Source organism: Clavelina lepadiformis, chromosome 5, assembly GCF_947623445.1.
Source record: "Clavelina lepadiformis chromosome 5, kaClaLepa1.1, whole genome shotgun sequence".
NCBI classification, from domain to species: Eukaryota; Metazoa; Chordata; class Ascidiacea; order Aplousobranchia; family Clavelinidae; genus Clavelina; species Clavelina lepadiformis.
In genome coordinates this window covers 2,488,620-2,595,011 of record NC_135244.1, presented here as the reverse complement: position 1 = coordinate 2,595,011, position 106,392 = coordinate 2,488,620, and the positions used below count along the sequence as shown (strand labels likewise).

General features: G+C 36.9%; 14 protein-coding genes across 20 annotated transcripts; 5 read left to right on the top strand and 9 right to left on the bottom strand.

Moving 5' to 3' along the window:
• Positions 1-2,375: 2,375 nt before the first annotated feature.
• Positions 2,376-4,737, bottom strand: LOC143461031 (N-acetyllactosaminide beta-1,6-N-acetylglucosaminyl-transferase-like). Its single transcript, XM_076958772.1, has 4 exons — positions 3,673-4,737; positions 3,458-3,582; positions 2,952-3,277; positions 2,376-2,692 (listed from the first exon to the last, which is right to left on the bottom strand). Exons 1-4 carry the CDS (start codon positions 4,333-4,335, stop codon positions 2,532-2,534), a joined length of 1,275 nt encoding a protein of 424 aa, XP_076814887.1. The 5' UTR covers positions 4,336-4,737; the 3' UTR covers positions 2,376-2,531.
• A 1,375-nt stretch (positions 4,738-6,112) lies between these two features.
• LOC143461084 (N-acetyllactosaminide beta-1,6-N-acetylglucosaminyl-transferase-like) lies at positions 6,113-8,718 on the bottom strand. Of its 2 annotated transcripts, XM_076958850.1 has the most exons (5): positions 8,411-8,718; positions 7,439-8,230; positions 7,230-7,351; positions 6,829-7,157; positions 6,113-6,569 (listed from the first exon to the last, which is right to left on the bottom strand). In XM_076958850.1, the coding sequence occupies exons 2-5, from the start codon at positions 8,090-8,092 to the stop codon at positions 6,370-6,372; spliced, it is 1,305 nt and encodes a 434-aa protein (XP_076814965.1). In that variant the 5' UTR covers positions 8,093-8,230; positions 8,411-8,718; the 3' UTR covers positions 6,113-6,369. The 2 variants fall into 2 exon arrangements, with proteins under 2 accessions (XP_076814965.1, XP_076814964.1); XM_076958849.1 differs by lacking the exon at positions 8,411-8,718 and having other exon boundaries at positions 7,439-8,371.
• Positions 8,719-9,614: 896 nt separating this feature from the next.
• On the bottom strand, positions 9,615-28,526 carry LOC143461083 (uncharacterized). 2 transcript variants are annotated; one of them, XM_076958848.1, is made up of 17 exons: positions 28,387-28,526; positions 26,482-26,636; positions 24,738-24,840; positions 23,885-24,014; positions 23,522-23,649; positions 19,747-19,926; positions 19,292-19,382; positions 18,793-18,998; positions 18,449-18,644; positions 17,635-17,784; positions 16,816-16,933; positions 15,777-15,906; positions 13,893-14,046; positions 12,725-12,870; positions 11,933-12,138; positions 11,580-11,702; positions 9,615-11,371 (listed from the first exon to the last, which is right to left on the bottom strand). In XM_076958848.1, the coding sequence occupies exons 2-17, from the start codon at positions 26,611-26,613 to the stop codon at positions 11,000-11,002; spliced, it is 2,565 nt and encodes an 854-aa protein (XP_076814963.1). In that variant the 5' UTR covers positions 26,614-26,636; positions 28,387-28,526; the 3' UTR covers positions 9,615-10,999. The 2 variants fall into 2 exon arrangements, with proteins under 2 accessions (XP_076814963.1, XP_076814962.1); XM_076958847.1 differs by lacking the exon at positions 28,387-28,526 and adding an exon at positions 27,047-27,272.
• A 106-nt stretch (positions 28,527-28,632) lies between these two features.
• LOC143461082 (uncharacterized) lies at positions 28,633-32,232 on the top strand. The gene has a single exon (XM_076958846.1). It carries the CDS (start codon positions 28,633-28,635, stop codon positions 32,230-32,232), a length of 3,600 nt encoding a protein of 1,199 aa, XP_076814961.1.
• A 4,277-nt stretch (positions 32,233-36,509) lies between these two features.
• Positions 36,510-40,277, bottom strand: LOC143459393 (uncharacterized). Its single transcript, XM_076956534.1, has 2 exons — positions 38,899-40,277; positions 36,510-38,090 (listed from the first exon to the last, which is right to left on the bottom strand). Exons 1-2 carry the CDS (start codon positions 39,594-39,596, stop codon positions 36,608-36,610), a joined length of 2,181 nt encoding a protein of 726 aa, XP_076812649.1. The 5' UTR covers positions 39,597-40,277; the 3' UTR covers positions 36,510-36,607.
• A 2,444-nt stretch (positions 40,278-42,721) lies between these two features.
• Positions 42,722-46,434, bottom strand: LOC143458801 (pinopsin-like). Its single transcript, XM_076955672.1, has 8 exons — positions 46,074-46,434; positions 45,742-45,904; positions 45,487-45,600; positions 45,168-45,291; positions 44,890-44,989; positions 44,567-44,713; positions 43,332-43,421; positions 42,722-43,221 (listed from the first exon to the last, which is right to left on the bottom strand). Exons 1-8 carry the CDS (start codon positions 46,263-46,265, stop codon positions 43,105-43,107), a joined length of 1,047 nt encoding a protein of 348 aa, XP_076811787.1. The 5' UTR covers positions 46,266-46,434; the 3' UTR covers positions 42,722-43,104.
• A 657-nt stretch (positions 46,435-47,091) lies between these two features.
• On the top strand, positions 47,092-51,483 carry LOC143459392 (ADP-ribosylhydrolase ARH3-like). Its single transcript, XM_076956533.1, has 6 exons — positions 47,092-47,340; positions 48,448-48,550; positions 48,833-49,049; positions 49,234-49,412; positions 49,497-49,582; positions 50,063-51,483. The coding sequence occupies exons 1-6, from the start codon at positions 47,196-47,198 to the stop codon at positions 50,389-50,391; spliced, it is 1,059 nt and encodes a 352-aa protein (XP_076812648.1). The 5' UTR covers positions 47,092-47,195; the 3' UTR covers positions 50,392-51,483.
• Positions 51,484-52,347: 864 nt separating this feature from the next.
• LOC143458800 (uncharacterized) lies at positions 52,348-54,878 on the bottom strand. Its single transcript, XM_076955671.1, has 2 exons — positions 54,136-54,878; positions 52,348-54,027 (listed from the first exon to the last, which is right to left on the bottom strand). The coding sequence occupies exons 1-2, from the start codon at positions 54,876-54,878 to the stop codon at positions 52,494-52,496; spliced, it is 2,277 nt and encodes a 758-aa protein (XP_076811786.1). The 3' UTR covers positions 52,348-52,493.
• A 2,813-nt stretch (positions 54,879-57,691) lies between these two features.
• Positions 57,692-60,664, top strand: LOC143460716 (uncharacterized). The gene is made up of 2 exons (XM_076958324.1): positions 57,692-58,607; positions 58,898-60,664. The coding sequence occupies exons 1-2, from the start codon at positions 57,703-57,705 to the stop codon at positions 60,453-60,455; spliced, it is 2,463 nt and encodes an 820-aa protein (XP_076814439.1). The 5' UTR covers positions 57,692-57,702; the 3' UTR covers positions 60,456-60,664.
• A 5,075-nt stretch (positions 60,665-65,739) lies between these two features.
• LOC143459829 (ADP-ribosylhydrolase ARH3-like) lies at positions 65,740-71,012 on the bottom strand. 2 transcript variants are annotated; one of them, XM_076957122.1, is made up of 6 exons: positions 69,703-71,010; positions 68,188-68,290; positions 67,679-67,895; positions 67,341-67,519; positions 67,171-67,256; positions 65,740-66,552 (listed from the first exon to the last, which is right to left on the bottom strand). In XM_076957122.1, the coding sequence occupies exons 1-6, from the start codon at positions 69,845-69,847 to the stop codon at positions 66,263-66,265; spliced, it is 1,020 nt and encodes a 339-aa protein (XP_076813237.1). In that variant the 5' UTR covers positions 69,848-71,010; the 3' UTR covers positions 65,740-66,262. The 2 variants fall into 2 exon arrangements, with proteins under 2 accessions (XP_076813237.1, XP_076813236.1); XM_076957121.1 differs by having other exon boundaries at positions 67,171-67,519; positions 69,703-71,012.
• A 1,342-nt stretch (positions 71,013-72,354) lies between these two features.
• On the bottom strand, positions 72,355-77,525 carry LOC143460037 (ADP-ribosylhydrolase ARH3-like). 3 transcript variants are annotated; one of them, XM_076957392.1, is made up of 6 exons: positions 77,105-77,525; positions 74,820-74,922; positions 74,311-74,527; positions 73,956-74,134; positions 73,786-73,871; positions 72,355-73,167 (listed from the first exon to the last, which is right to left on the bottom strand). In XM_076957392.1, exons 2-6 carry the CDS (start codon positions 74,885-74,887, stop codon positions 72,878-72,880), a joined length of 840 nt encoding a protein of 279 aa, XP_076813507.1. In that variant the 5' UTR covers positions 74,888-74,922; positions 77,105-77,525; the 3' UTR covers positions 72,355-72,877. The 3 variants fall into 3 exon arrangements, with proteins under 3 accessions (XP_076813507.1, XP_076813505.1, XP_076813506.1); XM_076957390.1 differs by lacking the exon at positions 77,105-77,525 and adding an exon at positions 76,227-77,080; XM_076957391.1 differs by lacking the exon at positions 77,105-77,525 and adding an exon at positions 76,223-76,344.
• A 1,151-nt stretch (positions 77,526-78,676) lies between these two features.
• Positions 78,677-85,266, top strand: LOC143461110 (pinopsin-like). 2 transcript variants are annotated; one of them, XM_076958896.1, is made up of 10 exons: positions 78,677-78,851; positions 81,966-82,026; positions 82,519-82,724; positions 82,856-83,018; positions 83,169-83,273; positions 83,441-83,564; positions 83,743-83,842; positions 83,955-84,101; positions 84,365-84,454; positions 84,551-85,266. In XM_076958896.1, the coding sequence occupies exons 1-10, from the start codon at positions 78,834-78,836 to the stop codon at positions 84,641-84,643; spliced, it is 1,107 nt and encodes a 368-aa protein (XP_076815011.1). In that variant the 5' UTR covers positions 78,677-78,833; the 3' UTR covers positions 84,644-85,266. The 2 variants fall into 2 exon arrangements, with proteins under 2 accessions (XP_076815011.1, XP_076815010.1); XM_076958895.1 differs by lacking the exon at positions 78,677-78,851 and having other exon boundaries at positions 81,725-82,026.
• Positions 85,267-88,968: 3,702 nt separating this feature from the next.
• Positions 88,969-92,899, top strand: LOC143461111 (blue-sensitive opsin-like). The gene is made up of 8 exons (XM_076958897.1): positions 88,969-90,068; positions 90,486-90,710; positions 90,828-90,990; positions 91,141-91,559; positions 91,734-91,833; positions 91,997-92,143; positions 92,244-92,333; positions 92,423-92,899. Exons 5-8 carry the CDS (start codon positions 91,786-91,788, stop codon positions 92,528-92,530), a joined length of 393 nt encoding a protein of 130 aa, XP_076815012.1. The 5' UTR covers positions 88,969-90,068; positions 90,486-90,710; positions 90,828-90,990; positions 91,141-91,559; positions 91,734-91,785; the 3' UTR covers positions 92,531-92,899.
• Positions 92,900-102,189: 9,290 nt separating this feature from the next.
• LOC143460782 (pinopsin-like) lies at positions 102,190-105,848 on the bottom strand. Its single transcript, XM_076958410.1, has 10 exons — positions 105,736-105,848; positions 105,475-105,648; positions 104,995-105,252; positions 104,694-104,856; positions 104,443-104,547; positions 104,140-104,263; positions 103,923-104,022; positions 103,605-103,751; positions 103,386-103,475; positions 102,190-103,138 (listed from the first exon to the last, which is right to left on the bottom strand). The coding sequence occupies exons 3-10, from the start codon at positions 105,235-105,237 to the stop codon at positions 103,016-103,018; spliced, it is 1,095 nt and encodes a 364-aa protein (XP_076814525.1). The 5' UTR covers positions 105,238-105,252; positions 105,475-105,648; positions 105,736-105,848; the 3' UTR covers positions 102,190-103,015.
• Between the last annotated feature and the right edge of the window lie 544 nt (positions 105,849-106,392).

The following is a 106,392-nucleotide window of genomic DNA, read 5'->3' as shown; positions in this document are numbered from 1 at the left end:
CACTATGACTATGACACTATGACTATGACACTATGACTATGACACTATGACTATGACACTATGACTATGACACTATGACTATGACACTATGACTATGACACTATGACTATGACACTATGACTATGACACTATGACTATGACACTATGACTATGACACTATGACTATGACACTATGACTATGACACTATGACTATGACACTATGACTATGACACTATGACTATGACACTATGACTATGACACTATGACTATGACACTATGACTATGACACTATGACTATGACACTATGACTATGACACTATGACTATGACACTATGACTATGACACTATGACTATGACACTATGACTATGACACTATGACTATGACACTATGACTATGACACTATGACTATGACACTATGACTATGACACTATGACTATGACACTATGACTATGACACTATGACTATGACACTATGACTATGACACTATGACTATGACACTATGACTATGACACTATGACTATGACACTATGACTATGACACTATGACTATGACACTATGACTATGACACTATGACTATGACACTATGACTATGACACTATGACTATGACACTATGACTATGACACTATGACTATGACACTATGACTATGACACTATGACATCACTATGACCAGTTACCAACCAAATTCTGATATTTTACCGCTGTGGGTTTGTTCATCGGATCCTTGTAAATACACCAGCATTTTACGAGAAATGTTCCTTCAAGGAAAATCGAGGGCTAGACATGGATAAACAGCGCTTCTGTTCTTACATACCTTTTTCCAGAGGTGGGCAGTCGGTAGTTTGAAAGTACCGTCGGTAACAGTACGAGTACTTGGCAAAAAATGTACCGACGGTTCCGGTGTTCGGTACTATTTTAAAAAAGTAGTTCGGTACTTTTTCGGTACTCGGTACCAGTACTTTTCGTGTAAAAGATGCTGCTGCAAATGCTATGTTTGCCGTAATTATGCCCCCGGTAAAGGTTACTCCAGGTCAAACATTTGAGACGTTACTCGTTCACATTTTATCTTCACATTTCTAGATTAAAAAAGATCAACAGATGCTACAATTGGTATTAAGGATTAATTAACATTAGTTTTTGAAAACATAATTGTTAAAATTTTGAAATTATCACGTGAAAAGTACCGAGTACCGGGACCGACTGAAATTTCTTGAAAAAAGTAATTCGTTACAGTTATCATATCATACGTTTAGGTCTGGTTTACTAAACAATGCTGCTGACGGTTTAATGCAACTAGAGTTTATATTGCCCAGGTATTAGGAGAAAAAAGTGTGACGTCATAGTTTCCCCGGGATTCATCGTTGCATTCGTTTAGGCTCCTAGCTGGTGATGCAGGGAGAGGAATTTCCGCTCTTTGTGCTATAAAAAGAAAAGGCGAAGTAATAAATCACAAATTGTAAACTTTAATTGTTAATACCAGGACAGCTTCCTGCACCGATCCGCAATACGGGCAACTATGTCGTTTTATAAAGAAGCTGCTGTCCTTTTCTGAATAAGGTTCGCAGTTGCTGTGTGAAAGTAGTATGTGGTTGAGGCCACCAATATAACTAATGTTACATCTCTAATTTCAGTCAAACTTTTTCGTAATAAGATGTTTAAAACCGAGATAAAAGAAAGAATTAGTAAACTGATAAGTTTAACACAAGAAGGCTCTATCTTGACTAAAGAAAACAAATGCACGCCACAAAGACCCTGCTTGGTGTATACAAGTGCACTGCTGCAAAAATATCTACCAATGGTATTCGTTTTCTGATTAAAAAAAAAATCCCAAATGACGCTTTGCCAAATTTTGCGCATGGATTAAACATATTTGAGACTACTTCAAACAAGAATTTGACCAAAATCACCTATCTCAGACTTTTGTAACCGAAGTCCTGAGTCAAAAGCAAACTTTTTGATATAAAAATGTCCATTTTACCTCTTGTCACGCCAGTTTTTAGCTACAATCTACAAGAATTCAATTAACACCCTGGAGAAAAGTCTTTGCACAAACTAAACTCGACGATGGTTCCTCATCACTCGAGCCTCGGTATAGCCGTTATGCAAGACTTCTTTGGCACGCATATGTGGCATCAAATTATAACTTTAATGGATACATTTGTAGGGTATAATAATAACCCTGCTATTGCATTACTTTCACACAATGAAAGGTTGAACAAAATTACATTCGGCCTATATAGTTGTGAGAGGTTGAAGTGATCAAAAAAGAATTGGCCCTGGCCCTTGATTGAACGGACCGGGGTTGAAGTGAATAGTTTCAAATTACTGCTGTACTAAAGTTTTGACGAATTTCTGCACAATGCAAATTTATTGTCGTAAACACACGGGTGGCAGGTTGGTCATAAACTAGGATTTTATTTCTGATAAATACAGCCAATCACTTGCATGGATTCGTCACTTTTAACCGCCTAATTTAAGTTACATTTTGCACGAGCTGCCAAAGTTCAGCAAAAAAACAACAGCTGAGGTTTTGCTGAAAAATCTTCCTCGTCTACTCTTCATCTTTGCGTTTCTCACGAAGCAATCTCCTTAAGCACGTGACCGGAAGCGAATCGTAGGAAACATCGAATTTGTTTGCAAACATTTTACCGCTATCAATCATCTTCGGAATGTCTCCGGCCCCGAAAACGCAGCTGTAGTGATTCCAATAGCCTACACGGAGAAGTTGTAAAGTTATTTTCTTTATTTACAGTGATTCTAACAACATTTGAATTATTTAGAGTTTAAAACAACACGTCATGACAGAAATTCATGGTATAACGTTATTTAACGTTATTTTGCAAAATGCCGTTAATGTATGAATATATGAGTACATGGTTTTATCATTGCAATGTATTTTAAGCATTTTCGGCAAGATGTTAAAATTTTGAAAAATTGTTTTTTATCTAAGTTATTTCTTTTAACGTAGAACCTGAGCATAAATTTTTCGATGATTTCCACTTTATGTATCTCGCTGGAGACGACCAACTTATTTGTCCTCTTCTTCCCGGAGCTTCTTCCAGAGCATCCAGCATCAGCCAGTAATGCTCGTCCGGTGTCAACGTGTCTCGCGACCATTCCAGGAGCGCTTTCGCTTTTTCGCTTTCAAAAATCACCCAGCGAAGGAATCGACGAGTGTAGACGTTGTAAGCTAAATTCTTCAGTATGGTCATGTTGAAAGGAGGAGGAGATTTTAACTCCTTGGTCTGAATCATTCGTTTTTCCAATTTTCCATCCTCATTTGGGTAATTTTCTACTCTAGGTTTTAAAAAAGTTGAAAACGGAAGTAAGCAACCAGTTACTTTGCAATTTGATGTAGTGTTTCGTTTAATGCAATAAACCTACGATTGTGGACATTGCTTGTAACTATCGTCCAACTTTCATGGTGAATGTTATAACAACAGCTTGGCTCATTTAAATTGATAAATCATCACTAACTTGTGAACCCATTTTGTTCTTTGCACAATTTCCCAAGTTAGTTGGTCAGTTCCAGCGATTATGTTACGACCGTTGAACGCCTTCAGTTTTATCCCAATTTCCAAGTTGGTCTGAAGAGGATAATCCTGGTTGGCATGTTAAGAAGTTTAGAGAAAACTTTAAAACAGCAACAAAATTGTTACACAGGATTAGACTGATGACCAAACAAGTAATACCTGTCCGCATAAATTAATCAAATATGTCCAATTGTTGAGGCCAACAGGAATATTGACCAAATCTTTCATGCAATTTATATCCGCTTGTAACCGGCTGAAACCGGCGTAAACGACGTCCTCTCGTTTGGTTGCGAGGAAAACGTTTGAAAAACACGAAGCAGTTTCCTTGACTGCTTCGAACATGGATGTTGACTTGAGATCGATGTGGATGCAATAGACATTTTGAGGAGCATAAATAGCGCTCAGGAGGAGCATAAGTTGATGAGCATTTTGATGGGCGAGTATGGAGTAAGCGATTGGAAAGTGTCGTTCTTCTTTCGTTATGTGCTTGAAATCCATTTCAAAGTCATACATGTCAATCACGTGATTACATCCTTTCGAAGCCAAAGTCTTGACGTCATTGTCGCTTGTGACGTCAGGTACTTTGTCAAAAGTGGAGTTAGTTTGCTGAGAGTTGTTGAACAGAGAGAGACAAAGCGAACCGTCCTTTTGTGCACTTAACTCTTTTGTAAGCTTACCGTTGCTATAATTGTGAACTGCCTTCATTGAAAATGTAAGTGGATGACCAAGTCTGTAAACAATATCCTTCAAATAGTAGCTTGCACAAAGCATGAAGACAATCACCAGGACCAACAATTGTCCATAATGTACAAGTTTGGTCATTTTCTTTACTTGCTCCTTTGGTCATTTTTTATGTCATTTCTAGCAGCTTGCATGTAAAGCTGTGCTGTATAACTACAAGTGGTAACGAACTTCATAACGTCACATTCACTAAATATCACGTTGATTGATGCTATAAAAATCTCTCGTATTAGTGTATCGGCCTCACAAATGTGTGATATTTTATGCATAACGGGAAATATTTTCCTTCATTTGCGTCAATCGTTATCTACACGGCTGAACTTTTTCTAAGCTGCTGTTTATCTGCCTCCTGCCTTTGAAATCAAATCTCGCCACAGTGGCTTTTTCAGTCAAATTTAGCCTGAGGTAATTTCTTCGTTATTCAGGCAACGAATATCATTGTTTGATAGTTTAGTAACAGCAAGCTTGTACACCAAGCAACGTCTTTATGGCGAACATTTATTTTCTTTCGCTAGATTGAGCCTTTCTGAATCAATCTTATCAGCTTGTTGATTCTTTTTATTCGATTGGTTAAAACACTTGGTTACATAAGAGTTTGGCTAAAATTAGAGATGTAAGATTAGTTATATTGGTGACCTCAACCACATACTATACTTTCACACAGCAACTGCGAACCTTATTCAGAAAAGGACAGCTTCTTTATAAAACGACATAGTTGCCCGTATTGCTGACCGGTGCAGGAAGCTGTCCTGGTATTAGCGTTTACAATTTATAATTTATTATCTCGCCCCCTCTCTTGCTATAGCACAAAGAGTGGAAATTCCTCTCCCCGAAGCACTAGCAAGTAGCCTACACGTAAAATTTTGACCGAACTTTTCGACATGTCGGTTTATTTTTACTTGTGTGGGCATCACAATATTACGTGATCAAATGTAACTCCGTCTAGAAAACGTTAAGTTGTTTCTAAATTTTGATAGTTGTTTTTTTTCTCTGATATTTCGGGCGGTTTTGAACTAAAGGTTTCCATTAAGTGTTTTGTTGCATTTTGATGGCGATTTAACTCTTATTTTGCTATTGTTGTTAGTGCTGTACGAATGAAGAGGTATTTTTTAAGTTTCTTTTCGTATTATGTACTTAAAACTACTGATAACAATAACTGTACAAGACATACCGTAGACATAAAGTACTTGATTTTTTCACGTAGTGAAAAGTCTTTCATTTGCAACCAAACCACAACAAGGAAACCAATTAAGAAGTTGGTGATCTATTTGAAAATATAGCGAGGGAAAAAATAGTCTTTTTAGAACAACTTCATTTAACAAAATTTATAAAACTAACTGCATACCCATTTCGCTAACCCAATCGCCTATCTTCAACAACAGACTGCGTCATCTATGTGTATTCTGTACTTACGGTGAAATACTTAATTTGCGGGTTTTATACTCACTCTGCTTCGCGTTATTGTCATTACTTTACATCGATTGATGATTTTGTTTTTGGTAATTTTGTGGCTCCTAGGTTTGAGGGTTTGGAGAAGTTAAGGCACAAAATTCCAAACAAAGCCTGAACCATTACTATAAACAAATAATGGAAAAAAGCAAATGCTGGGCAAACGCTGACTTATCCAAATATTGTTGTAACAGGTAAAAACTATCGATATGGCCGAAACTATTATCTGAATTATACAAGGCGCTATCTTTCCAAGATATACAGAGACGTCAGTCATCTCACTGTGATCATTACAGATTATGTTCGTTGCAGCGTGGAAGAGATTTTTAGTTGGGTACTTCGGGGAAACAGAAAAAGTCGTAAAACAAGCTAATTAGATGAAGAGTTGTGCGATACAGATCCATGGGTATAAAGGACATTATGTTTATACCATTTTAAATAAAGTCCGTGTTAATAATAATATAAGCATCAGGTATTGCTTTACAATATCACCAATAACACATCTTCTCCGAGCCTATAAGTAACAAGCTGAGGCCTATCAATTTTCATTCAAATGTCTTGGTACCCGTGGCGAGATTTTGAACTCACAATGGGATGTTTAAAGTATATAAAGGGAGGTCTATTAGCCTGTTGAGATAGCTGAGAGAACGGCTACAAAACAATCTTTCAATTGATGGAAACCGGACTTCTGTGTGGATTCCAAATCTCGTTTGTCCTAAACTTCCTGTCGTCCAGCCATTTCCTTAAGCACGTGACAGGAAGTGAGTCATACGTGACGTCAAATTTGTTAGCAAACAATTTGTTCTGGCGCACTAATCGTCCGAGATCGTTGCTTCCAAATACGCAGCTGTAATGTCTCCAGTAGCCTGCAATTTTTCGACAAAAGTTAACTTGGCGATCTCGAATTTGAAATGTGGCAACTAATTCAGGAATTTGATGACAAAATCAAAATTAATTTAAAATCTTAAAGATGAGTTGAAAAGCACGTGAGCAATACACGCACCACTCTTGGTCATATTAAAAGAAGGAAAAAACGAAACGTTTTACAGACTACATCAACCACGAAACCTAAATAACAATTAAGTAATGCAACACGACTCATTATAAAAATACATTATAAAATACCTCCACAGATTCTGTGAGCGTGTGTGTTCCAGGAAACGTACGGCGACAATGTAAATCCGCTCATCTTTCCTGTTCTTCCCGGAGCTTCTTCCAGAGCATCCAGCATCAACCAGTAATGCTCATCCGGTGTCAACGTGTCTCGCGACCATTCCAGGAGCGCTTTCGCTTTTTCGCTTTCAAAAATCACCCAGCGAAGGAATCGGCGAGTGTAGATGTTGTAAGCTGAATTCTTCCGGATGATCATGTTGAAAGGAGGAGGAGATTTTAACTGTGAAGTCCTAATTATTATTCTTTCCACCATACCGTCTTTGCCTGTTCTGTTGACCACTCTATAGAAAAATAAACGATTGGTTCCAAAAAGTTTTACATAACTCAACAAGTCGATGCGAAAATAATTTTACTTGTGAATATATTTAGTTCTTCGAACAAACTTTACAGGATTTGCTTCGCCGTGAATTTGATTTCGACCGTTGAGTTTTTTCAATTGCTTTGTTATCTCTAGGTTAGTTCGAAGCGGAAAATCCTGCAAAAACCTGTATCTTTTCATAGCAAGTAGGAATATAGACTGTAGACAGTAAACTGCGGTTTTGGCTTATGGATATACATTTACCTGTCCGCATAAGTTAATCAGATATATCCAATTAGTCGTGGCAACAGGAATATTGACCAAATCTTTCATGCAATTTATATCCGCTTGTAACCGGCTGAAACCGGCGTAAACGACGTCCTCTCGTTTGGTTGCGAGGAAAACGTTTGCAAAACACGAAGCAATTTCCTTGACTGCTTCGAACATGGATGTTGACTTGAGATCGATGTGGATGCAATAGACATTTTGAGGAGCATAAATAGCGCTCAGGAGCAGCATAAGTTGATGAGCATTTTGATGGGCGAGTATGGAGTAAGCGATTGGGAAGTCTCGTTCTTCTTTCGTTATGTGCTTGAAATCCATTTCAAAGTCATACTTGTCGATCACGTGATTACATCCTTTCGAAGCCAAAGACTTGACGTCATAATCAGAAGTGAAATCGGATGTTTTTTTATTCGTCATATTTAAATGCTTTGTACCATTCATCAGGTTTAAGCATAAACCATCGTTTTTAATGGTAAGTCGAGTTGTATTCTTCACTCTACTGAGATCTGATCGTACTTTCAGTGGATATGCATGATCAGTTTTTTGTTCGCAAGTCCACGAATAATACCAAGCGATTCTGTACAATACAACCGCTGATACAACCAGCAAGCAAGCGAATCTTTTCATGACCATCAGCTGATGTCATAACTCGAGCTCGTGTTAGAAACATGTGGTAACAACTACCTTGGGTAGTCTCAACTTTTGATAAGCAGCCAAATAGCCTCTATGCATCTCTATATTTTGCGTAAAATATCGGGCCCGGAACTTGACCTAAAATTTTGTAGCAAACCGTAGTAAAAACAACTTGCTATCTCCAATTTTTAATTGCTGGTGACTAATCTAAAACGTTGAATAAACTAATTTTAATAAATTTAAATGATGTCTATTAAAGATTAGAAAAATGATGTTAATCTTTCCTGGAAGTAAACTATATGAATTATCGAAACACACCTTGCAATCTGCGTAATTACGAACTCAAATATCTCGAAACTTTTCTCAGTTAGAGGCAAAACAATTAGCTTGACGACTTTTTCTGCCAACCTCAGGAAGCAACCGTTTACGCAGAGAAGTGTGAACGGTCATTGAGTTGTTGACTGAAGCAAGTATCACATTATTGCCAATACAGCTTCCTTCGACTATGTCTGTTATTGGCCAGCTTGACATTTCCATTTCTTTCGACTTTCAAGCCGGTCTGTTTCTGCCATTCTCTTTGTGTACGAACGACTCAACCTTGTCTTTTTTGCTGAGAAGTAATTTGCGAAAACGTGATACATTTGACTTGTGACATTCCAGAGCGATGCGAGTTATCGCCCCAAGCAAAGTGCAACGACGTGTGAAATAAGAAACCAAACTTCTAATCCAACATGCAAAGGATGAATAATACAAACGAAATAAGTTTGAACAAATCTGTAGCAGACGTTTCGTTTCAATCTCGAAACATTCTCAATGCAGCAGTGATTCTAGGGCGAGTATGACGTCACAATTCTTTTCTTCTAACAACAGGGCTACGAACTTTAGTTGCATTTCTCATTACTGTAAGCACCATCGAAAATATTTCTAGATTGAAAGAAAATGTTTGTTACAGAAACGGTTCATAAGTATTTTGGCGGTTTTATTGACCAGGATGAAGTTGGTTACCAGTTACTAATACAAACCTTGGCAACTTATTCACAACATGACTTTCAATTACAGTACCAGTCAGGCTGTTTCTTAGTCAGTTTGCGGTTGAAGTTGGATACATAGCTACTTATTCAACTAACTAGCTGAACTTGATAAGTGACCAGGGTACCGGTATCCAGCTCCGAGTCGCTATTTTAGTATTTTTCGTTCAAATTACGAGCCGCTCCATGCGTTGTGCGCCGAAGTTAACTAAAACACCTTTGACGGCTGAAATCTTGTCAGCAGATGAAAGCGTTGCTTTCCCAGTTTGTCAGAATTTTTTGACCTATCGTAACTTTTCGAGTTTGCGTTGGTAATGATGACGGTAAACAGAAGGTATAGCTGTTAATTAAGGAACTGTCAAAGCCTATGTTGGGGAAAAGGTAGATCCATGAGGGGCCAGGCCAGTAGTGACCACTTTCACTCTTTTTTTGCCCTGGCGTGATAATTGAGGCGCATATGCCACGCCACTCCCGCACGTTGAACATAAGACACGTTCAGTGAATTGATTGTTTATTGGGAATTAATCCAAAGTGTGCGACAAGTACATGATAAAGTCCTTCTATCTAGGCCTGGATTTTCAATTTGCACCGTTATACAGAGCTATACGTCACGAGGTAGCGCTGAAATAAAGTTATTACGTCACAAATGAAATCTGCTTAAAGCGAAGAGAATCCTTCAAGGTACGCTCCGCATGAAACAAACTATGACGTGCAGATGCCATAATAAGGATTCAAGGTTAACGGAATTGCATATTTCTACAAACCAAACAAAATCGTCCGACCAGCAAAAAGCGGGCATTTCTCAACGCAAAGAATTTTTGCCAAAGCAAACTTCATCGGAAAACACAACACAAAAAAACAATCACTTTACACGCATGGTGTTTACTGAAACTTTAACCCACAGGCCAGGCACTGTAAATTTTACCAGTAAACGGTTTTAAAGCTGTACAAATACTACACATGTTTTAATTCTACATTTTTCGTAACTTAATCAAAATTTTAAAGTAAGTCTACATTTTTTTGCGATGCAGCTCGTGATAGCGGAGCCAGGAGCTTACTCAAAAGCAAATACTCAATGCTTGAGTATATTTAAGGGTGAGATACTTTAACGACGAACAAACTGAACGTGTCGATTTTATTCGAACTATGCCAAGTGCGCCGTCTAACGGTCACACAAAATCTCGTCATAGTTACGCCAAATTAAATGAGAAGGTCCTAGATTTAAACGCGCCACGGCATAAGGGATTGTAAATGGAAAGCAACAGGAAAACAAGAAAATTTCGAACAAGATTACGAACAGAAAAAAAATTTACAAACTATCACCTTACGATCGCTCAAAAACTCTTGGCGTAAGCACCCAACCTTACGAGAAAAACAACGATGAAAAAAGCACGGACGACAACGAAAAGCAAGCGTACCTGTACAACGCGCAAAGATTTATATCGAGACCATTCCGATTGTAGGATTCCGATAATAATAGGCACAAAATACAGTGAAATTCTCAGCAGCATGAAGAGGCTTGGAAAACAACATCGAGACTTGGTCGCCGATTTTGCCGCATCCTTGGGTCGGTGGGTCGGCGGACTGAAACTTCAAACTCGAGGTCACACACGTTCACAGTTGAGTAAGATATTTTGAACCAGGGCACTTTTCGATAGAAAAAGGCTGAAACTTTAACGGGCTTTGAACTTTGTAGCGAGAAAACAGACGACAACGGGCTGAAGTACAACAAAATCATTTCGCGATTTCAGGGGTTTGATGGTGCCGGTCGCGTTTTGACAAAACTGCGAACAGAAACTGGAAATAGTTTTCGTTCGAAGTTAAACACTGTGATTTATAGGAGCCACTTTTTGAACAACTTTTATAACATCTTAGTTTTTCAAGCCCGTTCCATTTCCACACCGCTGCGCAGAAAACGAGGGTTGATTCCGGCGAGATCCCGCTTCTTGGCCCCGATGTCAGTGATGTTCATATTCGAGTCTTTGACGCTCAGGTATCCCGAGTCATTGCTTCCGGACGCCTCGGACGACGATGAGAGCTTAGAAGCCGGACGTCCGTTTTGCAAATGTCCGTTTCCGCAGGAATCGGGGGAGATTAACGGAACGGAGTCATTCGTTTCGGCTAGAGCCTCTGACTCGGGCCCATCTTGAACCGACGGGAGTGAGGAGCCGGAGGACAGGGAAGAATAGCGGACTCTGCTCCTCCACTTGCGAGAAGAATGATGATGCAGAGATGGAGAGGAGTTCGCCTCCTGTGAAACGAAGATCAAAATATTTTGCGTCAAGATCTCGCTAATCAGGGGAGATCCCCGTGAGTGAAATTAAACGAAAATTTCAAATTTCGAAAGCAATGAGCATGAAGCTTTTTTCCTCACAAGACTCTGTTTAAATGAGGTAGACGTAGCAAGAATTTAACAACTAACAGTGGTTGGAAGACACAGGGTGTTATTGTTTTGGTACCTGCGGGTTTGTGATGAAATCCAAGACGTCCGACACTGTAATGACACCGACCACGTGATTACTTTGTTGACCAACCACAACCAAGAGATTTGCGTCACTGTTCACCATAAGGTCGATCACGTGCTAAAAACAACCAATGAAAAACACCGACATCAGTCATCAGCAAATGCATAATTTTTAGAACCGGTAGATTTAAGTTGCACGCAGCCCGGGTAACAACATGGGCAAGAGACGTTCTTCGAAGCACGCATGCAAGGCCATTTAGAAGACAACATCATTTCAAAAAAGCACAGCAATGAAACAAACAATCGCAAAGTCAAATATTAAAGTGAATTGTGATAATTATGTCCTACCTGCAGCCTGTCCGATAACCGGCATTTCACCAGGGGGTTGCTAAGCGACTTGTGACGCATTCTATGATGGTGCGAGCTTGCGTCCGGTGACGTAAGAGTGTCCTGCGCCATCGGTCCGTGACGTGGCATTCGTGGAGAGGCCGTTGCACTGTCGCCGGTAGAAGAACGGTGATGATGTGGAATGTGCTGAGATTTAGGACGAACAGCTATAAAAATATAAATCAAAAGTAAGTCGCCGCTAGATGGAACAAGAGAGTACTTTCTCTAAGATATCGGTGAAGTGATATAAGCTCGGTTTCAGTGCGAATTTAGCGGGCGACGAAAGAAAATCTCCTGCTAAGAATAACGAGCTCGCTACGTGCGGGACATTGTGTGTCATATCTAAAGCAACAAACTGTTACTGGGGAGAATTTCACTTCAGGTTTCGGTATGTGAGCAATTAACAACTTCAAATAATTCCATCCATGTCAAATGTTGGTTTGTTTGTTCAATGAAGCGACTTGAAAACAAACCGCTTCAAAAACAAGCGAACTCTTTGCGAAAAACACACCAAACAAATTATGACCTCATAAATATGAAAGACGGGCTAGGATATGACGCGACAATAGAGTTATCGGTCTCTCCTTTCGACAAAAACACGACTGCGACGTGCTCTATAGAAGGAACCGCTAACTGCTCAAGGCTCTTACCGCTCTGTTATTAAGGTTATCAGGCGTCCAGCTCGCCTCGTGGGAACTCAGGCGTTAAACCGTTAAGGTCAGGCGCTGTGACAAGGTGTTGACTGAAACGTACCTGCATGACCTTTGATGGACGAGTGTCCTCTTCTGGAATGATCCTTCGAGGAGATTTCGTCAAGGAACACGCTCAACTTCCCGCAATCCTGCTCCGTACTCCGATGACGGGGGAATTCCCGTCTTTGAGGAATTGGGGATGAAAATCTGTTGCGTAAAGAAGTGTTTACCTGCGGGTGATTGTGGGGTCGTTGCCGGGAAAACATATCGGTCAGAATCTCGTGTGTAGTCATGAAAACTTAACGCGCTTCTTGCGACTTATCACTTCGTTTTCCGTATTTTTTGTTGAAGTTTTTTATTTTGCTTTTAAAAGTTCTATTCGGCGAATCACGTGATAGCATTTAGTTGCACGTTTCACCGATAAACAAAGCCCTGACTTTCACGCGAAAAAAAGAATTCTAACAGCCAGCTAACGCCATGTTGTCTTAACGCCTTGCCCGTTTAGCGTCAAACACCCCCTGAGAAATTTTACGCGGAAGGTTTATCGCATTATTCAGGATCAACCGGGTACCGATTAAATAAATGTAATGCCACGATAGGAAATTAGGATGATCATAGCAGGTACAAAGAAACACAGCGGTATCACTTGAACAAGCTCGGTGACTAACGACTGGCATTTTATCCAATATTTGTAAATTACCACAAATCGATGAATGTTAGTGGGCGAGTGACACGCTGCGGCGGTTACAACACAGTAGACAAGGACAGGTAAAAACGGTAAAAACGGCTTCAACGTTTCCGGTTCGGACGTGATTTGTGTCAATTCAAAATTCGGCGGGAGTCGACATTGTTAATTTGTCGCATCATATTGAATCGTTTCCATAAATCTGAGCAACGGTGATGGCTCGCTGTTCGATAACACGCACCACAGAAACCTAATAATGGTTACGTCACAATGGGGGTCGGCGGCGGCGACCGGTCACGCCTCAGCGAACACTGAGAACAAAACGAAAGGTCAGCAAAGTCTTGTTTTTCACCCAATGTACACATTGGTTCGTTTATCTCTATCGGCGAGGCCCTTGTCTGGCAGCTTCGGCTGATAAACAAGTCCTTTTGACCTAGAAATCGCGCCTAGCCGTGTGCCAACGTGACTTGACCAAATCGACCGGAAAAAATCCCGGAAAAGCCGGCGGATGAGGAGTCATAATTTCGGGGTCAAAATGACTTACCTGGCGAACGCGTCCGCTGCGCAGTTTTCGTCTTCAAACAGGGGTGTGAAGCGATAGGCGAGCGCGATCTCTAATGTCATAGAAAGATCGTGGTATAGGCCCTGGGCTGCGAGTGAGATCATGTCTAGCTTGCAAAATACGTCGGTGACATCTCCTGAAAACATCAACAAAATATACGTAAACAAGACGAAGGCATAATTGGGGAATCGACGAAAGCTTAAACCAAGCTGTTTGTTGTGCATTAGAGCAAGCGAAATGCTCCTTAAATATAAATACAATTGTCACAACAATTTTACTTGGTTTTGAAATTAAAGAAATTTTTTAATTATTGCGATTGTTAAACACTTGCTTCACAAATACAAAGCAAATATCACAAGAGAATTTGAGATAAAGCGTGTTGAAAATAATCATAATTTCAAGCAAAACATCACGTTTGTTTACCGCGGCGTGTCAAACAAGGGCAAACAGTCAAACACACGCGGGTTTGCTGCAATGCCTACAGCTTTGCACAATATTGTTTTTGCAGCCGCATTAAGATCAAATACTACGCATTTCGAACAGGAAACGTCGCTGTGGCTTCTATGCGCTGCTCGAAGGTGTTTTGAAATCGACCTAAATAACAAGCGACAGCAGTCGACAAATAACAAACTGATCTCTGTCAAATCTAAACCGCTAATTTATGTGTTTTCCTTCTGTCTAGGTGACCTGACTAGAAGCGCATTAGTTTATTTTATGCCCTGGGTAATACAATAATATAAATCACAAATTACACAAAAGCTTGGGAAGAAAACAACAAATTTGACGATGTTGTTGTGCGGTGAAATGTTGGACTTACGCCATTCATAAAATATTAAACAGCGGTGTCAGTAAACAACGTAGTTTACATCAAAGGCTTGTGGAAAGCGGGCGGCGGGTCGTGTTGTTTCGTGTTAAAAAGCCACCTTTTGGGTGAGATTTGCGGTCGACTACGGACGAGTGGTGATTTGAAAACAACAAGATAGCGAAGCGGCTTCCTACCCATCTACTATTGTTACCGAGTGAAGTGGTATGACGTAAATCACGTAATTCATCTATGACTCAATAATGGCTTCTATAGTTACGTGACAGTTGTTTTGAAAAAGTGTTTTGTTTTGATGGACCAAGTCCTCTGTGGGTCATAGCACAGAAGTAAAAAATAGCGTTGTGTGCACAACGAGAATGCGCCAATGCACGTGTTAACGTTGTCCCGGCTAAGGCGACTTTCAAATTATGATTTCATTGTGGAACAAATAGGCTGGTAATGAAAATGACGACGCTCGCTTGTAGGAATTACGATGTATTTCTCACCACGCTTATAAACCAGCGCTTTAATATTTAACAGAATATTTGCCGACGGTTTTGTTGGCTATTCTCGGAAACTAATCTATGAATAATTGCGTCACAAGAACTTGATTCCCAAGGAGGTTATTAATGTCAGGAAAGCATTGATGGCTGGCTTTGTCAACGCGTGTGACGTAGGGGTCAAGAAACAAACACAGGGTTCGAAATTTATTGGCTATTTTCCAATGATTCATGCAGATCACGTTCAAAAGTTACAAAACAAATGGGGGCCAGCGATATACCGAAACTGGAATAATCCAAACACGCAAGACGCAGGAGACTGAAAATAGACACTTGTCAATAATTTTTAAATTTTTGGATAATTTTACGAGGTTTAGTGCGTTAGTGCTGGATAAGACGGAAAACTTTCAAACTTATTTAGTTACAATTCTTGCAACGGAGTTTCAATTATTCCGGGGTTGCGATTAAGGTGAAGAATCAGAACAAACAACACACTTTTAAATTTCGATAAAACACACAATACCAAGCCAAGATTATCCTCTTGAAATTATGACAACGCAGTACCTTGCTCGTCCACCACAGGTATTGCTGTTAACTTTCTTTCGACAATCAACTGCAGTACATCGAGCATTGTGTTGTTCCGAGTGACAGTGGCGATATCCTCATAAGTTCCAATGCGTGCTTCCGCCAGTGTCTTGCAGAGAAAAAGAAGATTTTAAGCAAATTGGTGAGAATATGCGATTGAGATACCAAAGATGTGTTTTTTGAAAATGTGTAACTACTAAAGGTTCGGGGCTTTACATCGGTGCCAACTGTAGGTGGATTCATTGGACATAAATTCTGCTGCAAAATAAATTAATCTGACGACGAATGGTGCAACTTTATTTTGCCTGCAGTGGTTTGCCTTTACTGATATCCAGTAAAGGCAGGCTTTCCTTGCCGCCATATCTTATTAAACGTGATGCCACGTTGCTGGTTTTGATGACGTCAAGTGTCTCAGCTTGACCCCTATGAAGGAGTAGCGACGCATTTGTGGTAACCTAGGGTACTGCTACGTGTGAAGACCAACATGGGTGCAGAAAGAATTTTTTTCTTTCGTAAATGTACGATCGTACCGACGCAAAAACAAGTATATTTTCCGCAGTGCTGGTCTAATTACAGGTTATTTATTTAGCGCAGATGACTCGCAGTCACATAGTCAGCAGGAGACACAAATAGGGCTTAACGAGAAAGCAAACCCTGCTTATCATACAGCAGGTGAAACGCAAGCAGGACAAAGACAAAAAACGCCCGTTGTGCGGTTGTTAGGCGTTTGAAGATATGTGCGCTAATGTTAGGGGATACTTCCGCTTTCAAACGTTATTGCTGGAGTTTCAAAAGTTTATCTCTTTAATAGATACACTTATCCTGTCTTTTGCGGTTTTCTTGCGTATTTTGTTACCCATCGACACACAATAGAGTGGATAGAACTAAGGTTTTTTAAATCGCCCCATGGAGTCAAACAACATATCAATATAATCTTCTTCACTTGATCATTTATCTTCATCATCATTATCCTCTTCAGTTCTATAACGTTTTAATATTTCAATAATTTGATCATCACCTTTTTCATGAACCCGGGCATCGGAAGTTCGTTCATGAAGAGATGGAGGAATCGGAGAATCCTCTTGTGGTTGACGATGTGGAAGATGTCGCCGCTCGTCTCATCCACGATCGGAATCCTGGAACGAGAGAAAAGATCAGGATGAAACGAGATGAAGAAGAAAATATGTCTGTGTTGAATCGGTTCTGCGCGTCATTCAAATTGGAGCGAATTATTATTTGTCTGGTTCAAACCAGTTTAATCCGGTTCAAAACGTGCAGGTGCAATTCAAAGAAAATCCGCATTTTAAATTCCAGCAAAACCACACATGTTCTTTCTGCTACTTGTTTACGACGCTCGATTTGCCAAACGCTATTTTTACGTTGGTCAGGTCCAGTGAAATGAGCAAACGTACAAAGGCTATTTGTCGATTGTTTATAAAATTTTTCAGCTCTTTTTCTCTGTGCTAGTTTCATAAACCCCCCGCTTTCCTGTTTTCCACCGACACGGTTCAGCAAAACGGCTAAAACAGGACGACAATAAATGCTAGAAATGCTGCATGCATTGCAAAATATGCGGCATTTACAACTCCTGACGACGCAATTTCTGGACGACCTATACCAGCAAGGCTGTGTTATGCACGAGGATGGCAGCCTATGTTAAATATGTTGCAACCATGAAGCGAATACCGCATACGCAGCTACACGATTCACACCAATTGCAAAAATATCATTTCAAAACAAGGTGGTTGTTTCACAAACGCTGGTGAAGGCAACAAGCTCATTAAATCACTCAGGAAATTTTAATCCAAGTTTAACCGAAATCACGACTGAGACTCACCCGTGAAAATGTTCACTTTTGAGCATCTTCAGCGAACGTAGAAGGGAGTCGGCTGGGTGGACGCAGGTGAAGTAGGGCTTCTTTTCCAGGAGATCTCTCCAGTTCTCAATGGTTTGTTCCTCCACGGATTCTACTTTCATCGTGGAAGACCTGCGCGCGAAGTTAAAGTGCATGAGAGAGCGGATATACCGGCAGCACGTGTATCGTTGAAGGTTAGAGTTTAGTTATCGTGTTTATTGTGAGCGCGTTGGTTGTTTTTCTAAGAACTCGTTGACTGTATAAAAACGAATGTTTCTGAAAAAGTGTCAAAGGTCTCGTCAGGTAAAATTGTAATAAACTGTGTGTTGAAAAGCTTTGGGGCAAAGGAATTTAGGAAAACGTTTCCAGCCCGTGACAGCATATTCTGTTTTTAATGCGCTTATTTCAAATACCACTTACATAGAGTGATAGCGTTTTAATTCATAAGCATTTCTATCGGTTCTAAAACTAATTAAATTAACTTCGGTGATTATCGCAGTAAGCTTTTCAAAGTGAAGAAACTCTGTAAGAAACTACGACCATTGCGACCGAACACGAAAAATTATAAGCAAAATAACTACTGGCTTCATACTGGTTTCCTTAAACAATTAATGCACGCTATAATGCGCATAAAGACGTCAAAAACAAACTCAATTTTTATAGATATTTCGTAAGTCAAATGACATCACGACGAGCCAGTAACCGAACACGACACACTCTGTGACCGAGGAGTCTGTAGCTGCTGCTGGCTTTAAGCAACTCAATGTTAAAACCGCAAAGTTGAAGGCTGACTAACCTGTGAGCACGTATGATGACGTTAATGAAATCAGTGACGGTAAGCACGCCGACGTAACTCTGGGTATGGGAATCCCAGAGGGGCGCGGAACGCACGGCGTTTGAGATGAGGGCATGGAAGGCTTTGCGGGCTTGTAGGGCCGTGTCGAAAACCACCAACTTGCAGCTTGTGGGCATTATGTCGTAACAAGTGTGCTCTGTGAAGTAACAAAAGGCTTCTTATCGATCGCTTTCTTTCGTTGTAAATGTCAGGACGAGACAATACCGTACGCGACACGCTCCTTGTGAAACTAAAGAACCTTACCAGTATCATTACACTACGCAGAAGATTTAAACTTAATTGACCTTCTAGGAAGCGCTGATAAATAAGCTCTGCATGCGGGTTAACGATTGGGCTCTGTTCTCCGGAAGGTGATCTGATCCTCTCCCGAGCAGAGTTGCGGTTCATGTTCATGTCGGCGAGGTGGTTGGTGATGCTGGCCGTCTCGTCTTCCTGGTGAAGAGTGAGATGGTTCAACTGCTCGTCATTCATCGTGCTTCGTCTTGAGGAGCTGCGATAGACAGGTAATTGTGGTCTCTTAAGTCAGTTTGGGCAATGAGGGTTGAAGTTACTTAATAGGTTTCGATTTCAGGGGTTTTTCGAACCCCTGGGTGGTACCGTGAAACCGGTGGACCGAAACACAGACAAGACCACAAGGCAACGTGCGTTGTAAAACGTGTTACAAGCCAAGTCAAGCACATGGATGGTAGAAAACCACATGGTTTGCGGGAAATACGGTTACTTGACGTGGAGGTGGGTTTTACAGCTCAGAAGAAAACCGTTTGATCACAATCATGTTCTTACTTGGGTGAAGTCGGTTTGCTGTGATCGAGTTGGCGGCCCTCTTCCACTTTTTCAAGGGAATTGCTGTTTGAGATTGTCTGATTGTAGACATCTAGCAAAAATAGTGGCTGATAAAATTGACTTGTTTACCACAATCTTTGCTCCTACGATCAATTTGCCGTTGTTTATCACGTCTGTTAGTTCTGCAGCTGTTATGTAAACATAAAAGCACAATTTGTACAAACATAGGTGAAATAACATTTGTGACGCTGTGGGTTTGATGAAAGTACTTTGTAAAGAGATTTCATGTTACGCGTAAGATGCATTGGAATTTTAATGACATAAATTAAAAAAGGAAGCACAAAATAAGTGACGCCAAATGCTGAGCAGTTGAGTCAATCATTTCATTTAATTAACTTATCATTGATTGGTTGATAAAGGCAGAGAACATGTTTCTTAACCAAACAAAAGCCCACCATTAATTTCTCCATCCTTCTTCTTTTTAAGGCTGCTGCTACGACCAAGCTTCCTTTTTATCCGTTTTAACGCCGACATCCTGCTTAAGTGCATATTGTTTTTCCTATGCTTGTCCGACTCCGACCATGCACGCCTACGAGGGTCATCCATGTACTCGTTTTGGAGATTTAACGGGACGCCTTAAAACACAACAATATAGATATTTACAACCCAAACAGAATTCTACAATAAGAAATAAACAAACAAATATCAAAATATTCCTGGTTTAATTTTACAAATAAGATAAATAAATAATTACATACCTAATGATTTCATTTACAGAGTGTGTGATTATTTACATTTAATGCTTGTAAGTGTAACACTGGAGTCAATGAAAAAATTCAACCGATCAGCCACAGGCAGTGCAAGAGCAGAAAATCAATAACTGAAAACATTCGTGGCAGAAGAAACATCGCCAAAGCGAAGTCGACGACAAAAAATGTTGATCGATGGAAACAAGATTGACTGAGTCTTACAGACCGGGACACATGTACCAAGAACATGTACTTAAGAGTCAAATATTTTAGCATTTCAACCTTTCCAACAGATGGTTGCAAATGTGCTACTTCATACTGAGGAATATACTGGAAAGAAAATTTCCCAACAGCACTTTCAGTGATGTATCAATAACACATGTTTTCATGTTGTGCTAATGTAACATAACCACAAAGCATGGACGATCGCCACAACTCCATGCCGCATATACCTTTATATTGTATGTGCACTGCTACAGTTTTGCCAAGCGTTCTAAGGTTTAATTTTAGTTGAGGTTTTTAAAAATTTTGAGTTTGAAATAATATCGCTGAGATGTGCTCACCTAGAATGACAGCACTTTAAACGCTAACAGCACGGATAGGTGTGAAAATATTGGCAGCAAAATTCAGACAAAGTTTTTAACATTTTAGACACTGCTGTGACAGATTTTTCATTTTACATTGACGAAATGATGTCAGATGACAATCGATGCGAAATAGACAAGATCAGGTCAAAGCATATTTGCACAAGGTCCAGACAAAGATTTAGCACAAACAATTATGTGGGTTTAAGCACAACCAGAACTCACAAGGTATGGGTCAGGGCGAAAACAAATAAATTTGATACAATATGTGGCAGAAAAAATGGAATGATATATATTTATTTCGTATTGCAATTAATCGTTTCTATCATATTATTATAAAATAATACAAAAGCAGCAGAAAACTGTTCCCAAATGTATATTGTAAGCTACATGTATATAACGGATAACATTCGTATAAATGTGTGTTAAACCGGTAAACAGTGTATCATTGATATTAAAACGTGAGTCATTCGTTCAAAATATTTGCTCTGCTAAATTGCCACAGTGATCAAGTTCGTTTTTTGCTTTAGGTCAGCGCTATGAGTCACCAATTGATACAGCAGTGGCCGCATTTTGCACAGAAAAACAACCAGTTCCGATGGCACCACGAAGGCAAAGCTGTGGTGGTTTAAAAGTGTGAAAATAAGTTGATGATAGACAGGTGATACAAAACGACTCAACTCTAACTGACTAACACGGTACTACTATAACTTTTTCAATAAAAATAGCTTTACAACTTCAGCAGATAAAGTGATAAAACATGTTTTTATCCCTTTTTTAAGTTTTACCGATGACAAAAAAAATGATTTACACCGCATTTTGAAATCAGGAACTACAACTAGCAATTTCACATTCCCAATCTAAATAAATTGCATGTTTTTCACAACACACCTTCCAACAATGCCTAATTACACTGTCACTTAACCAATGAAATATAGCACACAACTATTAAATTACCACACGAGTTTGAACAATATCACCAGATTTTTCCAACACATAATCACCAACTAAAATGACAAGTAATTACCCGTTTTCTACCATTTTTAATTCATACTGTTGCAGTGTCAATGTTCGTAGTAAGAAAATTTAATATTCCTAAATAAGTATTACATAGAGTAGTTCATTTAAAATACTATTGGTAACTTGCACTCCATGACATTTAAATGCAGTAGCAAGCAAAAATGAGCAACATTTCTTATGACAAATTTTTTTGGCTAAAATTACGGGAGTTTCCACACGATGGAAATAATGTAAGGAAATGTTACGCTGCAACCAATGCGTATCACGTATGTTTGTTATGAGTTAAACGGCCATTGCATCTGGTGGGAAAATAATGTTGACGCCTTTTCCACATTTTTCAATGCTGTTTGCTACAAGGCTCCTTAGCGATAAAAAAATATTTTCAAAAGCAAATTTAAGCTCTTTATAACTCTCCTTCACACAGCAAACATTTTATTGCCTTTTTTCGACACTCCCACTCCCACATAGCAAGCTACTCCAAGTGCTTTTGATCATAATTGATTCTCAAAATGCGATTTACAGGAGAAAAAGTCCTTTACTCAAGAGTAAATGTGAATGACCAAGAGTAAATGTGCATACCAGACCTACAACTTTAAAAGCCAGGCAATGATTACAAGGCTGTCCATATCGAATTCCAGGAAGCAAAACAATGAAAACAGGTCCAGTCAACGAAATAGGATATCAATGTGTACAACTACTAAATATTGTCGCCATCACATAAAGGACAACGCAAATTATTAAAATAATAGAATCAAGCGGAGTAGAAAACGGCATGGTTGAAATCAACAACCAACTACGTGACCATTTAACCGTAAGTTACCATAACTGTTGATAATTTTCACCTCGTCTCAGGCAATGATTCAGAACCACACAGACTGACTGATACAAAAAAATTGTTTTTACAGCCGACCCACAGCGCTTTGTAGGTTAAATATATGCTTGGGCTATGGTACTATGATGTGATGAAGATAACCATTAGTTCGCTTTTTCAAGTGGCTTCGACAAAATGAAAACTAAGTCGATGGATTTATGAATAAAATCTGTCTGTAACTTGATAACAGTATGAAAGCAAAGGGAAGTTAGGTCTTGCGCCACCATATGTCGAACTTGGTCACATTCTGATTGGAAAAGAATACTTGAGGCATTCTAATTACACCCCAAAACAATCATAACATAACATGTGTGTCCATTCACGTCAATGTGGTTTTAGTTAGACACTTGAGGTTGGCACAAGATCATACCAATCCAAGGATAAGGCAGTGGATTTCTTTTAACGTTTTTTCATCTCTCCATCAGCAAACAACCAGAATGGAATTGTCAACTAAGCGAAGTTAATATTTAACAGTCCAACAATGGACTGCACACAACCAATTTAACTGAACTGTTTATCCCGTGAACCGGAGTCAATATATGAATTAACAAATACAACAGGCTACAAACAGCAAGCACAATGGTTTTAAGGTAAAAAATTAGGACTCCGTATGTACCCATGAAATTTTACTGATTTCCTGATTCATAACATGTGACAAAGTTTGTTTGAAATAGCTTCAAAATGCAAAAAGGCACCTAGTTATCACTTTCATAAATGTATCATTATCATATTTGTATTTACCATGCCAGTAACTCAAAGAAAATCAAGTCATGAAACATGAAAAATATGCAGCAAACACTGTTCAAAGGCCTAAATAGCCAATTAATATACATTCCCAATGGTGATATTTGCCTTTCAAGAAATTAACACATGACTTTGTTAAGTAAATAATGTCGCTGCTGAAATATTAATAAAAGCTAAAAGCAAAAGCACATACTGTAGGTACTAGGTGTAGTGACTAGACATCCAAATGGTTCATGGTTAGTTCAATAAGGCAAAAGCTTACCACTTAAAACACTGGGTGGGTGATTAGGTGGGGAGCCATGACAACACTCGCTTGTGGTACGAACCAGTGACCTTTTCCGCATTCTTGTATTGGCGTTTTCATCGGTGTGGTAGTAACCATTCCTTGCCCTTTGTGACACAATAGAATAATTGAAATAGACTAGTTGAAATACATTCATGCGAAATTTCAACTCCGTAATTTTTAGATGTTGTCATGTTGATGTATTAAAAACATCTGCTTGAATTAAACAAAACTGCTCAATAACACATTCGAACTAGAATGTCACAGACTAAACCACAGACGACAATTGGCTTGGTAATTATGTTTGCAGGCCTGTGGTGTGGCAATGATTCATTAACGTACCTTTCAACGGGGTAATAACCCTTCGGAGTGCTATAATATTGGAACATGAATGATGTGCTTCTAGGTGACATGCTGTACACGTTTAACGTTGAATGTGACGAATGAGAAGCGCTTAAGGAGCGAGAAAAAGCTGCAACAACAAATAAATCAATAAAATGAAATTTACCGGTAATTAAAGACGTTTTACAAAACAATTTTGCAACATTGTAGAACATAGACTATAAACTCGGCAAGTATTATGGCCTCTTTTGGAACAAAAGAGTCATGTTAGTCTCATACCAACAGAGTCAAACTTAAAACTTAACATAACGACCTGTATGGACTTCGCAACGTTTAATTCAAGACTGAAATACAGCGACGACAAACAATCGGCAAAAAAAAACATTTTAAAGTTGAATGCAACATGGGAACTGGTTAAACATCCATCAAAAAACCCAAACAACATATTTTTGAATGAAATGTCCCAAGGGATGTTTACAGGCAGACAAAAAGGTAAAATGACAACAGGGATGGTGGGCAAAGTCATGTTGTGCAAACAAAACGCCCTACAATTATCATACTGGGCCTGCAGGCTACAATGTAATGTAATTTTATCGAGTCACAATAAAGTAACTTATCTCGATGTTTTCATGTCCACTGTTTGAATAAAAATATCCGGTTTAGCGCCATGATAAAGGCACACTTTGTTCAAAATTCTCGAGGATGCAACATAGTACCAGAACAACATGCAATTTTGTACATGTTCCTGTTTTTATCGTCAATTAATTCACCAGTCTGTCCCTCAGTCAACTTTGAAGTCTGGTATTACAACACATATTATGGGATTAGCGCCAACAATAAAGTTTACAGTAACCTGAATTTGGAGAAATGTCGCCAGTATTTGGTGTGCCAGGTTGTGAAAAAGAATCATTTGAACTTTCAGAATCGTTGGTTGAAGTACGCCGAACATTGCCTTTCTGAAAATGACATAAACAACTCGTTAGTTTGACATGTCTTGACGTTAATAGCGCGTCACAGTCTCATCAAACTGCAAACACATGGAAATTGCTGTGCCCAAGGGAAGCAGAGCAAAAATAATGTGAGTGTAAATATTGTGAACTGTTGTCCACTAAGGTATCAGTAAATTATGCTTTCATAGGCAAAACCACCAGCCGAAGAAACCCGTACTCATAAGCAATATTTGTGTTTAACTATTGTAAATAATGGTATATAAGACAGATATAAAAATGACTAGTTAGTTTTATCAACTGCTGACCAAAGCTTTTGTCATTTTCTCATCAACACTCAGCTTGTGGCTGAGTAAAGGCAAATAAATGTCAACGTAATTAGTATTGATGCTGGCCACAAATTACAAATTGAGTGATTACAAGAGCAGATTCTTGAAACAGCAGTAACAAAAAAAACAATGCAAAGCCGAAACCTTTAGTCCAAACAGTAGAAACAATGCAATAACTTTAGAGTTTAGACCAACAAAGGGTTTTATGTGTCAACATTAATAAAGAGACTTCTTTTCTGAAGTTAAATTATATCAGAAGAAAGTTCTCCAACTAAATGTTGGCTGTCGATGTTGGCCTTGATGGTAAGGAACGCCATTGATAGAGTATTGGTCTTACACGAGATGCTTTTCCATAATTAATTAGCTCTTTCCGCTCATTTTCTATTGGGGACCATCTGTCATGACATGCAGACAGTGAAGCATATTTTAACGATGCTGCTTTGCACTCTTTGCTGCAAACTTTGTCGCGTTAGCAGCAAATGCTGATTACGACACACAGATTTTGGCAATATGATCTCGACTACAATAACATGTTCCTGGTAGCCCGGATGTGAAATCACTTTATCTAAGTTGTGCATAACATTCTTAGCAGATGTTTAATTACACACCTGAACATTAATTGACCATAATCACAAAAGAAAAGGTTTCAAGAAATTATTGAAGGTGATTTGTGCCAATTTTTTAAAACTGCACCGTAAACAGAAAAGATAAGTTTTCAGTATTTATTATATACATGCACAAACTATATAATTAACCAGAGGTAGTTAGGTTCACTATTAATCAGACAACAACAAGGACATGTTGCTGCTTATTTTGGTGATATCATCAGATAGCCTAAGCCTATATATACTTTTACACACATTTCCAGTCATAATACAACCAAAATGACTCAACAGTTGATAAACACGATGCAAACGGCAGCAGTCCACTATGATAGACTTGTTATCGAGAAATTGAGGATTAACAAGTGTATAAAAGTTTTAGCATTTCACACAAAGTTTTTTACAGTGAAAGCTTTGATCAATGAAATTTCTAACATCTGACCTTAAAAAATATAAATTTTAGTAAGAATTCATTAAATTTAAAGCATGAAAATACTCATAACAATATCAAATGGTGCATACCACGACACCTGCTTGACGTAAAAAATCGTGAAACGCCTCGGTAAAAGTAGTCAAATCCATAATAAGGTGACATGTATTTACAGCGGCTGCACGTGCACGGCGTATGTTCAACAACACACGGCGGTCATGCAGCTGCAGCAACTACGATTGTAACATAAACATCCTAAGTTTCAAAGAACATAAACAGGAAGTGTCACCTGCGTGGGAATTGGTATGCTGAGGCTGTTCAGTTCGGCGCGATCTCCTTTGCGATTGCCATTTGAGGTGGCTAACTTATGGTTATTGTGGCAAGCATGGCCGTTTGCGACGACTTCCCTATGCATCATCATACACTTGCAGGTGCCACGACGTTCTGAAAATATAAAAGTTATATTAACTACAACCAACCAACCAACCAATCAAAAAAGCTAAAGAGCCAAGTAGCATTTAGGTTGTACTTCTTATACTAGTGTTCAATTTAAAGCAATGCAGCTTATTCAGCATATATATCATAGTCATACAAAACGTAGCTAATTGCGCTGTGTGAACATTAGTGCTTTGCAAATCTGCTAAAACTGCTGGTGATTCATACAATCAATTCAAAAACTCATCATTTAAGATTAAATCTGAACGACTTGACTGGTGGAGTGATTCAACATGGTTTAATTAATAGATTTTACCACAGTTAGAATATCTAATATTTTATCTTCTATGATAAAATGGCATTATAGCCAATATATAGTTAACAATTGAAAATGTAATAATAAAACAATTTGTATATACCTCTTAAATAACCGTACTGAAGGCCAGACAAGCCAAAAAAGGATGGTTTTGCAAATCTTCAATAAGATTAAAACTGTTGGTTCGCCCTGGTCCTTATAATTAATTTCAGGGACCTCAGGATAAACCAAATGCAGTTTGCAAAGCCAACAAAAAAACCTATCTAAAGAAAATGTTACTTCTTAAATCCATAACCTGTTTGTAGTAAAAAACATATGATATTCAAGGATGGATCAATAGACAGGCTGTTTACATGCATAGCAGACTGGAAAGTTTGCTGTTTTTGGTTGAGATATCTCCCCTGCAGCAAGACAAAACAATAGCCAATTATATAAGTTTAATTTCCGGCACACTTAGCAAACTTTCCAATCTGGCCTGCATATACGCTGCCAAGAATAGGTTTACATTCCCTATAATTAGCTAATGAATCGAGTGGTAACAAAATACTACCAGGGCAGAAACCATCCCCATTTGGGTTTCCACACCAATGTACAATTGTATATTTGATCTTAAGTAGCTTAATGTGCTGGTTTCAATGTACAGTAGCTGGCCAAACGATTTAAACTACGGTTGAAACAAACTAGTATGTGTTAATATACAGATCTACATGAACACCAGACTACAAAATATGACAGCTTTCTGCAAAGAAATTCTGCTTGCAGAAACACGATGATTGGTACGATGGAGTGAACCAAACACATTGCAAGGTTAAGAGGTTTGTTGATAATTATTGCTGAGCGGTCTCTTTGATAATTATTTTCGATTGAAAATGACAACAGCTTTCAAAAATTTTATTTGCTCAGACTGTTAAGTTTACTTAGGCTTTAGTTAACAAAGTACCAGTAAGTGTTACCCAGACTGCAGAGTATAGCAAGAGCACACACGAGATAATTTTTTCTAAAATGGCATTGCACAGAGCAAACAGTGTCTCCGAAAAAAAGGAGGCAACAACTTTTGCTCCGATTTATATTGCAAAAATTAGCGTTCAAAACCAACCTCTCTAAATAAAGTAATGGGAAACACTGATTTTTCCCCCGATTTCTATCGTATAGCGCTGCACCTGGCCTACACAAATGCCGGGCAGCCTTAGGCCACGACTCGCAGTGCACCAAAACTGCTTCCTTGCACACCAGCATTTTGCTTCTGCACAACCGATATCTCTGCGGAAACTGCCATACTCTGCAGTATGGAGCATTACTACACTTTGAAATTGAAAATTACCATACCAGTCTTCGTAAATAATAAAAAAACTAGGCCTATAGGCTAGTATGTAGGTTAATAGGGTTAAGTGCAAATGACATTTTCAAAGGCAAACACCAGCAGACTTGGCATGTTAAACTCGCCTCGTTTATCTTGATTACTTGTGTTTGTCTGCTTCGCGCATTCCTTAGTTGTAGACTAATATTACTCCACGGTTCGTATTGTCACAAACGAACATCCTTTGAGCTGTGAGGTTGTGTTGCTTTTCTACTATTATTGTTTTACTATTATTCTATTATTTCAGGTGATTGATTTACGTTAAATAAAGCTAAGAATAACGGCATCATTTAGTACAATTTATTTAACGTAATTTGTAAGCTGACAATAACATGTCTAAAACAAGTGCGCTGAAACCTGCCAAGCTAGAAGTTGACATCAACTGCGAAACCACCAGCAAATTGTGGAAACATTGGAAAAGAACGTTTGATAACTTCCTAGCTGAACTTGCGCGAGAACAAACTTCTACAGCTCCTCCCATCAACAAACTTCAACTATTGACGAATTTCGTGTCGGCGGAGATATTTGAATTCATAGAGGATTGCAATACGTACGACTCTGCTGTTGAAATCCTGCAAAATTTACTCGTCAAGAAACCGAACGAAATCTTTGCTCGCCACTTATTGGCAACGAGAAAGCAGCAACCAAGCGAGTCCCCAACGCAGTTTATGCAAACGTTGCAAATACTCAGCAAAAACTGCCAGTGCAAAGATGTCACTGCGGAACAATATCGCAAAGAACTTTGTAGAGATGCATTTATTAACGGTCTCGCATCTCCCTCGATCCGTCAAAGACTTCTAGAGAATACAACCCTTTCTCTCGAATCAGCAGTAGACCAAGCAAATGCGTTAGACATGGCAAGCAAGAATGCCTCCGCATACAGCATGCACAGCACAACATGCTCATCGGCCTCCACAAGCCCGCAAAGTCTTCATAGTAAAAATGAAATAGAGAATAGAGGAGAGCTCGAGACAACGACGTACATCGCAGCTTCTTTCAAAAAGAAAAAGTGCTACTTTTGCGGTTATGACTTCCATGACAGGAGATCTTGTCCAGCGCGAAATCTCACGTGCAACAAATGTGGAAAAATTGGACATTTCCTGAAGGTATGTAAAAGTAAATACCCTTCGAAAACCGTCGCTACAGTAGCAAAAGCTACACCGACCTTGTGCGCCATTTATCCGCACAACCTACTTGAAGCGGCGTTAATGATATCAATACGTGATCAAAACCTATGCGCTCTGGTTGACTCTGGAAGTTCCGATAACTACATCAATGCCGTCACCGCAAAATCACTGAATCTTCCAATAACCCCAACACGCCAAGAAGTATCCATGGCACAAAGCAGCTTAAGATGTACAATGTTAGGTTCCTGCACAACCAACATCGTCATTAACAACCGGAAATACGAAAAGGTTCAACTCGGTGTCATGGACAACTTATGCAGCGACGTGATCTTAGGTCAAGCGTTCCAGAAACGGCATAATCGGCTTATAATCAAATATGGTGGTATTGAGGAAGACTTTACCTTATCCAAACCCATAGTCTGTGCTTTGCCAGCGGCCACTATTGCAATGGAAACCTTATTTCCACAGTTACCAAAGTCTTGCAAACCTATTGCAGTCAAATCACGGCGGTATAGCAAACCTGATGAACAATTTATTCGAGAAGAAATCAACAAAATGCAAGATGATGGCGTAATTGAACTCAGTCGGTCTCCGTGGCGAGCACAAATAGTAGTTGTTCGCACTGAAGGAAAAACCCGAATGTGTGTGGACTACTCGCAAACGATTAACATTTACACTCACGTAGATGCATATCCATTTCCAAGGATAGATGACCTGATAAATAAACTTGCAAAGTATTCCGTCTTCTCAAAGTTCGACTTGAAATCCGCATATCATCAGATTCCGATATTGGAAACCGACCGTGTCTACACAGCGTTTGAAGCTAATGGCAAGTTATGGCAATACAAAAGAATTCCATATGGTGTCACAAACGGAGGGATCAACTTCCAGAGAGCAATTGACCGCATCATTGATGAAGAAAATCTGAACGACGTTTTCGCATACCAAGATGACGTCACGGTCTGTGGCAGGACACAACAAGAACATGACGACAATGTCCAAAAACTGCTTAGCGTGTTCAAACGCCGAAACTTAACATTCAATGAAAGCAAGACTGTCAAATCGGTTTCTCAAATCAACGTTCTTGGTTACCAAGTCCAACACAAAACAATCAAACCAGATCCTGACCGACTACAGCCACTTCAAGAATATACTCTCCCACAGAACAAAAAGGCTCTACAACGCCTTCTTGGCTTCTTGTCTTACTATTCGAAGTGGATTCCACGGTTTTCCGACAAAGTGAAACCACTAACGACAGTCCAGTCCTTTCCCCTCAGTGAAGAGGCGGAGCAAGCGTTTCACCAGCTTCTAACGGAACTGGCCACTACCTCATTACAATCCATTGATGAGACTACGCCATTTGTTGTCGAGTGTGACGCTTCAGATGTTGCGATATCAGCATCTCTAAATCAAGGTGGACGACCGGTCGCTTTCATGTCACGTATGTTGCACGGAAGTGAATTGAAGTATCCAGCTATAGAAAAAGAAGCGACTGCAATCATCGAAGCTACTCGGAAATGGAAAGATCTTTTACAACGCCAAAGCTTCGAACTAGTAACTGACCAGCGATCCGTAGCTTACATGCTTGACAATCGTCGTCGCACGAAAATCAAAAACAATAAAATCCAAACTTGGCGTTTGGAACTTGCTCCTCTTAATTACTCAATTCGCTACCGTCCTGGCAAGATGAACCCGGTCGCAGACTGTCTCTCAAGATCAACCAGCGCCTCTATCTATCAACCAAGTCAACTAGAAGACATCCATAATAACCTGGGCCATCCTGGAGTCACCAGAATGTTGCACTTTATTCGCATGAAGAACTTACCCTTTTCAACCGACGAAATACGGAAGGTATGTTCGAACTGTAAGATATGCGCTGAAAATAAACCACGATTTTACAGACCTCCCCAGACGGCGTTAATAAAAGCTACAAAGCCAATGGAACGAATTAGCATCGACTTCAAAGGACCGATACCTTCATCATCTAAGAACAAGTATATCTTAACCATAATCGACGAGTACTCACGATTTCCGTTCGCTGTGCCGTGTCCAAATATGAACTCGACAACAGTGATTCAGGGCCTGAATCAACTGTTTACCCTCACTGGATTACCCAGTTATATTCACTCTGACCGTGTACCCTCTCTTATATCACACGAACTTCGTACTCACCTTCGAAACTTGGGAATTGCAACAAGTTCATCAACCCCATATCACCCCACTGGAAATTCCCAAGTGGAGAGATACAACGGTATCATCTGGAAAACAGTTACGCTAATACTCAAGTCAAGGAAACTTCCATTACCCCAGTGGGAACTAGTGTTACCTGAAGCCCTGCATTCCATAAGGTCGCTGCTCTGCACGGCATCAAACGTGACACCTCACCAAAGATTTTTCTCCTTTGACCGACGCTCTACCTCGGGACCTTCAATGCCATCGTGGCTGATCGCTCCCAATAAAGTGTACCTCCGACGTTTTGTACGCAACAGTAAATACGATCCCTTGGTAGACGAAGTTGAATTGATAGATACAAATCCAACGTATGCACGCGTACGACGGCCAGACGGACAGGAATCTACTGTGTCTTTGAACGATCTCTCTCCATGCCCTCAAGAAGCGCCAAACAGGGACGAAATACCCGTCGCAGAAAAATTTATAAGCAGTCCTTCACCAAACATTGAAGTTCAAAACGAAGCCCCTGTCACGGACGAACCAGAAATAGAGAACATGCCGACAGAAAGAAATCTTCGCCGATCAAGCCGAACCAACAAAGGGGTACCTCCAGCTCGTTATGGCGAACAGTGAAATATTTCGTATGTAGACTAACTTGTGTTACCTATCAGCACGTATACGATACGTGTTCAGTATATGTTATTTTGTGTACGTGCTTATTGCAAGCCCAAGCCAATGTATAATACCATGTCCATTGTACAATCACAGTATTAGACAAAAAATTATTATGGGCCAGGTGAATGTAATGAAAATTCCTGTGTTAAACTCGCCTCGTTTATCTTGATTACTTGTGTTTGTCTGCTTCGCGCATTCCTTAGTTGTAGACTAATATTACTCCACGGTTCGTATTGTCACAAACGAACATCCTTTGAGCTGTGAGGTTGTGTTGCTTTTCTACTATTATTGTTTTACTATTATTCTATTATTTCAGGTGATTGATTTACGTTAAATAAAGCTAAGAATAACGGCATCATTTAGTACATTAATCTTTGCTATCTGCAACGTCATTAAATGGATAGCCTAATGCAGATCTTAAGCACAAAATGCAGCAAGGCCTGCGTTAAGTATGACAAAAACAATAGCCGATAGCTCAATATAAGTAGCAAACGAATTTTTACCCTAAAGTGCTGAGCTGGCATTTAGGCCTCGTGGCACAGAAGTTTTGCACAGGCTAGGCAAATAGACAGGTACTGTTTAAGCAAAACAAACAACATCCACAAGTATGGTCTAGTCTAACTATGGGCTAGATCGTGAAACCTTTACAAAGGTCAGGACACGGTATACGACAAATTGTGTCATTCTTTTGTGCAATTTCAACTCGTCGCAATTCATACCTAGGCCTATACATCCTGTACATTCAAAACTAGCCCATATTACTAAGCCAAGCTGAGTAGGCTATTGAGGCATTTCTTTCACTAATCAGGCCTTCATTTTTGACGTCAAATCGCGCAGTTCATGAAAGTGCAATCGTCAAACTCTACACCAATCAAACCAAAAACAAACTGGTGATTCGCTTCGTCTACTTTCACAATCAACCTACTTTTGCCCGCTCACTACAATGTTTACTACTGACTAATCACGCGGTCACGTTATGCTGGGAGGCGTAATTGATGTCGACCAGTAAGATCGCGAGGCTTTGGCCAGCGAGCGGATAAAATTTTTCAAGAAATAAATTTGCTGTGGTGTTTTATTTTGTTGGCGTATAAATTTAAGTTGTTTAAACATATCTACCACTATTAGATTGGACGTTTACGAATCCAAATGTTATTAGGTGATATTCTGCACTTTTACGAGACATAGTTAAATGCATAGTTAAGATAAAAGGACCAAGGGAATCATATGCACTGCGAAAAGAAACATAATGCTAATAGCTTCGGTTCTCGTCTTTAAAGATAGATGGGTGGAAATATCAATCTCATTTAATTATCAATGTTCGTCCTACACGGAAAGTAATGAAGCAAAGTTACTTGTGGCCTTCATTAATCGAAAACAAAAAGTATACAAAAAGTTGATTTTAGCTATTTAAGGTTTTATTAGAATTAGTTTTTGATTAGAAGATAGAATTAGATTAGGTTTGGGTTGCTATGTTATAACATTTAAGTTAAGTCAACAAGAAACTCTGAAAAATTAATTTAAAAAAAACGCACAATTTTTTCTGATGAAATAGTGGCAATCTTTTTAAAATAAACCACAATACGGTAAAAAGCTCAAGTATGCACCCTTTGAACGAAAGCATTTTGTTACGCGTGAACAGCTTTTTGGGTTTGGTGGCCGTGCTAACTTTTCATCGTCAAGCTTATCTTACGACAGCGTAGTTACTAGTTAGCCTAACATCTTGCTCATATTAAACCCGGGAAGCTTTGCCGCTTTTTTCCAGTTCGTTGATTGATTGATTGATTGATTGATGCTGTGTCATTTGTGTGTGAGCATATTTTGGTTCTATTCTGCTCTATGGGAAAAGTTAACACTGTATTTTTCACTCCATATAATCGTCATGAACGAAAAATTACTGATTTGATGTGATTTCGTCTTTACCAAGTAGCCTGCTGTCCAAACTGACCTATTTCTGCGAAACTACGTCAACAAAAACACAATCAATAGTTAAACTACAGTAATACCAATAACTTCATAATAAAACCATACAAATGTGGCGTTTAGCGCCACACAGTCATATCACATGGCATTATCCCCTTAACTTTTCAAAATTCTCGGCGCATTTCTTACATATAATGGGTATTGGCGCGCTATTGGTATTGGTATTAATGTGTGTCACTAGTTCGAATAAACATTTCAGTTTGAGATTTTATCCTATACTGTTTGTCTGCAATTGGTGCTGGCAGATAAGGACGCGCAGCATTCATGGAAGCGGAGTCGGTCAGCGGTCAAGCGGAGTTAGTTGACGCAGACACATGGTCTACCAACCAGAGATCACTGCACAAATACAATTTAAAAAAAAACAATACAAGAAGAATAGCTTTTTCTAAATTTTTAAGCGTTTGCTATCAACGGTCAAATTTGTAAGTTAAGTTTTTAAATAGTCTACGTCTACTTTAGGTTAGTACCGTAGGTTTATTTGTTATGTTTTTATTTCGGCTTGGTAGCCGAGTGGTTCGAGTTCTGGCCTCGCAACAAATGTGGCTCATGTTCCATATTCGATGCCCAGTGACGCCATGCCGTTTTCATGGCCTTGGGCAAGGCATTAACGACACTTGCTCCTCTTCCGTCATCCGTGGACCTGGTTCTAAATTCGGGAAAAAAAAAACAAAATAAAAAATGTGTGACATTCGGAACTTGCATAAATATTAGCTCGGTAACTGCGGTTCGAGCGATGAGAAATCATCACCGAGTTTAAGTCGTGAAAAGATTTTCCTCTGTACGAGGGAAAAGATTATACCATATCATATCATATTGTACATCTGTTAAGCTACGAAACCCAAAAAACATCTATAAGATTCATACTATTTTTCGAGTTTCGTCTACATAGCAAAATTAACGCATTTATAGGCCTACCTTAACGCTGAGACTTGATCAACAAGAACAGACCCTCATGTAGGTTCAAGTCATTTATCTAATTTCTTAGAAAGGGACCGTTTTTCAACTCGACTTGGTTTGGAATTGCACTGTTAGACTGGACTTTTGTTAGACTTGCGCTGGAGCTTACAACGGTTAATGTATAGAAGTCTACCGGGTCCATTTGGATTACTTATAATCAGCTACTTACCGTATTTTCTTGAATAGAAACCGCGGTTACTATCTTTTATTTTTGAACGTTTTGTGCGGCTTCTATTCGAGGGCGGCTTCCATTCGAAGGCGGCTTCTACTTTTATTACATGAAGTACCGGTAGTGTTGATTAGGTGACAATAAAATTCTGCGCTTTCTTTTGACAAAAAGGTTTTATTCTATTACTATCCGATCAGTACTGTTATGTGACAACTGCTGTTTTTCGCATGTGCAAGCTCTCAATGACAACCTTTATATCACACCGAAGCGATTTCATCATTGTCTTCTGCGGCGTCTGTGCGAGGGCGGCTTCTATTCAAGAAAATACGGTATATGATATTAGATCAAATTTATTTTAGCGCAGCGTCCATTCTTTGACATTGCTTGAAAAACAAGAACTACATTAGCAATAGTGTAGTACAGCAGTAATATGAACATGATTAAAAGTTACCTTATCTGCAACCAAGGGCACCACTACAAATCATATTCCGGTAAATCTGTAATATCCTTCAAATATCATTCAATAGACGATGTTTGCCAATCCAGACAGCAATAAAACGAACAAGACAATCCAAACAGAATTCAAACTCAAAGATTGAACATCGCAGAATTTAAAATGAGATAACCTAGAAGTTTTCCATCGTCGCTACAACACAAATTTGTGACATTGACCTTGGGTGAATAGACTTGTTCGGTAAGTTGCCTTAATATTGTCAAAAGCGATACATAATATGTTGCTGATGTTTTCATTAAAATGCAATCCTTCGTTTCTAGCACGCAGCTGAAGAGCGCAACCATGCGGATAATAAAACGCATTTGAACTCGCGTTAGCGTGGAAAGCATTGAAGTCCAACGGTTGAACCCTGCGTGCTCTCAACCCAACCTTTAACATTATAGGAACTTAAACACGATAACATTATAGCATAATATTCAGCAACAAAAAAAACGATTTTTGATTTTCGGGAGATTTACTTTGTAAAGGATCAGATTCTTTATGGCCTACTATTCAGCTGCTCAATACTAAGAAGTGGAATCCAGTCATGTTTTGACTAATTGATTATTTTTACTTAAAATGCATGGTACCTCGTGCTATGAGTACTTTGTCTGGTCAATTGTGACGTATGGGAAGTTGCCCACTACTTTTTATTCTCGCCGATTTTACTCAAATCAATCATGCTTTAATTACTTTGCACACACAAGTGCAATTACAAGTAAATAAATACGCAATTAAACTGAGTTCTCTTGTATGTTTTTTTCTCCAGAGTCTCCGATTTGCGCTGAAATCTTATCATCGATGTTTTCCGTAACGGATAAATGAGCTTTATCCGCACTTGCACCAGTAGCAGCGGAATCTCTCGAATTTACTTCATGTGAACGTCCATTGCAATCGTTTGCACCGTCAGTCTTATGAAGGACGGGCTCGTTCGTTTGTGACACTTCCATCCGATCATGCCGGCTAATTTCGGACTTATCGAGAGTCCTGGTCGAAATGCTCATATCAATCGACTTTCTCATCATCATTGGACTTTGGTTGGGAGTCATTGTATCAAGGTTCAATCTCAGAACAGAGGTGGCGAGCGAATTCTTCTTGGACGCAGCAACGTCGGAATTATTAGCTGAGGCAGGCCTGACGCTGTTCCGCTCCATCCACCAAGCGATGCGATCGGAGCACCGATCCGCGTGAAGTCGCTTAAGGAAAGAAATCATAGTTGAAGTCATTTCCTGTCGGAAGTCTTTATTTCTTCTGTTGTATATGAAGAAATTCCAAAGGCTGTTACAGGCTAAAATGATGATAGTGACGAATTCAAACGCATTATAAACAAGAGCGCCTTGGACGTCCACTCGTCTCGGTTGACTGAAGTAGATGTTCCCAACAAACAATGCACTTAGGATAACCAGGGCTACAGGCAAAATGCTTAAGGTGAAAATTCCCGCCATTAGGCAAAGGGTGTGTGCCAGTCGAACTTCAACCGAACGGGATTTCTTTTTGAGCTTTGTAGACAAGTGTCTGTTAATTTTGGCATGTTTCCTGGTCATGTGAAAAGTGACGATGTTAACAAGCCAAGTAATAACCAAAGGTATAAGAAATGCTACCAAATACAATACTAATGCGTCTTGGCCACCAGAAGAGACCAGTATGGATGCAATTAAGCTATACCTTAAAGTAGGTGTTAGATATGGCAATATAGAAAACAAAACACCAACAAGCCACAAACATATACAACCAATTTTTGCAGAATATTCAGCCTTTTCCTTGTTGTACGACAGAGGACGGCTTATAGCCCAAAGCCTATCACACCCAGCAACCGTTAAAGTGTATACTGACACTGTCAATGAGAGCACGGTAAAAAATCCAACAAAATCAAGGTAAGAACGTGAAGACAACTGAGTTAATGACGGTAACCTTAACTCAACCGATTTACCGGCGTCAACCACGACACCTTCAGCTTCTAAATAACCGGTCACGTTAATAAGAGATCCGCTTTGATGCCTGGTAGTTATAAGTCTTCCTAAGCTGGAGGAAAAAGTTGGGAAAACAAAAAACCCGATTATCAGATCGGCAAAAGCCAGAGACATCTTGTAAATTCCTTGGCTATTCCGAAGACTGGCATTGCGTGAAATAACTACAACTACCAGAATATTCACTACTGCTATGACAATTCCGAAGAGAGGACATATCACCATAATTGACACCATCTTTGCTCGGCAACTGCGAAAACATACGTTAATCAAAAATGGAACAACAACTTCAAACTATAATAAACACTTGTGAATAATTCACTGTAAGAAAAAAATTAAACTTTATGCATAACGGTCCGGCCATGTGCTGTCCATGAAATGTTTTAACAGCGTAAATAAGATGCTAATGCTAAAATAAGATGCTAAATAAGGTGATAAGTAGGGCAACCAGCTTTTTGACCTAAAAAGTTTAAATTTTGACCTTATTTTGAAAAACGCTATACTGATAGTCTACACAGAGTCTCTAGTCTCTCTACAGTCTACACTGTCTACAGCAACTTTCTAATCTAAAGCTGCATTTAAAATTGACAAAATGCTTTTCTAGTGTTGACCTTTTTTTCGTTTCTGCATATTAAGATTGACAACTTGCAGTCTCAAATGCAATGCCTTCACATCGTGACGTCACCAGACGCGCTGCAAGGCCTTCCCTCTCTTTGTGGCTTTGGTTCTAAGTATAATTTGGGGCACTGGAATAGTTTGCGGTACAAGAAAAGAGAAAAACGGAAGAATAATATTACAAAATTACAAGTTTAATAGATTTTGACCTAAAAAGAAGACCTAAAGAAACAATTTGACCGTATTTTGACCTAACGTAACATTTTGACTTTATTTGACCTAATAACTTCTATACTACACGTCGTACAAAGCTGAAATTTGTTTTGTGCTTGTTTGATAGCATTCTGAGCAGGTTAAAAAATTTGACCATATTGACTTTTGGTTGCCCTAGTGATAAGATAAGAAAGATTTCTATTGAACAAAGCAAAAATGTTTCCTCATACCTGGAAGACATGCATGTCCATGAGGATATGATTCGTTCTCGGAGAGTTTCTCCGTCGTATCCGCACCACACTACTTCGCATGAGGGTAAGTTAACGTGGATGACTTCGTGGTAATCTCCGAGATGATCTTCGTCGGCTTCATAAAGTGCAACTTGTACACAAGGCTTCGATAAATCGGACGAGGAAAGCGAGTTTGCTTGAAGACGAGATATTATCGAGTTCCACTGCGCATAAATCGATTGATCATTGGTGCTGTTTGTCCCTGTTGCTACGGTTTGTGTTTGTAATTGATCGTGATTATTATTACGCATAAAAGCTTCTTTAACTTCGTCAAAGCAACTGTCCACAAAGGTTTCGTATTCGCAGAAATATTTGTAAACGTTTTGAGTGTACTCGGTGTAGTTAAAGAGTCGTTGCTTGCATTCCTCTTCAAATCGTGGACATTTCCAACCTCTCAATGTTTCTAAGTAATTGGTCAAATACTGTCTTCCTATTGACCATCTTCGTTCAAAATATTTTACAGTAACATTACAACACCTCTCGGTCTTTGTTCGGTTGCCAACCAGGTATCCGTGAACGTAAATGCATTCACTTATGTCGTCACTTCTTTCACCGTGGTTTGTGGAATTAACCTGGGAGTGAGCACTTTGACTGAAGAGAAGACTTCCGGTTAACATCACAAACAGCTTGAAATGCATTCCTACCAGAAAGCTGCTTTATGTATCAAGGTTTTGTCCGGTAAATTCTTTTTATCTGTATCTCCTTTTTTCTTTTAGTTCAAGTGCTTCCCGTCATGGAATTCAAAACAGGTACAAAATAAACTATAATATTACCCTGCTTATAAAAGTCCTTCAGATACGAAAAAATGGAATGGGTGAAAATTTCATTTATAAGAAAAAAAATTCTTTTTAAGTGCCAGTAACAGCAGCGTGACCTCACTAGCTTGTTGCTGAGTTTTGGGCTGATTCAATCCATGAACGGAAATGACGTGCAAAAACAGCAGATAAATGTTTGAATTTGCTGCTTGCTATTGTCTTTACCTCTACGTGTAGCTTCTGTGTTGACAGAAAAAGAAAACCTTAAAATGTGTCATCTAATCAGCTGGCCTGCCTAATCGCCACAAATTGGTTACAGAAAAGCCTCATAACCTACGGTTTTGCCCCTTGTTTAGCCTATTTCTATGTTGTAGTATATTTTGTTGGTGGTATATTTCTAGAGACTGCCTATATATCATAATACATGTGGTTGTGTATACTTGCATGCATTTCTTAAGCTATTTATCATTTTCTTCCCAGTCGTTAGCGATAGTCGTTATAGTCAGTTCATAGTTCAGCAAAGTTCTCTCTCATAGTTACTCTTGAATAAGCAAGCTAAACCTTCCGAAATATTAATGCAAATACGTTTCGTTGACCCTTCATTCGTTAGTTTTCCAACTCACAGTAGTTTTAACTTCAAGTTGTTACGTAACAATACGTACGTACGCAACGATAAGTGTTACGTACAAACGCCCTGCAGACACGCTTGAGGCGTCCACTTATTTTTTTATCCATTTTTTTATGATAATCATGCCGGTAATTTTCTTGGTAGAAGAAAAAATGCATATCACGCGTTGTCTAAAGTAGATGTCGTGACGTACACGATAGCTAGTCTGCCGGAGCGACTCGCTAAATGTTAACTGGTTTTCAACTTTAGGCTACACAGTACCGTATATCTGTGTGGGCTACATATGTGGCATGTAAACGAGTCGAACCTTTCCTTAATAGATACCAGAACTTTATTTAAATCATTCAAGGATTAAAGCTTCCTGTCATTAAGCGTCGCCGTTGCCCATTAGCTCGCTTGATAGCTTGTAAGATATATACTACACTGCTAATATTAGCTGAGTTGCCGGTTTTTAAGTGATGCCAACATTCTAGCCTTAACCATAAGACTTTGTCTTGACATGCTTCTTGCCATGTAACCGACAGATCTACCAATCACAAGTCTTTTTTTATAGCCTAAGTTATTATGCCAGCAATGTTTATGTTTCGTTAGTGACCTACTTGCTTTTAACAGGCGAAATATTTATTGTAGGCTCTTCGATTTATTCGGTCACGATGGCAAGGCAAGCAATCATTGGACCGGAGCGCAGAAAGCAGTATAGCATGCAATACCGTGTTGGCTGCCACTATTTCAACGGAAAAAATTGTGTGTTCAAAGCTATTTTTACAGTTTATTGTTAACCTAACTTAAAAGTTATAGCATAGCAACCTAAACCTAACCTAAATATACCTTTCAATCTGATTCCAACTCCAATAAAACTTCCAATAGTTTAAACCAACTTTTTACACCCCTTTAACTTAACAAATCTTTAACAAAGGGCTGTGTAACGTACTTATGGTGAAATAGTCCCTTTCTACTGTATTATTATCCTTCAAAGCCTTTACTCAAAGCGGGCTTCTAAATCAAAGAAACAGAGGTTTACAGTAATTAACTTGGCAGACGAAACGCCTAAGTAGAAAATTATATATGCTTGAACACTTAGGCTGGACCTACACAGAAATAATTCCAAAACGTGCTAAGAATTTCAAAGCGACGTTATCACTTTTGAGTGATTTGCAAAAGTCGAAAGGACTCCTCTGACGCAATTATCATATTTTCACAGTGAAGAAATTCCGTTGCTTGCTTGACAGCACATTCGGCTCTTTTCATTGAGAAACTTTAGCTTTAATTATTTTATCACAATGCCCTATATTTCGAAGATGCAACGTGGGGTAAACGCTCGTAATGTGACGGTTTAATGTGAATTTTGTAAGTTCAGGAATATGATGTCATACAACGTCATAAAGACGTAATGCTTTGACAATGTTTCCTGTCTTGCCTTTATTTCTTGCAAGCTTAATTTGCATATAATCGACATCGGATATTTAAAAATAAATTAAGTTTTGCAGGAATAACTTCACATCCACATAACCTTTTATGTTTGTTAGATATATATCTTTGAGTTTGTTGATAGCGAGTAACTGTTTCAGACATGCGACTGTACAAGCTACGTCTCTGCTTCAGCCGGAATTATACCGGATCTCTAGCCCCAAGATTGCTCATGAAATCGGGATTAGAAGCCTGACAGTTGTAGAAAACAAAAATTCGAATAGAATATAATTATGCAATTAGAACAACTTCAGAACCAAATCTATCCTGTAAGGTTTTGCTTTGCAGCTTAATAACATCCTACCTACGCGTAATTAACCCTGCAATTAATTTTGTTAGGCAATCAACGGAAAACCAAGGTTGCGACAAAATCAACCAAGAATCTGCCCATACTGTAATGAAAACAGTTATGTAATTAGGCAAATGTGTGTGCTCTGTTCGACGAGATAAAGCGATATTGTTCTAGCATTTAGTTTCTTGTATGATGCGCGTAATACAGTATCAATGATTTCAACAATAACAATATCTTTCATTTATTCTTATTTAGCATACTATGTACCCGTACATAGTAATAAAGAAAAACACTAAAAGCAGAGCATATGCTTTTCAGAATTTTTTTCCTGTGTAAATGTTTCTTTTGTTAAGTGCACCCTAAAATTTAAACTAATGCAACATTCGAAAATTAATCACTATAAAATTTAAGCTACCCAAGTACATGTGGTAACATACATACTAATGTTTTCTGCTTCAATTGCCATTTGAAATGTTCTTCGCTGTCAATTTGCAGGCTCCATCATGAAGGCGAACCTGACGTTTCGAGTCGTTGGAATAAAGAAAAAAAAATTAGCTAAAACAACACCTTGTTCATAAAAATACACAAGCAAAAAGCATAAAAACGAAACAGCTCATCACATACGAAGCATTGAAATAGTCAAACACAGGGAATAGCGGTGACCAATGGGGGTATAGTTTTATGCGCACGAATTTTTTAATGCATTGGAGACATATTTCAACGGTAAATGTAATATAAATGCACTGAAGCACAACACAAAAGACGCTGATATAATCAAAGCTTATAAGAAAAACATCTAGAAGTTTGAGCCGTCTAAAGAACATAGAAATCTTAACAGAGAGACTTTTCTCACCACATAATGGGATTATTACCACTGGATCATCCCGCTGCAGGCAGATTATAGTTACTGTACATGGTCTTAGCTTATAAAGGCACATTTTGTATGTCCATTACAGTATTCACCAGAAAAGGTGAAAAAACAGCAGCAAAATACATAAATACTTTTATGGTCTAACTTTGACTTCACTCAAGCAACTTCGTTCTGTTTGCTGCTTTTTGCTGACGTGGTTTTCCACTCTGTTTCGGTCAGAGATAAACATGCGAATAACGCATTTCCGAAACTGCAAAGCAAATAAAAAGGTGGAATAAATTCTTAGTTTTTGTCTTGGAAATATCTATAATGTGGATTGTGGACATAGTATCTATACAGTAGTATTTCGAAGACCCACACCTGTTGATTTAAACCGACATTTATCAAGGGATTGTATATAAGAGCTGATTTGGCAAAATATGCTGGGATGCTTCCAAAAGCGAACTTCATCTAAAAAAATCTTATATAGACACATAATGCACGGCGATTAAATTAGGCTAACGTTAGCAGTAAATTATTTTCTCTTTGAAAAACGCAAACTTTCATATTCAGTCATTGCAAGTTTGCAACACTGTAGCAATGCTTATTTAGGTAGACATAAAGGTGCAATATGACAGGTTTATATCAAATTAAAAAGCACTAAATTAAAACTGAAAATCACTGATGAAAAGATTTCGATACAAACGTTTATGGTCATCACTAGGGCGATTATTTTTTGACTTGTCAAAAAAGTCAAAACTTCGTCAAATTTATAGCATTATAGGTCAAAAATTGTCAAAATTGTTTACAAACTGCATTGTCGCGGTGTCGTAGAGGTTGCACTGTCATTGAACTTTTCGTTTTACACATTGTAGCCTACTTTATACTGTTGTAAATGGCCCATTGTCTACTTATTGTGAATCATAAACCATTAAGTGAAATAATTAGGTTGATATGGTGTGATGCTCAACACACCTCAAAAGTCAAAACGTGTAAAATTTTTGGTCCTAAGTCATTTTGCGGCAGCTGTAGGTTAGGTGCAGCTCTTGCTTCGGTTTTGCTTTAGATACTTCATGCATCTTTAGTTTAGACAAATGTATTGAACAGCTTTTGTTGTGTCTTAGCTGCAGTTTTTTGGCAGTGATTTGTAATTAGCTCATTTCCCTTTTCAGAATAGGCTAGGTCTGTGTTCAGATTTTTGCCCTTCTTCATTACAATAAACGTTAACTTTTTGTACAATAATGCGTAATTTAACTACTTGAGTTCTTCAGACGTCAAAATTTGTCAAAAATAAGTTTTTTAATGTCAAAACTTGTCAAAATTTTCAAATTTTAGGTCAAAAATTTTCGTTTTTTAGGTCAAAATATAATCGCACTGGTCATCACTAAAGACATGACGCAATTTTGACAACTTTATCAAGGGCTGCAATTATCTAATATGACATCACCGTCTTTGCTGAACGTACGAAAATTTCCGTGAAAAATTTTGCATTATATTTTAGCGATAACGTTTCTTAACTATGCAAATATTCCTTTTATAATCGTTTTATTCAGTTTAAGGTACTCATTAAAGTAAGATAAACTTGTATTTGCACTTAAACAACTAGACTTATTTACTTGTGAGTCCGGGTTAAAGACATTATACATAGCAAAGCCAGCATACGGCAACCAACTTAGTAAAAATGCAACTCCCATAATTGCGGTCAGTTTAGTCACTTTGGCCTCCGCTCTTGTATTTTCAGGAAGTGAATTATTTCTGGCAAACTGAAAGAAAGTTAAGACTGCGTTTAACTTTAAATGTCATTTATCAAGATAAAACTTTAGGTTGTATGTTATACTTATACAAATGAAACATTCAACATTTTTTTTATGTAGCTTGTTATTTAATGGGACAGTTAATGAATTCTACACTTCTTAAAGCTCATAGGTAACGATGTTACCTGACGCAAAAGGGCAATAATCTTCCCGTAGCAAACTACAATTACTGCCAACGGAACAAAAAAGCAGGTGTTGAAATAAACCAGCAAAAATATTCTTTCTCTATAACAATGAAATATAAGGTTTTGGCACAAATAACAAACAAATGATAGAGTAAAAAAACTAAGTTAAATTTCTAATGATTGTATAATGTATAGTATTAACTGTCTAATTAAAAAATGTCTTGCCTTTTTGGATTCCGCTTTAGCAGAATAAACGGTAGTATCATAAAATAATTTACCTCAAACCTTCGGAAAGCCAGTTCGGAGCGCAACTTGTGCCAACGCCCTCAGGGACATATCCATCCCACAAAACCAAAGGCGGTGTGTTCCAAATTATCGACCATGTCCATGTAAATGCTATGCCTGCATGGTCAAGTAATTAGTACAACACCAACAACCATAAATCAAATTAGCATTGAAGGTCATGTGTATAAGACAAAAGTGCCATATATGTGGTAGATTAATTATTAATTAGTAATAGCATAATTCACCTGAAGTTATGTAGTGTAAAGATTATACAAATAATAAGAGAAAAAATACCTCAAAAGCTTTACATACCTATTAATGCTTGTTTGTGCTCAAAACGTCTGGGTCCAAACGGTTTACAGACAACTAAAAAACGCTCAAATGCCATCACAGAGATCGAAAGTAAGCCCACGATGCCCAAACGATGTCAACTCCCCTGTCTTATTCTATTCATATGTTTTTTTTAAATTAAGGTTGATCCTTTAACGATTAACTGTACGATTGTGTAAGCCGACTAACGCTTTATTATAAAATATTATAGCAATGATATGTATCGTTTGGACTTACTAAAAACGGACACTGTATATCCTAAAAACTGGCAGACATATTTTCCCAAGTAAAAGTATCCGACTGCGTTGGTAAAGATAGAAATCAAGCATTCAATTGATGCATTGGCTAAGTCAGCCACAGCCAGGTTGACTATAAGGTAATTGATGGGCTTTCTAAGTTTCTAAAATTAAAAAGAAAGCATTTACTGTATATCTCAGTTTCTACAGTTCATCTTCATGTTCAGTTTCTTTGAAGGATTAGAAAAAATGTTATGCTTTTAGCGTATATATAGTACACGGTTTCTTACTGTTAGTGTTATATAACTTTCATGAAAAACCCATGAAACTTACTTTGTATTTTATAGTCGCCACAATCACGACGCTATTAAAGAAGCAGGACAAAATGAAAAGAACCGTCATGTAAACTGCAAGAAATGTGTAATATCCTCTGCTGACAATTTCAACGTAATCAGGCACCCATCCATCTCCGTACAACACATAAGGGTTTGTGCTTTCGTTGTAGGGTGTTTGGGTACTAACCATTTCTGCTAAACTTGATGCTGTAGAATTGTCAGCGTTGACTTTATAAGCCACAGAACGGCGTGTGCTGTGAAATTGCTATCCATGAAAGTGAAAATAATGTTTACTGAAATAAAATAATGCCCACTATATTTGCTTAGGCAATTTATGCGCTAAGTTATACATATTATAATAGCTTATATAGACCTTCGTTTTGTAATACCATGCTGGCGGTGTAAGACACTTTATGCTTATCATCATCTACACACATCCCACCTAGCCTAGAACATGTGGGAGAACATGTCGAACAGACAAAAAGACCAACAAGTCACTCCTTTTCTCTTCTGTAGTGTTTGACATTGTGTCGTAGTCATGGCAACGTTGTCGAAAGTGAACTTGAACCCACAACGCTTTTACAGGACTCACAGCAATACTTGGGTCACGTAATTGAAATAAAAAGCCATTGTATGAAAAACTCTCATCACTAAGCGTCAGGCCCCCAAGTGGCACAAGAAAAACGCTTGTGCCATAAAGAGAGCATGACCCTGTCTTTTAAAGTATCACTTCACGGCGGATTAACGCGAAAACGTCGATGTAATCATCAACATTTTTGTTTAACAGTTTCCATCTTTATGTGGACATACGTTTAACTTTTCAGTAAATTTTCGCTTCTTACAGCGCTCGCCAAACAAATCGGTTGTCGCTGTCAGTAGATTTCATTTCAAAGCGGATTTAATGGAAAAGGTGCTGGCGAAAAACAACGGCAGACGAATTTTGCGGATTTCATTCGGGGAATCACCGTCACTCACTTTGGTCTAGGCCTGGTGGGTTAAAATGTGTAGTAAAAAGCATTATGTCATTCATAGTCCATTGTAGGCCTAATAGTCGATATAGTCTTGTATTTACTTTTGTGTAATGTGTTACAAGGCTTATTAGGTACTGCAGAAGTATTAAATGCTATTGTCAAAGTTTAAAGGCTCTGCTCTGGCAGCCTTGGCTGGGGATTGTATCGGAGCTAGGTATGAGTCTATGTGGCGTCCTGTTGCGTATCAAACACTTCTGAATCTGGAGGAAAACTTAAAAAGCGCTGAAAAAACATGTAGGTAAACTTTATTATTGCATAATGTTGCTTAAAAGTGTTCACATTTACCTTTTACAACTTTTTTGACTTGATACTTGGGGCCCAGATCCCCCGGAAGTTGATGACGTAAGATGGTGGTATTTTGTGAAGTTACTTCGTTTTGACACGACAATACGATGACGTCATAATTTGGTAACTTTGAGGGGGTTGTGCACTTGTATACTAGACCCGACACTTGTTAGCCTACCTTCAGAGTGCAAATGTTCAGTTTGGCGTACATAACAAGTTTGTCAAAGACGTGCTTTGCCTACTGCAATCTCTGAAAAGAGGAAACATGTTGTGCTATTTTTCATCTGAGCAAGAGAAAAACGGATAAGGGATGTGCACTTGCATTTGCAATTGTTTCAATATTGTTGCGCCACGACGTGATTAACTCTGTGCCACGCTGAGTCCAAACCGAATTTACGCCGCATGACTGTAGGTGACGCCGAAGAACTCTTGTGGCATGTAATTAATTAGTTCAAGTTTGTTTTTAGCATGATCATTTTTATTGGGGACTGCTTTTTTACTGAATTGTACGTTATGGCTCTAGCGTGGCATATTTTCAATTTGCAACTGAGCATATATAATGAACTGTGGCAAGGTTCACGTTTTGGATAACTCAGTTGTTTTTGTTTGAAGAAATAGTGTCATTTCAATTTTAAAATTTTTCCATTTTTAGGTATGCTCACAGATGTCTTTCAATGTTTAATCTGCATTTGTATTAAGTTAGTTAACCCTGCTATTTTATTCTCCGGATTGTTTTGCAGACTATAAACAAGTAATTTACCTTGAATCAACTATAACCTTAAATTTTCTCTTAACAAATAAGTCTCGTTGCTACACTGATTTTGTTGACGCAGGACACATGATTTAAACTGTATTGATTTATTTGCAGTTTTGACCATATTTTTGGCTCTTTTGTGGTGTTTTTGATGCTTTAGGTTTATAAATACATCACTTTATAATTTTTAAAATTGGCTATGCACTAAGTGGGCTTTTTTAGGAAAATTCTATTGTAGCGTATCTAATCTTCGTTTTATTTTTAAAAATTCTTGAAATAAAAACATGTCAATTGTATTTTAGCTAGAAGATCTCTCCATTACACAGATGACACAGAGATGGCTCATGAACTAGCAAAGTCTTTGGTAGAAAATGGGAAGTTTGTTGCAAAAGATGTTGCTTCCAAGTATGTGTTTGTTTGTACCTGTTTCTCCGACCTGTCATTAAGATGCCACTTTGTAAGATATAATACATGCTTCGTACAGTATCGTTCACAAGTAAGAGATATTTTCATGTGAGAGCGCCATTTGGAAAAATGCCTCTCACTCTAGTCAATGCATATTTTCCTCAGAAATTGGCTTACATTACAGTTATTATACTAGCTTATCACATCTATGCGCTGTTTTTTGTTCCATTCAAGATTAATGAAATTATTCGACCAAAACTGTGAATGTTTAAACTTCACCAGGTTTACAGAAACATTTTTTGAGTCACCGCCATATCGTTATTATGGACCGCATGTGAGAAATGTTTTCGAAAAGTTGGAGAAAGCATCTCGATTTTCAGATTTATTTGGCCCTGCAAGCGAGCAGTTTGATGGTCAAGGTTCCTATGGCAACGGTTCTGCCATGCGAGTGTTTCCAGTGGCACTTTTCTGTCATGGAAACCAGGAACTTCTTGAAAAGGTATTCGTTAACACAGTATTTTAATAAAATATATGAATTGTTGGCATTTTAATATGCTACACATAACATAAAAACTTATTTCAACTTTAAAACTATGTTGTTTTGAAAAAATAACAAGTTTAAATTACGCACAAAGTTTATCCAAAATACCAAAAAGTTTAACGTATTAATATAATCCACTCAGCTGGCTGCTTTAAGCGCAAAACTCACACACGCTCATATTGATGCTATCAATGGAGCAAAACTGCAAGCATCTGCAGTTGAAATCGCCCTGTCTTCATCTGATGGCTCCATCTCTTGGTTGGAATTCTGGCAGAAATTAAAAGATCTCATCGATAAATTGGAAGTTGATGTTCCTGAGAAGTACGTTTTATTTGAAATATCTGTTATTACTTATTTTAGTTGCCATAACAGCACTTTGTACCATTTTAAAAACTGCTATCACAGAGTGTACACCAATAAGCTGGACATGATTAAGGAGTTGATTGCACGTGAAGAAGTTGCAAGTGTCCATGAGTTTGAGGATGAAGTTGGTGAGTTGGGACTGCAGCAGCTTTCTTATTTAGAAACTAAACAAATCATTTGATCACGCAATTTGCTTGAAGTATACAATACTATAATTACCCAGCAGTAGTCTTAGTTTTCTAGCAATAATGACTTTGACAAAAGCTAACACGCATTAAATACCACACCCTTGTTAAAGACGTTACGACTTGTCCAGTCAGTAATTTTTCCAAATAGTTTCAATCAGCAGTAAAGAAGCTTAAAAGAACATTATGTTTGTTGACGGTTATACCATGTTTTGCTCATGAGCAGCAATGGCTGTTACAGTAACTAAATGGAATATAATTATTAATTTGACGGCCATACTCCAGAAGACATTGTGTCAAGTTGTTTTATAAAAAATTCTCAACAACCATTCTGACACACAATGTTACACGGTGCCACGTTTTGTGTACAATTGCATGGCATGACCCCAGGACGTTGTTTCATGAATTTTTATTCAATAACAGGAACTGGCATAAAAGCTTCAGAAGCAGTTTGTGCGGCCATCTACGCATTCCTTATGTGCTTGGCAGATCGTCAACCTTCAGAGCTGTCTTCTCTCTCGAAAGTTCAACAGGTTGTGTTCTATTCCATATCGCTTGGTGGGGACACCGACACAATTGGAACTATGGCTGGAGCAATAGCAGGAGCGTTCTATGGTGATGAAGGTCTTCCATCTTATTGGTTGTATGCCTTTGAGGGTGCAGAGATGGCCCGAGATCTTGCCACAAAACTACATGAATTAAATGAAAAAAAGAATCGAGACATTTCACAAAAGCAGTGCAGATTAAGTTAACCTGTTTAACTCACTGAAGTCGCCGGCTGACATTCCTATTCTCATTCATATTATCGATTTCGGCCGAGTTCTCTTCGCCTAACTCGCCTCCGTTTCTGCTAATTATCTTTTTGTGTTATGTGGACTTTCCTGCTTTGCCAGCTTTCTGGACTGTTTTCATTTTATTGTTTTTTGATGTGTTGTTTTGTGGAAATTATACTCTTTTATCATATTTTGCTTTTATAACTCACAGTAGCTCTGTCCTTGTTGTTTACACTTCATTCGTCGATGTTCTTGTCTTATGCCTGTATTTTATATGTGATTAAATTATAAATAATTTAAGTTAAAGTTGCCCGATTTCTTTAATATGGCATCTAGAGTTTTTAAATGAATGGTACAGTATTGCACACAATATACGTGCGCAGTAATGTTAAAGTAGGCCCAAAAAGTGTTCCCTGTTCGCCCTTTTTGACTTTTAACATCATCAGCTTTGGCATAAATGAAGGTTCTCAAGGTTTGTGTAGGATAATGCATATCGATGTGGTTTTTGCCTACGTCACAAGTGTAAGTGTTTCACCGGTCGTGGTGACTTGGGCGAGTTCAATTGTTTATACGGTTATCACTGGATTCGTAACAGTCTTTGATTTTGTATATTCTTTTTAATTGGATAAGAAAGAATGATGATAATTGTTCGCAGTAAAAATGAAGCAATTTTACTTTCAGAAAACTTTTGCACTTAAATTGACCACTAGGTGGCAGTATTTGTTAACTTTTTGAAATTTCCGCGCGTTTCCTTCTTTTGCAAGAATTAAGAGTGTTTTTTATCTTTACTTTGATGTAACGCATTACCAAAAGCATTGAGCACCCTCCTTTCAGAGCGTATTTTTTTGTGTTTTTTTCATGAAATTTTGCAACAGAACTTCTTTCGTCGGGTTCCTCATGCTTGCATTATATTGTTATTATTTTTATATTATTATGATGTTATTGTTGTGTCATTATTATTGTATTGTTGTGTTGTTATGTTTTTTTCAAATTTCCGAAATTATTAATGTTTGGTTTTTTCTAACTACTGGCATTAAAATGCACCATTACTTCGAAGCAAGCTTCCGTATTTACGTTAGAGAAATGCTATTTGCTTGGTGTTAGTTTGCAGAGTATGAAGTACAAAGCATAATCATATCGCTTTCTGCATATATCATAATACACAGGGCTTTCATAATTTCCCAGCTGTTCTTACAGTAGAGTAGAAACATTAACAAAAATTAAATGGTCTCCCCCTTCCAAACATTTTTTAAAATTATTTCCGAACAAATTTTATCACCGAAATGGCGGACATGTCCGGAAGTAAGGCAAAACCATATAAGCTACAGTTTTTTCTCGGAAACATACAATTACATTTGCAGGTTAAATTAGTTATTAGCTGTGATTATGGTTAAATTAGTTTCTTTAGGTTTAAACCGTCTAAACATGAAACGTCAACTTTCCAAAAATAACATTTCATTCTTCACAATACACGCGGCAATTATGAAGGATTATAATTATACTTCCATCTCACGTTGTATACAGTTAGGCGAAATTTTGCCCAATTCTATTTTTGTCTTTTCGTAAATAACGTTTCCAAACAAATCACGAATTATAAACCTATACACGAAGACTGTAAACTGTTGAACATAAACATCGATAACACGTTGCATTAACAGCAGCAACTGTGTACTGTATAAGGAACGATACCCAAAGTAACGTTTGGTTGATCTTATTTTGCAGTAAAATATTTTACTGTTTTTCTTCGATTTTAAAGCAAAATTTGAAAAAATGTGAAAAATCTCTTTTTATTTTTGCTCTTTTTGTTTTGCCAGCAGTTAGATCGCTGCAGAATATTTATTAAAAATATTACAAAATATTTATTAAAACTGAAAAAAAAGTCGTTGAAAAGCCAAATTTAATTCTGTGAAACCTGTTCGTTGAGTCAAAAGTCAGTCAAAATAACAGATTTTATTGTAGATAATAACAACACGTTATAATTGTCGGCCTCATGCGGTCAATCACAGCAATCAAACAACCGATTAAGTACACAAACTAATCCGGAATTTTTATTTGTATAACTTATTCGCTCATTACATTGTCTACTTGGCAGGTTTCACTTTGGCGTTTGCATTTTTAACCGCATCAGTTTGCTCCGATATTTCCTCGTCAATGTTTTCCATCACCGACATAAACAACCTGTCGGCGTTTGCATCTATCGCGAAAGAACGAAAGATGGAGTCGTCGGTTGCCAACGAGGAGTCGTCTTTTGGGAATTTCCCGTTCGACTTTTTCTTGTAAATCGGTTTGTAAGATTTGCTCTCGTCGATATTGGAAACTTCAGCTGGAGAATTTGTATAGGCCTCTGACTGTTCGTTTGGACTCGTTGAAACGCCCAGGTAAGTCGACGAGTTGGCATCGTTAGCGGTTGATATTTGTTTATTGCTGTTACCTTCCTCAGAACTGAACTTGGTGTCTATGGTTGTGACCGAGCTTTTTTTCCGGTTACCTCCGTAAATACTGGGTAGGGACGAAATCCGACGCCGTCCGTCGTGTGCCACACGTTGGGCACATAAAGTCACGCCATCTAAGCAACGGTCGATACCAAGTTTCTCGAAAATCGCTTCACGTAATGATGTTAACTCTTGTCGGAACTCCAAGTTTCTCCCGTTGTAAATGAAGAAGTTCCACAAGCTGTTGCAAGATAGGATGATAATTCCGATAAACTCGAACGTGTTGTAAACCAAAGCGCCTTGCACGTCCACTCGTCTCGGTTGGCTGAAGTAGATAGTTCCCACAAACAACGAAGTGACAGTTATAACAGCAACAGGCACAATGCTTAAGGTGAAAACTCCGACCATCAAACCCAGGGTGCGCGCAAGTCGCGTTTCGATCGATTGGGTTTTCCTTTTCGAGCCTGCAGTCAGAGTTTTGCGGACCTTGCCGTGCTTCTTCGTCCAATGAAAGGTTATGATATTGACGATCCACATCACTACTAAGGGAATGGCAAATGCTATAGAATACAGAATAAGTGCGCTTTGTCCCCTCAACGCCACTAAAACAGAGGCAAGAAGGCCGTACTGCAGGGTAGGCGTGAAATATGGTAGCACAGAAAAAAAAATGCCCAGAAGCCATAGTACCACGCAAAGAATCACTGCACGTTTTTTAGCTTTGTCTTTTCTGTATGATAACGGCCGGTAGACGGCGCCAAATCTGTCAAAACCGGCTACTGTTAAGGTGTAGACAGACACGGCCAATGAGAGCACGGTAAAAAATCCGACAAAATTAAAATAAGAATCACTGTAAACCGACAAAAATCTATTCGCAGGCAGCCTTAGTTCAACAGATACACCGTCGTCGAAAATGCTATTATTTTCTAAATACCCAGTTGCATTGATAAGAGGACCGTTGTGAAGGCGGGTGAGAATAAGCATGCCGAGACTGGAGGCAAATGTTGGGAAAACAAACAATCCAATAATGAGATCCGCTATAGCCAGAGACATCTTATAAACTCCTTGACTATTCTGAAGTTTTTCGTTGCGTGTAATTGCTGCGATGACTAGAATATTCACTGTTGCTATGACAAGTCCAAGAAGAACACAGACTACCATGATTGACACCATCTTTGCTCGGCAACTGCGAAAGAAAATGAAGCGTTGGTCGAAACATGACTAATGATAAGAAAATCGAGTCGTAACAAAACAAAAATTAACCTTAGAGTAAAGCACATATATCATTATCTACCTGGACGACATGCATGTCCATGAGGTTATGATTCGTTCTCGGAGAGTTTCTCCGTCGTATCCGCACCACACTACTTCGCATGAGGGTAAGTTAACGTGGATGACTTCATGGTAATCTCCGAGATGATCTTCGTCGGCTTCATAAAGCGCAACTTGTACACAAGGCTTCGATAAATCGGACGAGGAAAGCGAGTTTGCTTGAAGACGAGATATTATCGAGTTCCACTGCGCATAAATCGATTGATCATTGGTGCTGTTTGTCCCTGTTGCTACAGTTTGTGTTTGTAATTGATCGTGATTATCATTACGCATAAAAGCTTCTTTAACTTCGTCAAAGCAACTGTCCACAAAGGTTTCGTATTCGCAGAAATATTTGTAAACGTTTTGGGTGTACTCGGTGTAGTTGAAGAGTCGTTGCTTGCATTCATCTCCAAATTGTGGACATTTCCAACCTCTCAAAGTTTCGAGATATGCTGTCAGGTGTCTACTACCCTGACTCCATCCTCTTTCAAACTTCTTTTCAGTTTCATTGCAGCATCTCTCGATGTCTGTCCTGTTACCAACCAGGTATCCGTGAACGTAAACGCATTCCTTGACTTCACCTTCGTGCTGTTTGGGAAGAGACGTTGATGAGTTTGAAACCTTTTTAGCGAAACTCGACGAAGCTAAAAGTAAAACTCCAGACAGGATGAGAAGAAATCTTGGAAAGTTGTCTCCATTTAATCTCGCAGCTACTACTTTCATCTTCTATACTTGTGTTTACAATTCCGTAAAATATTCAGCTCGTAGTTGCAGCCCGCTTTTATGTAATGTGCACGATTTAAAACATGCGACATGTTTTCTTGCATTAATTATGCGGCCCAAATTGCACTCAGCGAACGTTTTGTTTTCATGTCGTGCGAGTGAGAAAAGGTTGCATGAAAGGTTGTTTTTTATTCCCCGAAAAAATCTACAGTCCTCATGGATTCTAAAAAATCGTGTTATAGAGGTTGTGACCTATGGTGTATTATTCGTGCTGTCGTGATAAGAGTCTTCAGTGCGAAGATTAAAACATAAAAGTGTCCCTTTAGATTTCCCTGAAGCGCAAAAAAGCATCATCATAAAACTTTCAACAGACTTATCGTGTATTTTGCAAGTTTGGCATAAACTTTTGTTGCGTAATATTATTTTTAAATGATCGATGTTCACTTGCTGAGATGCGCTCTGGTCACATGAATGTTTAGAGATGTACAAGTGTCACGAAATTCGTTGCTCACGCGTAGTCCGCTCTTTATTACAGTTTTGGATGTTAGCGAAATTTTAGCAATTAGCATCTTTTAACGTTTGTTTGTGTCTTGTGTCTATTGATTTAGCACCTTTGGTAAATATAAATGTTGTTCGTATTTTTGGAGGTTTATCGCTGTCTGACTGAGGGAAAAGAAATGTAGCTTAAAAGCAATCAGGTTGTTATATTAACGTGACAACGCTATACATATGGATACTCGCACTCAAAGGTTCAAATGTGAAATTAAGCCTGGTTTTATGGAAGGGAGAATTTTCGACAAACGTGGAACAATCAAGTAGGGATAGCCGCAGTACTTTCTGGGCCGGATCGAAATAAACAAAATGGCGATACACTGAATGAAGCGTGATATACTGGAGTCCAAACACGACTTGTTTTTAAAATGCCTCTGTATGTACAAACGTCGAAAGACAAGAAATAGCGCATTTTATTATATTTTGTTTATAGTCACTCAGTCGATGTATGGCGGCAGGGTTGGGCACAAAAACAACTCAACTTTACAAACGAAATACATTCTTTCATATTTGGCTAACAGCATACAATAAACTACAAAAAGAAACTGAAGAGTGATTTTAATAAAGCGATCGTGCTGTAATTTACAATTTCTTTATCTATAAAAGTCCGGTCATTAGCGGATTGTAATCCTATAAAGCTGACAGACAACTATGAAATAAACAAGCATCAAAGCAACGTTATTTTAAGTTATATGATAATTATTAAGTAGACATCTTGATTGTGACTGACAAAATTCTGTCACGACAAACAACCCTCGTAAAAGCTGTTGTGCATCAGTTACAGTAAAACTACTGATGTTAAGTCGGCTGTCCAATGGAATAAAACAGCAAACATTGGTCACAAGAACTTCAATTATTACGCTCAACCTGTACAGTTTCTTATCCTATGATGTCGACAAAAAGAGAATTCCCCTGAAGGCAATTTAACCATAATTACGTAACTAAAATTTGTTTGACGATCGGTGCGCGATTTATTGTGCTTGACGCCCGATGACACCTTGTGATTACGTCACACTTTACATCATAAAGAGTTTTGAAGTTTAGAAGAAGTTTAGGGCTTACAGCGTCTGCGATAGCAATGAATGCATATTAGTTTTATAAACCACATGAAGCGATAGAAAGTGAATAGATGCTAAATCAGTTTGAAGACGCAGGTCGCTATGAGATAATCATCTTACAGCATTTAGTTGTAGCGTAAAGTAGCTCAAAAAGTAAAAGTGTACGAACAACAAAAGATGTGATGCGGACGTGAAACGATCCTTATAAGTTCCAACCTACTTCTAAAAAACGAATTTCCGCTACAGACATGGGTGAGGTTATTCTGCAAGAAAATCGACCAGGACAGGAAATTGCGTCAAAACATTATGTGTGACTTAAATGACGTCATATTCCTGCTGTTATAATTTAACAACATTTACATCGGCAGCAACACAGCACGGGAGTTTTGCATGCAAATGACATCGCTTGCTTGCTTGCCCTAAATAAAAACCGTATCGATATAATAGTTAAAGTATCGTCTTTCAAGCAGACTGCTAATGGTACTCAGCAGTAGCGCGGCGTTAACACATGATGCTGATGATTTTCCATCAATCAAGATCGTATCTTTCTCCCGTTCATGGCCGCAAAGAGTTGATGACGTCACGTAACCGTGAGAAAATTATTTTTCGCGAATTTTCTTAGATAACGGGAAAATCCCTTAACGAGGAGTGCCGTTTTTTATTTGAAAAACAATTCCAAATTGATAACATCAATCAGAATATTAAGGACGTTTTCAAAGCATCTTTGGTAAAATCAATAAAAACTATCGACATATATTGTAGTAGTTTCACAAATGTGCAAAGCTTCACTTGGCTTCACCTCAAACCTTTACTTCAAGTGGGGGAATTCCCACGTGTCTATGACGTAACTTTGGGGTATGAGCAATGTTACAAAAGATTTCCCACAACATCTCATAAATCAAACCTTACAACAAATCTTAGACATGACACATCCGTTTATCCGTTATGATGCAGCGAAAGACATCACAACTGTAGGTTATAAATAAGTTACTAAATATAACGCTATGGCGGCGGAAATCAACCGACACGTAATGCGTGATCATTTCGAATTGAGATCTCAAACTATGTTCGATTGTGCGAGTCATGCATTTCAAAATAGCAGAATTTCAGCAACTCTGTTGATATTTGTATCGAAGTGAAGATAAAACCATGAAAAGAAAGCATTTTACCTTTTGCATAGGTTTTAAGTAGTTGTTTCTTCCTATGATCAGCTAATGTTGCTTGAGCTCAGAATAAATGTTAGTGACGAGTTCAACATTCAGCAACGTAAGCTTCAAAGTTCTCAAAGGTGTCAGTTTATTTTGCTAAACATTGGAAAGCGTTTTACTTTGTCTCTAAGCGTTGTTTTTTTAATTGTTATTCAGCATAAATCTGCACATAACCGTCAATATACGATGCTGATAACCGTGAAAGCTCACAGAGCGATTTTGATATTTTTGGGTCTTGTGTTATTGACTCCATTTGGTTCAAGCCAGTCCAACACGACAAGGCAACAAGAAGACAAAGACCAGAGTGACGACATAAGCGAATGCATTTACATTCACGGATACCTGGTTGGTAATAAGACAGATGTTGAGAGATGCTGCAATGAAACTGTGAAGGAATTTGAAAAGTTGTGGTATTTGGGAAACGGTCGGGATTTGACCAGTTACTTAGAAACATTGAGAGGTTGGAAATGTCCACGATTTGAAGAGGAATGCAAGCAACGACTCTTTAACTACACCGAGTACACTCAAAACGTTTACAAATATTTCTGCGAATACGAAACCTTTGTGGACAGTTGCTTTGAAGAAGTTAAAGAAGCTTTTATGCGTAATAATAATCACGATGAATTACAAACACAAACCGTAGCAACAGGGACAAACAGCACCAATGACAATTCGATTTACGCGCAGTGGAACTCGATAATATCTCGTCTTCAAGCAAACTCGCTTTCCTCGTCCGATTTATCGAAGCCTTGTGTACAAGTTGCACTTTATGAAGCCGACGAAGATCATCTCGGAGATTACCACGAAGTCATCCACATTAACTTACCCTCATGCGAAGTAGTGTGGTGCGGATACGACGGAGAAACTCTCCGAGAACGAATCATATCCTCTTGGACATGCATGTCGTTCAGGTAAGGCAACAATTTTAATAAAATTCTTATGTAGCGAACTGTATAAGTTGAACGAACAAGTACATCAAGGATAGGCTTATGTATAAGTTACTTATATAGTGTCTTATCTTATAGTGTCGAACAATATAAAGTTAACCTTATAAGAGTGCCAAATTATATCCTGTTTCTGATTTTACTTATCAATTACTATTATGGCTAAATCGTTTAGAATTTAAAATGGCAAACTATATCAATAATAATCAAAACTGTCAATAATCACCTATTTTTAAATTGCACTTAATGTTTCGCAGTTGCCGGGCAAAGATGGTTTCAATCATGGTAATCTGTGTTCTTATTGGAATCGTCATAACAACAGTGAATATTCTGGTCATCGCAGCAATTACACGCAACGTTGATCTTCGTCACAGCCAAGGAATTTATAAGATATCTCTGGCCGTTGCGGACTTGATTGTTGGTTTAATTGTCTTCCCAACCTTTGCCGCTACATTAGGTCGTCTCGTAACAACACGTCTAAGAGACGGTCCTCTTGCGAACGCGACTGGGTATTTGGAAGTTGATGGCGTCCTTGATCAAGGCACGTCAGTTGAGATAAGTCTACCCGCTAATAGATTTCTGCAGGTGTACTCGCGTCCTTATTTGGATTTCATTGGTTTTTTCACCGTTTTGTCGTTGACTGTGTCAGTTTTCACATTGACAGTTGCTGGCTTTGATAGGTTTAGCGCCGTTTACCGGCCGTTGTCCTACAGGAAGGACAAGGCTAAAACCTACGCCAGAATACTCTGCTTTGTAGTATGGCTTTTAGGGATTCTCTTTTCCATGCTGCCTTTATTCACACCAACCTTGCAATATTCCTTGATTGCTTCCATTCTAATTTCGTCCGGTGGTCGAGGCGCACTCGTCTTGTACGTAGTAGCCTTCGTCATCCCGTTGGTCATCATGTGGGTCATTAATATTGCCACATATCAATCGACAAAGAAACATGCCAAAGTACGAAGACATTTGACAATCGATTCAAAGAGGAAAACCCAATCGATTGAAACGCGACTGGCTCGCACCCTGGGACTGATGGTCGGAGTTTTCACCTTAAGCATTGTGCCGGTGGCTTTGGTTATTCTAAGTTCATTGTTTGTTGGAACTATCTACTTCAGCCAACCGAGACGAGTGGACGTGCAAGGCGCTTTGGTTTACAACACTTTCGAGTTTATTTCCATTATCATCCTATCTTGCAACAGCTTGTGGAACTTCTTCATTTACAACGGAAGAAACTTGGAATTTCGAAAAGAGGTGAGAGCCGTGAAGAAATCGCTGTTCGACAAACTTGGCCTTGACCGTTGCTGCGACGTGATGACGTTGTGCGCCCAGCGTGTTGCCCACGACAGCAGACGACGTTTCTCGTCCATTCCTAGTCTTAGCACTTATACGGGAAACAGAAAGAAGAGTTCTCTCGCAACTTCAACCATCAAACTGAGCTCGGAGAGTAGCACGCTAGATCAAACCCCAAGCATGCTCAAAACGACAACGAATCTGGATGTCTCCACTACAGGGGCAAACGGCAGGTCAGAAAATAACACGAGCAGCCAGACAGAATTTTCAGTTGCAAGCGAGAAAAAATCTTACAAGCCAATTTATAAGAAAAATGGTAAAGGTAAACACGCTGGCCCGAAGTCCCAAAACGGCGACTCCTCGTTGGCGACCGACGACTCCGTTTTTCGTTCGTTCGTGATAGATGCAAACGCCGACAGGTTGTTTATGTCGGTGATGGAAAACATCGACGAGGAGATCACGGAACAAACTGATGCGGTTAACGGCGGAAACGCCAAAGTGGAAAGTGAAAACACACCTGTGTAACCTCAGTTATAATTGCCGTTTATGATCATGAAAGACATTGCTTTTATATTTTCAATTCATAAGTTGTTGTTATTGTATTTGTACCGTGCAATGGACGATATTTCAATATTGTGTACAAATCATTTATATCGCATTTAACATTTTAAGTTGCATCGTGTCTGGCGTGTTTGTTACACTGAAAAAGAATTAAATTCAAAGATTGAAATAGATTGAAATTTGTCCGCAAAACGTGATAATAAACAATCGTTTTGATTCAAAGCTTCCTGTGCGTCACAATTGTCGTGAAAATACGTCGTCTTAAAATATTTTCATAAATTGAAAGAAATCAATCGGAATAAGACATTTGCGGAGTTCTTCAGAGAAAACCATCGCGTTTTGGCCGCATCCGTCCTTTGCGTCTGATAATTAATTTTTCTGACAAGATCTTTGGTTGAATTGTAAATTTCTTGTAATTGTTTAATTTCAATTCACTCGAAAACAGACCGTCTTAATTGAAATTGGTGAGGCGCATTTCAGCGTGACAAATCATACCATTCAAATTTAGATAACTTCATAGACAGCAAGCTTTCTCAATTTTTTAACCTCCCTTCTGTGCCTGGAAAAAGTTAACAAAACAATATATGATAGAAGTATTTCACAGAAGAGAAAATGAACAGTGTTAGATTTGCGGAAATGGCCTTAAGCAGAAATCCCATACAAGCTACATGGCCATAAAGACTATCGACATTATTTCACACCACAGCAAGCTCAGCATCCATACAAGCAAACACCATTACTGGGACAAAGCAACAAACATCACAGAGAAAAAACTTTTTCTGATATATTTGAGGTTGAATGTAACGTTTAGTAAAACTCTGACAGTTTGGTGAACTTGCGATGCCAATGCCATTGCGACTGCTGGGGTGATACAAAATACCATAAAGCAAGTCTTAAAAAGTGAAAAAAACTTTGGCTGTCTTGTTTTCTTTGAATTGATTTAATCGAGTTAATGAATTAAAAAAATACAGTTGTAGGCACATTTTTCGAGATACATTAATGCTTTTAATTGTCTTCTTTGTGACGAAAAGACTCGTAATTGTGTTCAATAAAGGTTATTCAATTTTAAGGAAATTCTCCTTTGTACTTCGATAATTACAATTACGTGTTTTTCTACAAGATTTTGTAAATTTAGATACGTAATCTGTGTCGGAGGTAAGGAACAGGAACAACTTCCACCAGCGACAAATAGCAAACAGTTTATTTTCAATTCAGGTTGGATTTTCTTGTGCGCGGAGACCGTGTCAGTAGTGCACAGCTTAGAGAGAACATTGCTCAGGAACGACGGCGAAGTAGGCTTACTCGAAATGGTTCCCACGCAGTTCGAGCGAAATATTCAATATCTCTAAACTCCAACAACTTTTGCAATCAAAAAACTTCTAAATACACCTGCCCTGGCATAAATTGTACAAGAAAGTTATGATTGCCTACATTGTAGTATACTGGAATGTAAACGTTTCTTGAGCGTTTATTATTTGAATTTATTATTGTCACGTGCCATTGTGATAAGTCAGCTACTTTTTTACTGAATTAACTTGACTCAAAATGTCTACTTTCACTTATCCGAAAATTACAGACTAATTAATTACTAAATAAGACGGGCTCGGAGGTGTGAGAAGTAGGCTTGCCTGAAGCGGCGTCTGGTGTAGTCTGAGATGGAGAAAGAAGAAAAACATCAAATAACGCGAAGAAAAAAGGAAGAAATCAACTGGAAGTGTTCTAAAAACAAGAAAAAAATTATAGACTTGAAAGCACAATGAGCTCTCAACGCTCAATGTTGACAGGTTTGGCGCTCTTAATTTTGCTCATAAGCGAAAGGTACTTTTCAGTTCAGAGTAAAAATTGCAAAACAACTCGTTAACGAGACATGTTTAACTTTACAGTTTGTTTCTTTCGTTGAACGATGGTGAAGAAAAGTTTTCACAGCATAACGTCCAATACTAGCATGGGGGGATTCGACATGAAAAATTTTATTGCGATATTTCACGGAAGACGGAGAGTATAGTAACCATCGATTCATGCTTATTTCTGGCTACGCTGTTAAAAGAGCTTGCACAATGCGCAGTCATTCGTTATATCAAAATAAAGTTAAAAACACTCTTGAATAATTGTTGCATATGAGGAAATTTGTGACCAGAATATAACTTAAACAACAGTAAGTTCCGAAACTGAGCAGAAACAAACTTGCCACCATACGGGTCGCTTTGAGAACTAAACTTTTTATATAAATGAGACGAATGGTTGATCATTTTAAAAAGTAAACTCATGTCGCCACCTGGTGGACAACGTAATAAGTGCAAAGATTTTACAAAAAAAGGAAAAAGTTGCATTTTAATTACCGAGTACCGACAGTATTTTCTTAATTCGTGAAAAACAGATGAAAAAATGGTCTATTTCAGAAGTGGACAACCAAGTGACGTCACAATTTGCTTTGCTGGGTTCTAGAATACAAATGCATCCTGTGGTTGTGTACTCCTGCACTAGGCCTAGACTGTTTGGTTAGTTAGGGCACACAAGATCTTGTTGGATAAAACCATACTCTGCAGTCCGGCGTACATTTAGGGTTGCCATACCGTCCGGAAAATTCCAGACATGTCCGGAATGTAGGGTTAAATTTTGAAATAGCCCAATAGCCTAGTGAATTCACGACACTATGTTCAAAAATCCACTCAGGTATACAATGGATAGGCAAAGCATTGCTAATGTGACGTCATATTGACAGACAATGTGTTCATACCTCATTTTTAAAAACCGCTAGTGGGCACTAAAGAGTGTCCGGATTTTAGGCCACGAAAATATGGTAACCCTAGCCGTACATGTCATTACACATCACAAACTTAAAAGTAAACACTCATTTTTTCTGTCTTTGCATTATGGCTTCCACAAGCATTTCTAAGTCATGATACTATTGTACCTACAAGCAGCTTGTCATTTTTGAGGTCTATTGCAGATTTGGACAACCAAGTGATGTCACAATTTGCTTTGTTGGGGTCTAGTATACAAATGCATTCTGTGGTTGTGCACTCCTGCACTAGGCCTAGACTGTTTGGTTAGTTAGGGCACACAAGATCTTGCTGAAAAAAACCATACTCTGCAGTCCGGAGTACTTGTCATTACACATCACAAACTTAAAAGTAAACACTCTTTTTTCTGTCTTTGCATTATGGCTTCCACAAGCATTTCTAAGTCATGATACTATTGTACCTACAAGCAGCTTGAGAGTTTTTCAAGAATTCTTCCAGCTTCATAAGTGTTTGATACGCCACAGGCTGCCATGCTACTTCATATTTTGCCCCAATGCAGTCCCCGGCTAAGGCCGCCAGAGCAGACCCTTTATACTTGGACAAGAGCATTTAAGAATTATAGAAGTTATAGTTATAGTTGAAAAACTCTGTAGTCTGTACCACCGGCAGTTGCACACAAAACCGAACGTGAAAATCAATGGTATGAGTAGCTTACCACCGAAATCGAAGTTAATAGAAATTACTGCAAGCCCCATCACAGTTAGTTTCTAAATCTTTTAAATTTTAAAATTCATTGCCATAGCTTTTATATAATGGAAGTTTTTTTGCAGATTTTCCATCTTTTTTCATGGAAAATTAGAGAAATTGGGAGTATTTTTAGTTTACAGTAGTCACATGACAACGAGCGTCAACATAACTTATTTTCTATTAACTTCAGGTGTCAAGTGCCATAATGTCATTTCCTCGTTTAATGTCCTAAAAGAATCTAATGTAAAAACAAGTTTGATTAAAGTCAAAGAACGTTCAAAATATAAAACAAACACGATTAACGCTTTCTGTAATTAGGCGATTATTGCTTCATCATTCTCGTGTTAGGGTAGAAAAATGCTTTAGGACCAAAGAAAATCCATTTTTTCACGACCTCCATTTTATTTGGATTTTTTTTATTGACAATGATTTGCCGATCATCATTAGAAACTTTGGTAATCGTCATGTTTTATGACTGAGAGAACACGTTTTGTACCTTGGCGGTTTGTGCTAACTGGGCGTGTGTTAACTTTATTGTCAGTGCCTGTGAAAGAATATCTCACCAATAAATTGAAATGAAAGTGTTTTTATCTACGAATGGCTCAGCAATGCTCTCTCACAATGAGCTCTTTTATAAAAAAAAAAGCTTAGCAGAGCTCATGGTTTTCTTTTATAACTTATAGGCTTTTCAGCCTCGGCTTAAATCGGCAAAACTATAGCGTCATTAACCCTCGAGGTTACCAAACAAGCAACTCAATTGTGTATTAATATTGCCCAGGTAACTTGAAGCAAGTTGTAGTGTGAAGTCATGCTCTCGTGTCGCGCCTAAAATACTTTGTTTTAGTTTAACGCTAAATATATTACGTCGTCGACCGAAAACATTTGCGGCTCTACGTTTATGCCGCTTTAAACAGTTGCGTTACTAAACTTTTGTACCAGTATGCACATCGACTGATTTTTGTCAGACAAGGTAATTTTAAATATCGTTGTTAGAGCGTTGTTTGGAAGACAATGAAGCTCATCAGACTCAACTCTTCATTTACGCTCAATTCAATTTGAGCAGAAAAGACGATACTCGAAACTCGATACTTCGGCGGATGCTCGATATTACAACCAATTATAATTATAATAAATATTATTATATTAAATATGATATTTATTAATGCAAACGGTAAAGTGCGGCTTTCCGGTGAAGTTTAAAACGACGGCAATTGGTAAGAAAAACAATAATCGACTCTAAGACATAGCAAACAATAAATAAAACTGTGTTAAGTGATAAAAAGAATCCAAGAAGCTACTGTACGTTAAAGTTGACATTTTTCTGTCCGTTTACAACATTTAAAATCGTTTTAGACTAGTTAATGTTCCCCTGTTCTAATACAGTCAATTATTTTTGTTTCCAACTGCCGATTATTAGTTGTTATTCATTACACTGCTGGAGGCGACGTAGTATTAGTATTTCTTACCGCTTTGATACAAGAGTATTCGTTGTGCGTGTGAGTCTCAACTCCGGGCATTTTGCTTTTATGTGAAAGTTGTTGCTGTGCTTTAACTTTATTGCAGTTTAACTTTACGCTCAATGTTGACAGGTTTGGCGCTCTTAGTTTTGCTCATAAGCGAAAGGTACTTTTCAGTTCAGAGTAAAAATTGCGAAACAACTCGTTAACTAGACATGTTTAACTTTACAGTTTGTTTCTTTCGTTGAACGATGGTGAGGAAAGTTTTTACAGCATCGTCCAATAGTAGCATGGGGGGAATCGACATGAAAAATTTTATTGCGATATCTCATAGAAAACGGAGAGTATAGTAGCCATCGATTTATGCTTATTTCTGGCTACACTGTTAAAACAAGTTGTGCAATGCGCAGTCATTCGTTACATCAAAATAAAGTTAAAAACACACTTGAATAATTACTGCATATGAAGAAATTTGTGACCAGAATATAACTTAAACAACAATAAGTTCCGAAACTGAGCAGAAACAAACTTGCCACCATACGGGCCGCTTTGAGAACTAAACTTTTTATATAAATGAAACGAATAGTTGATCATTTTAAAAAGTTAACGCAAGCCGCCACCTGGTGGACAACGTAATAAGTGCAAAGGTTTTTGAAAGTCAAGAAAAATGTTACATCACAAAAAAAGAAAAATGTTACATTCTACTTCCTTGAGTACAAAGCAGATTCAAAAACGCAGCTCTAATCATAAACGTCTGTATATATAACAGAATAAAATAAACAGGTTAATATAATAAACACTGCTTTTGTGAAATATCTTGACCCTATTTTTCATTTAATTCATGTAGTTTTGTGGCAAGATCTCGGGCCATGTCTTCTCCTTCACAAGCAGACAGCCAATAAGATGGAAGACCTTCATCACCATAGAACGCTCCTGCTATTGCTCCAGCCATAGTTCCAATTGTGTCAGTGTCCCCACCAAGCGATATGGAATAGAACACGACCTGTTGAACTTTCGAGAGAGAAGACAGCTCTGAAGGTTGACGATCTGCCAAGCACATAAGGAATGCGTAGATGGCCGCACAAACTGCTTCTGTTGCTTTTATGCCAGTTCCTGTTATTGAATGAAAATTCATGAAACAACGTCCTGGGGACATGCCATGCAATTGTACACAAAACGTGGCACCATGTAACATTGTGTGTCAGAATCGTTGTTGACAATTTTTTACATATCAACTTGACACAATGTCTTCTGGAGAATGGCCATCAAATTAATAATTATATTCCATTTAGTTACTGTAACAGCAATTGCTGCTCATGAGACAATTGGTTGACGGCAATTTAATTGTGCATTTCTCAACCAAAATCGTTTGGAAAACGGTTTGACGCAAGGTGTACGACTCCAAAATAAATAACTAAATCTTATTCAACTACTGCGAGGTTGTTACTTAAAAGCAAGACCCACGGTGGCTGATGAACACAATGTACCATTGCAACCCATTTACATGGCTCTGGCAACACAGATTATGACGCATGGTTTGAAAAATGTTCTGGTAAACTATTATATTGCTTTGTTGGAGATCTAGAGAAAGGCACTATAAGCATCTTTCACAATCCTTTGCTGATTATTATAAATACTTGCAACAATTACTAATCAGATAAGTTGTATAATCTTAAAAATAAACGCTTTATTTAGTTTCTAAATAAGAAAGCTTCTGCACTCTTAACTCACCAACTTCATCCTCAAACTCATGGACACTTGCAACTTCTTCACGTGCAATCAACTCCTTAATCGTGTCCAGCTTATTGGTGTACACTCTGTGATAGCAGTTTTCAAAATGGTACAAAGTCCTGTTATGGCAACTAAAATAAGTAATCACAGATATTTCAAACAAAATGTACTTCTCAGGAACATCAACTTCAAATTTATCGATGAGATCTTTTAATTTCTGCCAGAACTCCAACCAAGAGATGGAGCCATCAGATGAAGACAGGGCGATTTCAACTGCAGACGCTTGCAGTTTTGCTCCATTGATAGCATCAATATGAACGTGCGTGAGTTTTGCACTTAAAGCAGCCAGCTGATTGGATTATATTAATACGTTAAACTTTTTGGTATTTTGAATAAACTTTGTGTATTTTTTACAAAACAACATAGTTTTGAAGTTGAAATAATTTTTCATGTTATATGTAGTATATTAAAATGTCAACAGCAGTAAAAATACTATGTTAACAAATACCTTTTCAAGAAGTTCCTGGTTTCCATGACAGAAAAGTGCTACTGGGAACACGCGCATGGCAGAACCGTTGCCATAGGAACCTTGACCATCAAACTGCTCGCTTGCAGGGCCAAATGGATCAGAAAATGGTGATGCTTTCTGCAACTTTTCAAAAACAGTTCTCACGCTTTCTCCATAATATCGACATGGTGGCGATGTAAAAAATGTTTTTGTAAACCTGATAAAGTTTGAAAATTCATAGATAACAGCTAAAAGTTCTAGTTATTATTGTGCTTACATTATTTATTTTCTTGTGGCAAGTGATGTGAAAGTTTGCTGATAACTTTGCCAAAGAAGCACAACCATACTGTTATTTTATAGTGATTTGTTAACCAACAGTTATTGCATTGTAATATTATGGTTATTAGTGTAAGATATACTGGTAACCAATACTGTAAGAAGCACATCTCTTATAGTAAGATATTTCCATAAACAGTCAAAGAAAGATGAAAACAAAAACAAACACATACTTGGAAGCAACATCTTTTGCAACAAACTTCCCATTTTCTACCAAAGACTTTGCTAGTTCATGAGCCATCTCTGTGTCATCTGTGTAATTGAGAAATCTTCTTGCTAAAATACAATTGACATGTTTTTATTTCAAGATTTTTTAAAATTTTTTAAAGAGACCAATTTACAAAGTGATGGATTTATAAACCAAAGCATCAAAAACACAGATAAAAATACAGCTAGTATGTTGACAAATTGGTATAGTTTGAAAACATGCAAACAGCATCTTTCTCTAATAAAAGAAGTGCAGCAATGTCGTTCATTTGTGAAATTCCAAGAGAAGTGTTCAAAGCCAAGTTCCACAGAAAGCATGGAAGTGACATATTCAGCAACAAACATTTAAGTTTCGAAATGGTTGTTATATTGTTGTTTGTTTGCAATCAAAAACATTTTCAATTCGGCAAGAGAAAAATGTTGACAGTTTGCTCACTGGAGCAAATAGTTTCATAAAATAAGATTCTTTTTAATTTTAAGGCATGCTAATATACTTTTCTAATGAAAGTTTGGATTTATTAGCAACCGTTTCATCTATGTAACAACTTTTTCACCTTATGAATTGGATGCAATAAGAGACAAGTATCTGTATGTGTAGATATGGATTTTTTCTATGTATAAATAAAATCAAATAATGTAAATATCGTGTCAATATATATACAACTATATCAAAACGTTTTGATGCAATTCAGTTTTTCATTGTAATTTCATTACTTTGCGACACGATTAAACCGAATCGAGCCCAGTATTTGCATATTTTAAACTTGGCACGTTACTTAAACACAACAGGTCTGTTAGTTGTACAGTTCGGCATAGGCGCTCGCAATACTGTTTCCATGTGCTACAGTGGCAAACACTTTAGGTGCACATTGTTGCAATTAATAACGTTGACAGAACCTCTTTGCAATAATGGACGTGGTTATCCCTGCATATGTAAGATTCATCAATGTGTACGCCAAAGTTTGCTATCTTCACTCTGATTTATAGTAAATAAACAAAGCATTGAGGCTATAGGCCTACAGTGCAAGCTAAAGTTTGTGTCTTTGCAAAAATTTCTTGTTGAAACCTGCCATACTTTTTAATGGGGCTTCTGCACACTCAATTTTTAATTGATTTAGCGATCGAATTAGTCAGTAATCTACTTCTTGCGCACTTCCAGTGCATTCGCATGCATTTTGGTGCTCCTGAACAGCTTGTCATTTTTGGATGAGGTCTATTGCAGATTTGGACAACCAAGTGATGTCACAATTTGCTTTGTTGGGGTCTAGTATACAAATGCATTCTGTGGTTGTGCACTCCTGCACTAGGCCTAGACTGTTTGGTTAGTTAGGGCACACAAGATCTTGTTGGATAAAACCATACTCTGCAGTCCGGCGTACTTGTCATTACACATCACAAACTTAAAAGTAAACACTCATTTTTTCTGTCTTTCCATTATGGCTTCGACAAGCATTTCTAAGTTATGATACTATTGTACCTACAAGCAGCTTGAGAGTTTTTCAAGATTTCTTCCAGCTCCATAAGTGTTTGATAGGCAACAGGCTGCCACGCCGCTTCATATTCTGCCCCAATGCAGTCCCCGGCTAAGGCCGCCAGAGCAGACCCTTTATACTTGGACAAGAGCATTTAAGACTTATAGAAGTTATAGTTATAGTTGAAAAACGCTGTAGTCTGTACCACCGTCAGTTGCACACAGTACCGAACGTGAAAACTGAAAATGAATGGTGTGAGTAGCTTACCACCGAAATCAAAGTTAATAGAAAACACTGCAAGCCCCATCACAGTTAGTTTCTAAAACTTTTGAATTTTAAAATTCATTGCCATAGCTTTCATATAATGGAAGTTTTCTTGCAGATTTTCCATCTTTTTTCATGGAAAATTAGAGAAATTGGGAGTATTTTTAGTTTACTGTAGTCACATGACAACGAGCATCAACATAACTTATTTTCTATTAACTTCAGGTGTCAAGTGCCATAATGTCATTTCCTAGTTTAATGTCCTAAAAGAATCTAATGTAAAAACAAGTTTGATTAAATTCAAAGAACGTTCAGAATACAAAACAAACACGATTAACGCTTTCTGTGATTAGGCGATTATTGCTTCATCGTTCTCGTGTTAGGGTAGAAAAATGCTCTAGGACCAAAGAAAATCCATTTTTTCTTGACCTCCATTTTATTTGGATTTTTTTATTGACAATAATTTGCCGATCATCATTAGAAACTTTTGTAATCGTCATGTTTTATGACTGAGAGAACACGTTTTGTACCTTGGCGATTGTACTAACTGGGCGTGTGTTAACTTTCTTGTCAGTGCCATGTGTGAAAGAATTGTAACCGGCAAATTTGTAAATGTCGATCACCTAAGGGGTATCCTTCGGGCCAACAAGGCCTGAATTCAACCCTACCCTGGATATTAGAAATGCACACTGATTTCTTGAAAGTCTTATATTGAACGGGTAGAAAGATATGATCACTCGAACAGACGAACAGAACAGCTACTGAACAACGTGTAGTACATGGTGTGTGTGATTTCTATAAGTACAGAACTCAGGGTAATATTACTTATCATCTGAAAGTTCAAGGCCAAAGTAAAGGAAATGAACACTACCGTGTGAGTCTGCACACAATAGTATTAATCGGCAATACTAGCAATTTGATCTCAATAACGTGGCTAAACAATAGGCATTACAACAGGTTGAATGGCAACTAACTCATCATACTGCATGTAACACTCACTTAAACTGCAATACACTAAATTGGCTGGGATAAACTGATGCGATAAGCCGATAACACAAAGACTGGGCGTTAACAAGCAGGTCACAGCTCAACGGCTCTAATGAAACACGAGGCTATACACGCCATTGGTTCATATAAATCATTATCACAAATCATTTAATTTGAATATACAATACTGCTAATTTGGACGTTACAAGAATATCTCACCAATAAATTGAAATGAAAGTGTTTTTATCTACGAATGGCTCAGTAATGCTCTCTCACAATGAGCTCTTTTATAAAAAAAAGCTTAGCAGAGCTATGGTTTTCTTTTATAACTTATAGGCTTTTCAGCCTCGGCTTAAATCGGCGAAACTATAGCGTCCGTAACCCTCGAGGTTACCAAACAAGCAACTCAATTGTTTATTAATATTGCCCAGGTAACTTGAAGCAAGTTGTAGTGTGAAGTCATGCCCTCGTGTCGCGCCTAAAATATTTTGTTTTGATTTAACGCTAAATATATTACGTCGTCGACCGAAAACATTTGCGGCTCTACGTTTATGCCGCTTTAAACAGTTGCGTTACTAAACTTTTGTACCAGTATGCACATGGACTGATTTTTGTCAGACAAGGTAATTTTAAAATATCGTTGTTAGAGCGTTGTTTGGAAGACAATGAAGCTCATCAGACTCAACTCTTCATTTACGCTCAATTCAATTTGAGCAGAAAAGACGATACTCGAAACTCGATACTTCGGCAGATGCTCGATATTACAACCAATTATAATTATAATAATTATTATATTAAATATGATATTTATTAATGCAAACGGTAAAGTGCGGCTTTCCGGTGAAGTTTAAAACGACGGCGATTGGTAAGAAAAATAATCGACTCTAAGACATAGCAAACAATAAATAAAACTGTGTTAAGTGATAAAAGAAATCCAAGAAGCTACTGTACGTTAAAGTTGACATTTTTCTGTCCGTTTACAACATTTAAAATCGTTTTAGACTAGTTAATGTACCCCTGTTCTAATACAGTCAATTATTTTTGTTTCCAACTGCCGATTATTATATTAGTTGTTATTCATTACACTGCTGGAGGCGACGTAGTATTAGTATTTCTTACCGCTTTGATACAAGAGTATTCGTTGTGCGTGTGAGTCTCAACTCCGGGCATTTTGCTTTTATGTGAAAGTTGTTGCTGTGCTTTAACTTTATTGCAGTTTAACTTTACGCTCAATGTTGACAGGTTTGGCGCTCTTAGTTTTGCTCATAAGCGAAAGGTAATTTTCAGTTCAGAGTAAAAATTGCAAAACAACTCGTTAACTAGACATGTTTAACTTTACAGTTTGTTTCTTTCGTTGAACGATGGTGAGGAAAGTTTTTACAGCATCGTCCAATAGTAGCATGGGGGGAATCGACATGAAAAATTTTATTGCGATATCTCATAGAAAACGGAGAGTATAGTAGCCATCGATTTATGCTTATTTCTGGCTAAACTGTTAAAACAAGTTGTGCAATGCGCAGTCATTCGTTACATCAAAATAAAGTTAAAAACACACTTGAATAATTACTGCATATGAAGAAATTTGTGACCAGAATATAACTTAAACAACAATAAGTTCCGAAACTGAGCAGAAACAAACTTGCCACCATACGGGTCGCTTTGAGAACTAAACTTTTTATATAAATGAAACGAATAGTTGATCATTTTAAAAAGTTAACGCAAGCCGCCACCTGGTGGACAACGTAATAAGTGCAAAGGTTTTTGAAAGTCAAGAAAAATGTTACATCACAAAAAAAGAAAAATGTTACATTCTACTTCCTTGAGTACAAAGCAGATTCAAAAACGCAGCTCTAATCATAAACGTCTGTATATATAACAGAATAAAATAAACAGGTTAATATAATAAACACTGCTTTTGTGAAATATCTTGACCCTATTTTTCATTTAATTCATGTAGTTTTGTGGCAAGATCTCGGGCCATGTCTTCTCCTTCACAAGCAGACAGCCAATAAGATGGAAGACCTTCATCACCATAGAACGCTCCTGCTATTGCTCCAGCCATAGTTCCAATTGTGTCAGTGTCCCCACCAAGCGATATGGAATAGAACACGACCTGTTGAACTTTCGAGAGAGAAGACAGCTCTGAAGGTTGACGATCTGCCAAGCACATAAGGAATGCGTAGATGGCCGCACAAACTGCTTCTGTTGCTTTTATGCCAGTTCCTGTTATTGAATGAAAATTCATGAAACAACGTCCTGGGGTCATGCCATGCAATTGTACACAAAACGTGGCACCATGTAACATTGTGTGTCAGAATCGTTGTTGACAATTTTTTACATATCAACTTGACACAATGTCTTCTGGAGAATGGCCATCAAATTAATAATTATATTCCATTTAGTTACTGTAACAGCAATTGCTGCTCATGAGACAATTGGTTGACGGCAATTTAATTGTGCATTTCTCAACCAAAATCGTTTGGAAAACGGTTTGACGCAAGGTGTACGACACCAAAATAAATAACTAAATCTTATTCAACTACTGCGAGGTTGTTACTTAAAAGCAAGACCCACGGTGGCTGATGAACACAATGTACCATTGCAACCCATTTACATGGCTCTGGCAACACAGATTATGACACATGGTTTGAAAAATGTTCTGGTAAACTATTATATTGCTTTGTTGGAGATCTAGAGAAAGGCACTATAAGCATCTTTCACAATCCTTTGCTGATTATTATAAATACTTGCAACAATTACTAATCAGATAAGTTGTATAATCTTAAAAATAAACGCTTTATTTAGTTTCTAAATAAGAAAGCTACTGCACTCCCAACTCACCAACTTTATCCTCAAACTCATGGACACTTGCAACTTCTTCACGTGCAATCAACTCCTTAATCATGTCCAGCTTATTGGTATACACTCTGTGATAGCAGTTTTTAAAATGATGAAAAGTGCTGTTATGGCAACTAAAATAAGTAATAACAGATATTTCAAACAAAACGTACTTCTCAGGAACATCAAATTCCAATTTATCGATGAGATCTTTTAATTTTTGCCAGAACTCCAACCAAGAGATCGAGCCATCAGATGAAGACAGGGCGATTTCAACTGCAGACGCTTGCAGTTTTGCTCCATTGATAGCATCAATATGAACGTGCGTGAGTTTTGCACTTAAAGCAGCCAGCTGATTGGATTATATTAATACGTTAAACTTTTTGGTATTTTGCATAAATTTGTGTGTAATTTAAACTTTGTGTATTTTTTACAAAACAACATAGTTTTGAAGTTGAAATAATTTTTCATGTTATATGTAGCATATTAAAATGTCAGCAGCAGTAAAAATACTATGTTAACAAATACCTTTTCAAGAAGTTCCTGGTTTCCATGACAGAAAAGTGCCACTGGGAACACGCGCATGGCAGAACCGTTGCCATAGGAACCTTGACCATCAAACTGCTCACTTGCAGGGCCAAATGGATCAGAAAATGGTGATGCTTTCTGCAACTTTTCAAAAACAGTTCTCACGCTTGCTCCATAATATCGACATGGTGGCGATGTAAAAAATGTTTTTGTAAACCTGATAAAGTTTGAAAATTCACAGATTACAGCTAAAAGTTCTAGTTATTATTGTGCATACATTATTTATTTTCTTGTGGCAAGTGATGTTAAAGTTTGCTGATAACTTTGCCAAAGAAGCACAACCATACTGTTATTTTATAGTGATTTGTTAACCAACAGTTATTGCATTGTTATATTATGGTTATTAGTGTAAGATATACTGGTAACCAATACTGTAAGAAACACATCTCTTATAGTAAGATATTTCCATAAACAGTCAAAGAAAGATGAAAATAAAAACAAACACATACTTGGAAGCAACATCTTTTGCAACAAACTTCCCATTTTCTACCAAAGACTTTGCTAGTTCATGTGCCATCTCTGTGTCATCTGTGTAATTGAGAAATCTTCTAGCTAAAATACAATTGACATGTTTTTATTCCAAGATTTTTTAAAAATTTTTAAAGAGACCAATTTACAAAGTGATGGATTTATTAACCAAAGCATCAAAAACACAGATAAAAATACAGCTAGTATGTTGACAAATTGGTATAGTTTGAAAACATGCAAACAGCATCTTTCTCTAATAAAAGAAGTGCAGCAATGTCGTTTATTTGTGAAATTCCAAGTGAAGTATTCACAGCCAAGTTCCACAGAAAGCATGGAAGTGACATACTCAGCAACAAACATTTAAGTTTCGAAATGGTTGTTATATTGTTGTTTGTTTGCAATCAAAAACATTTTCAATTCGGCAAGAGAAAAATGTTGACAGTTTGCTCACTGGAGCAAATAGTTTCATAAAATAAGATTCTTTTTACTTTTAAGGCATGCTAATATACTTTTCTAATGAAAGTTTGGATTTATTAGCAACCGTTTCATCTATGTATAAACTTTTTCACCTTATGAATTGGATGCAATAAGAGACAAGTATCTGTATGTGTAGATATGGATTTCTTCTATGTATAAATAAAATCAAATAATGTAAATATCGTGTCAATATATATACAACTACATCAAAACGTTTTGATGCAATTCAGTTTTTCATTGTAATTTCATTACTTTGCGACACGATTAAACCGAATCCAGCCCAGTATTTGCATATTTTAAACTTGGCATGTTACTTAAACACAACAGGTCTGTTAGTTGTACAGTTCGGCATAGGCGCTCGCAATAATGTTTCCATGTGCTACAGTGGCAAACACTTTAGGTGCACATTGTTGCAATTAATAACGTTGACAGAACCTCTTTGCAATAATGGACGTGGTTATCCCTGCATATGTAAGATTCATCAATGTGTATGCCAAAGTTTGCAATCTTCACTTCGATTTATAGTAAATAAACAAAGCATTGAGGCTATAGGCCTACAGTGCACGCTAAAGTTTGTGTCTTTGCAAAAATTTCTTGTTGAAAACTGCCATACTTTTTTATGGGGTTTCTGCACACTCAATTTTTAATTGATTTAGCGATTTGGACAACCAAGTGATGTCACAATTTGCTTTGTTGGGGTCTAGTATACAAATGCATTCTGTGGTTGTGCACTTCTGCACTAGACCCTTTGGTTATTTAGGGCACACAAGATCTTGTTGGATAAAACCATACTCTGCAGTCCGGCGTACATGTCATTACACATCACAAATTTAAAAGTAAACACTCATTTTTTCTGTTTTTCCATTATGGCTTTGACAAGCATTTCTAAGTTATGATACTATTGTACCTACAAGCAGCTTGAGAGTTTTTCAAGATTTCTTCCAGCTTCATAAGTGTTTGATAGGCAACAGGCTGCCACGCCGCTTCATATTCTGCCCCAATGCAGTCACCGGCTAAGGCCGCCAGAGCAGACCCTTTATACTTGGACAAGAGCATTTAAGACTTATAGAAGTTATAGTTATAGTTGAAAAACTCTGTAGTCTGTACCACCGTCAGTTGCACACAGTACCGAACGTGAAAACTGAAAATCAATGGTATGAGTAGCTTACCACCGAAATCAAAGTTAATAGAAAACACTGCAAGCCCCATCACAGTTAGTTTCTAAATCTTTTAAATTTTAAAATTCATTGCCATAGCTTTTATATAATGGAAGTTTTCTTGCAGATTTTCCATGTTTTTTCATGGAAAATTAGAGCAATTGGGAGTCTTTTTAGTTTACAGTAGTCACTTGACAACGAGCGTCAACATAACTTATTTTCTATCAACTACAGGTGTCAAGTGCCATAATGTCATTTCCGTGTTTAGTGCCCTAAAAGAATCTAATGTAAAAACAAGTTTGATTAAATTCAAAGAACGTTCAGAATACAAAACAAACACGATTAACGCTTTCTGTGATTAGGCGATTATTGCTTCATCGTTCTCGTGTTAGGGTAGAAAAATGCTTTAGGACCAAAGAAAATCTATTTTTTCACGACCTCCATTTTATTTGGATTTTTTTATTGACAATAATTTGCCGATCATCATCAGAAACTTTTGTAATCGTCATGTTTTATGACTGAGAGAACACGTTTTGTACCTTGGCGATTGTACTAACTGGGCGTGTGTTAACTTTCTTGTCAGTGCCATGTGTGAAAGAATTGTAACCGGCAAATTTGTAAATGTCGATCACCTAAGGGGTATCCTTTGGACCAGCAATGCCTGAATTCAACCCTACCCTGGATATTAGAAATGCACACTGATTTCTTGAAAGTCTTATATTGAACGGGTAGAAAGATATGATCACTCGAACAGACGAACAGAACAGCTACTGAACAACATGTAGGCCTAGTACATGGTGTGTGTGATTTCTATAAGTACAGAACCCAGGGTAATATTACTTATCATCTGAAAGTACAAAGCCAAAGTAAAGGAAATGAACACTACCCTGTGAGTCTGCACACAATAGTATTAATCGGCAATACTAGCAATTTGATCTCAATAACGTGGCTAAACAATAGGCATTACAACAGGTTGAATGGCAACTAACTCATCATGCTGCATGCAACACTCACTTAAACAAGTTAGGCTAACAACTGCAATACACTAAATTGGCTGGGATACACTGATGCGATAAGCCGATAACACAAAGACTGATGGGCGTTAACAAGCAGGTCACAGCTCTTCGGCTCTAATGAAACACGAGGCTATACACGCCATTGGTTCATATAAATCATTATCACAAATCATATAATTTGAATATACAATACTGCTAATTTGGACGTTACAAGAATATCTCACCAATAAATTGAAATGAAAGTGTTTTTATCTACGAATGGCTCAGCAATGCTCTCTCACAATGAACTCTTTTATAAAAAAAAAAGGTTAGCAGAGCTCATGGTTTTCTTTTATAACTTATAGGCTTTTCAGCCTCGGCTTAAATCGGCGAAACTATAGCGTCCGTAACCTTCGAGGTTACCAAACAAGCAACTCAATTGTGTATTAATAATGCCCAGGTAACTTGAAGCAAGTTGTAGTGTGAAGTCATGCTCTCGTGTCGCGCGTAAAATATTTTGTTTTGATTTAACGCTAATCATATTACGTCGTCGACCGAAAACATTTGCGGCTCTACGTTTATGCCGCTTTAAACAGTTGCGTTACTAAACTTTTGTACCAGTATGCACATCGACTGATTTTTGTCAGACAAGGTAATTTTAAATATCGTTGTTAGAGCGTTGTTTGGAAGACAATGAAGCTCATCAGACTCAACTATTTATTTACGCTCAATTCAATTTGAGCAGAAAAGACGATACTCGAAACTCGATACTTCGGCGGATGCTCGATATTACAACCAATTATAATTATTAGTTATAATTATAATAATTATTATAATTATTATATTAATTATATTAAATATGATATTTATTAATGCGAACGGTAAAGTGCGGTTTTCCGGTGAAGTTTAAAACGTCGGCTATTGGTAAGAATAATAATCGACTCTAAGACATAGCAAACAATAAATAAAACTGTGTTAAGTGATAAAAGAAATCCAAGAAGCTACTGTAGGTTAAAGTTGACATTTTTCTGTCCGTTTACAACATTTAAAATCGTTTTTGACTAATTAATGTACCCCTGTTCTAATACAGTCAATTATTTTTGTTTCCAACTGCCGATTATTAGTTGTTATTCATTACACTGCTGGAGGCGACGTAGCATTAGTATTTCTTACCGCTTTGATACAAGAGTATTCGTTGTGCGTGTGAGTCTCAACTCCGGGCATTTTGCTTTCATGTGAAAGTTGTTGCTGTGCTTTAACTTTATTGCAAATCTGGTGTTCCGGTGTTTGTTCAACAAAATTAATAGGCTACCTTTAGGTAGAAACAACATGCTTCTGCTGATGGAAAACAACAAAAACTGCTTTTATGACCGCAACCTTTGAGGTGAGAAGCGTCGTCAGTATCACCAAACAGTTATTTTTCTCTCACTTTGTAACAGGACAATTCTGGTTTTAACTAGTTGTTGTGCAAGTTGAAAATAGATTTGCTAGAGTGGCGGTTTTCCCACCAAATTGAAATAGTTTTAATATAAAAGTTAGGTTGGTTTTCAACATAGGAAATTTTAGAGTTTTATTTACCATGAAACTGTTATGCTGTTTGTAAAACAAAAATATTTTACTTTGTTTCATTTGATATGATGATTTGACCTGATTATCCACTGTACAGGCTTATATCGATGTTAGGTTCATAAGATGCAATAATTTTATTTTATTTACTGTTTGAAAAAAAGCGATTTAAGGTACGACAAGATGCCAAAAAGTACGTAATTTTGACTTTTTTTTACTTTATGCGTTTTGACCTTTTTTGATTTGGTTTTAGCAAAACAATGGGAGGTTTTTTAAATTTTTACATGGCAGCACTGGTTGGCATGTGACAGAAGTAAAGGAGAATGTTTTGGTAAAACATTTGACAAGTTTCTGGCGTATTTGCGATGTTAAGGTTAAGTGCAGATAGAATTGTTTACGCAAGCTACGATGCAACTGTAGCCTGGCTGTTTGTTTCCGACGTTCCAAGACTTAAATAGCCTACATTCTCCCCATTATCGAAATGTTCTTTAAGCTTACGGCCATTATACGGCACTAAATTATACATAAATAAAAAGCAGGAGGTTTAGTTTAAATGTACCAACAAGTTACCGATACCCTCGTTTATTTGCGTTGACGAGATCAGCTAAAACTACTTGCAATTATCCATTTAGGGCAGGCTAATAGATCGTTATGTAGCTTAAAGCCCTAATTGGCAGGTTTCGGTCAGCTAAAGCCTTCTGAATAAAATTACAACCCCTAGCTGTTATCTGCAGCCCAACATGGTGGTGGTATACACAGCTTTATCAGTAGCTAATTACTGTCATTACCTGATATCATAATCCAGGATTCGGCACTCGGCAACTTTGTGATGACGGTGGCCACTAGCCAGACGCATAATTAATGTAATGCTATGAGGTCGTAATAATACGTGGGTAAAACTTTTGTTTGTTTATGTTGACTTGACGTATCAGGTGAAAGAACCTTAACTTTCAAGGTAAGTTATCCGACCTTGTGTACTTATTGTAAAAGTTATTGAACATAACTAACGTATGAAGGCAATAAGTCAATCTACCCGTTTAATCTATGTAGAAAAAAAAAATTAATAACAGCAGCATATTAAGATATATGCCAACCCAATAGTCAGGTTTGATTTGAAATGACGTGACAAAACTTCGATTTAAAGTTTTGGGGACCACGCTGTCTTGCGATTGAATGCGGATTGACAAATAATGCCACTGAGTCGGAAATCACAGCTGGGTTGTAGTATTGCTGTTAAATTGAAAAAAGATTATGTAAAGTTTTTTCAAATCAAATTGTTATACAATCGGCACCGTGTAATTGCAACTTGGGTTGCCATTTAAAAAAAGCAAATTTGAATAGGAAATCGTTGCTGGCAAAAATTGGGAAGTAACTGTGTTGCCGGTTTCAGTTTGCATCCTGCTGGGGTATGACAATGAAAGCGCATAAGACGAGATAGAGGCGAATAAAACGTTGAAATTACTCTTTTGCCAAATAATTTTTCAATAACTTGCTCATCCTAAACTCTGCTTCTTAGTCGCTCAAGAGACAATGAACGGTATTTGCTGGCAACAGCTTACTTCTACACAACAAGTCGTCAACTGCCAACACATGCTGTTGGTTATGCCGTAAACTTTGAACGATGAAGGACGTCAACTGCTGTAAATAGCTCGATACAAAACTCAGCAAAGTATAGTTGCTATTTCGCGTACTAGAAGTAAACGTCTTTGGTATTAGGCACTTTGATAGTTTTTTATGACGTCACAATTTTCGCCCAGCATATTACAACTGAACGTGAATTTACGACGCTTTGTTTAGGATAATTGTAAGTCTAACCACTGAAATATTTTTTAGTATTCTTTTGCCAGTTGGTTTAGTTCAAAGCGAGTTTTAAAATGAAATCCACTTGTCATTGTGCTGCCTGAAGAATGACTTGGCAAATCGAATACTGTTGAAAGTCCGAAGTGACACTGTTAACCAAAAAATTGCTTGAGATTAATATTAAACAGCACTGAGTCAGTCGATGCTCGGTTTGTTTTACCAAGTTCATATTTACATCATAAAGAAAGCTCTGTTTGGTATGAAGATAGTGCTTAGTGCACCAAAGAACAAAAAAAGTTAATTCAGGTTTTATTGCATTTGAAATATTAATTATAAATAATTGTATAGACTCCCACATTAAATTCATCAAAAAATAAGATGTCTTTTAAATAATTCATCAAAAAATAAAGACCAATACAAAAGAGTCAGAGATATTGGACTAAAACCATCAAGAGATACAGTAGACTGAGTAGAGTAAGAGCAAGACCGCATTTAGCTGAGTGCGGAAAAAGCACAAAAACTGTATATTGCCAATTAATGGAATTGGCCAAACCTTTATGAGTACATTCTGGTGACGATAAGTATTTAATAAAAACACGCGTCCTCCTTTATATACGAAAGAAATCGTTAACAAACTTCTTTCTTTGTTGAAGTTGTTTAGGTCATTATAGTAATTTTTGCTAACGCTATTATTCTGTCGCATGTGCTGAACTGTCATATTTTTGAAAATATCAATGGTCGTCAATCAATAATTCTAACAGTTTATTACAAATCTTGTTTGCAAAAATCGATATTTTGTTAATTAAAATGCATTAAATATGTATAAAGCTCATTAGATTTATCCTCCCGCTGTTCTACTAGCCTGTACTGTCGAGCGATAATACCCGAGCGATAATACCCACTGATTTTCCCGAGCGATAATACCCACTGATAAAAGAACTTGCAGACAACAATAGATTTACAACTGGGAAAACTTGAAGTAATGATACAAGACCGGGCAGGTTCATAGTAGAACATTTCAGCATGTCAGCATATTAATAATAAATGCTGCGCTATGAACCTGCTTTCTTTTATCATTACGATTGCAACCACATGGTATAGGCTATTAAATTCAGTTACTATTATTGAACAGTGGATGATTTGCTTGATCAATGCTATAGAAATGGACACCTTAACCGCAACTGCTGATTTCGGTAAGATTTGTTGTAAGTGCTTCAAAAAGCAAGTAAAACGTATGTATGTATTATAATATATTAATATTAATATGTATGTATATAAATAATATTAATATGTATGTTTGTATTATATTTACCTTGATTACGTATTTTTATTTATGTATAATTTTAGCAAATTGCGTTAGAAGGGAAAGTAACCCAGAAACCTTTTAGATTTTAAAATGTCACAAAAAACGCTTCGTTCGTTATGATAATAAGTAAAAAGTGAATTCTTTCAGCATTGTGTATAGATGCACACGACAAACTTAAACAAGTATATACAATCATTATAGCGCACTTATTGATTAACTTTATCTTGTATAAAGTGCTTAAGTAAAGTAACTGTTTAAGGTGAATACTACTGTATTTCAGATATTTCAAAATTACTTTCAGTGTTACGGTTGTTTACTTCCATAATAAAAACGCATCGCTGAGTGATTTAACAAGTAAACTGCAAAATTTCTACTACAGAAAATCTTGCAGAAATGGTTAGTACGCCAGTTACCAATAGCGATAGCACAAACCCCTATGTGTTGTACGGAGATGGATGGGTGCCTGATCATATTCAAATTGTCAGCAGAGAATATTACACGTTCATTTCAGTTTACATGACGGTTCTTTCCATTTTGTCCTGCTTCTTTAATAGCGTCGTGATTGTGGTGACTATAAAATACAAGGTAAGTTTTATGGGTTTTTCACGAATAACTTATTGTTGAAAAAAGTGAGTTAGAGCATTAAATATATCTGCAATCCTAAAATTTTATTGTTACAAAAGTATACTAAGCAATATTTTCTATTAATATTTTAGGAACTTAGAAAACCCATCAATTACATTATAGTCAACCTTGCTGTGGCCGACTTAGCCAGTACTTTAATTGGATGCACGATTCCTATCTTTACCAACGCAGTCGGATACTTTTACTTGGGAAAATATGTCTGCCAGTTTTTAGGATATACAGTGTCTATTTCTAGTAAGTACAAATAATATAAATTATTGCTACCGTATAATCTGAAATAACTGAGGAGGTTAACACATGGTTAGCCGTCATAAACTCATCTCGGTTTTTGAGTAAACTTTGAAAAATATAAAATAAGCTACAAATAAACAAGTGTTCTTTTAGGTATCGTGAGTCTACTTTCGATCTCTGTTATGGCATTTGAGCGTTTTGTTGTTATTTGTAAACCGTTTGGATCCAAACGATTTGGCCGCAAGCAAGCTTTATTAGGTAGGAGAGGTTTTTAAACCATTTTTTGTTATTGACCTAACTTTGTATTTAAGCAGTCAATTATACTGTGCGCTTGTCTCAAAAATGACATTAATGATCTTGTTAACGTTAATAATAATCTGATATATCGTTGCTCTCACTGATTTTTATTGACTGATATTGACCAGGCATAGCATTTACATGGACATGGTCGATAATTTGGAACACACCGCCTTTGGTTTTGTGGGATGGATATGTCCCTGAGGGCATTGGCACAAGTTGCGCTCCGAACTGGCTTTCCGAAGGTTTGAGGTAAATTATTTTATGATACTACCGTTTATTCTGCTAAAGCGGAATCCAAAAAGAAAAGACGTTTTTTCATTAGACAGTTAATACTATACATTATACAATCATTAGAAATTTAACTTAGTTTTTTTACTCTGTCATTTGTTTGTTATTTGTGCCAAAACCGTATATTTCATTTTTATAGAGAAAGAATATATTTGCTGCTTTATTTCATTACCTGTTTTTTTATTCCGTTGGCGGTAATTGCAGTTTGCTACTGGAAAATTCTTGCTTTTTTGCGTGAGGTATGTTTCTGATAAGCTTTAGAACATGTAGAATTATTGTTAGATAAAATAGCAATTTAGTGGTGAACATCTAGCTGACGTTTAATTTAACGCGGATTTAACTTTCTTTCAGTTTGCCAGAAATAATTCACTTCCTGAAAATACAAAGTCGGAAGCCAAAGTTACAAAACTGACCGCAATTGCGTCTGCTGCGTTTTTGTTTGCTTGGTTGCCGTATGCTGGTTTTTCTATGTACAAGATCTTTACTCCAGGCTCACAAGTAAATAGTTGTATGTTTTAGTTTTAGTTATGGAATGCCGTTACCGCAAAAAAGCACTCGCTTGAAGTAATTTTAAAAAATCACTCGGTTTAAAGCGTTATTTTTGAATCACTCACTATATTCTTAACAAAATTGCTTAAAACATACCTTATTTTCTTTTAAAATACGCAAATTACGAGAAAAGTATAAAGCTTTAGAAAGCTATTATTATTGATTGATTAAGCACAAGGTGTTTAATGTTTACAAAAAATATGGATTTTTAGATGAACTTCGCTTTTGCCAGTATCCCAGCGTACTTTGCCAAGTCGTCTCATATATACAACCCCTTCATATATGTTGGCTTAAACCGACAGGTATAGGTCCTTGAAATACTTGAAGATACGCTACGTACGCATTGCAAATATTTCAAAGGTAAAAGCAGTAAAATGTTTTGTTCATAAACTTTGTAGTTTTGCAAATGCGTCATGAGGATGTTTGTCAGTGAACAAAAGAAGCAAAACGACACACCAGCAAACGACAACATAAAAGAGGTTACTGTTTAAAAAAAAAACAAATTAAAATGACATAATTTTTCTTCTTTTGGTAAATTTTCTTTGTTTATGTCGTTTTACTTACCTTTCTTTACTTTTCCTCTTAACTTTTCTGCTACTTTTACTTTCGTAACTACTGTAAGCTACGCACACAAGTGTGTTGCTGAAGAAACAGGTTGCCGCGAAATCTAAAGTCTGTTAACAATGCTAACAATTTTACATATAATTTTCAAATTACCTTGTATGTCGGGCGTTTATATGTTTATATTGAAGAAAATAAAAAGAAAATTTAAAATAAAACAAAAATAGTTGGTGGAGATGTTTTTAGTGGTTTTGGATTATTCTCTAGAAATGCTTTTCTATGGTTTCTATTCGAACTTGAGTTTACTGCGAAAGTGTTTGACTGTAATCGTTGTGGTATTTTGTAGTTTGATTATAGTTGTAGTTACACTATAAATGACTTATCAAATGTTGGCAATTTTATTCAATTATGGATTATAATGATTTTACGTGAAATTTGCATTAAATAAGAAAGGGAAATTGTAGAAAATGTTGTTGTACTTCAATTTTATTATATTACATATTTATTATATGTTAGATTTTATTATATTATTCAATTGTACAAATAAAATATTCCGTACATTTGTATAATAGTTGTTCTTCCACTGGGATGAAGAAAATTTCACACCATGGGTCAAACGCCTCACGTACTGTAACCAATGGCTCAATAGATAGGAACCGAGCCCCGAAATTTTGAAGACCCCATCCCTTTAGCTGCTTAAATTTTGACATGCAAAAAATACCGAACATCACTCAGAAATACCAATTTAAACGCCCATTAAATTTAAAAAATATTGAACTTAATATTTTACAGATTTATGCAGCCATCATTATAATTAAAACAAACCTGTTGAAGGCCAAGGCAGGATTGGGGACGCCATTTCACTCATATCAGCAAAAAAACAGATAATTAACATAAAAACAAATATCAATGTGTAATAAGAGGTATTTTTTTTTATTTTCAAACATTTGTCAATGCATTCACAATTGCATTATTACCCCACAACCTTCTTTCTTCGATTAAACGAAATTACGCATTTACTTTCCGAAGAGTTATAAGATTTGCAAATACTTCAGTGGAATGCAAATGCACCCTACGCAAAAGTGTAAAATTAAACTATAGCCTGAACTTTTAGCAATCGCACTTTGCGCATTAAAAAGGACAGTAAAGAACTTTTCAAATTCTTTACAATGAAGAAGAAAGCACCTGTATATATGCTACCACATGTATTCGGGTAGCTTGAGTTACATAATAATTAACTGTTAAAAGTTGGTTTTGTTTATATATTAGAATGCGTTTAACAAAAAGCAACACTCATTGTTTTGCGAAAAGTACTTTACTCTGTACCGGTGTTCAATGCAAAAAGAAATCTTTATCGTTAAAATAAGTAATTGTTATATAAACAAAAATAATTGCTAGATAAAATCGTTTTATCTTGTCGAGCAGGGTGCACTTTTCTTTAATTACGTCACTGTTTAGGATAATGCTTAGGTTGATTTTGTTGTAACCTTGGTTTTTCGGTGTTCACCAAATCCAAATGATTAGGAAGTCAGGTTAATTGATGATTATGACATCATAACGCAATCAACAATAAATGTTCTCCCGTTTACTTTTCGCATGACTTTTGCAATTATACATTAAACATTTAAAGTAAAAAACTTTTAACTAGTTGTCGTGCATGTTGACGATATAGGGATTTGTCAGGGTGGCAGTTTTGGCCACGTTTGTTTGCATTAGGGCGGGTTTTGAGTTGATTTTGGCAAAATTATGCGCGGTTTTTACATTTCTTAACAAGCAACACTAACTGGCTTGTTTCTATTTAGGATATATTTTGGGTAGATACAGAATAGTTTTTCTTTTTTCGGTGACTTAAAGTATTTTATTTTCTCCCACCTATTGAGCTACGCTTTACGCTTACGACCTTAATACGGCACTTGTAAAGATAAGGTGTAAATAATGTTTAACCTAATGTGTAGATATAAAGGAACAGGTTATAACTTTCGAAGCAACAACAAGCGATTGATACCGTCGTTTACATGCGTTGACGAAATCTGCTGTAGGCTACTTGTTATGATTGATTCAACAGAGGGTTTTGCAGCCAAAAGTAACAGACAAGTTTCGGATAGGTTTATTCGAAATTAAACTTTACCGTCTGTAGCTGTGACATAGCCTACAATACCGGTACTGTACATGAGTTTATCGGTATCTAATCACCGCCATTACCTGATGCCATCAGCCTGGTTCGGCATCGGCAACCTTTTTGTCAGTACAAGTCTGACACAAAACTTTGTAGTTCTATGAGGTCGCACTAATTTGAAAGTAAAACTTTCTTTTTTACAAGACCTGATGTTTTTGTAAATCAACGTTTGGACGGCGTTGAACTTGGTGTGTTTCTGTAAAGGTTATTGAATATAACTAACGTAAAAGTAAAAGCAATGTTAATCCAAGCGTTCAATTGATGTGGAAACAGAAGACGTAAGAATAGCAACATTTGGCAGGTTCGGGTCAGAATGACATTGCAAAACTTACTGGCGACTCAAAAACTGTCTGGAATGACAACTTACTAAAAGCAATTGAATTCACTTCGTAGTGAATACAAAAAAGAATAGGGTAAAAATCCTCAAAATATTCTCAAGTTAATACGTCATGTGGACGATGTAATTTCAACTTGACTGTTAACGTCAAAAGATAATTTGAAGAGAATCTTATTTCAATAAAATATTTTTGTTGAAGTATATTGCGCTGTCATTGTTGCAAAATATTAAACTGTTGGTGTCAGTTTGCATCTTGCTAACACATGACAAGCCAATAAGAGTACAGAATGTGAAAAATGCGTTTAAATTATTTTTTAAACACTTATAAGTCAATTCCAGTAAGTTTTATACTCAACATTGTGTTGCTCAGCGGTTCAGCCGACATTGAACGGATGTTTGCCGTTTGTAAACCCCTGCGAAGCGACGGTTGCCAGACTGAACTTTCACCACATACTTTTGTCTATATATAGTGTATTTTACAAAGGAAGTCAACTGATATACTGTCAATCACTCGATACAAAACTCAGTAAAGCGTTGTTGTCATTTCCCGTACATGATAGTACTACGGCTTTGATAGTACTTTATGACGTCACCAGTTCATTAATGGCAAATCATAACTTTCGATAAATGGACAGTACGACCATCAATTATTTTCACCAGTTTTTTAGTTCTAGTGCTTTTTGAAATTAAATTTATAGGTTATTTGCTATTGTGTTGCCCGTGGAATTGCTTAGGACTTTAAATACAGCCGAAATTTCGAAGCGACGTTGTCAACCCACCAAACAACATGCCAACGGTATTAGCTAAAAACGAATCAGTCGATGTTCGGTTTATTCAACGAAGCAAAGATAAACATAATGAACAAAACTCTTTTTGGTAAGGTTTGTGTAACTGTAAAGTGCTTCGAAAAGCCAAAAAAATTTACTTAAGTTAAATTGAATTTGAAGTCTTATTAAAAAATTTTACCAACGTAAAAAAACATGGTAAAAAACAACGAAAAAGCTTTCAATAATTGCAAAGTGAAAAAGGCGACAATGCAAAAATTCTTTTACACAATATGTAAATCGTTAGAGCTACTGTTTGATGACTGTAGCATGTACAGTGCAGTATACTCTGTACAGTGTACAACAAAGACAGAAGCTGTCGTTAATAGCTGCTGTAGTTTTTACAAATTACGAATTAGGTTTTGCAATAAACACAAAGCAAGTTACTTTAACAAAACTGCAACAACAGTATATATAATATACGGCTTACATGGGTTTCGGAATACTAAATTTTTGACGTGACGTCAAGCGCGAAATTGATTTTGAAAAAAGACTTACTTACTCGCAAAGGTGCACAGTACATCGTCATTCCTGTTGAAATGCATTATTGGCCTTTTATTTATAAGTGAACAACTGCTAGAACAATATCGCTTTACCAAGTCAAACAGTTCGAACAGTTGCTTAATTACATCACAGTTTTCATTACAGTATGGGCAGATTCTTCATTGACTTTGTCGCAACCTTGGTTTTCCGGTGTTCACCCAACAAAATTAATTGCAGGGTTTACGCTAATTGATGATAATGAGATCATAACGCAGCAACAACAAATGTTGACCTGATTACTTCATAGTGAGAACAGAATAGATAGGCTGTTATCAAGCTGAAAATCAAAAGGTTTAAAAGATATACAGTTAGTTTAAATATGTCATTAATTGAATGAGTTTTGCAATTATGCAGGCTCCATGACAGTAATAAACTGACAAGCTATTAAGGAATATTTTCAAAGAATTTTGTATTGATTTGGTCAGATTTTTCCATATCAAAACATCAAAACATCAGAACATCATATTTAATCAACCGATATAGAAATTATACATTACGTAAGTTCCGAGCTATTTTTAAGTAGAAGCCAACAAGCTAACGAGCTTGATAACTTTTAAGAAGTGTTTGCAACGAGAAAAACAACGAAAACTATCAGTTATGTTATGAAACCTTTGAGCTGAACAAAGTTGTTACTCTATTAGGAAACAATTGTTTTGACTTCATAGTTTAGCCTAATAAGGCAATCCGTTTTTAGATTTGTGCTCTGCAGGTTGGTAATGGAGTGGTTAGGGTGGTACCTTACCGCCAAATTAGAATAAGTTCTAATATCAACATTGCATTTTTGTGCTGGTTTTTAACATTAGAAATATTTTTGACCTTAAGTTACCATGGAAATTACATGTCGTTGTCAAAGCAGAGTGAACTATTCTTGCAGCAAATGAAACAATTCTGATTTATTTTGTTTAAATAAAGAATGGATCAACATGTTTATCAACTTTACACATCGATGATAGGCTAATACAAAGTTATTTGTGTTTTAGCGATTTTGTTCTGATTTTTGCAAGACGTTTGGTGTTTTCGAAAATCTTAACCATATATTGTTAAAAAAATGTAATGCAATCCACTCAAAGTGTCGTTTGATACAATCTAATCATAGCACTTTTGTTAGTTCCGGTTTGCAATGCTAGAAGCAAACGTTTTTGTCACGCTTTGATTTTCATTTAAGGCGTTAATATTTTAGTGGACCATATTACTAATGAACACAAATGTTGCAGCAATTCTATGGAGATAATTACTATCTATAAATTGTCCAATTATTATCCAATAATAACAGCTAATATCGCTCTTTGTTGAGAATAGATCAAAGTCTTTTGTGCTGACCGAAGAATTACTTGTCAAATCGAATACTGGTTAATTCCGAAGTGACGTTGTCAACCAAAGAAACAGCTAAAATGATATCTAATAATCACGAATCATTCGATGCTCGGTTTGTTTGATGGTGTTTCAGATGAACTCGACAATCGTAACTCTTTTTGGTAAGATTTGCAAAATGTTGTCCAAAAAGCAAGAAAATTTATTCACGTCAAGTTGTAGCCTATGCCTTGGTGCTTATTAAAACATGTTTAAACCTGTGCAATTGTAGCACATGTCGAAATGATTTTTCTTGCTTTTTCAGTGTCGGAATTAAAACGTTTTAATGGACTGTACAACTGTATAAAAAACATGCCGAAAAAAAAACTTGCATTACGTTCATCTATGAAGAGTGCGTTGTTTTATAACTAATGTATTTTTCAATGTGCAGTATTTACTTTATGCCTAAAGAAATAACTGTTCAATAGATGATTAGCTCATACAAAAAACACTTCATCCTTAACCTAAACTTAGATTGTTCATATACGTCACATATTTTGCAATAATCATGTATATGTTTACTATGCGTCAACTTTATGCAGACTATAAGTTCAACGACATCTAATGTCGAGCAAAAAGGTAACACACAGAATCTCCGCGGAGTGCATGTCAATCCTTATGTGTTGTACGGAGATGGATGGGTACCTGATCACATTGAAATTGTCAGCAGAGGATATTACACATTTCTTGCAGTTTACATGACAGTCCTTTCCATTTTGTCCTTCTTCCTTAATGGCGCTGTGATTGTGGCAACTATAAAATACAAAGTAAATTTTATTCAAGCTTTTTGATGTATTAGTTTGCAAAAGTGTGCTGGAGAATTGGATATATTCTTTAGTCCATATAAATTTAAACAAACGAAAACGAACCTACTTATTTTACAGGAACTTAGAAAGCCCATCAATTACATTATAGTCAACCTTGCAGTGGCCGACTTAGCCAGTACTTTAATTGGATGCACGATTCCTATCTTTACCAACGCAGTCGGATACTTTTACTTGGGAAAACATGTCTGCCAGTTTTTAGGATATACAGTGTCCATTTTTAGTAAGTCCAAACGATACATATCATTGCTATAATATTCTATAATAAAGTGTTAGTCGGTTTACACAATCGTATAGTTAATCGTTAAAGGATCAACCTTAATTTAAAAAAAACATATGAATAGAATAAGACAGGGGAGTTGACATTGTTTAGGCATCGTGGGCTTACTTTCGATCTCTGTGATGGCATTTGAGCGTTTATTTGGTTGTCTGTAAACCGTTTGGACCCAGACGTTTTGAGCACAAACAAGCATTAATAGGTTTGAAAAGCTTTTGAGGTATTTCTTCTCTTATTATTTGTATAATCTCTACACTACATAACTTCATGTGAGTATTACTAATTAATAATTAATCTACCACATATATGGCACTCTTGTCTTATATATATGACCTTCAATGCTAATTTGATTTATGGTTGTTGGTGTTGTACTAATTACTTGACCATGCAGGCATAGCATTTACATGGACATGGTCGATAATTTGGAACACACCGCCGTTGGTTTTGTGGGATGGATATGTCAATGAGGGCGTTGGCACAAGTTGCGCCCCGAAATGGTTTACAAAAGTTGAAAGGTATGTTCATGTATGCACATTTTTTATTTTAATTTTTTGTTGAAGCATATTTTCAAAAAATGTGATAACTTAAACTATAAGTCGGTATAACCTATGTACATAGCGCCGTGAGTTTATTTTACTGTTCGGGTTTTTCTTTGTTTGCCTTTTAAAACTGTATCGTATTGTTTTTAGAGAAAGAATATATTTGCTGGTTTATTTCAACACCTGCTTTTTTATTCCCTTTATGATAATTGTTATCTTCTATGGAAAGCTTATCGCCTTTTTGCGTAAGGTATAATATCATAAAAAAAAATTCTAAAAAGTTTATCAATTAGGCCTACCCCAGTAAATTATAGCATTATTAAAACAAAAGTTGTACATCTGCTTCGTAATATTACACAACAAGATAAAGATAGTTTTTTAAGGCAGACAAAAAAGTAAACGATTATATTCAGGTTGGCGGAAATAATTCACTTTCTGAAAATGCAAGATCAGATACCCAAGCCACAAAAATGGTCATGCTTATGGTTGCTGCATTTTTGATCTGTTGGTTGCCCTATGCTGGTTTTGCAATGTACAACGTCTTCAATCTGGACTCACAAGTAAGTAATTACGTGTGTCGAAGCTTAGTTTCAATGTTAAAATGAAAATTAGATTTAGAATGAGCACGTTAAATAAATTGAACACATTTCTTTATTTTAGATGGATTTTGCTTTAGGAAGCATCCCGGCATATTTTGCCAAATCAGCTCTTATATACAACCCCTTGATATATGTTGGTTTAAACAGACAGGTAGGCATGTAATGTACATTACAACATTGCAAATCTTTTTGTTCTAATAGAATTACAAAACATTTCACTTAATTTTACTAATGTTGTAGTTTCGCAAATGCGTCATTCGAATGTTTGGCTGTATATGGAAGAAGCAGGACGATTCATCAGCAACCTGGAGAGATAATTCGGGTAATATACAAGCGACAATTCTTTGAGAGAAACAAGTCAGACCGGCGTTATTTTTCAGTATACCGTATATATTGCGTACATGTACGTTTATATTTTGAGAGCATGGGCGCAGTGGGCTGTATATTGCTGGTAGTTTTCCTTTTCTTCTTTAACCGTAAATTCTAAATGTAGGGCCTACAGTACATATGTAAATCATTACGTTTCTTCTGTTGGCGTTGAGAAGATACAAATTTATTCTTAGAGAGTTTTTTAAGTAATCTTTCATTGCGTTTTGTACAGTTCAATTGTTATTAACCTACCAGAAGTTGGCATTTTTCTCATTGATGTCAATGTTATGTCATGAAATAAAGAAAAGTCAAAATATGTCATCTTATAACAAATAAATATGGGGAAGGTTTCCATAACCGCGCTAAGAAAGGAAATGGCTAAGCATAAAGATCCACAAAAACTTCTGCTAAAGGTTCAAAGCGTTAAAAAACTTAATAAAAAATTGCATTTCAGTCACTAACTAATTCTTAAAGATGATGGTCATGATAATGCTGAAAAGAAAGCATTTTAAATATATGAAGTCGAAGCTTTGCATTAAGCATTGAAATTGGCGCTTCGTGCTTTATTTTCGTGGTCTTATTACATTGCTGGTACCCGGTGGAAGTTATTTTTATCTCAAACGTGGCAATAATACTTAACATGCTAAGTTTTGTATTTGTGGTCAAATATAGCTTTTCACGTTTTAAACCACACACGATTGTGATTTAGCGTTTGAGTGTTGTGAAAGGCTGCAATTTCAATCAAATTTAATTGCATAATTTAATTGAAATTTGTGTTCTTCTGTGTTGTGTCGGCTTGCCCCTACAGTTATATAATATTAATTACTACTGGAATATATTTTGAATGCAATTCAGAATTCTTCGCATTTTACAGTATAGCCTACACCAGGGGTGGGCAAACTACGGCCCGCGGGCCGCATGCGGCCCGCCGGCACTTGCAGAAACTCCTACTCATCACTTATTGTTTTAATTAAACAGGTTACATGACAAAATATTATTCCCTTTACGAGTGTGTTTTTCTCTTCACTTTCAGTGCGTAAACACACACACGTCAGTCGCGCATATATTGCAACATACACTTCTCACGCATTGTTTGATTCAATTGTTTGATCATAAAATACAAATACGGTAGCGGCTACCGAGGGCCTTTGTGATGAAGATTGCGTAGCTTTAAACGTAACTGAGTGTGAAATGCAAAAATTGTATTTAATATGAATATGCGTTTATTTACACACCGGGTAAATTTTCCTACTTTGTAATGAGAGTGTGCGGCCCGCCGGCTGCAACATTTTTTCTAATGCGGCCCTCAGTACAAAAAGTTTGCCCACCCCTGGCCTACACTATACTCATTTTAAGCCTACTTACGCTTTATCTCTTTGTTGTTATACAATGTTTCTATGGTGACAGTCTGTGTCATGTATTTTTTGCATATTTTGGTATAAGGTGTTTAATATGTAAATTTTTCTGGTTTAACGCAAAAGTTTTATTGATAATACAATATTTTGTGGAAATTTATTTTCCAGGATGATTTGAGCCCCCGGGATCCCACTGATTTACGAGCCCGGTTAGATACGCAGAAAACCGCTACATTCGACTACTTCATATTTTGCTTCCAAGAAATTTTCAGCTAAAGCTGCCAAAGCAAAGTCTTTAAACGTTGGCAACGGCATTTAAGATTTCTATATTTTACAAACTTTATATCGCGAAATAAAAAGCAACACATTGGATGGCACTCTAGAGTTAACTTTCATGTTTAATTTTTCTGCACGAGATTTCGCAAACATCAGCTTGCTTGATCAGATGTACTAAGAGATGTGTGATAACTTTTCAGTAAATGCGTTCGCGTTCTTTTTCGTGTCTATACTAGTCCATGCATATTGACATACATGTGCTTAATTTTGATATAATGACTATGCTATGGGGAGATTAGGTCTACTCAATTAGCAACCGCGACCAACAATTGTACTGCTACGACTAAATTAACAAAGCCAAGGGGAATTAATTTACACCGTATCCCGTCAACAAGGCATGCAACCATTACCGATGTAATCAAGAATATTCCTGTCAAATGGGGTAAAGTTATTCAGAAACTTATGTTTTAATTAGTAGTCGATACGTATGCGTTTGCGATTGAAAGCAAAAAGCAGTCGCTGTATCGTTTTAAAAATGTATAAATGCACATCAAGATAGGGTAAGGTTGTCTTAGTTCTGCTTTTTACTATTACAAACCATTTTTACATTATTAAGAGTTCATTATATTCAATATTACAACACAAAATTTCACAATGCTATTAGTTGCAATACAATATCTTACATTACAGTGAAATCTACAATAGTTACTCTATAATACAGTAAAATTCTGTTTACTATACAGTTCAGTTATTCGTTAAAAATTTGACGTTTTTATGCCAGTTATTATGGAACCGGCAAACCCGCTAAGAAAAACATAACCAGACAACCTGTAAACCTTTATTTTACCTTATTACAATGCGATTATATTAATGCGAATCTATTTTCCAGTATAGTTTTTTGATTCAAAGCCGACTTTATTTTGGACTTGTCCTTTAGCATTTATGGTCATCAATAAGTAATCGTAACCATAACGGCCTATTAGAAATATTTTTTCCATAAAAGTCAAAACTTTGTTAACAAGAAAATATGAAATATATCTGTAAGGTTCATTAGTTTTCTTTATCGGGTGAATGGGAACGGATTTAAGGACGAAATTATTCTTATTCCAAGCGACTTCGTTTGCAAATAAAAGATCTCGTATGCGATAATAAATATCGAAACTACAACCGACGGCCGATACAGGTCATAGAGCGTAGAGTGGTAGAGTGCATACGTTTAACAGAGCGCTTCTCTGTAAAATTCGTTACAACAGTAAGAAAAAAGCGCGTTTACATTATCCTGTTACGTGTTATTGTTTATTTTATGTATTTGTTCCTTGCCATGTGTTTGTTGTCGTCAGCAATTTGGGACAAAACATAATTTAGGTGAATATACGAATATTCAAAAAGCAAGCAGGAATTGTATTGTTAATAATGGTTAAGATTGAAAACAGTAATGTTTTTCAACTATAGCTTATTTTTAAAGGTACAGCACAAACTTAGACAGGGGAAAAATGTTAATGTATCGCTTGCAGGAAAAATTATGGTTTAATCCTATGTAGTTAATTCAATTAAGTCTTCAAATTTTTGAAAGAGACCTGTTTATCAGAAATGTACATTTGCTTCTAAAATGACCTTTGATTATATTGGATGGAACCTATAAATGCCTACATTATCATATTTATCGTATTATTTTAAAATTGATGTAAAGAATACACAAAAAAATATATTTGAAGTGTGAACATTAACCAATATAATTTAACCTTTATCTCGTTGTTACATTTAGTTAATTTTACAGCATAAATAAACCCTGTTGCGACTTACAAAGTCAATAATAATCCTTCCACAACATTAGTTTAACAGAAATGGTTAGTACCCAGACACCCTACAACGAAAGCACAAACCCCTATGTGCTGTATGGGGATGGCTGGGTACCTGATCACATTGAAATTGTCAGCAGAGGATATTACACATTTCTTGCAGTTTACATGACGGTTCTTTTCATTTTGTCCTGCTTCCTCAACGGAGTCGTGATTGTGGCAACTATAAAATACCAAGTAAGTTTTAAGGGTTTTTCATTGAATGCTTTGTTGGGAAAGATGTGTAAACGCAATACACATTTTTGTAATGTTTCAACTTTATACAGTAATAGAAGTTCACGAAAACTGATTTTTTTTCTATCTTAGGAACTTAGAAAACCCATCAATTACATTATAGTCAACCTTGCAGTGGCCGACTTAGCCAGTACTTTAATTGGATGCACGATTCCTATCTTTACCAACGCAGTCGGGTACTTTTACTTGGGAAAATATGTCTGCTAATTTTTAGGATATACAGTGTCTATTTCTAGTAATTGCAACCAATATACGTTACTGCTACCGTTAATTCTAAAATAACTGAGTTAATTCACACACAGTTAGCCGTCATAAACTCATCTCGGTTTTGAGTAAATTTTGATAAATATAAATTAACTTGGATGTTCTTTTAGGCATCGTGAGTCTACTTTCGATCTCTGTGATGGCATTTAAGCGTTTTGTTGTAATTTGTAAACCGTTTGGATCCAGACGATTTGGCCGCATGCAAGCTTTATTAGGTAGGAGAGATTTTTGAAGTAATTTGTTTTAACAATAAAAGTCAAACTGTTGTATACAAACAGCAATTTATAACAGTCAACAGTCTTGTCTCAAAAATGATATTAAATATTTTATTAACGTTAATAATAATCTGATATATCATTGCTCTAACTGATTTTTATTGACTGGTATTGACCAGGCATAGCATTTACATGGACATGGTCGATAATTTGGAACACACCGCCTTTGCTTTTGTGGGATGGATATGTCCCTGAGGGCGTTGGCACAAGTTGTGCACCGAACTGGTTTTCCGAAGGTTTGAGGTAAAATTTAGTTTTCTTTTTACCGAATATTCTACCAAAGTTGTAAAACAAGAAACGAAAGAAAATTTTTTTCTGGAAGAATAATACTAAATAAATATAAATAATATATATATACATATACGGTATATTAATTAATAAATAAAAGCTAATATAATCAATAGAAGGATATTTTAATGTACGGTAATTTAGTTTTATCTTATGTACGCCGCTTGTGCAAAGAAAGTGTTGCAGTTTTGTTACTATAGAGAAAGAAAGTACTTGCTGACTTATTTCTTTGCATGTTGTTTCATTCCCTTGACTGTAATTTTACTTTGCTACGGAAAAATCGTCTTCTCATTACGTCAGGTATAATATTTTAAAAGTTGTCGATATAAGCTTTAAGAAAAATAAAGTTCATCAATCGTCTCAAATAATAAGTTAACGCGGACTTAACTTTCTTTCAGTTTGCCAGAAATAATTCACTTCCTGAAAATACAAGAGCGGAAAACAAAGTTATAAAACTGACCGCAATTATGTTTGCTGCGTTTTTGTTTGCCTGGTCGCCGTATGCCGTTTTTGCCCTGCATAGGATCGCTTATCCGGACTCACAAGTAAACAGTTATGCTTAATCCAGCGCCAGAACAAGTTTATCTTTACAACAAGTTTATCTTTATCTTTATAATAATAATTTTTTTTGTTTTAAGATTAAAAAGTTATCACTACAAGCATGTTGCCCTTATCTTTGACAGTCATTGCAACATGTTTAGCAAAATTTATTACATCATACTTAGCCGACTATTATGCGTCACAAAGACGATTGCTTGGGAAAATGAGAAATTTAATGAAAGTGTTTTTCTGAGCTTTGTTTTTCTGACTAAGGTTTTTCCGAACAAAAAAATTTTTTAGCTCTTTTTAGTCCGAAGTCGGCTTTCTCTTTATTGTTTCCATTTTTTGTAGATTTATATTTTTTATTGCAAAGGCAAAGCTGTAGGTATTGACATAAAAATAAAATCAGGTTCAACACGACCGTTAACGATATTTTTTCTTCGGTGATTTTTGAGCAATTTCTTACTGTCGTAGCCTAGAGTCAGGGGTGTCCAAGTTACTGCCCGGCACATGTTTATTATTGAGCTCGTACGTAACTTCGTACCAAAGATAAAGAAATAAGAAACAAACGTTCGAATTTTAACTCTAACAAACTTTAATTCAATATGGTTCAAGCTATAAAACTGTTCAACTTCACACTATTCAGGTGCAAATTATTTTTCCAAGCATTTAGAGGTAATCATTAACTTGCATTCATTAGTTGTAAGGATACCTAAGTTACGGTACGTTATTGAGCAGGCAGTGCGTAAAAATTTAAAAATTACATACCACAAGAACTTTGCAATGCTGTAATTTCTTATAGTCCCACCTGTAACGAGACCCTGTAGTGCCTGTACACTGCAGTTGTGCTATTATGAGTGCTATTAAGTGTTAGTGCTATTATGAGTGTTAAGTGCTATTATGTGCTACATCAAATAGGGCAGAACCAAAAGAACTTTTCGAATGCACGTACATAACACTGGCCAACAAAAAATTTTGGAATGGAAGGTAAGAACGATTTTAGAGTATATCAGGAGCGCTGAGCTAGAAAATGTCATTAAGTTTTGCAAATTGGCTCTAGTTTTTGAGATATTAAGCCTACACAAGAAAGACGACAATTTGTAAAAACAGACGAAATGAACAAGCAATCAATTTTTTCATTTACCACGAAGTATTCAAAGCAATTAAAACACTTTACGAAGAAATGTATCCATCTTAAGATGTGCATTAGTGAAGTTCTTAGATGCACTCTAGTTGTTTACTCAAATTAGCTTGAAGTCATCTGCAGGAAAGTCCTCTTGTAGCCTACGACATTCGCCTGTAGTCTTCTTGTGGACAGCTTCGCATTAGGCACCAGCAGTGTTCTACCATCATGTGAGTATCTGATCTACCTTGATATCTCTCTTCCATTAGTTTGATATCTTGGTGAAACTTTTCACCTTGTTCCTCACTCATATTTCCGAGGTTTTCAAGGAAGCGATCCAAGTGACTGAATAGATAGTGAACTTTTATGCTCATCCTTGGTCCAAGAGCTTGAAAGTTCGTAAGCATCACTTCTACGAGATCCACATAGTTGCTTGCTTTTGTGTTTCAAAGGAATCCTTTTACAGCTGCAACGAAAGAGTGCCAGGCTGCCTTCTCAATTTCAGTCATATGTGATGGAAAAACTTGATGTTTAATTAATTTTCGTTTTTGTGGCCCATCAAAAATTCCTGCTTTCAGCTTTTCAATACTCAGACCAGGAAATACTTTGCACAGGTAATCAAAACAAGCACCATCTTTATCTAAGGAACTTGACAAATTGTTTCATCAAACCCAATTTGATGTGCAATGGGGGTAAAATGATGCGATCACGACTGGCCAAAGGTTCATTTACAATGTTATGCTCATTTACGCAGTAACAAATAAAGCTGGGATATTTGGTGTAACCGCCTTGTTGTCCTAAGAGAAAGTTGACCATTTTCAAATCAACGCATATCTCCCAGTTATGCTCAGTATAAGAGAGTTTCTTCAGGACCATCTTTACACTTTGGTAGTGTTCGTTTAAAAAAACTGAGTGGCCAATTGGACCACTGGCAAACTTATTTCCGCGGTGAAGTAGCACACATTTCAAACTTTTTTTGGAGCTGTCAATGAATAACCTCCATTCTTCTGGTTTATATTCAAGTAGACCCATAGATGAAAGAAGTCCTTCGATGTTATTACAGTAAACAAAATTATCTTCTTGAGAGAAAAATTGCATTAACATTTCTTCTCTGTCCCGGTAAAACGTTATTTTTGTTGCCGAATCAAGAATGTTATGATCACGGAGGCGAGAAGCCAGAACTTCAGACCCTTTTTAGATAAACATAAATCACGAACTAGGTCGTTCAGCTGATCTTGAGTAAAAGGCTTCGGTTTACTCTGATGTTGTCGGAGTCGGTGTCACTGCAGTTGCTACAGCTGCTAATATTGCCATCTTCATCTTCCACTACATCCAACATCGCAGCTTCATCCGAAATCAGATCTGGCAGGGATGTAAAAACGGGAACAGGAATTTTAGGGCAGTCTGCAACTGGCCGTAAAGCAGAGTCAATCTTGGGGTAGTGCCATGACTTCTTCTTGGTTAGGTTCCAACCTGACATGTCATTCATGGTGATTCTTAGGCTCGCGCCAAACCATAGGGATTCCAAATGGAATAGATTTGACTTTACCGCGAGTTCATAAGCGCAAAGTTTCAGTGCAGACCTGTGAGGTGTGAGTTTCAGTGACCTGTGAGTTTCAGTGCTTGCAGACCATGTGAGGTGCCCAGAATTTATGTTGATCTCCCAACTCCATGCTAAAGTACGCTTTGTAAGTTTGTTTGTTACTCACTAGCATACATTTCTAACTTTTCATGGGATATGTAGGAAGAAGAAATATCTCAAAAAATAGAGCAAGTTCAGCAAAAGTAATAGCATTTTCGGACTCAGCGCCCCTAATATACCCCTAAATCGATCTAATATATCATGCCTTTTGAAAAATTTTTTTTGTTGGCCTGTGGACACTGGTCAACATTTTAGCACACTGCCCTTAGTGAAAAAAGTTTGGACAACCCTGGCCTAGACCGTAGACCTCTAGCTCAACAGCATGCAGCTACAGCCCAAGTGACAAAGTCAAAAATTCCTAAATGAGTCCAACTGCTTGATTGTATTTTTAGGTTATCGCTACAGTCGCTACTTTAAAAAGAAAGTGGATGCTAGATATACAGTGAATGAAAGAGCATAGGTATGTTAAGATGTTCTTAAAGGCGGGATTCTGTCAGACATGAAGCTTCGGGTCTGTTGGAAAATTACATTGCAAAAGAGTTTTGAAGCAGTAATTCTTCAGAACTCATTCCTTATGTGGGCGCAATTCTTTTCTTAATCCAAAAATTCTGAAGAGTACAACGTTTGAATTTGCAAGTTGTTACAATGTGCAATTCCTAACGTTAATGTACAGAGATCACAAATTAAGCTTTGCTTTGATCTTTTTAACCAACTTTTGACGATGATTTTTCATAACAATTTTTTCCAAAATACTTTTGCCACTTTACCCTAATTCACTTCTAATTCTAAATAAAGTTGTTTTTGCACTTATTCACTTAAATGAATGCAAGGTTGCTATTGTATGGGCGTTTATGTTTTTTACAAAAGAAATTTCTAAATCTATGAACAATGCTTCGGCAAAATTCATGCCCTATATCCATGTATATGCATTTTAGATGAGATACGCTTTCGCCAGTATCCCAGCATACTTCGCCAAGTCGTCTTATGTATGCAACCCCTTGATATATGTCGGCTTAAATCGAAAGGTAGTTTTTGAAATTTTTATAAAAGTTTTGCGTCTATAAGATAGATATTTTAACGCTAAAACTCGAGAAATTTTTTGTGTATATAGTTTCGCAAATACGTCATCCAAATGTTTGTCGGTGAACGAACAGAGCCCAGGCCCAGACGAAAAAACGTCGGAATGCAAGAAACTACTTTTTAAATTATTTCACCTCATAAAAAGTATAGCCGCGTAAAACTTATAAGATTTGTCAATAGTTTTGAAAATTTTAAATAACTTTGAAAGTTTGTAGAGTCAAGTTAGGATGAAAAATTTATCGCGTTTTAAATTATTTACCGAACGGCGTTATTTTCTGTAAATTCGACATTTCAATTCTTTGTTTGTTGTTATTTTGTGCATGCAGGTGTGTGTATTTCAAAATAAAATGTTAAATTTATGTAACTGCTTTTCGGTTTAGCCTATATTGTAAAGATTTTGACGAAAATACTTTGTATGTCATTGTTTTACTAATTTCTATTTATAAACACTGCCTGTGCGTGGTAAGCGCATCAGTATGTAAACGTATTTCTTTATCATAACACTGAAAACGATTTTCAAAAAAGATTTTCAAATAATTAGCTTTAAAGCGAAACAAATTTCACAACCAAGATTTCTTTTCTACAGCATTAGCACTTAAACGAAGTGCATGCATACACTAACAATATAAATTCTGACTTATATCAAATTCTAGATTGCATTAAAGTGAAATTGGTCCTAATTAGACGAAACCAAACTGAAAAGAATGGTAAATCAGAATGTTTATACATGTAAAATCAAAAAGAAACGCACACAAATGTTTATACATTAAACAGAAATTTACGTTTATATAAGAACTATGCCAGCAAAATTTGTGAAGACGTAAATACAATACAAAATGTACGATGCAAACAAGATAAAAAGATACCTTTTTCAGAATCCTTGTGTACATAAAATATGTATGTATGTATGTACAATATGTATGCATATTTTATTTAGACATTGAAGTGTAGACAAAGCTATCATTTACGAATTAACTGGAAAGTTATTGAAGACACACATTAGAAATAAAATGGAATAAAATACACGAGTTTAAAATGATCTGGAATAACATATTTACTGCCAAAATCAAAAACTATGCAAGCTAAATGACCGAGTTCTATGTTAAACTTTTCAATGTTCCAATACATACCATCATTTAGAACTTAAGCTCGTTTAATTGGTATTTGCTAGAAGTTCGCTGATACACAATAATTTTCAGTTAATAATTTTCAAGCTCCACTTGGTCTGTTTTAAAGATCCCAGATTTAACGGAGTAGAGTGACAAAATATTAAGTTTGGATTTTTTAATTACAGTTTTTATATAGTTGTCAGATGAAACAGTGGAATCACAGATTGAAAATATTTTAAAATTCCTTTAGCATATTGGTGACGATGCATAATGTTTTTTGTCTCATCTGTCACATACATCCCCAATACTGAAATACGTTGGCAAACATGCCGAACGTTTGAGCTCGGATCCGACATATCCCTGGTATAAATATATAAACCTATACAGAAATATTTGTACAAGTCCGCCTTTCTTCTTACTCACACACTTGTCGTCTGTTGTAAGTGTCCTGTAGTGAAAGTTGCCTGTAACTTGTCTGTTGCTGATGTTTCGTTTCGTTTTCTCGATTCACCGAAAAATAGTCGAATGACGCATTTGCGGAACTGAAAAGTTAACAAACACGAAATATTTCTAATTATGCATATAAATATTTATAAATGCATAAATATGCATCAATCAAAATATCTAAAAGTAGGTTTAAATGTTCATAAATATATAAATAGGTTATATAAACATGCACAAATAAAATTATCTATAAATATGTATGAGTAGTAGCCTATATTATTAAGCATGTTACAGAAAAGCTATATTTAAAAATCGGAATTGTCTGTAAGCATTCTAGGCCTATACCTGTCGATTTAGACCAACATATATCAAGGGGTTGTATATAAAAGCTGATTTGGCAAAATATGCCGGGATGCTTCCCAAAGCAAAATCCATCTAAAATAAAGTAAAAAGAAAAAGTTATATCTGGTGTACAATACATATAGGTCTATTATGAAAGCAATCGTTCATATATCTATCGCTTCAAGAGCAAAAGTATAAGCTCTGAGTTATGCAACTATTTACTTGTGAATCCGGATTGAAGACGTTATACATGGCAAAACCAGCATAGGGCGACCAAGCGAGCAAAAATGCAACGACCATTAGTATGACCATCTTTGCAACTTGTGTATCTGCTCTCGTATTTTCGGGGAGAGAGCTATTTCTGTTAAACTGAGAAAACAACGTTCATTTCCAAATGTAACTTAAAAAAGTAAATAAAAAATTTAATCTAATCGTCTTGTTATTCCAAAACAAATACATATATTTTTTACTTCAATAATCATTATTTAATTTAGTTAAATAGGGTTTGATGAAACTTTTGTTTATTAAAGTTAATATTACCCGACGTAGGAAGGCAATCATTTTCCCATAGCAAAGTATTATTACAGTCAAGGGAATAAAGAAACAGGTGTTGAAATAAATCACTAAGTAAGTCCTTTCTCTACAACAATATAATAAGTTAACATTTTAACATGAAGTATAGACCACACCAACTGCCACAAAAACTTGTCTTAACTCTGCTTTAAAAACATTGATGAAAATGGAAAATACATATAACCTTTCGTCTTTGGTAAACCAATTTGGACCACAGCTTGTGCCCACGCCCTCAGGGACATATCCATCCCACAAAACCAAAGAAGGTGTGTTCCAAACTGTCGACCATACCCATGTAAATGCTATGCCTGCATGGTCAATACCCATCAACAAAAATCAAAAAGAGCAACGATATATCAGATTATTATTAGTCATTAAGTAAAAGACAAGCGTTCACTCTATATACATTATTCATTTGCAACAGTTTGAAGTGTGCATAGATTAATTATATTTAACTGAAAATTCATTTCAAATGTATCCCATGTACCTAACAATGCGTCTTTGTGTCCAATCTGTCTGGGTCCAAACGGTTTACAGATTACAACAAAACGCTCAAATGCCATCACAGAAATTGACAGCAGGCTCACGATGCCTACAAAATGTCAATTTAGTCATTTTACTTTAGTTAAATATTTTTTTAAAATCAAACCTTGAACAATTAACTACGCATATGGTAAACCGTCTAACACTTTTATAGCCCATAATAGTACAGTAATACCATGTGTTGTTTGCACTTACTAAAAATAGACACCGTATATCCTGCGAATTGGCAGACATATTTTCCCAAGTAAAAGTATCCGACTGCGTTGGTAAAGATAGCAATCAAGCACCCACTTGATGCACTGGCTAAGTCGGCCACTGCAAGGTTGACTATAATGTAATTGATGGGCTTTCTAAGTTCCTAAAAAACATAGAAAATGCGTATATATTTTTCTCTTTACAATAAATGATTTTAGAAGATTATAAAAATATCCAATTTTCCAGTACGTTTTTGTCAAAGGTAATAGATGCCTAAATAAAAGGCCTAGGAACAACTTACTTTGTATTTTATAGTCGCCACAATCACGACGCTATTAAAGGAGCAGGACAAAATGAAAAGAACCGTCATGTAAACTGCAAGAAATGTGTAATATCCTCTGCTGACAATTTCAATGTGATCAGGTACCCAGCCATCCCCATACAGCACATAGGGGTTTGTGCTTTCGTTGTAGGGTGTCTGGGTACTAACCATTTCTGCTAAACTTGCAGCTGTAGAACTGTCAGCGTTGACTTTGTAAGACATGAAGTGATTTTTTTTCTGTTGTAAATACGATGAATAAATTTTATAAAGTCGTATATAGCTCTAAGTCTAAAGCATTTTTCAACTTACTGCTAAAACTTCACACACCAATACAATTACGTTTAACTAAGCTTAAGTTGTTTGTTTGCATACAACATAACTTCCAACAGTTTGTCCATGTTTTTTTGGGACACTTAATGTATATCATACCACGTGCAGACTTATGTCAGTCGAGTTTACCTGAACACAGTTGAACAAAACGAGTGTCGACTGATAAACAATTATTCAATATTGTCAGCAAGAATTTCCGTCGGATTACAACGTAGCTTCGGAATTTCACAAGTATTGGATTCGCTTCCAGTAATTCGACGGCCAGAGAAAAAACGTTTATCTCACATCATTAGCTAACTGCAACTGAACAAACTGGTAACTATTCACTGGTTATATGTGTTCCGTTAAGAACAAATGGGATATATAAAGATTATGTTGAGTGATTTATACCTGTTGACTTCCTGAGGTTTGCAATATAGCCAATAGCAGCAGTCAACAGTTTACATCCTTCTCCCGTCTTATCCGCTCCTCCAAATATAAATTCTTCCGGCTTCCTCCGAATAAACTTACCCTGCCGCGATTTCAAAACAATTTATTGCAAACATCCGCATATTGTTAGATGCAAAGCAGTGTAGTTAAAGATTAACATAGTTATCTTCAACTGTTGAGCGAAAAAAGTAATCCTGCTGCTTCAAATATCTCGAACCCGTTTTGTGCTTTCTTATCGCCATACCATAACAGGATGTTAGCTGACACCAGCAGATTAATGTTTTACAAAAAATATTGCTCAGTTTATGTCAACAACAATTTCCTGATCAAACTTGTTTTTCTTCAAGTCTATCTCTTGACATGGACAACCAAATCCGCAATTACAAAGTACCGAGAACGTTTGGCAATTTGATGCAAAACCTTTTCGCACAATCTTATTCCCATATTGAACCTGCGGTTATCGGCTATATTGCTTTGGGTATGCTGTGTAGCTTGTCATTTCCCTCAATCGCATGACGGTGAGGCGATCTAAATTTTAAATCAACTTTATAAGCTTTGCAACGTCATTCCAGGTAAACCTTGTCTACTAGGAGTATAAAGGTAAGCAAATAGTCTTAA

Excerpts from the sequence above, each read along its gene's own strand:
- LOC143461031 (XM_076958772.1), bottom strand. The coding sequence starts at position 4,335 with ATGACCAAACTTGTACATTATGGACAATTGTTGGTCCTGGTGATTGTC. Across the intron at positions 3,583-3,672 it reads TGATTAATTTATGCGGACAG|GATTATCCTCTTCAGACCAA; the intron begins GTATTACTTGTT and ends CATGCCAACCAG. Across the intron at positions 3,278-3,457 it reads AGAACAAAATGGGTTCACAA|AGTAGAAAATTACCCAAATG; the intron begins GTTAGTGATGAT and ends TTTAAAACCTAG.
- LOC143461084 (XM_076958850.1), bottom strand. The coding sequence starts at position 8,092 with ATGGTCATGAAAAGATTCGCTTGCTTGCTGGTTGTATCAGCGGTTGTA. Across the intron at positions 7,158-7,229 it reads AGAACTAAATATATTCACAA|AGTGGTCAACAGAACAGGCA; the intron begins GTAAAATTATTT and ends ATTTTTCTATAG. Across the intron at positions 6,570-6,828 it reads CGCTCACAGAATCTGTGGAG|GCTACTGGAGACATTACAGC; the intron begins GTATTTTATAAT and ends GAAAAATTGCAG.
- LOC143461083 (XM_076958848.1), bottom strand. The coding sequence starts at position 26,613 with ATGATGATGCATAGGGAAGTCGTCGCAAACGGCCATGCTTGCCACAAT. Across the intron at positions 24,841-26,481 it reads GCATACCAATTCCCACGCAG|AAAGGCAATGTTCGGCGTAC; the intron begins GTGACACTTCCT and ends TGTCATTTTCAG. Across the intron at positions 24,015-24,737 it reads CGACATTTCTCCAAATTCAG|CTTTTTCTCGCTCCTTAAGC; the intron begins GTTACTGTAAAC and ends TTGTTGTTGCAG.
- LOC143461082 (XM_076958846.1), top strand. The coding sequence starts at position 28,633 with ATGTCTAAAACAAGTGCGCTGAAACCTGCCAAGCTAGAAGTTGACATC.
- LOC143459393 (XM_076956534.1), bottom strand. The coding sequence starts at position 39,596 with ATGCATTTCAAGCTGTTTGTGATGTTAACCGGAAGTCTTCTCTTCAGT. Across the intron at positions 38,091-38,898 it reads TGGACATGCATGTCTTCCAG|TTGCCGAGCAAAGATGGTGT; the intron begins GTATGAGGAAAC and ends ATGTTTTCGCAG.
- LOC143458801 (XM_076955672.1), bottom strand. The coding sequence starts at position 46,265 with ATGGTTAGTACCCAAACACCCTACAACGAAAGCACAAACCCTTATGTG. Across the intron at positions 45,905-46,073 it reads TGGCGACTATAAAATACAAA|AAACTTAGAAAGCCCATCAA; the intron begins GTAAGTTTCATG and ends TTTTAATTTTAG. Across the intron at positions 43,222-43,331 it reads ATGTCGGTTTAAATCAACAG|TTTCGGAAATGCGTTATTCG; the intron begins GTGTGGGTCTTC and ends TTTGCTTTGCAG.
- LOC143459392 (XM_076956533.1), top strand. The coding sequence starts at position 47,196 with ATGCTATTGTCAAAGTTTAAAGGCTCTGCTCTGGCAGCCTTGGCTGGG. Across the intron at positions 48,551-48,832 it reads GCAAAAGATGTTGCTTCCAA|GTTTACAGAAACATTTTTTG; the intron begins GTATGTGTTTGT and ends AAACTTCACCAG. Across the intron at positions 49,050-49,233 it reads ACCAGGAACTTCTTGAAAAG|CTGGCTGCTTTAAGCGCAAA; the intron begins GTATTCGTTAAC and ends TAATCCACTCAG.
- LOC143458800 (XM_076955671.1), bottom strand. The coding sequence starts at position 54,878 with ATGAAAGTAGTAGCTGCGAGATTAAATGGAGACAACTTTCCAAGATTT. Across the intron at positions 54,028-54,135 it reads TGGACATGCATGTCGTCCAG|TTGCCGAGCAAAGATGGTGT; the intron begins GTAGATAATGAT and ends TTTCTTTCGCAG.
- LOC143460716 (XM_076958324.1), top strand. The coding sequence starts at position 57,703 with ATGTTGCTTGAGCTCAGAATAAATGTTAGTGACGAGTTCAACATTCAG. Across the intron at positions 58,608-58,897 it reads TGGACATGCATGTCGTTCAG|TTGCCGGGCAAAGATGGTTT; the intron begins GTAAGGCAACAA and ends AATGTTTCGCAG.
- LOC143459829 (XM_076957121.1), bottom strand. The coding sequence starts at position 69,847 with ATGCTCTTGTCCAAGTATAAAGGGTCTGCTCTGGCGGCCTTAGCCGGG. Across the intron at positions 68,291-69,702 it reads GAAAAACTCTCAAGCTGCTT|CAAGAAGATTTCTCAATTAC; the intron begins GTAGGTACAATA and ends ATTGTATTTTAG. Across the intron at positions 67,896-68,187 it reads GCAAAAGATGTTGCTTCCAA|GTTTACAAAAACATTTTTTA; the intron begins GTATGTGTTTGT and ends AAACTTTATCAG.
- LOC143460037 (XM_076957390.1), bottom strand. The coding sequence starts at position 76,371 with ATGCTCTTGTCCAAGTATAAAGGGTCTGCTCTGGCGGCCTTAGCCGGT. Across the intron at positions 74,923-76,226 it reads GAAAAACTCTCAAGCTGCTT|CTAGAAGATTTCTCAATTAC; the intron begins GTAGGTACAATA and ends ATTGTATTTTAG. Across the intron at positions 73,168-73,785 it reads TGAGTTTGAGGATAAAGTTG|GAACTGGCATAAAAGCAACA; the intron begins GTGAGTTGGGAG and ends ATTCAATAACAG.
- LOC143461110 (XM_076958895.1), top strand. The coding sequence starts at position 81,888 with ATGAACCTGCTTTCTTTTATCATTACGATTGCAACCACATGGTATAGG. Across the intron at positions 82,027-82,518 it reads AACCGCAACTGCTGATTTCG|AAAATCTTGCAGAAATGGTT; the intron begins GTAAGATTTGTT and ends TTTCTACTACAG. Across the intron at positions 83,019-83,168 it reads ATATACAGTGTCTATTTCTA|GTATCGTGAGTCTACTTTCG; the intron begins GTAAGTACAAAT and ends GTGTTCTTTTAG.
- LOC143461111 (XM_076958897.1), top strand. The coding sequence starts at position 91,786 with ATGATAATTGTTATCTTCTATGGAAAGCTTATCGCCTTTTTGCGTAAG. Across the intron at positions 91,834-91,996 it reads TTATCGCCTTTTTGCGTAAG|GTTGGCGGAAATAATTCACT; the intron begins GTATAATATCAT and ends GATTATATTCAG. Across the intron at positions 92,334-92,422 it reads ATGTTGGTTTAAACAGACAG|TTTCGCAAATGCGTCATTCG; the intron begins GTAGGCATGTAA and ends CTAATGTTGTAG.
- LOC143460782 (XM_076958410.1), bottom strand. The coding sequence starts at position 105,237 with ATGTCTTACAAAGTCAACGCTGACAGTTCTACAGCTGCAAGTTTAGCA. Across the intron at positions 104,264-104,442 it reads ACACAAAGACGCATTGTTAG|GCATAGCATTTACATGGGTA; the intron begins GTACATGGGATA and ends TTGACCATGCAG. Across the intron at positions 103,752-103,922 it reads TGATTGCCTTCCTACGTCGG|TTTAACAGAAATAGCTCTCT; the intron begins GTAATATTAACT and ends TTGTTTTCTCAG.